We start from the raw sequence: 130,356 nt of genomic DNA, 5'->3' as shown, positions 1-130,356 counted from the left end.
CTCACCTTTCCTTTGCCTGTTTCCTTTTCCCTTTTTTTCCTTCCAAGTGACAAGCTCTTGGGCTTCTGTGAAGGCTACAGAAATGCTCAGCCTCAGCTTCGTGAGCAGCACAGGCGTGTTTTTGAGCAGTACCACAGGGAAGGCAGCATTTGCTGTGTGGTTTACAGCAGCAGCAGCAAAGTCCCTTTCCCTTACCTCCACTGTGTTTATAAGTCCCTTTATTTAACCTGATGTTCCTTTCACTCCTCACACATCTCCTCACGGCATTCACAGTTACCGGCACTGTGTGGCTGCTGCAGCCTCCTGGTCTGTGACACAAACACACTGTTGTGAAAACAAACCCAAGGGAACAGAGCAGCAGAGAGCTGAGGTCTCACCTCCGACGCTCCCGATGCGCAGCAGCACCATGGACATCACCGCCTGCGGAACACGCGCTTCGCCCCGACCTCTTCACAGCACCACCAACCTGCTCTCAAAAGGAATTACAACAGGGACATGATCCCATAGAATCGCAGAACAGTTTGGGTTGGAAAGGACCTTAAGATCATCCAGTTCCAACCCCCTGCCACGGGCAGGGACACCTCACACTGAACCATGGCACCCAAGGCTCTGTCCAGCCTGGCCAACGGGCAAGAAACAACCCCAGGGAGAAAACTCCTGCCCCAACCTGACCCCTGCCAACGGAAGCACTGGGAAAAATAAATGGGAACCGATACCAAACTGATGATGACTGCTCTTCCCGGTGAGGGTGCTGAGGCGCTGGCACAGGGTGCCCGGAGAAGCTGTGGCTGCCCCATCCCTGGCAGTGCTCAAGGCCAGGTTGGACACAGGGGCTTGGAGCAGCCTCTAGTGAAAGGTGTCTTGAACGGCTCCTGTCATTTCACGCGTTCGCTAACTTAGCCTTCAGCTTCCCCAGCCTATGCAATGGAAGGGCATCAGCTCAACTGCTGAGTTTTGAGGTGGGGAAATGAAGAATACAAGTCCTGCAAAGCAGCACCCACAGAACATGGGGGGATGCGGGGCTCTTGGTTTAAAGCTTTTCATGGCAAGAGCAGATTTCCTCACAACACACAAATGATGCTTTGTTATTGCCAGGCTTGCAAATGTAGCCTGTAACGTGAGTCAAGCTGTGACCTTTCAGGATGATGCAAGATCAGCAGCACTAAATCAAACGCTGACACTTTAGTGATTAATCCCACAAATACAACCATTTCTGCTTGGAAATGCAGACAGAGGAGTGTGGGATCTCCTGCTCTGCCTTGCTACAGCTGAGCTCTGAGTGCAGTTACGTCCTGCCAGCTCTCACAGGAAATGTGAAAAGGCCTGGGCAAAGGCTGAGGATTGAAGTCAATAGCAGCAGACCTACCAATAATACATCATTAAGGAAAGAGAGGCTAATGAAGGCAGGAGGAAATTTTCTCCTGTTTATATGAAAAGTCGGTTCCTTTTACAGTTGTCCCTGACAGATCCCATCTTCCCTCCCCTCTGTCCTCCTGGGGCATCCTCCCAGATGCATTTTCCCCTAAGGGAAGTGTTAATTTTATCAGCACGGCCAACCCAGCTCACACACCAATCCCTGCCCTCCTCTCCCTGGATCTGCTGCTGGCCCCTTCCCTCCACCTGCACCACATGTACCAAGCTGAGGTACAGCATCAGAGCCCCTTCACACCACTGTGGCTGCTGAAGCTGCAGTAAGCTGGCACAAAGTTCCTTGAGGATGCCATAAAACCAGAGTAACTTGCCAGACTGCACCAGTGACATCTGCCCAAGGCTCCCAAAGCTGCAGCTGTGCAGAGCTTTCCTTGAACTGACTTCTACAGTGCGAGTCCTTCCTTTGAGCCATTAACAGCAATGAAACCTATACTCAGAATGCAGATCTCCAGAGCTCAACAGAAAACTGTGAGTGCATCCAATCTGATTTGCTGCCCAGAATGTAACATCTAACGCTGGTATACTGACACATAAAGCATCGTAGCTGCCAACTATGTGCTCTTGCTACTGGAGAATCAACAGCACTTGGACTTGGGGACTTCTTTACACTACTCCACAGCCATTCAAAACTGTTTTTTCTGCCTCTGTAGTACTAAAGAAAGGATCCAGACCATTGCTTTTGTATTACTTGCACAAATCTCAGCTGATTTGCTGGCTGCTTGCCCTCCGCAGATACCAAGGCACAACACGAATCAAAGCGTTGCAGGGACAAGGAAGCCTTCTCTGCCATGCAGGTATTTTGCCTGTAACTTAGGTGAGCAATGGTAAGGTGGTAAGGCAGTAGCACCAGTACCTCACCACAACCCTGTTCTGTACTCACAGAACTCCCTGAAATCATGAGAAAATATTCCACTTGGATTTTTCAGAAGCCAAATTAAAATCAGGTTATTATAAATAATTACAGTTGGGAATCATTCTGTTCTTGAGGCCTGTGGCTTCACATTTCCAAGTCTTGCTGCACAGCCACAAAACAGATGTACTCATTTTGAAATTAAAGAAAAAATAAACCAGATTCTTGGGAACCGAAGGAACACAAAACAAAACCCCCAGTGTTGGGAGACCAGCAACAACATTCTGAGAGCTGAGAACACTGTCATCCACCCCACTGGTCAGACTGGAGAACAGTAAAGAGCCTCTCCTCAGGAAGCCTCCATTGCTGAGCTCTGCAGCCCTGATGTGGGAATCAGCTACACTACAACCTCAAACCAAAACACTCCAAGAACTTCCACATAGGATGGTGTTTAAGCCTGCTTAAGCAAGTGTATTGGTCTAACTCCTCTGCAGGTGCACATTAAGAATGTTCCTCTCCTTCCTGAGAGCACCAGAAAAGTGGGGTGACAAAAGAGAAGTAGCAATTTCTGCAACAGAGAAAGGGAGAAGCAGAAAGTGTCTGGCTATCCTCTGCTCCCTTAATAAGCTCTGAAACCCTATAGCTTGAGCAACCCAAGAGGAAGCCCCAACACAGAAGAAAACTGATGCTAAACCTTAGGAGAACTTCCCATAGACGGACAGGCCCCGACCAGCAGAAGGGCCAAGACCTGTCAATATGCATGGAAACACAGTGAAGCTCTTAGGAGGAATGTAAGTTATTCCACAGCAGTGACAATACCTCTGAGGGGAAAGCTCCCAAACTGGGGCACCCCTGATCCACTGCTCCTAAAGCCTCCAGTAGGAAGCCAATCTCTTGACAGCCGTGTGTCCTGGCTCTCTTCCACATTCCTCTGCTTCTGGCACTTCTGCTTTTCTTCTGCCCCTTCATACCCTCTCCCATCTAGAATGGAAACAGAGGAAGAACAGAAAATACTAGCAAGGTAGGACAGAAGAATTGCTGGAGCTTCATTACAACAGCGATTTGGGGCAGTGATTTCACAGGCTCTCAGTTCACTTGCTCTTCTCTCATAACTAAAGTTTTGTATTTCTTTTTGTGGGAAGTTTCACTGGAGAAAACAGCCAATGACTGAAGTGTGAAAGTCCAGTAAACCACACAAACATCACTGACACCACTCTGCAGTCCAACAAACTGCAGGTCCTGGCAACTTATTTACACCTGGTACTTGGTTCGGGACCAGTTCTCTGCACTTCACTCAGGAAATGGACAAGGAAAGGGTTTTTTCTCCCCTGGAGAACAATTCCACTCTAGGGTGAGATCTAATCAGAAATGCTTGGTAATTAAGAACATTAAAAAAAACCAAACAAGTCCAATTCTTACTTGCTTCTTGCTTCTTCATTCTTCTGTTCCAATACTGAAGTCAATGCACACCTTCCTCCTGCAAATGAACCCAAGCCTTTAGTTCTAGGGGACAGAAACGTGAAATGGCAGCGCAGGCCTCGGAGAACACAACTGACATTATTTCTAGCCACTCTCAGAGTGGATTGCTATGTTGCTATAGTGGTGGATTGCTATATTGCTACCCTGATTTCCAGTGGTGCTAACAACCCAAGCTGAGTGCGGACCCGAGTCCCTTAGGGAGCAGCATGCACGTGCTGTGAGACAAACAGTGAAGTGTCCCCCGGCCAGACTGGTAACAACCAACAAAAGCCTCAAAACCAGGGACTCATTTTAAGAAGTGCACTCCACTAACTTCTTTCTTTTCTGTGTCTCTTTTCCACGCGAATAACAAAGCTCTTTTATCCTGGTAAGCATATTATCCAGCACATCCATGCAAGAAAGAGCAGAACTGAAACAGCAAGCAGTTAAAAGTTAACACATTTATTTAATCCTCTGCTACACAAATAAGGTTTTTAAAATACATGCTTAAGACAAGATTCTTTTTTTCTTTTAGAATTCCAAAACCCAGTTTAAGACATCATCAGTCTGGTTTAGAGCATCCAAAAATCAAGGCAAATGAATTTCACTTCTGTCCAAGCTGATTAAAAGGTATTAAAAGACAATGCTAGAGATGAGATATACCTGTATGATCTCTGTACGTGTCCTGTGTCAATGCCTAGCTGACTCAGCCAAGGTTGGTCTTGCTGTACTATGTACTTACTCAGCAGAAGAGGCTCCACCAAAGCATGCTTAGACAGAGGATGGGGGGTGGAGACGATGTGACTTTCTTTGGCCTCACTGGACCTCTGTGGTACAGCCTGTATGTGCTGCCTCAATCCATCTTCCCATGTCTATGAGTACTACGTAGAGGACAAAGCTGCCCTAAATAAGCAGCATTTTTAAAAGGTAATCTGGTCATACTCTGAAACAATGTTCTGCTGCATGTCCTGTGGCGTGAATGTCAGCCCCCCTCCCGACACTCAGGTGACATTTAAACCACATTCTTTTCCAATATCTCAGACCAACAGGTATGTTATTTGCTGTTCCTACCTGATTTTTAAGCACTGCATATCTTTGACGTTATCTACCAGAATCTCTTCATGACATTTTCACATACTAACAACAGGAAGCTAAATTAAGTGGCAGAAACTATAAGTGCTGGAAACGAAATGAGAGTATCTGCAGCAAAAGGGGAGCGTTGCACACACACTAGCTGACTTGCTCCCTGTTTCTCCCTGTCAAACCAGAGTGTGGTTAACAAAGAAGCCTATGTCAAGTTTGTAGTGTCAGTACTAGTGAACTCCAATGAAATGCAGTTAGCAAGTAATGGAAATGCCTTACCCAGGACTGCTGAGAGCACCAGTGACACAGTGTCAGGCAGTGGGTGAGCATGATTTAGCTAGGTACTGCACCATCAGCTGCTGCCTGCAGGGCTCGGGGGCAGATCAGGTATAGCTCACTCATTCCTAACTGCACACAAGCAACATACAAGAGTAAGCTTTTAATTAGTTAATTAGTTCAATTAGTGGAAAATTGTCTTTAGGTTTGTGTGACCCAGTAACCGTCTCAAAGCATACTGGTACTCAGTACCAGTAACAACACACAGCTATGGCTCTAACAGCCACTGTCACAGTCTGAGTTTTTCCAACAGAAGCATGCACGACCCCTGCACAAAGGTAATGTAGAAAAGAAAGGAACCAAAGGAAGCTGAACAAGAACCTTACATGGGAGACAGACCATTACTGATACCACCTCCCAGAACACACGGACCTTGAGTTTTCCTTTCAAGTAGAACCCCAATGGCACTGCCTGCTGCGTGAGAACCCTGCAATCCAAGCACAACCAAAAGACGTACCTAAAATCTCTGCTACACTAATTTCTATAGATCCAAAACTGCTCCTATTCAAACAAAAGGGCAGCACTCCTCTGCCCATGACAATACTACCTCACTGTAATACTCTGATAGCCTATCTGTGAACGCTATGAATAAATGACCTGGACAGACACCCAACTTGTCACATTCCGCTGATGGCAAGGATTCCTGAGCAGGAATTAGCAGCAGTTTAACAGCCAGCTCCTGCAGTGACATCACTGGGGGTTGTCCATGGAAGAAAGGCAGCTGCAGCCACTGCTTGCCCCCCTCCCATGCCTCCCTGCCCCAACCCCTGCTCCTGCTGCCTTTGGAGGCACTGCAGAGGAGCCAACTTCAGTCTGGCTCCTCCTCTTTCGCCCCTGTGTTTATACAGCATTATCATTGACAAATATCAGCTGCAGGAAAGGAAACACTGAAATCTACCAAGAACCTGCTATGGTGCAAACACACTCTACTGAGAGCAGTGAGGGAGATCCATTAAAACTGCCGAGTAGCAGGAAAACACATTTCTTCTCTTTGTATTACTTCCAAAGTAATAATGGAAAATTATGCTCAGACCTTTTCCTTCCCCCATGCTGTCCCTCCTCCAGACCAGGAGCAAATTAAGAATGCTTTGTAACGACAGAACCTCTGCAAAGGCCTGATCACAAATCTTTCATTCATAAATAGCTTGTGTAGAAACGTGGATCTCCTGCTTTAAGTCAACATCAGCGATTCCAGTGATCTGAAGGGATAAAACACACACAGTGTGGTTACTCGCAACGGCCAGGCTGCCTTAGGTCATTAAACCCCCTCACTTCCCCCTCGTGAAAAAACAAAGCTGCAAGTGCTAGAAGAACAGCCAACAGCCCCTGCTTAGGAAAAGGGCAACTGGAACACCCGGTGATGTCATCTCATTTCTGCACTGCCTGAGTCACAGGTTCCTGAGGAAGTGGGAACACCTACGGCATCGCTGTATAAAAGTATGGAAGGCTGGAAAAAGTCTGGAAGCACGAAATGGAAACACTCACAGACAAAGCAAAACCTGCCAGCAAAATCACACCTACATTATAGAGCTCCCTGCCTCTTACGCCAGTCTGAAAGGAGATAAATTAATGTGCACGTCCATCAGCAACTCTCCTTTACAGGGAGGCACTGAGCACCGCGGTGGGAAGGAGATATTCATAGGGAGAGAAAAACACAGAGGGAAGGGACACCAATTCACTAGCTGCCAAAAACTGGAGCTCAAAGGCTCTCTGTGGAGTGGAGCAGGCCTGGAACCTCCACAGCCCTGGCCTTTCTTCCCAGCCCACTGACAGGACGTGGAACAATCCGAGCAGTGCTCCTTCGTGCATACTGGTTTTGATTTTGGTTGTAAAACCACTGCAGAAATGAGATGCCAGCTTGCATTTCCAGGGCAGCAGCTCCTGCAGCGCTGCCTTGCAGGAGGCATCCACTGCAAGTTCTGTGGAGGGGGCACACATGAGACCAGAAGGGAAATTGAGGGAAAGACTACTGACCTCCTCCGTGTGAAGGAAACCAGACTAATGCCTCTCCTTTGTGAGTTACGCAGTGCACAGTAGTGGTTCACTAGCAAATCAAACAATGAATCACTCTGCTGAGATCTTGCAAAAATCAAATGTCCTGGTGCCAAAAAAGCAAGCTGAAGTTACACACAAGCCTAAATTTTTGGATACTCAAGAACTACTGAAGCAGCCATCCACAGCCAAAGAATGTAAGAACAGAAAGTGACTGTATGGGAAAGGAGAGAAGTTACAAAGAGCGATGTTAAAAAGCCCGTGCTTTTGATTTGCAGCGGTACAACACTGTGCATGCTGCTGTCTTTTCCTGTTAGCTCACTAAAACATGTTGTTAAGAAGGAATTTGAATTTTTCAGCATTTTCAATGAAATGCACATGTGCGTATGACCTTCAGTTCCAGAGGCAAAGTCCATTGTACTTTATGTCAATGTCCTATATAAACATCTATTCAAAGATCGAGAGGAAACAGGCATTTAGACAGCTACAGCAGATGGAAAGACAGTGTGTACTCCACGCCAGTCAGGAAACATAACACACTTGTTTTTAGGACTCCTGATTGTCCCTTTTTATCCCCAAGTCCAAGGCAGCATTGGCAAGGAGCTACAGTGGCAAGGGAGCCCTGGCCTGATTAAACAGAATGAAACCATGCTATTTCATTTGCAAAGTTCCAACAAACAGCTGAGGGGTTCTGAGGATCTCTTCAGACTGTCCTAAATAATGCCACCACATTAGGAAAAAATGCTACGGTGAAGTTGCAACAGGCAGATAATGTTGTCAGGTATTGAGGGCAACAGCTGGAACTTGAAATTACATGCGGCTGGAGTACTCACCTGCATCCTTATCCTGGGTGAGATCACCTGTACTGGGAAATTAGGTGAAAATACTGCCGCCCTAAGATACAGAATACCTTAAGGTGCTTAACATCATTGCTACTCGAGCTTAACGCTATTAATTCTTTTGGGAGTAGGTTCAGTTTCCCTCCCGCAGTGCCAGTTTCCTTGGCCAGGTTAATATAATCCTCAAGTGACTCACTCCAAAGACTTCACTACAACCTGGATGAAACCCCAGTGGACTGGCTGGTGGAAGAACAGGAGTCACCAAGTCTCAGCTACTGTACTTATGAGAAAAGTGGCTACAACCTGGCACAAGCCATAGCCTATTCTGGTTAACTTTATGCAACAACAATAGCCAAGAATACATCAACAGAACAATGGGCCAGAGCGCAGACCAGTTTCTTTGACCCAGGATAACTGAGAATGAAAACCATAGATCCAGTTTCCAGACATTTTTCGGTTGGGGAATTAAATATAAAGCACGGAGTCCTCTGCTCTGTCCTGTCTGTCAATCACTGCTCACTAAGAAGAGCCACTGTTATCAGCAGGAGGGAACAGAAGGGTATCAATAAAATGAGAAAACACTATCAACAAATTGTTAGGGGGTTTTACTGCAAAACCTGTCAAGTGTTGCACAGACAAGATTAACTGATTTAGAAATACTTACACTGGATAGCTGAGGTGGTAATAGAGAGGGTATACTAACTGCAACCCATATATATATATATATATATATATATGTGTGTGTGTGTATAACCTGTGTGTGGCCACAGTATTTTTAACCACTGTTAGGTTTCTGGAGAAGGTCCAGGCAGCTGCAAAAGGGAAAGAGAGCTGGAGCTGACATGGGACAGGTAGGTAGGGGTTTGTAAGTTAGGAATTTACACTGCTGTGACAGTCCCAAGTCCTTCTAATGTGGTTACTTCTGTCTTTAAAAACAGTGAGTCCAGGTGCTCTAAAAGACAGAAGGTGCCCAAGATTCTCATGATGGAAAGCTCCATTTTGGCAGGATGTGCATGAGTACAACATCTGCACTGAAAATTAAAAAAAGAAAAAAAGAAAAAGAAGAAAAGGAGTTAATAAAACCATGTCAAAAGATTCAGGAAAAAAAAATGCTAAGAGGCTCGGGACATCATCCACACTGTGTTTCTTAGGAAGTCTGCTACAGTTTATCATATTACAAATACTTCTTTAAAGGCTCTCTTTGGAGTATAAATGCTCATTTGCTTCTAAGGAAAGTATTACATTAGTATTAAAAAAATTGGGAAAAGTAGCAAGGAAAAATGCCCATCTAGCTGCCCATGCTCTCTTCAGCTTTTGTGTACTCTTAATGCAAAGTCCCAGCACAGCCAACCCCAGATCCATGGGGTCCGCAGCACAGGAATGGCTATTTGCACTGCTGGCCTCTCACGGTTGGCACAGTGACAGGGAAGGCTGGCTATGTGTTAGCTTGCAACATACTCATTTTTTACAGGAATGTTAGCTATCCTTCCTATTCCCATAAGAACAGAGAGTCAAAATTCTCCTTGAACTCTAAAGATATGATTTTACTCTGAAAAGAAAGTATATAAATACATCCTCATGGCTTCTGTCATGGCTCTTAATGATTCTGGTAAGGCAGAGTTGTTGATCAGCAGCAGGAAAGCTGGCAACAGAAACTTAGTGATCTTTTCACACATTACTGGCATTAATGAGAATCCTACATACCAAAGTCTATTCTCAGTCACATCTTGGCAATCTCACTGGTTTTATGATTTGGCTGGAAAAAGAGGAAGAAAACTCAAAGGAAAGTTGGGAGCTGGGTGAGCTCTTCATGGCCCAACACTGTCCCACAGTATGCAATGATGAAGCAGCTACTGGTGGACTCGGCAGTGCTGGGTTAATCCTAAGGATCTTTTCCTACCTAAATGATTCTATTAGCAATTCCAATTAGACTAGTTAACATGCATTTAGAAGGAATTTGTTCAGTAAGAGGGAGAAACAAGTGCTATGATATGATTATTCTACATGCACAACGTAAAGTTCAGAAATACATAAAACCCATTTCGTAAGACTTTTCTATGAGAGCACAGGTGAGAAACTAAAAGAAAACGCTTATGTATAAAAAAATACTCAATTTTGATAATACTTCTCTTGTACATATTTAAGGTGAGAAGCCAAATCTTATACAAAGAAACAGAATTAGAAAGAACATTAGATGGGAAGTGAAGTAAGAATAGCAAAGATGACAAAAAAGAATTTTAGCTTATGTCACAGGACACGATACCAAAGCCATACAGAACACAGGGAAAGGAAAAGTATTTTTCCAGGCTCAAGCTTAATGATTTTAAGGGCTGGAGCAATCACTACAGTTTCCTTCGATGTGCCAAACTAACTACTGTGCCATTGACTTCTGCTGAAGCACCATCTCCCTTTAGATCTTGGGACTTATCAGCTTCCTTGGAATATAGATCCTATGGTTCCATTCCTCAGTGATTTTCTCAACCAACCTGTCTCGGCCATCCAAGTGCAATTTCATGGATGTAAGTGTGATTTTCAAATTTGTGCCCTTTCTCCCTTATAAAGCCCAGCACTGAAGGCTTAAGACTCAAACTAGCCCCATGCTCCATGCAATAGTCTCATGTGGGCTAAATCACCTACTGGCTACGATTCTGCCGCCTTTAATGGCACCATGCCAGTTTACACAACAGAAAGGGCATGCCCTAAGTGAAATTTAATCCCTACCGACAGTCCATGACACTAGGGAAGAAGACCACAGCAGACTGTGAAAGCATGGATGAGAGCAAGTGAGGGCTTTAAATAAGAAAACGCTCACACAAAATCTCAGGTTCTTCACTCTCCTGACTGCAGTGCTATTCCATAACAAATTTTGGTCCCCAGCCAGCAGACACAGTGAAGGGAGGGATGACATGAAGAAATATTCTAGTTAGTAGAAGTGTGAAAGCAGAGCAGAGGCTATCATTCCATGAGTTTCTGTAACACTGAGCACAAAAATGATGTCAACAGCTCTCTGTTAAGATCTGTGATCTTCCAAGATTATTAAATGCCCTCAGATGTGACATGCAGGTGTTAGAGCTGCCTTCTGTGAGCTACAGTCCCACCCACACAGCCATACAGGGCCATTGCACTTGTGTTGGATAGCTGAGGAAGATGAGTAGGTTCCTCTGAGGCTGTTCATTTCCCTCTTCCCAACACATTAGGTTTATTTGGGTTCTACAATGGAAGTTAGAGCTTGGGCTCTTCACTGATGCCTAGGAGGGCATGGCAGCACAAATCAAATTTAAGTCCTGCTTCTTTCATGAAGAGAAGTAAAGATTAGCTTCTCCCATTGAACAGCAATAACTGGAGCTGCGGACTGTGCTGATATCCTGCCTTAGTGCACACAAGCCAGTAAATAAATATTTTTATCCGTTAATAGTATCTGAACGTGCATTCATTCATTTCAATGGATTCTCATGATCTCTCACTCAGTAAATGCCTAGAAATTGCTTAAAAGCAAAGAAAGAACAATTCTGGTCTGCAAGGAGAAAGAAAACAACATTACAGTTAGACAACGGAAGTTATTCCAAGTCCAACTGAAGTGTTTCTGAGCATCAGAGACATCTGGGAAGCATATGTACAGGAAACTGCTCAGCCTGAGAGAGTTGTGTTACTGAAATTACAGAGGTAAGGAAACATTACATTAACCCTGAGTTTCGAACCTTTCAATCTTGTATCCTTGTGCAGTTAGATACTTTCAACGTAAAGCTACAGGGTGACTTCAACCTGACAAGCACAGTTTCGGCTGCTTAAGAAATTATTGTTCATCAGTTTTCAAAAAGATGTCTCGATTTTAACTTTTAGATAACCAGAAACTGCAAAGACATTTTCACGTGTTATGGCCAGCAACTCCAAGAGATAAAAATACACATCATTCCCTTTCAGCTACCCAGTACTGATTCATGATTCCTGCTGGACTATGGCATGGCTAACAAAATGGAAGTCATTTGAGCTCATAACTAATTATGTACATTAACAAACTGCTTTCAAATGGTCATAGCACGTCATCAATCTTATTGTCCACTGCCTGACCACCAAATGAACAGTTTCCTTTGATTATTAATCTTTCAAAAAATATATTTCATTAGTATCTATTTTTATATTACAATGAAGTTAGTTAAACATGACATTCCCTTAAGGCTTCTTAAGAAATCACATAAACAGAATGAATATGATAGTTAAAATAAATATAAATAATAGCTATTTTAGATACTTGATGCAAACCTCAGCATGTTTCAATAAATCTTCTTTCATGACTGGAACATGGGAGTTGCAGATATCCTTGTTTCAGGCAAACGTGACCTGACAGGACTTCTTCTGATGCGGCAAAGAGAGAAGCTGTGACATTATCTCCACCAAATATTCAGAGCTTATGTTAAGGAAGGTACTACAAATAATTGGACTGACCAACTAATTTTCATAACATATACAGGAAATAAAGACTGCTTGGCAGATACAGTAGTTTGCATTTTTTCTGAGTGAGTTAGCCCAGAAAGCCCACAACAGAAAGCTATAAAAGGGATTTCAAATACCCTTTAAAACAAACTCCAAGACAAAACCCAAGAGATTCACTTTCAATTTTGTCATAATGCATTTGGGTATTTCACACATCCTTTTTTCTCAAGTTACCTTTTCAACACAAGGATTCTCAAAGTACAGTTTGTGCTCAGCCATAACCCCTGAAGCCATTCCTGCTGCTGCAAAAACTGAAAAACTTCAAATCCAATCAAAAAGGACATCAGAATTGCTCTATTGTAACACCTGTGAAGCGCTGAACGGTGGCATCCAAGAACAGCAAAGTCAAAGAACCAATTTCTTATTTCAGTTCTTATTTCTCTATGAGTTTTGACTGAATCAATGATCTATCCCCCAAAGCAATTTTTGCTATGTAACTGAGCCTCCTCTCTAAACTTTAGGGGAGCCTGATCACGGTACCAATGCATTTTGGTCTTTCCTGTCTGAAAATAAGTCAAACCACATTGTTTCCATAGCATGAAGTTGTGAGATCTCTACAGAGAATAACACCTCCATAGCATGAAATTGTGAGATCTCTACAGAGAATAACACCTCCATTGACAAAGGTAAGAACAATCAATTGCACTGTAAATATGTACTTTGAAACAGCAAGCAATGTCGTATAGGTCTTAGGTGGAGGCTCTCACCTACTCCTCCTGTCCTTAAAGATGCAGTTTAACTCCAAATAGCAGAATATTCTTAATCTCTTAACAATAAATTCCAACTAAAAGGGCACAAGTCTGGGAAAGATGAAAAGACATTTAGACATGCTGCATGGACATGTCCATTGAGAAGCAAAAACTAAAAACTGGGACAAGCAGAACACCAAAGTTTGCTTAAGCAGCATATTTTATATGTAAGCTGTATTTAGAAGCTAAAAAGAAAAAAAAAAAAAGACAAAAAAAAGACAATGAGGTTTAAACATAACCACATTGCTTTAGTTATTTACATAATAAAACTGGGGAGACTTAGATCCATAACAGACTGCTTTGAAGGTGAAGGAATTAATGTCAAAATGTGGATGTTTGTTATCTGTAGCCATCAGAATGGTTAAGCAATCATTAGCTTGTCAAGTAACAGATAAAAGGCAGGCTCCAGTCCAAAGCAGGTCATCTTCCATTTTATTCAGCTGATTCTCAGACTGTTTCATCATCACTCATATCCCAGATCTGCAACAAAAAAGGAACTGTCATTTTCATTTCTGGAGTTTCAATAAGCTATAAATACCCTTTTAGAAAATTAGTATTACTATTTCAAAGGAAGCATGAATAACGTTTCATGGACTGTTGACTAGCACCAGTGGAGCTGTAGATAAAATTCAGTGTTTTTTTGTGAACAACCTACACACCATTCATTTGGGGGTATCTTTTAACATACACTTCAGCGTTTGTTCCTGAAGTGCCAGGGATGGCATCGGTCCTTTGTCCCTGTGGGGAACGACACTGAGTTCATTTGTTCCAGAACATAATCTGTGTGTTGGCATTGAATGGCCTACTAAGTTATCCTCTCTTTTCACATCCTGACCACTAAAACATATCCAAAGAAATACAGAATGTGAATGGTTATTTCAACTGTAAATGCTTCTGGGCACAAAGCAGTACTTTACACGTCTCATACACTGCAGCAGCGCTCACACTTGCACTGGTTAGACAAATAAGCACAAACAACCCCATTTCTAGACAGGCAACAAGGACTATTGACCTATAGCTTTAATAAACCCCTTCAGACAACATGTATTTCTGGAATTTGAAAACATTCCGGGAAAAAGCTCCTCAGATCCAACCTGGGAGAACATCTCAAGTAAAACATGTCTGTGCAGTCCTACACGCTGTGCAAGAGGAAAACTCGGAATGGTTACATTTTCTCAGTTCCTAGAAGCGTTGCAAAATGGTGTAAATCCTCATGGAAAATACTGAAGGAACAGTTTGTTTACAAAAGGGGAAAAAAAAGTTTTCATCCTGCCCTAGATGAGCAGCTTGGAGCTTGCCAAGGCAAACAAGTCCAGCTCACCAGTGCGGGTCAAGGATGTGGAAAATAAATACAAACCCCAAAATCTTTAAATAGAGTTTATGGTATGATTCAAGCTGGCAGAAAGCAAGAAATCAGAAGTTGAGGCCAATAACCCCTCTTTGTCCAGCCCACTCCCACTGTTGAAAGCAAAGCCCATAGTTTGTAGTACTTACAAACACACCTCTGGCAAAGCAGCACAAGAAATACCTTTAAAAATACACCACGAGGTGATTCAAAGGCAAAAATGAAAAAAGCCAACCAGCAGCCCTGAAAGTGCCTCCTTTATCCACTGAACAGACACACCAGGAGCACACCCAGCTCCTCTGCTTCCAGGCTGGCTATTCCAGAATTCCCGTAGTACTCAGAGAGCCCTTTTGCCTTTCACTTTTAAGGGGCAGTGCTTGCATCACCCTAACACCCCACACAACACAAACTGCAGCTCCCACGGCACTGCCATTTCTGGTTGTTGAACACAAGGGGAAGAAAGCAGCTCCCTGCATGTGGCCTTGACAGCCAGGACAGGCTGAGAAAGTTGGGGCTGTTCAGCCTGGAGAAGAGAAGGCTGCGTGGAGACCTCATAGCAGCCTTCCAGTATCTGAAGGGGGCCTATAGGGATGCTGGGGAGGGACTCTTCATTAGGGACTGTAGTGACAGGACAAGGGGTGATGGGTTCAAACTTAAACAGGGGAAGTTTAGATTGGATATAAGGAAGAAGTTCTTTACTGTGAGGGTGCTGAGGCACTGGAATGGGTTGCCCAGGGAGGTTGTGAATGCTCCATCCCTGGCAGTGTTCAAGGCCAGGTTGGACAGAGCCTTGGGTGAGATGGTTTAGTGTGAGGTGTCCCTGCCCATGGCAGGGGGGTTGGAACTGGATGATCTTCAGGTCGTTTCCAACCCTAAGTATTCTATGGTTCTATGACAGGCAGCCATGGAGGGCCCCAGCGATTGTGGAGATTCCCAGCCTGTGCCCATCACACACTAGCAGCAGCACCTACAAGGTCATTCAGGAATTACAGCATTGTTAGCAAGGGATGAAAGTGAAGACAGAGAATGACTATTATATTCTCTCCTATCTAAAGCTTAGGTCTTTTTTAGGAGGCTTTCAACATAAAGATACACACAGCAAAACTGAAACTGAGGTTCCCATCTATTAAACCACTATGCAAACATCCTGCATTGAGGAGAGTTACTTGTAAATGTTTTAAACGCTATTATTTTATTTCCAGAAGAACAGACAGTTTTATAACACAGCTTATACTTCATCTAATGATCAGAGCAGTCACACCAACAGAATCTTAGAATGGTTTGGGTTGGAAGGGACCTTAAAGCTGATCCAGTTCCAACCCCCTGCCATGGGCAGGCACATCTTCCACTAGAGCAGGTTGATCCAAGCCCCGTCCAACCTGGCCTTGAACACTGCCAGGGATGGGGCACAGCATTGTGTGTCAAATCTTACTAAGGTTTATAAAGAACAAGGCAGTAGTACTTTAATAAATGTAGAGTGGACAGGAGAACACGAAACAACAGGAGCAAGTCAATGCAAAAGCTAACAAGTGCATGTTAAAGAAAACAAGCTTTGTGATACTGTGTAAAAGAAGTTGCGTTAAATGTCAGTACCAACTGCTAAACCATGATACATCATACTCTTACTTCAGAGGAATACACATCTTCATGGAAAAACATTCCAACTACACAGACTATGAGTACCCAAAGCAGTGAAACTCTGAAGAGGAGGAATCATGAAATACTGAAAGCCATGAAAGCCAATACCTAAAATGACTGTCATGACAAGAATCTGATAACCAAGCCAAGCTGGGAATTGGGAATTTGTTTTCACTTCTCTCCTGTTCGGTCGCACACCTGGGTAGGGCAAACCTAAATGCAGCAGTCATAAACCAGGAAGATAAACCAGCTGTAAAAACCAACCTGGTCTGGACAAACCTTGACAGTCTATCTGCAAATACATGCTTCTTTGCAGAGGTTCTTAAATTCCAGATACAAATTATGTCTACTCAGCATAAGAGAATTCCCACACTTGTTTTCTTCAAAGTACAACTATTATTTTCTTACACAATAGGAAGAATAGGGAGAAAAGCCCTGTGTGTTAACCGCTCACAAGTTCCCACTGACTGATTTTGCACAGTTCCACACTGCACATTCAAGCAACCCTACTGAACAGGGAGTTCTGCATTTCCTTCATACAACAGTAAGACCTGGTACCTGACATTTAACTTCCATGGGAAGGGTTCCAAAATCATGTTCACGTCCTGAAGCTGGTAGTGGCTTTGCATCTTAGAACTAACATACGTAATTCAAACAGATAACTACTGTTTTATCTTCTAAATAAACTTGCAATGTATCCAATATATCCTTAGGGGGTTCTTAGAAGTTTCTTGCCAGCTAGATCTAACAAGGTTTGCCTCAAAAAGGGCAACGTCATTAAGAGAGACAAAACAAACAAACAAACAACCCCCACACATACTATTTTCTACACAAAACTGAGATAAATTTACATACATGGGTACCAAAACACTCTGCTTAGAAAAACCTGGAACAGTTTTGTTTTGCAAACCACAGTATTCACTATCTTATAAGTGCTCCAAATATGGTGAAGAGTAAGCGAAGAGTAAAATTCCACAGGCAGAGGAAAGGGCTGAAAATGAGACATTACATACATGAAATGGCACAGCTGAGTATCCCAAGAGCATACACGGCTTCCTGATCAATTCAGGCTTATCACAGGATCTCAGACTGGTTTGTGTTGGAAGGGACCTTAAAGCTCATCCAGTTCCAGGCCCCTGCCATGGGCAGGGACCCCTTCCACTAGAGCAGCTTGCTCCAAGCCCCTGTGTCCAACCTGGCCTTGAACACTGCCAGGGATGGGGCAGCCACATTATTATGTAGTTATTATTAGGAAATATCACATCTTAGTCTGATTTAGAAACGTACACTTTAGAAATCTAAACAAGAGGAAAAAAGAATACATTCAAGCATATGTTTAAAGTGACCAAATTATGTTATAGCTATAAAATGTAAGCTTTTTGATGGTTATTAGCTTAAACATTAGCTTAAACTATGCTCTACCCCTGAGACAATACATCAGAACTTTTGGCAACCCAAATACAAAACATGTATGCCTAAATATACTTGTACTAGAAATGAACTGGACATAGGAGGCTGCATTAATACACCTTGTGCAACTTCAGACTTCTGTATTTCAGTATTCTTCTCGGTCCACTGGCTGTACCTTCCAGGAATGGAAACAGAAAAGAAACTGCAACTTGAAATTCATTAAAGCCCTACAAGTTCTAACATGCAATGTTTTCAGTCTTCATGGTATAGACTGAGGGATAATTACAAAGTTCAGCACCCTCCTTTCATCTTGGGTACTTGATGCACAGCAAGCACTACCCTTCATCTTCCTGAAACCAAAACACTTCAAGCATTTTGCATATGCAACAATTCTTTCCCCATCCCCCTTTCCCACAGGAAAAAAAAAGCCATAAATGAACAACCAACAGAACACTATTCCACACCACCAAGAGCACATTGTTCATAATTTGTATCTAGCTGCATGTCAGAGCCTGCACAGTGCACTCTGCGGTGAAGTATTTTCTTTGCTCTCTAAGAAACCAGAGTGATGCACTTCAACGAGGATCCACTCTTGCTCCCAGTGGCAAGAGCTTATCATACAGTGTCTGCAGTGGTTCCCCCCCAGCAATTCCTTTCAGAAGCAGCTGCTCACTGTATGCAATTAAACTTTAGCTAAAGTCAGTTTTGGACATAATCTAAAGACTTAACTATCAGATACCTCTTACCTGACACAGAAGTTACAAACTTAAACACACAGAAATAGAAATTAACCTTAAAAAAATAAATAATTAAAGCCAAGGATTACAAGACCTGCATTTCTTTCTTCAAGCTGCTTTAAGCTGCAGGTAGAGAAAACCGTGGGTAATTCTTCCAGATCCCTGTACACAACAGCCTTCCCCTAGCTAGTTGGCATGGCTGATGAATTCCTGGCATCCCTAGGATCTCCAACAAGTTCATTTTTTCTGTCCTTGCCTTCACAGCCTTTCTGGTCTGAATGGTTTACTATCTTACAATAAAATCCATCAACTCTGTCCTTTTTTCCCAGTGATGGTGTCCTTTACTAATGATTGTTTTCTCTTTATAGTCTTTCCAAAACTGTATTTTCAGCCCACAACCACAGCCTAAAGGGTTATGGTCATGATGCATTCTCATTTTGGTCTCAACCAACAGCAAGCGCTATTCTTAGAGTTCTTGTATGCCATTCTCTTGAATAAATATATAATACTTCTCGTGAATGGCCCCACTTTTCATACAAAATGCGAGCATCCCCCCCTCTCAAAATCACGCTGCTGATTTTGATCTTGCCAACCACAGTATGGTTAAGAATCTTGCCAGGACCTTTCAGGACATCTCTTCCTCCTTCCTCTGATGTCCTCCATTTTATCAAGCTGTAGGTGTCTGAATTTGATTTTCTGTCCCTTTACTCAATTCTTGTATCCTCTTTACAGCACCTAGTGTTCCAGGAGTTCAGGACAGAGGGATCACAGTCTTTTCTGAAGATAGCTTCTTCCAAGATGGGTTTTACACGTTGTTTGTCCTACCCACAGTTGACCTATTACTGCGCCAGTTGGTCAACATGCGAAGTCAGCTTAGCTGGCTCACACACCTGAAACCAGAGCATTTTCTATTCCAAATACTTCAAAAGATATACTTAAGAACAAAACCAGAAAAAAATCCCACCCAAGTAAAGAATACAGAAAATGTTTGTTTACATTATACACTTAGTAGTGAGAAAGCCTTTTTAATACGCTCTAGTAAGAAGTTCCAAACAAGTCTACAAATAGTAGCACTGGAAAGTCATTAGGCCATTCTGGTTTTACAGCATTTTCCTAGCTATTTGTCAGAATATTATATGAAAACATTCAAAAAGGATTTATTTTTTTTTTTTCATGACTAAGTTAATGAAACAATACAATAAAAGAAACAAAGAAAATGCATACTAGGGTTTTTTTTTTTTGGTATAAGAATGCCTCCAACACATTTCCTTCCATTGTTTCTTGTTTTATGAGGGGAAAAAAACAAAGCAGAGAAGCAAGCAAATACAAAAGCAATTTCTCTCCCCCTCTCAAAGGGGTTGGAACTGAAAAGGCCACTTTTCAGGGCACAGCAGTGGAGCTGCTGGCTGACACATACCTAAAGAGGAGAGTTTCTACTATTAAGTCTTTTCCTCAAGCTCTTAAAAACTGAAAACAAACAAGTGTGAAAACAACCACCCCCACCAAGCAGGCCCCATGATTGCCATTATCCTGTTTTGTGTAGGATTTTGAACTTCATTTTGCTACTGCCAAAAGGTGACTATTCAACGGGAGTGTTTGAATGAAGCCACGGTAACGTAAATACTGTCACAGTAATGACTAGATCTGATAGAAACCCTTTGACTGAAATGAAAATGAAAACACAGTATATGAATTATACATTCAAATCCTTGTATCATCCTCCTCCTTTGATGTGCCCAGAGTTCACATTAAAAATAAAGATATGCGTAAGTCTGTATTTATTACATTTCTAAGTCCTGCAGAAAAATCACAGTGTAGATGCAAATGCATATTTATTTCATAGGTTTCACAGCCTTGTACAGCAAACTTGGATCAGGCACCTAAATGGATCTCTCAGAATAATTATCACCATTTGAGACTATGCCCTCTCAACCACACAGACTTTGTTTTGCTGTAATGAACAGCTTGCCACGGTCCACTACATCTTTTTAATTCACAGGTGATGCAGAACTGCTGTCTAACCTGTGCATTAGCTTTGGGGTCACAGAGAATCAAACCTGTCATAGTTACTCATGAAAAAAAGAGCACCAGTTGAGCTACACAAGCTATTCAACTGATAAACAATTCAGAAACGATGAAGAGATTATCAAACATGAGACTTAAGGTACACTCGGTGCTCTAACAGAGGGTCACAGAATCACAGACAGATCTCAGCTGGAGGATACCTCTGGAAATCATTTTGTCCAGTCCTTCACTCCAAGCAGGGCCAACAAGATCAGGTTGCTCAGGGCATTTCTGAGCTTTCACAGCCTAAGAAAAGTGTTTTACTTTACCTCCAAACACATAAGATTACATCATCTCTTGAAACAAGGATCATCTTTGTCAAACTAGCCCTTACCCATCACATAACATAAATAGGCTCACTGTCATTACCATCCTCACAGTGCTTCTTTACGCATAGGTGACAGCAAGACCTACCTGGCAGGACACCCTACTGCCAGTCTTTTCAACAGCTTGAAGATGCTAAGTGATAAAGGTACAGTACTGTTCACCTGGTATACCAGGTAACCCTTCTATTCAACAGAAACACAGCCCATAACCAGCTGGTGGTCAGACAGGAAACACACATGTGCATTCGGACTGCTCACGTGAAGATCTAAACGTCTCTCCACTCTTCGCAGAGACAGAGGTTTGGGGTGGAAAAAGGAACCAAGACTTCGTCGTATCAGGAAGGGAGACTGCCAAATGTTACAAAGACCCTTCAGAACTGGACAAATCTCCCCCAGTTGTTAGCACACCCCCAACTTCTACAAGTAACTAAAGAAAGTCCACAGAAATCCCTTGAGTTGGACTGCACGATGAAGCTGCAGAGACTATTTTCAAATGAGCCAGACTCCCACAACAATAAAAAGTACTGGAAGGTCACCTAACTCAGTCACGTTTCAGTCCTACACCTACAGTATTTTCTTGTTTAATCAACCACATCTTCACAAAGCATGGCTGGCAAAGACAAACGGAATATGCATTATTTGAAATAATGCTGAAATCCATAATATGGATCCTTTGGAGCTCATTCCCATTATCAGAAAATAATACTGGCAGGAAAAAATAACACAGATTTCCCACGTGCAGTTATGTCATCTTACATGCACAACTTAGTACAAACATATTTCCTCTAGTGCTCCGTCTATAGCACATAAGTGATAGAAAACTTGAAAAGCAATCAAAATCTTAATTTGTTAACATTTTGCTTTATCCAGTGACCTCACTAATATCATCATTGCTTCCATGGAGATACATGTGGTGTGTACACAACATTTCTGGTTTGTGGAGGAGGCATCAAGAAGTTATGGAAAACTTTCCCTTCTCTCCTCTTATGCAGGAAAAACTGCTTTTCATACAATTAAAACCCAGAATCGCTTCTGAGGACACCAGCTGAAGCTAAATGAATAAAGGAAGACGGTTTCCAGTATTAAACGCATAAATGATACTGCAATAATCAGATTTCATATTTTATAGTTCAACAGCTTAGAGAAGATAAGTGCATTTGTATTAAAATCTGACATGCAGTTTTCCCCATGACTATTATTAAAATCCATCATGCCACTTCTCCCATTATGTTTATCAAACAGAACAAAAATATATATTACCCAGAAAATTGCAAGCCTCGGTACAAAAGCACAACTAGTAAAATGTTTAGATACTAAAGGTAGAGATGTTCTAGGAATACAACAGGCAGATCAGGTTTATGGTTTAGTTCTACTGAACCACTGTTGTTTCTAATGGGCAGAAAATGAACACGGAGAAGTTTAAGGTGCCCCAGCAAGCACAGACGTTTCCAAGCACATTGCCCCACTTCTGAAGTATTCCCTATGCCCATACATTACACAACCTTCTAAATAATAGAGGTAGCCTCAAGTTCACTGCAAAACCTATGTAATGACTCAGGAAACAGTTCTGAAACCACATGTCTGATCCAAATTCAGCTGAAAACTCCTACAAGTGTCAGATTTATATTTATAACTTTCATCAATACAGAAACAACTGAACAAACAAAAATCCGCATGATACTGTGCAGAGGCTTCATGCTAGGAGGGTCTTGCATGACTCTTGGGATGCCAGAACCCTCTTCCAAACGTCTTTTGATTTTCTGACCACATAATTTCAACATCTGCTGGAATAACAGATCTTTTGTGAATACTCATATGTGCCCTAGCTCTCAAATCTCCTTAACTCTCATTTCCCTTTCATTATCTGCCTGCTTTAACAAAGTGGAAACCCACTTCCTCTCCTGTTGCTTTCTTCATTCCCAGACTCCAGTGGGAAAGCAATGTTTCAACAAGGTCCTGATGGGAGGTGAGCCTTATTGCAGCCTGATGACACAAAACTGTTACAAGATGGCATGATCACACAGAATGATTTGTTATTTTGAGTGCACAGCGCCTTGGTCACCAATTCAAAATCCAGCCCACTCTGTTGCACTTCATTATTTGTAACCTGGTGCTCTGGAAAAGGAGAGAAAGAAACACAATGCTGATGATGTCATCTGTCTGGTACAACCCCATCTTTTAATTCCAAGTCTATCTGGTCTGGCAGAGCTTGGCAGAGCGCTGCTGCAGCATTCCTGAAGCGTCACAGTCACACGAAGCCTGCAGCATGCCATGCTAGAGAGCTCTGGAATGTAGAGTACATTGCAGATGTGCTATAGAGAAGACTTCCAATTGCTTACAAGCCAAACAGCTTGTTTTGGCTCAGAATGCTCTTTCCCCCCCATGTGGGATTACTTTGATCTTTTTGCCTATTATATGATTGCAATTACGCTGAGTTTATGGGATCAACGGGGACCGTGGAAAGAACATGTTAATCCAACTGTGAACGACAGAGTGAGAAGCTACTTTATAAAGTCTGACTGCAGGGCAGCAAATATAGTTAGCATGTTTTCAAAACGGGAATATAAACCAAGGCTGTAAAATGAATGTTTCATAAAATTAATTAATAATCTTAAAACAAGCACTGGATCTGCTGCACTATGCAAACAAACTTTCCGTCTTCATGTCACTAAATTTACAGTATCTGAAACATCATTTGCTTTCACTTCCTCGCCTCCTCTTCCCACTCAGAGAGCAAACTGGAATATATAATACTAACACTTGGGTGCTTTCATTCAGACAGACAATCCAGCAGGGCCAGGAGGGATATTCTCTCATGCTGTGATTCCAGCAGGCTGCAGGAGCCACATCCTTGGGCTGCGCTCATCAACCTTTGCCAGGAGGAGCAGGGGCAAGCAGCAGCTTGGCAACATGAGAGGAGTGACACCTCCTCAGACAGTATTCAGAACTGAAGTCACATTCATCTATAAACAATCTGGATCACGTCACACTTCAAAAAATGGTTTTCTTTTCAGTAGTGAATAAAATGATTCATCTCGCTCAGTTTATAAAGCTCTTCAATTCCTTACAGAACGGATAATGACCAGAAATTAAAAGGAGCCTGTGACAGGGTTCAAGGCCAGGCTGGATGTGGCTTTGAGCAAGCTGCTCTAGTGGAAAGTGTCCCTGCCTGTGGCAGGGGGTTGGAACTGGATGAGCTTTAAGATCCCCTCCAGCCCAAACCATTCTGTGGTTCTATGGTATAAATATTGCATAGGGGAAAACTGAAGCCTTGATATAAACCAAAACACAGGAGGTATCCATACATAAATGAAACATTTATGTATTGTTTGCAACTCCTCTTTTTAAACTAGGAAAAAAAAAATACTCTAAGGAGCACTCTCATAATATTAATTTAAATGCTTGGGTCTAAATTTGACAAACATAAGATTGTGCTGAATAACTACAGTGTGGGCCTTGGGCAGGCAAGTGATTTTATCCAAAATAAACACCTTACAAGAACTATTTTGATCATCTCTTTACTTTGGCAACATATGATTCTGGTGCCTAAATATGGATTGTGTATTGTGTAAACCAGTATGCTTCTGCTGCTCACTGACAAGCTGCATTCTGGCTTGCAACTCCATATATAATCATCTCCTATTCATCCTTTCTGACTTAACACCAAAGTTTCGTTATGTTTTTTTTGGCTTCATGGAATATTCTTACAAAATGCCAGTGCTGCATTTACCTGTGTGCAATGCAGAAGACTTAAAAATAACCAAACCCCAAACAAAAAATCCCAAACAAGCCCCCGGAAAACATGGAACACAAGGTACAGTTTTCCTGGGAGTAGTATTCTTCCAAAGCATTCTCACTGGGAGCTCAGGGAAGTGGTACAATGTTGTGTTTTCTTGAAGGCCAACCCTCTCTTAGATTAACCTTTCAAGTGCCTGCTACTTTATAATAAAATCTATTTACGAGCTCTTACGTAATTCTAATATTTTTCTACTAGTGTGATAAACAAATGAATTGCTACTCTATAGGAACAGTTCTTTTCCCTCATAAGAACCAAGGTTTGATTTCCTCCACATCAGAGATGGATGTTTTTCCCCATTTTGTTTTTTATTATGGGTAATAGAAAACACTTCCTAAGGAGCTAAATCTGAATCGTACCTAGGTTGTGGTCTAAGACACTAGAAAAATACCAACATTAAAGAAAATGAGTTTCAAATGACATAAATGATGTCTGGTTTCTTCCTAGCTGTGAGCAGGGAAGTGTTAGCTAAGCACCAGTCATGTCCGCCTTTGATATCCTCTCATTTTTTCTCCTCTCAGTAATTCAAACCATCCTGGATATTAAGAGTCTGCCTTTCTTTGAGCTACACATCAAGACAATTTTTTCTTTAACATACTCCTATTTGTCCAGAGGCCCTTGTTAAAGCCCCACATAACCTCATGCCTTGAATTCCACCAGTCTTCTCAATGTTCTGAGACCATGCTCATTAAATTAATCCCATTCAAAGCACAGATCTACTACTTAGGTCTGTTATTCCAGCTACAAATCTTTGCACATGTGTGTCTGCTGGCAATACAACTCCCTGTATCACAAACTCTTTAACTGGGTGTTATTTCATGGTACAGCTCAAGCCACTTCCTATCTCAAGTCACAGATTGCATGTTATTTTGCCAGTAAGGGAAGCTTCTGTTGTCCACTCCTTTATTTTATCAGTTCCTATGGGGCTTTCTCCCACACTGACCTATCCACAGGGGATAAATCTGTAATGAGAATCATATGATAACAAGTTGAAGCTTGTTCTCTGATATTCCAGAAAGCGGAATATCAAAGAATTAATCACATTCAGGAAACAAAAGAACCAAGTGTCAGGCTTCAGTAAAACTTTGCTGTTGAAGTAGAATTTGTGAATACACCTTCAAGCTAAAGACAGCAATTTCATTTTGGGGGGAATTAAAAGAGGATATTTAAAGCAGGAACTATTTTCTTCATTGCCCTTCTACTCAATATTTAATATAACAGACCATGGTTTAGTTTCATTGTAAAGAGAAAGCAAAGTTATCCTTTGCCTTCAAAGCCATGAGCTTTTTCTTCTGCTGGTTAGACTATATAGTTAACAAAACTACAAAGGCATAGCCAGCCTTTAGAAATTATTTCAGATATACATAGCTACAACTGATGGAATAAGCTCACTGAATTGGTGATTTTTATAAATCACTCTTCAGATAAGCCAAGCTTTGAAGAGATAGCAACAATCCCCCTACTCACATGTATTTCACCTGAATGATTTTCTTTCAAAAAGCAATTCCTTCTTTCTCTAAGACAAAATATCAATTTGATAACTCCATCCAGTTACTGTATCCAACAGGAAAGTTCAGAAGAAAACCCTTAATCAAAATAATTTTTTAAAATTTATTTTGCCCAAATTTGATTTAATCTAGCTTTTAGCACTGAAAATAAAGGTTTATCAAGAAATTCAGGGAGTAAACAGCATGCGAAGTTCACTGTGTTAGATACTCTCTGTTGTAGGCAATAATCACCTGTGGAACCAGGTAACAGACTCCTCAGAGTAGCACATACAGAAAGAAGAAAAGGCAATGGGCACAAGCTGCAACAAGAGAAATTCTGCCTGGCCACCAGGAAGAACTGTCGATGACGGTGGTTAAGCACTGGGACAAGCTGCTCACAAGTCCAACCTTGCACTTAGGAGAAAGCTGGCTGGGGTGACCTCTGGAGCTCCCTTTCAGTCACACGTTCTATGACTGCAACATAGCAAATAACTGGTAGCTAGGTGTTATAATTCAAGTTGTATCAACGTTATTATGTTACTTGGATTACTTGAATTAAATCCTCTAACGGGTTTAGCATCTTAACTGAATCTTACTTACTTCAAAAGCTTGCTGCTGGGATGGGAGGAGGGATCTCGAAGGGAAAGAGAGGGGACAGCACTTCTTTTTCATGTGCTGCTCAGCATGCACCATGGTGAGGCTCCATTTCCAGCTAGAACACCTGGGTAGCAAAGTTTTAACCAAATTCTGTCTAATTCTTCTAATACAGAACAGATAATCTACACTTTTTACAAATGCATGCTTTAGAATTATTCTGCTGAAAGTCATGGAACTGTTCTCTAGCTCCGAAAGATGAAAAGATTAGCTGTCACAGCCTGATGTAGTCATTTCCTGCTAATCTGATCTCTAAATACTGTTGCTCCGGGTGGCTTTGGTGATGTAAGGAAGTAGCTCCTCATGGAAACTTTTGTATTCCTTTGTCTTTGTTGTAATAGGGCTCAATTAAAATCTCAACAACAGAAAAAGCTCCATACCACTAACCAACAATACTGAGGGATTGAAAAAACCCCCCAACCCATTAACAATCATATCTCAGGTTTGAACTGCATGCTTCCTTTCCTGTGATGGTTCCTCTGAGGAGCATGAGGTGCTTTAAACTCAGTAGATTCTAAGCTGTTATTAGTGACTTTCCCGTTCCTTGTCTTGTTTAACAGCAAGAAATTGCCCCTGACATCAGTCGTCAGTTCATTTGCATCCTGGGGACATCACTTGAGAATCTAAGCTTACATTCAAGAGCCAGCACATTAAAGCAACATTCTGAGCAGAGATTCTCAGACTCTTTTTGTAAGTCATGATGACAGGAAAACTGTTGTGGTCAGGAATAAACATCGCTGGGTTTTCTTCCTTTGTTTTCCTATCAAGCAAGGTTTGCTTTTTTGGCTATGGCAAGTACTGCTTCCAGGGAATCAGAAAAACTAGAAAAATCCAAAGACTGGAAGTGGCAAAGGCTAAGGTGTTCCTTGGAAAGTCAAAGTTCTTGAGTAAGCCCTAAAATGAAGAGAACATGGGCAGCTAAAATATTTTTGCATAAACTGAAAAACTCCTCTACTAGTTGGGAACAAGCTGGAACTTGCATGGGGCCCTGCACACACTGGCAAACATCTTAATTGTTCAGAGCAGACAAAGTCTGTTTAGTCATGTCTGCTGAAGTGGGAAGGATATTACAACACATCTCTGCAGTCTGTTTCCACATAGGTCAATCAGTTCTTGAAGCTTGTTTTTAATGCACTTTCATCCAGGCAGAACAGGAGGCGTATGGACACCTTTACACGGGTTGGCCACACACCTGGCTAGCAGACAAGTCATCTCTGAATAGGAGCTCACAAGTGAGCAATCAAAGAAACAATCTGGAGTCCCAGCAGACACGCAGTGCCAACACGCATTAATGTCTGGGAGGGATTTTGTAAGAGTCTAAGTATGCCTCAGTGAAATTTCAAAACCAGTTTCAGTGCCCACTGAGGATAACAGTAATATATTTAAAACAGAGAGGGAACCGCAGCACGACAAATACAAGAGGCAGCAGCTGAAATGGGTAGGTGACTTCCAATTTGTTTCTTCATTTCTCAAAGGATGGGGCAGGCGACACAGGATTCTTTCTAAGATACTCAAGCAAGTTTTTTAATCCATGTTCCAAACCAGCCAAAAGCCATTCACCTCCTGAACACGTTGCATGCCACAAGAAGGTTTTTAAAACCGCACTGAGGTGGATCTCACGCACACTGGCTATGCAGGAGGTAAGTGTGGTTTTGTGCTCTATCAACAGCCAAACACTGTTTCCCTGCTTTGGCAGCAGTACCTCAATTTTCAACACATACCTTCTCTTTCACCTATACTGCATTATTGGAAGGCAGATGTTTAAGATGCTTCTATACATGGATTATGAAATGACATGTGAAGTGCCAGTTCTGTAAAGAGCAGCTCCATGACCTTTTCCATGTAGATCAATCTTGCTCCACAAGACTGTGTTAAGGTCCAGAAAACCAGCTAAATATTAAACAAAACCACATACCAGCTAGCCTACAAATCTTCCTGTGTTTGGATCTGTCTCATTTTGGGTATGGTATGGCTCCCTGAGCCCAGAGGTATATTGCTTTTGTTGAGTATAGAGAAAGGCCAGCAGGAAACCAGGAGGAAATGTTATATTTGTATGGAAATAGATACTCTTCCCTTCCCCTTAATTTTGCATTCTGGAAAATCTTCAGCCTTGCTGATGATAAAGGTACACTATCAGGTGGTAGCTTATGTTATTTATATGTATTTTAACAAATTCTGAATTAATAAATACAAATACATTTAATAAATAGTTTAAACTGATTTTAAATTTCAACTCTTCAGAACAGAAAACCATGTCTAGGCTTGTAAGTCCCATTAAATAACTGAGTAGGATCTGGTTTTCACAGGGAAAAAGCCCTAAAAGGTCAGGTTCAATGAAAGAAATGATGTACCTCCTTTGAAGAATCCAAGCTGCAGCCAAGTTCTAATCTGGGGCAGTGATAACATCCATGACAGAAGTTTAGGAACAATCGCTGTTTGCTTTACTTAGAGCAGCCAATCACAAAGGGATTTATCTCTAGACCAGTACTTTTCCCACACCAAGGAAAACTGAAATTCAGCTGGAGACCATGTATGAAGCAGGGCAGGCACCTCACAGTACTTCATTGAGGGGAATTTGTTTTTACATTATGCCATTGCTGCAAACAAGAAGAAAGAAATCAAACCCCAGCAGATCATTCAAAAGGCAGAACAAATTCCAAGTTATTCCAATTACAGGAGTTCAAGCACAAAGATTAGAAGTACCATAAAAACTGACAGAAAATTATGCAGTGAGTCAAGGTTTATTAAAAACCAATGGGGAATGGGATAATTATTGCACTTCCTTCTGCTTGTGAACTGGACTCAAAGAACACTAGATGAGCAGGACAGTGTCGCAGAAGTGATACAGTTATTAGGTGTACAGTTATTCACACACTATGGTATGCTTACATTAACACAGGTAGTCTTTGTTACTTTGAGAAAATGGTGGTGTCACCTTGATTTATGATCCATACTGAAAAGGCGAATTAGATGCATCTCAAGAAAGGGCAGCACCTAAACTGAAGAAATCGGGCAGCAGAGAGAATGAAGAAAAAACCTATTTAAAGTTGTCTGATTACTGGTGATGGCTTTATGAAAAAGAAGTTAAAGGAGACTTCTTAGAAGTGTTTCATGGAAACTGAGATGAAAAAGGTATTAACCGGAGCTCTAATATCACTACAGACTGGAAGCATTCTGCAGTAGAAGAAAGGTGTCAGAATGCTGACAGCAGTGGTGGGTGATGAGAGTTCAAAAGGAGATGAATATAAAGTAAAATTCTTTTTAAGCCAAGCTGGTCACAAGATGCCTGGATGGGGAGACATCAAAAAACTTACAGTGACTGACAATATAAAGGACAAGGAGGTGCCAGAAGGAAAGAATTCCTTAAGACAAAACAAAGGTAAAACACCAGGCAAAGCTGACATGGTCTGTAGGGGCAGTGTCGGATGGGACTTAGGAAAAGACAAAACCCTGGATGTCAAAAGGTATCAGTGTCACACAAATTACTCCCTGGGAGAAAGCAGGCTTCATCAGGATCAAGGTTATATTTGCCTGAAGAATAAGGGTTTCCTTTGGAAGTGTCCAAACAAGGGTCCAGCCCAACTTGAGAAATATGGAGTAAAACGATTTTTGAAGTTTAAGAACCTGAATAACCAATACAGATGTCTCCTGATCATAACAAATCACTTGGTTTTTAAGGCTTGATGGCAACAAGTTGATTACCATCAGTGTGGAACTCAGCTGACTAAGTCTGGACAGACAAACAGTTGTCATTATGATAAATAACCGCTTCAGAGTTGGTTACTGAAGTCATATTCTCAAGGGCTGTACAACGGGAATTCCAGCCTCCTTCAGAACCTAGTCCTTTAAAATTGCTTTGTCTGTTTTGGCCCTAGGCTGCATATTAGAAATGATAAAAGTAGTTCTTTCATATTCAGAGCGAGACAGTTTGATTGCCAGTGTCAACATGACAAAGCGCTTATGGCTACAGAAGTGGGGGGAGGAAGCAATAATAGGAGGGGGGCACGAGAAAAAGCTCTGTAGTTAACACTGGGCAAGTAAGAACAGAACTTTACTCTCCAGTGAAAGCCCAGACTTATCCCACCGTATTTTTACCTTCTGTATGTTGACTAGACTCAGAATTGCTGCTCTGGCAGTAATTATAAATCAAATTCACTGTAATTATTCTTGCTACACAGAGATGAAGAAATGTCACTGGGAACAGCTCTATGCCTTTGATATACTTTACACGCTTACTTAATCAGCGCTTCCTTCTTTTTTCTTTTTGCAACAGTGACAAGAAACAACCAACAGGGAAACAAAGAATTTCTGGAGACAAACCCAAAATGCTATGTTTTATGCTGACCTGCGCACATAACGTAAGGAGATTTTCTTCTCCCACAAAGTTAACGTGAACAAATATTCGGTTTCAGAAGTAGAATACTTCTTTTTGACAGCATATAGATTTGAATTAGGGACGAGAGGCACACAACCCAATCAGACTGTAGTGGCCTCTTCTCAGTACTTAAGAATGTCCAACTACAGCCAAATCAGACGTGTCACATATACAATTAAAATGATACGCAAGATGGACACAAGTGTTCCCCAAGAGCCAGAACAGAAAGTCTAAACAGTTCCTTATGTCATCTTGAAGAATTATTCCACTACCCAAGAAGAAATATTTACAGTTGGAAACATAAAGATCAGTCGAGATTGTGTTTCAGGCATTTGCAACATTCAAAGGGAGTTCACAACACTCCAATGTCAATTTGAATTTTTGACTGTTACGACTCATGCTGTCCTTCACTTTGTATGAGCAGAAAATGGTCTAACAAACACAGCCCAAACATCCTCGATTTACAATTCTATACTTCAGACTCACAGGCTGTGTGTAACTTACGGAACACGGCAAAAATGTTCTGTCATGGTGCAATGCCTGGAATAAAACGGGACCAAAAGCAGTAAGTCAGCTTGCTGAGCCCTTGAGGACACTTCAGAGCATGCAGTAGTCTTAAATTTGATTTTAGTACAGTAGGTTTCCACATTCTTTACTTATAAACTCTTATTTGGCAATTTCAATTATTTCATTCCCTAGTGCTTCTCCTTTTTTGGACCTCTGTGTCTCCACGCATCTTGCCCCAGAGCAAATCAGCTGCCTTCACAGCTGAATGAAATTCCCTTCTCTTGCTCAAAGGGAAACAGTTTTTTGTTTGTCTGTTTAACTAGAAAGAAACCAGCCATCAAAAAGCAGAAACCCTCACCTGTAATCAGGGCCTTGAGATGCTGGAATGTTCCTAGAACATTCTCCCCACAGATATCTGTATAGTCTGACTTTGAAATGCATGAAAACAAGCTTGTCTAGCACAGATTATTGAGTCCGTCTCAACTGTCTTTACTAATATGAGGCCTTCTCCTAAACATGTAGTAAAAAGAGGTAATTGCTGGAGTTAAGATCTGTTACATGAATAGTTTTCAATAATCCATACCGAGGCTCCTGGATTAAAAAAAAACATAAAAACTCAAACAGTAACAACAAAACTCAAACACCAACCCCCAGGAATGTTCTTATACCCTGACTACCATTTGCCACAGTAAGACATTGCCACCAGTTAGCAGTCTTCATCAGTTCCTCCTAATAGCAAACTGCAGGCTCAGATTCAGGTAACACCATAGTGCAAATGCTGCACTGTTCTCAAAAGACACTGTCCTACTCTACTGCACTATATCAAATGTATGATTCATAGAATCATAGAATAATTTGGGTTGGAAAGAACCTTAAGATCATCCAATTCCAACCCCCCCTGCCATGGGCAGGGACACCTCACACTAAACCATCTCACCCAAGGCTCTGTCCAACCTGGCCTTGAACACTGCCAGGGATGGAGCATTCACAACCTCCCTGGGCAACCCATTCCAGTGCCTCAGCACCCTCACAGGAAAGAACTTCTTCCTTATATCCAATCTAAACTTCCCCTGTTTAAGTCTTAACCCGTTACCCCTTGTCCTGTCACTACAGTCCCTAATGAAGAGTCCCTCCCCAGCATCCCTATAGGCCCCCTTCAGATACTGGAAGGCTGCTATGAGGTCTCCACGCAGCCTTCTCTTCTCCAGGCTGAACAGCCCCAACTTTCTCAGCCTGTCTTCATACAGGAGGTGCTCCAGCCCCCTGATCATCCTCGTGGCCTCCTCTGGACTTGTTCCAACAGTTCCATGTCCTTTTTATGTTGAGGACACCGGGATCGCACACAATGCTCCATGTGAGGTCTCAAGTGAGGATTCTATGATCAGGTAATCAAACAACTGTCAGCAGAAAGTAAACCCATGAAAACCGGTGTTACTTGTAACTCTCTTTAGTGCTTATTGCTATTAAATAACTAAGGCACAGAAACACTCCAGGACTCTGCTGTCATGATGCCATCATTTGCTGAGACACATTCAAGCTAACCAGAAATCTGTTTCTTGAGCTGATGCTGAGGCCTGTGCCCTGCCTTCTGGATGAAATCAGGGCACCCTACAAAGCCTCGCTGCTGGTATCAGCTGTCCTCTTGGCATAGCCTTCCTGCAGATGGAATATTCTGGCCTATCTGTTGGTACATCTCTGCCTTCAAAGTATTTTGAATACAGTATCAACCAATAAGGTGTCTACTATCTGCACTTTTTTCTCCAAGCCATGATTATTAAATGGATAATTTTTTACAGATTCCATACCCTAACCAAGTTGTGACCAGTAACACGAAGAAGCAAAACCAGTGATCTTCTAAACCAGTGCAATTACAAAACCCAGCGTGTGGCTTGGAATAATGCATGGTGTAGCTGCCATCATTGACTCAGAAGAGAAAGTTAGACACAGGAAGGGATAGGAAATGCAGAGAATTTGGAAGGAGGAAGTTAATAAAGAGCTGTATTCAGGCAGCTTATTTTCATCTGAAATCTTCCAGAAAATGTATTACAGCCAATAGTCTCAAGAAAAATGAAAAGCACTCAAAGCTCTCCGGAATATGATAAGCATCCAGTTATCACCAATAAACAATTTTCATAAAATCATCCATCTCTCTCCATCACATCAAACCATCTCTGAGCTCACATTCCTCATGGAGGCCTGACCATTCTATGGTCTCCATTCAGACAGCCTAAAGTTTGCAGCTTTTCCTTTGCATGTAGATGTTCTACATCGAAAGATTCTTTTGCTTTTCCAACTGCGTTAGTACATCTAATATATTACCTTCTCTACAAACCTTTCTGTGCTTATGCCTTAGACGGCCAGAGCTACATGACCACAAGCTGACTGCCCACATCACAAAGTGGAGACTGAGAATCACCACAATGATTTAAAAAGAGAAGTGAGTGGCGAGTTGGACAACTGGAACACTGAAGGAGTTTACTTGCTACATTCAAGCTAGTAGTACTTGATGGTTTAACAATATGCCTAATGAGGGACATCCTTAACATCAGGCTGCCTTCCCTGAGCAAACTAACACATACACCTTCCGTGCCGATTTGAAGGAAGAGGACTCACGTACCCAATTGCCACATCCCTCAGGTACTTTTTTTGTGTCTTTCAAACAAACTATCATGCATGACCCTCCTGTTTAGGAGATAAAATCAGAATATGTCATTTGGTGACTAATATCTTAATTCTGCTCTCTTTGAAGTCAACTGGAATTTTGGCATGTATTTAATGATGACTGATCAGATCCCAAAGTGTTTGTTCAGCAGTTTTGGAAGAATGCCAGTCTTAATAAAATCAATTGAAACACATTTCAAAGCCATGGCCAATCAAAATACTTATTTTCAGACTCATCTCAGTATTTGGCATATCTTTTCAGCTGAAATGCACAATGATGCTCCTTGGCAGAGGGAATACAGCACTGCAACATGTTCTACAGATTTCATTATACAATATTCTTGTTAATGCAAGCACCTGAATCAGGAGCTTGTAAAGACTTAGCAGCACTGAAACACTCTTCACATTTTCTTTCTCATCTTCACTAATGGAATAATGCCTTTGATAAATGCGGCATATCAAGATCTTAATCCTACTGTTGGAAGAAGTTCATGAACTTACCAAGGTTTTCCCCTTGAGAAAAGAATCCTTTTCAAGATAAGCTAGAATGTTTAGTTTTCAAAAATTAATTCTATTGCTTCAATGAAGATCACGGAGCCAAACCCCCCAACCCAATGTTGAGGTTATTACCACCACTACTTTCTAAAAGTAAGAAGTAACAATCAAAGTGGAAAATAAGACTTTTTTCCACTGTCGCTTGTTATCATCATGTTCCTACATTTTTAGCACACACCTACTACGATAATTTCCTATTTTAAAAGTGTTTATAATCACATACAGAATTACAAGTTGAGGTGTAAGGATATCTGAAGGCTTCCAGGAAGAAGACAAAAGGCAGCAACCATTCCTCAGACATACACCACTTGACTCAATTGCACCGTGCATAGGTGATAACTGAAAGCAGACCCACAGTGCAACCACTTCCTAGTTCTTAGAAGTCTTGCATGAACATGTTTTAAAAAGATTAATAAGAGTCCAGCATTCCTTGTAATCTTGTTTATATCTTGCTAGATTATTACATGCATAAATTCTCCAGAATTTCAATTTCTACACTTTTGGAAGCTCATAGTATCCTGTAACATCCATTTCTACATTTTGCTCTCTCCATTACAGGCACAAAGAGCAGCACGTATTCTCTACTCTTAATATTTAATTCATCTTAAAATCTCTTTTCCATTATGACAAGGGTTTTTAATTTGGGGAAAAAACCAAATTCAATTCTTCCCAAAAAAATGTAACAATAGAGAGGTGTAAAATGGTCTGAAAAAAAAACAAAAAGCCCCCCAATCTCTAGATTGATGGTTAGTAAGAAATCAGTGATTAATAACATGCAATGTTCTGAAAAGCTACAGAGATAGCTGTGTTAATAAGGAATTGCTAACTTAAAGTAACAACTGTGTGCTTATCCTGTCTATGAATACCTTAACAGCCAGCCACACAGCAAGAATAACCAAATATTCCACGTGGAGATATCAACGTTCAAATTTCTATAGAATTCGGAAATGTATTTTGTGTCTACTTCTAACAACGATAAATAGATTAATATTTTAATTCGGGGGGGGGGTCAATTTGCACATATATTATAAAAAACATATTGCAGTTTTTGTGGGGAGCAAAAGAACTTGTGGTTTTCATTACTGTAACACAATTAAATTACCTAATGTACATAAGATCTGCTAAGTTTTGGAAACAATAGTGGGTGGTGTTTCCTGGAATAGAGCGATATGTCTTGTGACTGGGAAGGAACACACACCACTCCATTTTAATGTGAAGTCACACAGTTCAATCCACACAGACAGGCAAGAATTAAGGACAGGAAACAGAGGGACATCTTGTTAGGGTAACTATTCAGAGAATGGAAAAGTTAAGTTAGTAGCCCAAAGGCAAACAGTTAGAAGTAGCTGAAGTCAATTCTATTTGTTTCTACAAAACAGTGTACCCACTGCTAGGTTAAGCAAGACCACAGAAAACACACAAAAAAAATGGATTTTAACACTGGTTTTAAGATTTACATATTTCTAGAGCAGAAGACACAACACTGTAAAACACTGTGAAAACTAGTTCAGAAAGTTAGGAGTCTTTCACCATCCTCCTTGATTCCAAAGAAGTTACAACACTTAAATTAATGCATGCGTACGCTCTGCATTTAGATATACAAACTGAGTATCAAATACAAGTCTTCCAAGTAAACTGAAAGCCATTTCATACAAAAATTTTCATAAAAAACTAGTGTGCTAGGCCACATTTTCCATGCTTTCTTTTTTTCACTGCTTCATGGGTGATTAAAAAAAGTACAGTTTAAACAAGTCTTGCCTAGTTTACACCCAATTGCATTTTTTAAAGCTTCATTCCCAGTTAATCTAGAGGGCATTCTAATTCATATTCTATTTCCAGCAGGCATAGCTAGAACCAATTTTCACTTACTCACGTTGTGAGACTCTGAAAGGGAAACTTGAAAATGTTCCCAAATCATAATGCAATTGAATTGACTGCTCAGTACTGCATAACATCTAACAAAACTTTCAAACAATGTTGTGCATTAATCCCTTAGAGGGTCAATGCATACTGCCACATTTTCAATCAGTGCACCAATAAGTACTGTTAATTCAAAAGCGCACAGCTTGAAATGTATTGTACAAGATACAGGGCATTAGAATAATCTGCTTCCACACCACAGAATTCACACGTGTGGATAACAAATCACTGAAGTTTTTACTGCAGCTATAGACATTACATGATGAACTTTTTAGCAGTTTCTCGGCACAGCTTAATACCTGGTTTGAAGTGGATGACTTCCCTGGCACACGATTTGTATGAAACACTGGTTGCATGGATCACAGCAGAGCTTGTGAATTTATGCAACTCCTGAGCTCACCAAAACTGCCACCATTCAGTCAAGATACTCTTCTCGGTTTATCTTCAAATCACAAAGGCTGAGTCAGCTTTCAAACGGATCAAGGAAGGCTTGAACCCAGGTACTTTATAGGTAAATCAAGAGCAAAACTGCCTTTGGCTCGCTTGGAAGATTTTTGACTTGTTCAAAACTGGTTTTGTATGTTTGTTACTAAACACAGTCTCAACATCGTTTAGACTTGTTCAACACAGTTACAAGCTACATTGTGTCTCTGGACAAAAAGCAGCAACGTGGGAATAAGCTGTCTAAATTCAACGATAATGTGGTCTAGCACAACCATTTTTAAGGCAGATCTTTGCAAAACCTAGGTTTATGGGCCATAGTTATTAACTTACATTGATGACAAGCCTGAACAGCATGGTTATGGCCAGCTCTGCTCCCACAGACTGCACAGGGCAGTCCTATCATGCCCAAACAGAAGTCTCAGTCTGACAGAGAATATATTCTACTAATGAGCAAATGCAAGAATCAAAACCATTTTTGGTCTTTTCCTAGCAGTGGAAACCACGAGGAGGAGCATGAGTTATTCCTCCAAATTCAAAGATATTGGAACAATGTTGTCCAGCAGGACTTCTTTTAAATTTGGAACAGCAATTACTACCCCAAACTGCGTGTCCTGACAAAACAGAAAGAGCAGCTTTGCTACAGGGGAAAACAGCAGGTCTGTCAGGCCACAGAAAGCTCTCGTAATTATCAAGCTGAAGTTTAGCAAAAAGTGACCTTTTTCTCATGTGTCAACACAGGGCTCAATTTCAGAAGCAGTATTCATGAATAACTGATGTGGATAATAACAGTACTTGTCTCCTAACACCACGTTTAAAGCCAAGCAAGGTGGAAAGTCTCTGAATGTTTAGCCACCTGCACAATTAGCTCTTGTTTTCTACTGCAGCAAACCCATTTACCCTTCCATGCCATCAACTCCACTGAGACCCATGAATGAAAAGGTTTTCTAATGATTTTTATATAAATGATATTAAAAAAATAATCAAGCAATACAATCAAGAGCAACTCTAATTTTTGCTAACTAAGCAGCATGGCTGAACACTTAGTAGGAACAGCATAGTCCAAATGTTGTGACGGCAGCTTTCAGAAGTGTAGGCTTGGCAAGGTGCAAGACCTGAGCAAAATGACAGCTTTAAGCACGATACTTGCTCTTCTCCAAGAATTATTATACATTTGCTTAGAATTATAGAAAAAACTAAGTTGGGGCACCTGGAGGTCATTTACTGCAATGCCCACACTAAGCAAGGTGAGGGAAACCAGGCTCAGGTCTTGCCCAGTTCAGTTTCAAGTATCTCCAAGAATGAAGATCCCACAACCTCTTCTGTGCCCGGTCCAGTATTTGACCACACTCATGATAAAAGTAATATAAAACAAACCACACAACCTTTTTCCTTATATCAAAGCAGACTTTCCCATGCTACAACTGTCCTGCCACTACCTGCTTCCAGACACAATCTGGCTCCATTATTTTGTACCCCTCAGGTACTTGAAGAGGGCAAGAAGATCCTGAAAACTATGCCCCCCCCCACATACCCTACTAAGGAACATGCACCGAGATAGAGGCAGATGGCTGCTGAAGTATGGCAATGTCTGATGTAGACAGGCAGATCTGCCAGAGTAACCAAGCAGAGAAAACTGGCTCTCCTTGGGTCAACCCCAACCAACTCTGCACCTCCTGAGCAGTCATTTGTGGGTGCCTGCAGAAATATAAGATGCTCTTTTGGGGTCTTATTTATTCAGTGTTGCAAAACCAGTTTGCACATAACTGTAAAGGGAAATCATCCCACCTTAATCCTTCTCCTCAGTCTGGACTAAGGTCACTGTCCTCACCCTCAGGAATTACTCACACCAGATAAGGAACCAGTTACAAGCTCTGCAGCTTCTTCTGACACATCCAGACAGAAATCAAGGCTAAACCCATGAACACCCACCTCTTGCATACAAGCATCCAGTATCTCCTAGGCGACAACTGTAATCACTCAAAACCAATCCTACTCCTCAGGATTCTCTGAAAAACTCTCCCAGTATCCAGACCTCTGTTTGCATTGCTAATTTAAGGGAAGAATCTGGACACCTCACCTCGTTCTTGTTGAGCAGACAACAGTCAAGGCTATTGCTTTGCCAAATTACAAACGTTTGTCACTAAAGGCTTTTTCTCCACAACAGCAAAACGGGGTTTGTCTAGCTTCATACAAACCAATCTTATCGCTTATAATCAGAGCTGCTTTGCAGAGGGCCCCTTTCCTTTAAGTTAACCTTGATCTTAATTAGAAACCAGGTTTCAATACCTATTCAAAGACGTGACTTCCCTATAAACAATCCCATGACAATACTACAGTAAATGAAACAATGGACAGGTATAATCTTACTTTTTTGACTAGGAGGAAAAGTTCAGGCAAAACAAACAGTTAAGAGCTTGTTTTATTACTTGAGACTCACAAGTCCAAACAAGCCAAGACATACTCTCAATTTAAGGTTATTTTCCTCCAAGCAGGAAAAGCCTATCTTTAAAGTCAAAAGACACTTGATTCTTTCTGCTCCAAATATTAAAATACCCAACATATTTAACTGGGAAAATCTCCCAGAAGACAGCTTGCACACAGTAAATTGCATACAGTAAATTACCTGACTGCTAAATAGTTTTCTATTTAAGACCAATAAAACAAAGGAAGAAAGCATGAACATTTCTCAAACCCAGCACTTACTGAACCTTTCAAAGAAAGTTTTACCTCTTCATTTTCGAAGCACAAAATACACCAGACACTTGAGTTTTCACGTGCAAATACATTCTAATATGCTAGATTTTGGGCAGCATTTTATATAATTCAGAGCTTTGTGTCTGCACACAGCCAGAGAATTACCTCTACAGCTGCCTGGATGCAAAAGAGAAATGACCCCTCCAACAAAGAATTCCACCTCTGTAGCACATTCTCAAGGACCATCCTGCCACAGCTACAATTCTGGTCCATAGCGTGGTAGCCAGCTAACTAAAAAGCCAAGCCAACCCAGAACGAGCCTTGATGGCATCCCAGCAGCCTAAATGCACACACCCAGAAGCCTGCAGTGGAAAGGAAAGCAGGGAAGGAGGGAAGTGCGGATCCAACACTATGGCTGCTCCGGGGACACTAGCCAGATACAGCTATGAAGATTCCTCATCACTCCATTGCAAGTCTCACAAGTGAGTTTACTTTCCAGTTCCATGTCCATACTTGGTTGATTTTTTTAAATTGCTTTCTTATGACTCTTATGCACCCATGGAAACAAAGACAAGCAAGGGCTACTGTTATGTTGAAAAGCTGGAAGACATCTGTGAGGGCAAGCCAAATCCCTCCCCCTTTTCTCTCTTACTCAAATATTTGATGAATAACAACACCAGCACTCAGAAAATGCTAAGTCTCTTGTATCAACTCAGAGGGCAAGATAACCTGCTTCTTCCAGGTTCGGTTTATTTGCCTAACATTTCTGAAGACTCACAATACATTGTTTAAATCATGATACAACACTCCACAAGCATGAAGCCCTATCAGTTTGGCTCAAGTATTAAAAACAAAACCTCCCTTCAAGTAACAGCAGCAAAAAATGTCAGACACAGCCCTACACATTAGCATAGCTTGGGAGCGAAGTGTGTACAGAAGCCACTGTCCAAATCTGCACTTAGTGTTATTTTTATCCCACTATTCAAAATATCTGAAGATGAGTATTTTGATACATTTGAATGAAATTTGACTTCTGAACAGAGAAAAAACAGATGCAAGCCACTTCCAATACAACTTTCATATTGTGATCTTTTCAATCCCTTCCTTAGCAACAAAACACAACAAAGCATAAATAAGAAGTTGATTTATTACCTACATCTTCATTGCTTACGCTTCTTCTTTTCTCTGCTAGTCAGCTAAATGTGACAGAGCTCCACAAGGAGCAGCATCAACTGGTGGCCTAAAGGAGAAGTGGCAATACAGGGGGCCCATTTGCTCTTTTTTAAATGATTTCTTCCTCTGCCCATGCAGAGGGGAATGAGAACACTGCGAAACCCATTACACTTGGGACGTGGTACCTGATGAAATGTGAAGTGAAAGGCTACGTAATTAGGAATCAAACTTTGTAATACTCACATACTTGTTTATCAAATTTGAATTCCTCTTATTTTCCCAAGAGAAATTCCTAAGGATATCTGGGGAAATCGGCTACCCAAGCAAGAGCTTTCAGGAACTGAATATGTGAATTTCTGTCAAGATTCAGCTATGTTCATTATGAACTGATTTATAACCCAAAGTCGTTCACTAGCATTTGGTAACTTCAAGGAGCTTAAGATCTCAGAGAAGATCACTGCATGTGAAAATTCTGACAGATATTGAGAAATAGCCCAGAGGGTTCACTTCTCCAATGAATCCTTCATCTCCAAAACACACAGCAGCACTGTAAGCATCACAGAAACACTTCCAGTGTAATCTACTCTAAGTCCCTCAACATTTCAAAAGACCAAATCATACAGAGCTGTAGTTTGTAAAGATATCTACAAAAAATGTGTATTGGTTTAAACTGCTAAAACATAGCCCTTAAAATGGGACAATAACTGCACAGTAATAACACTAACTGTAACTTACGACTTCAAAGAGGAATACCACTAAATACTGCTGAATTCTAATTTACGCATTTAATGTTAACACAAATACCTAAATTAAATACAAATAACAGGAACAGGGAAACCCTGTCTGCACTATGGAAAGAACTGCAGGAATAAAAATCAGCATTTTAAAGTTGCAATCAAGAGAAGACCATGCCAAACCCCTGACTTCATTATCAATGCACCAGGACAGTGAAGCTCAAATGAACAATCTTCAGATAGCCACAGTCCCTCTGTCATCCCTAGTCAGAGAAAAGGGCTGGTGGCAGAAGCCTTTGCGCACAAGACCCTCCCAAAAACACATAATATTTGCACAGGAATGACCTTAACATCATTCTATTAGCAACAAGATCCTGTGCATCAGTATGAAAAGACTTCTGCTACTTGCTAAAATTATACATTGACATCTACATTTCAGAACTAAAATGAACCAAATACCCTTTAATTTACCAGGATTTTTTTTGGTTATGTTATTGTCAGTATGTAACTGCCCATGTCAAATCAAGTACATATGCATTTATAATCAGGCACCGAAAACAGAGCAAAGCTGCAATAGATGCTAAATAAACTCACTGGAAAAATACGTCTCTTTTTGCTGGACTACAGAAATAAATGGTGAAAGAATGCATGCTCAGCTAAAAACATGCACTTTCAATGTCAGAAGTTTTCTGGTTTATTACTAGAGCTATCAGAGAAGAAATAAACATCAGCTTCAGTTCTGCCTTTCTTTTCTTTTTGTAAACTAGCTTTTGCTTTCTTCCTTTCTTGTGGCTAACTTCCATGAGTTCGAAATTCAACGGGGTAATTATTCTTCCCTGTGAAGGGTGGAAAGGCCCTGGCACAGGGTGCCCAGAGAAGCTGTGGGCGCCCCATCCCCGGCAGTGTTGAAGCAACATACATAGAATCGTAGAATCACAGACTGGTTTGGGTTAGAAGGGACCTTAAAGTTCATCTAGTTCCAAACCCCCTAGCAACAGATATCCTTGTCATTCTCCAAGATCTTTCTCTTCTTAAGAGGTTGAACTCTAGGGAATATATATTAGGAAGAGATTTTGGATTTTTGTTTTTAATCAGTTTGGCTATATCCTAAGTCTTGTTTCAGAAAGACTAGAATCCCACCCTGTCTTGTACAGAACAATAATGAACTGAAATACAGCAGCTGCTCCAGAGAACTTAACAGAGACAGAGACAAAAATTAGGCAGACCGGAGAAACCAGTGTCACAATACAGAGACATAAGCACTGGCCCACTAACTACACTCTTCTTGGCAAAACTTAATTCACATGCCTTTACTGTATACTTTAACTACTGCCTTAAACAAAAGGAATCTCCCTCTGTTCTATACGCCTAATACCTCTTAAAAACACAGCAAAGAGAAGAGGGTTAGGAAAGAGGAAATCTGCTCAGCATTACTCTAAACACCAACGGTGCACTAAATCTCAATGTACAAGACTAAAGAAGCTTTGTATGGGTGGGCCATAGTGAACCAAAGCCATAGCAAATATTTACTGAAACAGAAATACCTCTAGCTAGTTTTTCTCACAGCTATAATGGGTAATGCTCTGGTTATTGACTCTGCAGCCATACAAGCAATTTTCTTTCTTCAAAAGGAAATCCCTTCTGGGTCATACACGAATGCTCAGTCACTCCATTTGAAAGCCTACTGTGAAGTTACACTGGAGGTCGAGTTGACAAACTTCACGTAAGAACCTTTTCTGCTCCTTTCCATAAGGGGGAACTGATAAACATCTGGTCTTTGGAAATGACTTTGTGTCGTTTGGATTTCGTACCAGCAAGCTGCTCTCACACACTGTGGTATATCATCACATGATGCTAGACTTTTCCAAGAAAAACCTAGTAAAATGAAAATACTTCATTACCATGAACTCTTGTTTCTTAAAAGTTACATAATTACTGTGCAATCTCTTCTAAGATCTTATTTTAGTTTTAATTATTTACTTCAATGAAAGGATTATTTCATACAAAAATAATTCTTTAAGGAAAAAAAAAACAATACCAGACGCAGGTCTTTTTCTTTTTGCTGTATAAATTCTGTTTACCACTTGCCAAACTGTTATTTCACATATGTGAGAAGAAAACTGGACGGAATACATATGAAACAAGCTGTTGGCAAGGGAAGCGCAAGGGCTTGCCATTGACAAAATGAGATTCACAGGAAACGTCTTTTACCTTCTCCAAAATCAACAAATGCATAAAAAAAAAAAAAATCATAAAAAGGAAAAGCTTTGTCTGAAAGGACAAGGGATTCTTCAGGTAACTCTGAATTTCCAAGGTACTTAAATTACCCTCAAAAGACTTGCACAGTTCACTTGCCTTAGTCGCTGGAACACTGGGATTCACTACACTGAGTGAAGACAGAACATCATGAAGTACTGTTTGCATTCCAGTCTGTATTCCCCGCTTGTTTAGCAAGACTAAAACTCCTGATTACATCACCAACAACTCTGATTAGATTTTGTGGGAAGAGCACTTTAATTCTGCAGCTTTCATTACTTTTTATTCCATCTTGCTTAGTCCATAGCCTACAACATAATCTATTTCAGCCCATAAGGCACATTGCCTTTCCTTAATGTGAGAGAGCAAGAGAAAGAATGTATTAGAAGCAAAGTTCTGACACACTGCAGACTAATAGTTAGTTTCAAGACAGGAATTCGTTGCACACACTGTTTGCATGCCTCTAGTTCTCAGCTGTGGTAGAAAACTGCTCTCAGCCAAATACGCACCTGTAAAGTTTTAAATGAAATTATTTCATTAAGCAGCTCCATCTCACCAAACTTCCACAGATTCAGTTCCCAGAGAAGTTTTCCAGGTGCAGAGAGAATCACGGAATGGTTTGGGTTGGAAAAGACTTCAAGATCATCCAGTTCCAGCCCCCTGCCATGGCCAGGGACACGTCACACTAGACCATGTCACCCAAGTGCTCGGTGATGGGGTGCACACAAGTCAGGGGAGAAAAGTGTTGCAAAGCTGCCACAGAACTTCACTGTTTTCGAAAGTTTCTTATAGTTATCACATGTATAGTTCTAATTATCAATAAGGGACTGCTAAGAATCAGATTCAATCAGACTCATCAGCAGCAATTTTATGCTATTTCTTGTCCCTACCAGTTCCACCATGCAGCCAAGACAAGCTGACATTTCTGTCGACTTCACAACAGCCAAAACACAAATCACCTTCTCCCCGTCCAAAAAAAAAAACAACACCAAACTCACTTTAAAAAACATTTCAACCTAGTAATTTTTCAAAACTTAACAGGTGAAAAAACAATGTAATTGCTATTAAACTCCCCAACAAAAAACACGCATGAGCAGAACCAACACCTGGATAGGATCCAAGGATCCCGACTGCTCCTTTTCTGCCAGAAATGCACATTCCTGTCTAAACTGAAAACAAAAATAAAACATGGGAGAAGATTTACTACAAATGAAGCTTCCTTTTATCTCTGTCACCACCTCGGCTTCTGGTTCAGATGCAGTTATTATGCAGAAAGTCACACTTCCACAATACAGCACAAAACACTGCCAGATCAGAATGCTTAAATGCCTTATTAGCAGAAACTGCTGCCTTTCAACTCTGTTTTTTCTCTCCCTTTCACAGCTTGCAGAAGATCCTAGCAGGTATAAACATGCCCTCTTTTAATTACAGAACTAGATTACTGCTGTAACCGATTCCCAGCTTCAGCAAATTATAATCGAGTACCCATTGTGCATAACAATCATTTAATGGCCCAAAAACCATAATAAAGAGAGCTTTAATGAAGAAAGCTGGAAAGCTGCCACAATTTTATGGCAGCGCACTCCAAAAGAAAGAGTTACAATCTGTATTTAAGATTAAGAGAACCTTTTAATCCAGATGGCCAGAATTAAACAAGGCAGTGCAGGGAAATTTTGATCAAAAGCTAGTGCAACATGAAAGTACCAAAATTCCCCCAGTAAACCACTACTAATTATTTCAAACAGAGGTTGCACGTTCACTTTGTATGGTGGAGAGCTTTGAGGGAAACACAACATGAGCATGTTGCTTTCTCTTGAGATAATTCACTTACCCACTTGCTTTTCGACATAAGTGCCCAACAGTTTAGCAGCAAGAAATCTATTTGCCAGTGTTTAATTGGGAAAATATATGGAGAGTTATGGGAGAAATATTTTAAAGGGGTTTGCAAAATGAATTGCAAACTAGTTCAGATCAGTATATGCACAGTTTTAAGATACAGCTAAATAAACTACAGCTGCTGCAACAGAAATGTGAAAAGGCCCTTGGTTTCAGTATTGTATTACTAATCGAGATTACCTCCAAGTTTCAATTTGCTCTCCTCTCCCTTACTTCACTTGGAACTGCTGACACCCTACTTAGTAAAACTAGCTTTCCCTGATGCCTCTCCCAGTCAGCAGAGAGGATGTGAGGTCTCCTATTGTGCATAAAGCCCACTATGAAGGGACTGTTCATCATTACAGATGTGTCACTGGTGGGTGCCAACAGGCTGCTTACTGTACGGCCCCGACAGCTTTGCATCTGCTGAGTCAGAGCAGCATCATCTGAGATCAAGGGCATTACTACCCAGTAAATAGGAGGGTATTTCTAAATCTCTGCAATTATAGTTATACTTTAGCAACTAAAACTTAAAAATATCATTTTTAGTAGAGCAATACAGCAGTAAGAGGTTTTGGTCTTTATGGACCCCCTTTCTGCCCCCATGAGTTTTATTCAAACACCAGAGTGGAGAAGTACACAATGAAGATGATCTCACTGCTCCTCTATACTAAAAACTTTTATCTTTTGGAAAGTTTTATGCTGATGAAATAAAACCTCCGTAAAATTTGTGGATGCAGTAGAAATCACGGACTCTAGTCAAGCCAGAACTTACACAAAACCAGCAATGTTTTACCCTCTCCGAAACACACAACAAGAACCCATTTTGTACACCTACTTGCTCTTACTCTGATGCTTACACCCTCACTGCTTTGATTTTTTTGCTGAGGCCAAGTCAGTACTGAACCATGACATAAATCAGTCTGCACAGTTACAGGTTAGGAGTACCGATTCAGACCAAACAACAAGGAATCCTTGTGAGGATCTTTGTAACACTGACAGTGAGCAAATCCCAGTGTCTAGAGAGTGGTGCTGCATCCTGAACCCTTCCTCAGCCCTGGGAGCTCAAGAGCATGATCTGCCCTATCTGCACTCTGATGCTATCCCTGTGCTGTTCTGCACAACCAAGACACAATCTGTTTTTTGACAGAGTGACTTTTTGCTCTTGGTTAAGACAGTTTTAGTTGGAAGGAGATCACTCTATCTCTGATTTGTATTTCTCCATTTTCTAATTTGCTGACAGCAGTAACCTTTGAAAGTCTGCCAGGCTCCCTTAAATGAAAAAGATCCTACAAAATGTGATCAGTCTAGGGCTCTGTACTGATGTCCATATTTATGCTTTACACTGCTGTTACTCATGTGCCGATACAGAAGGCAGCTTTAGTTATCTCTGTTAACCCAGCTCCTGCTCCCAGCCACAGAACACAGTCTACTTGCATGCTCAGGGCAGCGCAGCACTGTAACATTTCTGTAGTTTTCAATTCTACCCAACACATTACAGACATTGAGAAAAACAGGACTGATGTACACAGGTCTGACAGAGGAGTGGAAACTAAGGCTGAAACATCAGCCTGAAAGCCCAGGCAGCACGTTCCTACTGGCTGCAGAACATGTTTCAATTTCTACATGTTACAGCTCACTCAGGGTGAACTAAGTATTACTGACATGAATCAACATCAGAAAAGATACTGCAACAACCAAACATGATCTGAATTAAACATTGCACTTCTGGTGATAACGGGATCTCCCGGACTATCTGCAGATGGAGCAGCAGAAAGTAAATCTTGTCCAAAAGCAACAAGGACAGCTTCCTTGGGCATGCAGCATTCCCTTGGGGCAATGAACAATCCAATCATGCCAATTCCCATTTACCCCCAAGTTTTCAAGCAAAACTCTTTTGCAGTATCAGCAACATTAGGATTTCTGCTGCACCACAAGCTGCTGCTGTCATGTTAATGGTGCACTGGTTTATTGTCCCAGCAAAAGGAACTATCACTTGCCACAGTTTATATACAGGGCAGAAAAAGCCAGTACTCATTAACTATTATGATGATTGATTATTCATCAAAACCAGCCCTGAAAGAAGCAAGAAAACAAAACCAAAATCACATGTGAAATATATTAATGGGAAAAACTAGCCGAGGAAAAAAGATCAAAATTGCCAAAATAATTGCAAAATGCAGAAAGAAGACAGCAGCTGGTCTGTGTAACTGCACTGTTCTGGCTCTTCCTCCAGAGCCATGGAAAACCATGCAGTAATGTCATACTTGGTCCCGCATCTGCACTTGCTAATTGGAACCACATTGCCTCATGCTCCAAAGCTCTACTCTCTCTGCTGCTACAAGAGAATTCATGGTATAATTGAGTTAAGAATTACAAAATACCATACTGAAATAAACACAGGAGAACAAATTATTATAAAATACTCATAAAAATGGCCCCCAAATCAATGCATTGTTTATTTGTGGAATGCTTGCAATTGTTTTTTAAGGGAGTCATAAAAATTCCTCGCTCACCAGGAGTCCATTCATGGGGGCAATGAATTTCCAGAGGACCCGATTTTTTATACAACTCAAGAGAAATATTTTTGGATACAAGTTAAAAAAAGTAATAAAAATGTTTTAAACTAATAGTTTTGTTCCTTAAAATGAGCAAAGACTTGCCTACAATGTAAACAATGAAAATTAGAAAAGCTAAAGAACACAAGTCTGGTAACCTAAATACAATACCCATTGTCTGGACTTCCCTATTTCCTTGAATAACATCTGATTTTCATTTTGGGTTAGAACATTCTGCTAAAATTACTAATATACTGGCATTTAATTGAATTAAATTGCAAAATTTCAAGATGAGCAACCAGCTATGATCTGATCAGACTTCCATAACTGAGAATTCACGTTCTAACTCTGCAAACAACGTAATGCTGATTCCTGATTGAAATAAGGAAGATCTTGAGGATCTCAGAGCAAACAGTAGTTCTCAGCAGAAAAACCACCACATAAAACTCGGATCAACTGGCAGCTTAGCCAGGGAAAATTTGGCTAGCAATGTGATAGCTCTGTAATTCCAAGAACTTCCAGTATTTTTCTGTGAAGAGATACTCAACTGCCAGAGATAAAAACTACACTTAGATGAGAATAATACTGCAAACTTCTCCCCAGTATGTCAGTTGCTTGGCTGTTCTGTTGAGGGTATGAAGATACAGACCCAAGTTGAACATACAAACAGTCTGAAAGAGAAGGGGCTTCTTCTCCTGTTTGGGTGGGGGTAAAAATGTAGATAGGAATCAGCAGTCATATCAACATGCTCCAGCTTGTAACGAACAACACCGCATGCAACCAAAGACACTGACAACACTTTTACAACAAAAGACTTCATAATGGCATAACAACAGATTTATAACAGAATCACCGGATGGTTTGGGTTGGAAGGGACCTTAAAGCTCATCCAGCTCCAACCCCTGCCACGCACACAGACCCCTTCCACCAGAGCAGGTTGCTCCAAGCCCCTGTGTCCAGCCTGGCCTTGAACACTGCCAGGGATGGGGCAGCCACAGCTTCTCTGGGCACCCTGTGCCAGCGCCTCAGCACCCTCACAGGGAAGAGCTTCTGCCTAAGAGCTCATCTCAGTCTCCCCTCTGGCAGGTTAAAGCCATTCCCCTTGGCCTGTCCCTAAAGGCCCTTGTCCAAAGCCCCTCTCCAGGTTTCGTGTTGGCCCCTTTAGGCACTGGAAAACAGCGGTAAGACTGCATTTAGTCTAGCTTTTTTATGCGCTCCACTCATTTCATGGAATTCTGGTGAAATAATAGAATTGTTTAGGAGATTCACACAAAAGATAAAATTAAAAAAAAACAAACAACAAAACACCACAAAACCACCACCACCAAAACCAACCCAAAACAAAAGAAAAAAAATAACCACCACCACCAAACTTCAATTAATAATATAGTGAGCCCTAATACAAAATCTTGTCAGAAAGTGTATGGACCAGAATTAGATGGACTGACTTCTGCCTGACCTCCCTATGAGTGAAGGCAGACACCTATTTTTGAAAGTGCATAAAAACATCAAAAAGAAAAAAGACAGAGGTTGCTCTGCATTTTAGGCAGATCTGGTAAGGTATATATAAGGTATCGATATGCAGATAGCCTTAAGTTTCCTTAGGAATCCACAAAATTACATTAGAACAAATACCAACCTTGGGCAGGAAGGAGCAAAAACACATTAAAAAAAAAAGAAACATTTTTCTATATAAATGTTTGTGTTTCAAATGTATCTTTGATGTTTAACTGTCAAATCTGGGAAGTAACAGGAACTGGCCCAGCTGTGTATTGGAACAGTACTCTAGGCACACACTGTCCCACAGCTGAAGAAGTTGCTGACAAGGGGCAATGGACTGAAAGAGTATTTCCCCCAAACGACTGTTAAATTATACCTGACACTTAACAGTCAAGAAAAACAGGTATGGACAATTTCTTATTGCTCAATGGAATACGACTATTGGAAGATGCCTGTCTGGACAAGAAGAATGGGCAATCAACCAGACGACTACATTGATTTCATAGGTAAAAAAGGATTAACAGGAAGGCACGGCAATTCTGCTGCGTGCATGCAGACAACAGCACACATGCCATTTACACACAGAGTAACCAAAAGAAACAAATGACACACCAATGCAGTACTTGACCCTGACCTTACATACTGGTCTTTGTAAAGAACAAATTTAAGTATGTAAAGAGAAACCAAAATAGATGATATAAACCAGTTAATGGCTTCACAGTATTCCTAATGCAATTCAGTGAAGCAGTCTAATAGTTGTTGAAAATGGAAGTGTTTGCACAGATAAATGCCACGTCACTGATGTACTCAGATTACTGTGACAGAAAATCTGTAAATCTGAAAAGATAAATCATGCAGATGCACACGAATAAAACATGCAGATGACACAAAGCAGACATTCAAAGCTAAGGCGAAGAGGTGTGAATCAAACAGAGACGTTATGGATGACCTCGGAAGTGAGAGAAGAAGTAATAGGTTATCATTATACACACACTCAAGGGCAGACTGGATTGAAGTGAATGAGAAAGCAGAATTTCATCACGAAAATGATGGTGATAGTAGAAAACTATCTGGAAAACTATAGCAATACTGGGAAAACGTTAAAAATAGTGGGAATTGAAGGTTTAAACAAAACTTCATTGGAATAGGGCTGGAGCATTTTATAGTAAACTGGAAAAACACAGTAGAAGGATGTTTTGAGTACTTAAAAGAAAACATTTGTGGCCCATGAATGAAATAGTTCCATCTCCCAACAACGAAACAGTCATCACAGCAAAAGAGAAACCAGGAAAGCATTGAAGAGAAATGAGTAATAATAGCGGTTTACATAGTAATGACATCTGTGACTAAGTCAGCATAAGCACAAGGGAGAGAGTAAGAGCTGTCTTCCTCCAAACAGTTTTAAAATACCTTTGGGTGGGATACAGTGGGAAACCCAGCTGAAAGCTTGCAAGACAAGATGAATTCCAGCTGTTGCATTGTGCGGCCTAACAGATTTTCCCTAATTGCCTATATTAACATATAATCCCGGTAGGAGATCATTTCTGTTCTTCCCTTCTGTCCTCAAACTCTGAAGACACAGAGAACCAATGGGCTGTTGGCAGTTGAAGATTTTGATTCTGGAATGCCCTGTACAGCATGGAACAAGACATTAAAAGCTGGTAACATTCCAATGCATTTTGGAACACAGGCTTTGCAAGTCAACAAGTGGCACTTGAGAGCAGACAACACCTTCCACACTCTCTAACTGGCAAGGCACATGCACTTCCAACACCAAGCTGGTCGGTGGGTTGGTCTGGTTGTGAGACAGCGCTCACCCCAGCTCTGCAGGATCCTCCTTTGTGCTTCCCTACCTGCTCACACCTCCTGTGAGCGCAGACAGGCACTGTGCTGGTGTGCCTCAAACCTCCTGCACTGCACACGGTATCAGGCTGCTGAAATAAACCACTCATGCGAGGAGGCTGTGACAGGAACCGCACGTGACTTCTCATTATGTAAAAGAAATAGCCCAAATAGCGTATTGTTAACATCACTTTCAAATGCTCTGGCATATGTTAAGCATGTCACTTTAACAAATCACACAGCGTGCACCTGGGTGCTGTTTTACCCTCTCTTTGCTCTATTTACCCAGGGATTCACTCCACAGCCTTAAAAGCTATACTTCAAAAGGTACAAAACAACACAGATGAAAAATTATAGATTTTAATCTGCAGGGGAATGATTTATTAATGCTGACAGCTTAATCTAGCAATTCGACACCATGTGATGAGAAAAAAAACAAACACCTGATCATGGAATACTGAGATGAGGAGCCTATTCCAGCTTTTGATGTAGCTTTGTCCCAGATTCAAAGTTAAAAAGACTGAGAAAGAACTTTTCCAGTTTACTGAAATCCAATCTCATCCTGGATTCCACCCAGGTTTTTACCTCAAAGGCAAAAGCGACTTAGTCATATTTTTACATAACTAAATTCCTGAGTCACATTATAGAGGGAGAGTCAAATGCAACTCAAAACCAATTTCTGCCATTACATATTTTCTTTTTATAGCATTGCTTGTAAGAAACAAGTGTTGTAAGGCTGTTTCAAAACTTAAAAGCCTTTCATCTTTGGTTATTGCTCATTTCTCATTCAGATTTATTAACACATTAATATACATAACACTAACTCTGCATCATGGTAACAAGAGCAAATGGTGACTGCTCAGCTAACTCTAACAACCCAATAAATAATTTGTAATTAACCAGCTGCTAAAATAATAATGGTTTTGAAACATCTCCGCAGCACTACAGACTCCATAGAATGGAATGGAATGCAGCTGTCTAGAGTAATGGATGTCACAATAGTCTCTGAGCTGGGTTAATGAAGCCAATGTTTCATTGCAGCCAATTTTATATAGCCAACATTAATGGAACAATCAAATTGACATGATATGCATTCACTGAACTCTTAATTCGCATAAAAAAGAGACACTGCAGTACACCCCAGTGCCGTTATCAATTTAGATCTCCTCATCCCTCCTAATTACACTGTGACTGAGTGTTGAGGATGCTGCAGAAAAAAGGCAAATTTTAAGTCCTCTGTTTCTAAAGCCACATTTCCCCACTTCCTCTTTGCCTGAGGCTTTTAATCTCCGTTCTTCTGAACAACTCTATGCCCCTCGTAACCTCAGAACATCTAAAACTATCTCACTCAGCCTACCCAGCACTTCAACAAGCTCCAGATCTCTTTCAAACTATAACAGCTGCCAACCCTTTGTCCGCAGGACAGCACAGCCCAGATTTCCAATGGCACTGGCTTCTCGCCTTGCTCCGACACACAGGGCCAGTGCACTGGCATTGTTGTCACTCATCCTTGCGCCTCCTCCTGTCCTCTTTGCTGACACTCACTGTTCTCACCAAGCTTTGCCCCAAACATCCAGCACACCGACACCTCCTCCACAAACACAGAAAAAACCTCACAGACAAAGGGGCCATTTCCTCTCTCACGTGCATACATACAACAATTCATCTAAGAAACAGGCTTAAACTGATGCGTGGAGAGCGTCAATGCTGATGTATGTTGCTCCAGTTAGAAAGAATATTAGTTTCATTTCTATGTGCACATTATTTTCTGTAAATTATCTAGCAATTTGGAGACTTAAAGAATACTACAACAAAACTCTTCATTCACTCAGCACCAGATAAACGCTGTCAAACCTGCTGATTCATTTCATCAACATGTACTGCACTTCATTAATTCTAGATCTAAACATTTTCAACAAAATAATGAAGTTACATATAACTCAAAGCAGCAGCACCTATAAATCCTTCAAGCCTCGTGGCAACTTCTTTAATCCAAAGTAATCATGTTTCTCTGCACAACAGGTCTTGTGATGTCTGTAGTAGCATCTCACTATAGTAACAACAGTCTTAATGTTATAGCTCTCTTGAATGCCTGAAGTATTAATCAGATCCCATATTTAAATATGAAATCAGAGTACTCTTGATACTCTTCCTGAAACAGATATGCTAACCAGAGCCCCTCAATCATTTTAAAGGAAGTGCGATAAAGATCAAGACTATGAAGTCGGTTTTGATACCAAACATCGCAGCTTTCTGGTTATGTTTTACTCCATTACCTCATTCTTTTGCATTGAAAAAACATTTCTAAATAGGCAGTTCATTCTATATGCAGTTTTTTTTGTGCCACAAGTTCTTTCCTTTTGCTTTTAAACCAAAGAGAATAAAGAAAAATCCCATTTTAGAATGGAAGAGAGCAGATTTGATGCTAGATCTAGGAACACCATTCTCCTTTGAAAGCAAAAGACTCAATGATCACAAAGTCATTCTTCAGCGCAGAAATTTCTTTATGAAAACAAAGTTTTCTCTTTCAGAAGTGAGCCTAAAGCCTAGCATGGTTTTCCAAAGAGACTGACCTTTTCCCAGTATTATCCTGAAAACTCACGCAGCACCCTCCACCAGCTATTACTTATAAGGACGTTATTAATGCTACATTATAAAAAGTAAGATTTTTTTCTTTTTTCTTTTTTTATGACCAACCTTGATTGAGTTTAAGCTCAGTTGATGGAAATACCATGTTTGTGAGCTTTATGCCCCAATTTAACTAAAAGTATATTTAACAGCAAGGATTACATCCTTCTCCCAAATCTCCAATTTCCACTGTATTACAAGAAAATTCAGTCAGCTCATTGAACTTCATCAACATGTTTCAGCTCTAACCAAGATTTTACTTTGTTAAGTAATCCAAATATAACCGGCAAGCATAAATCTATATATTAAACACACATTAACCAATATTAAATTACATATTAAATGCATTAAGCAATTTGATCCAAACACTAAACTCCAGACTAAATCCAGAAGGCAGAAATCTCAATAAAGTAGTCCCAACCAACACAAACCCCGTAATTCCAAGAATGGCAGCATTTCAAGTATCTCATTACCCATCTAAAGACACAGGGTTTAGAGTCTGGACTCAATCCAAAGCTATCCTCAGTTAATTCACCCCTCCATGGGGAACCAAAGACAGCTGGAGAGGATGCGGACCGTATTGATATCCACGCGTGTCACAAATGCAGGCCAGCACAGTTGGACAAACCCACAGAGTATATGTAATTCAGTATGGAATTCTTCCACAGGAGCTTGCCTGTCCCATTGTGCCACCTGAGAAAATGTGAAGTACTGCTGTGAAAGCAGTAAGAAAGCCTACAACCATGGCTGGTCTTTAGAATACTGCCAGGGCTGCTTATAATGATAACATTAAAATAGACCACCAAGCAGTCATTCACATATGAAAGCTACAACAGATGCTGTTTAATTCTTTATCTGAATGATCTTCAGTCATTTAGCTTCCATATTTCTTTCTAGTATTTCTTGCAGTGAGCCAAACTCATGCAGAGGCTTCTTTTGGAGGCTGGAAATAACATCTTAGTAGAATTTTAAAAGATAACAGACAAAGAAGGGACAAATGCAAACTAAGAATTAAAATCAAGCCTCAACTTCATGGCTATCTATCCCTGAAAACACACACAAGATACCAGCATTTATTAGATGTAAGGCCACTGCCTATGGAGAAAGAGACTGATATACTCTACCAGCCAGCTCTGCTCTTTCGAACGTGCGAGCACAGTGATCATAGGTACAGAATTACCACTGTTTTGGTATGCACCATGTGTAGCAGAAGCAGATCCAGAGATTAGGACATATAAATCACTCACCCAGGAAGAAAAAAGTCTACACAACTGTCAACTAAGACAACTAATATGAAATGCATGTTTTTACAAGGGCTATTCAAAGAAATAGCATTTGTGGGAAGAATGAGTCATAGAAGGGCAGATTTCATATACTACAGTTACTCAAAGCGAGAAGACAAAGGGAGTTAAAACTTAGACCATTCTTTTTCTAAAATAACCAAGAACCATTAGCAAAACCAGCTGTGGCACTGTAATGATTTTAAATAGCTTTGTTATGCCTTCAGATTCTCTTCCAGTAGTAGATTTCTCTTTTTCTTTTTAACTTGCATTTGAGTTTGCTGTTGTTGGCACACTGTCTCAGCAGACACTAGATAAATAAACTTTTCAACAACAAAAACACTTTTAAAACTGTATCTCTTAACCCCTATTCCCTGGAGAGCTTAGAAAGTAATTAGTTAATTCTTTACAGGTTTCCTTGTGCACCCCTTCTCTATCTGTGTGACTTTTCTTTCTACTTTAGTTACAACAAAATAAATAAGCATCTTAGTACTTAGCTCCACCTAAATCACAGATTGTATCTTTTCCTTAACTATGTATTCCTTGTGTAATCCAGAAAATAGCACCGTGCTTGGCACAGCGAGCAGCATTCATTCATGTCATGTTTTTGGGACCTCACTCTGCTGTCAAGCTTCCCCTGGCTCCTCCCTCATTGATAAAGAGATTAAACTTGACCCTCAGTCAAGTCAAGTCAATCAGTAGGCAGGTGTCATGACTGACTTTCTCTTCACATGCAGATGTGGGACATGGTTTACTGGTGGACTTGGCAGTGTCAGATTGACAGCCGGACCTGATGACCTTTAAAGGTCTTTTACAACTTGATTCTCTAATTTCACACTTAACTTGCAGGGCATGAAATTCGTTGCCAGGTATGTTTGATTCTGTGCTGTAAAATGACAGAAGTTTATTCATGTATAGTAAGCACTTATATAGAGCCCATATGAGCCTTCCTGCTTTCAGTGACAAAGTGCTAATGGCTTGAGTAAGTTAAAGACAAAACTAGTAATATTTGCTTCATACACATTCTTACTCATGTTTTAGACAGGACTTTCACTTCTTACTAAGGCTTGCAACTCAACCTAATTTTTAAGAGTACGTTCTTGGATGTCAAGGACCTCTTATCAATGCCATTACTATTTACCCACTAAAACTGCATTATTTTAAGGTTGCTGTATAACAATTGAAACACTTTAGAAATCACCAGCACCCCTCGGAAAGACAGAAGTTTTCTTGTATTTAAAAATAAACTCAGTAACTCACAAGCTGCTCTTGCTTCATGAAGTATCACATGTGAAGTACAGGTCCAGTGCTCCAGACTCAATACCTAGAGTATGCGACAACTCCTCACTCATTTGGAGCATGGTATTTAATGAATAGAGTGAGGCTTTTAAAGGCTGAAAGCTCAAGAAAACAGAAATCTATTCTAAAGCATTTTTTCTCTAAACACCAAAATATTATGTTCTCAAACTTAGAAATTGTTTTTCTACAGGTAACATTTTTTGTACGCATAATGCTACAGACTATTTTGATGTCTCTTATCAGGTCAGACATCTTTCATTTACAAGGAGATGACTTCCCATCAGTTTGTCCTTATATCAACTAAGGGATGTCATTGCTAAGGAAAAATTATCACTGAAGTGATAAGATAACCAATCCTTACCTCCTCAGAAACAAACAGGCTCATCTTGGAATCAAATCTGGGTTTTAACTATGGAATTGGCCATTAATTTTTATCACTCCCAAGCTGGCAGGTGGTCTTTCCAGGACTCCAGCCAATTCCATAAAACCAAGACTGCTGCACAGCAGATTTCAGCTAAAACCGAAGTTGTGAAGTGTTCAAGAAAAAGATGCTGTAAAAAGGGAACTTCAGGAGAACCTGAACTTAAGTAAAGCAAAGGAAATACCAGCACTTCATAGAGATGTTCACTGAAGTGGAAATGCCAGCGAAATAGCCAGAATCAAACAGAAAGAAAACTCAGGCCAGTAAGAGCTAGGTTGGTGCTAACTTTAAAGGCTTCAAATTCCCCTGGTTTATGAACCTCTGCAAAATTAGCATCAACTATAGACAACAACATTTGCATTACAGTAGTAATATGAACGTAAATCTTAAGCAATCATGCTGTTAAAATTATTCCATACATCAGAAAAAAAGAAACCCTGAAACATTGTGAAAACCTAAGCTGAGAAGTAGTTTACCAAGGGGTCTTGATGACAGGTTTCCACAGAGGATAGGAACAGGTCCTAACATTGATGTTTTGTTATTAAAATCTGCAATGCTTACTTGCCCCGATTTTGACTGTGGATTAGCAATCACTGGCATTAAAGAGAAGCTGTGGTAAACCTGCATGATTTTTGGACAATTCTTTGCATTGTTATCAACTTCATTTTTTACCACTTACTAGTTCCACCTATGTTTACAGGAAAACCAACAAAGCTGGACAAAAAAGCTACTGCTATTTGTATAGAAAGTCTTGTAGTCAAAATGACATGCTGGCAATAATGAAATACCAGTGTGCTTGGTGTATGTGGTAAGTGACAGCACGAGCTTTCTTGCACAACTCTAACACGAGGAGTTCAAGAGGCATTTCCAGAGGAAATACTGATTGCCATAAGAATGCAAACACCGTTAACAGCTGCATACTCCTGCAAACAACATTTAATGGTCTACAGGATGAAGAGAGTACATTAACAACTGGAGGAGGGGTGGGAGATAGAATGTCTTCATACATAATACAGCAACTCAATTAACAGTCAAACATTCAGCAGTTTAGTGAATGCAGAGGCAGACTTGCCTCAAGGAATTCATAGCACCTTTGGGTAAGGCTGCAGCAGTATGTGTTTATTGAAATCTGCAGCTGGTAGTAATTTGTCCAGCAGCAAACTTGGTTTCTTTTTTTACTTGAATGATCTACAAGGGCCCACATACTCTGCAACTGTTCACTTGCACCAGGATGTACACGGTGTAATTTATGTTCTTAATTACGAAACAAAGTTTATCAGCATGTTTGGCTGGGTTATGTCTAATTCTTCACATGAGAATAACAGAATGCATCTTGAACAGTCTATTCGTTCTTCATTGAAACAAAATAGGTTGGTTGGAATGGGGGAGATTTAATCCCTAAATTATTTTCTTCTCCCTTCTTTACTGGAGATTTTTCCTCTAGAGAAAAAGGAGCCAACATGGTTTGAAAATTTTTCTAGAAGACAATTGCTCCTCTCCCTCCAAAAAAGAAAAAAAAAAGAGAGAATGCAGGTTATAATCCCAATTTGCCAAATATTGTTTTAATAATGATACACCTCATTTGAAACTGGGGGCTAGCCCAAAAGACTGTCAGCAGGGGCTCTTACTAGCCACGTAACAAATACCTCTCAAACGAACGGTTAGTGTTGTAAAGTAGACACAGAGAAGTCAAAATAGAGCACAAGGAGAGAACAGACCACAAGGCCCCCAAACTGAGATCCAATTATGAAGAAAGATTTTAGGATCTCAGTGTGCAAGTCCCTATGAATTTCAAGGTGTGAGACTCCTAGAAGATCAGGCCAGAATTCACAGGAAATTAAATGTTCATGACTGCACTGTTTTGAAGGGACACACCACTTCAGTAATCCTGTGCCAGTTTTTAGGCATGGTCATTCAGCATTTCCCTTAAAACTCTGGATAACTGTTATGCAGAAGGAAGAAAAGCACTTTGCAAACTACCCCCGTGTTCAACTTAGCTGTTTTTTTTAACTCGTTTGCTCACCTTTCTTTAGATCATACAGGATTACATTTTGTGCCTGGATCAGTAGATTAGTACAGTGTTTTGACTGATGGAGCAGTACTTCCCTACCTATACACAGGGGAGGTGAAACAGAAACACGGAGAATTACACCAAGGCATAATGCAAGCAATTGTGCAGCACTTCTGTCTCAGTGGGTTTCAGTCCATGTGACATCTGGGTCCTCGCTGCTTCCTCATTAACTGCTTAGTAAGCGTTGTTAATCGTTTCTCTGAACCCTTCACAACCTTCAAACTGCTGAAGTCCTCAGTGCCATAGCAGGGTACCCCCAGACAGCTGGGATGCTTTAGATGTACCAAGTCCCTATTCACTAGATCAGCCACTTCAGTCACAGAAGTCGTTTGTAACTTCTTCACCTTGTAATGTCAGATACTGGCAAAGAAATTAGGCCAGAATATTGAACCTGTTCAGGCATATTAACACTAATTCACTGTGACGAGAAAAAACAGGGGTACGTCTCCTTCTGCCCCATAGAAGGCAATAGTAAAAAATGTAATTAAGAATACTAAATGCCTTAGAGGCATGGTAAGTTTCTACAGGTATCAACAAATCCAGGTTTCAGACTCTACAGCTTCAGTACAGCAGTTCACTTGAAAACCCTGGGTGCTGTGTTCATCATTAAAACATTCTAAAACCTTCAAGTACAATTTAATATCATTTACTATCATGGCACAAAACAAAACACTGCTTTCACCTCCTTCAGATACTGATCTCATGAGAGCAATTAGAACAAAAAGGAAAACTAGTGTACCTCTGCAGCTGTACTTAAGGTGCTGGTATTGTTAAGACAGGAGATACGAGAAAGCATGGACACTTTGAGCCCTCTTGGTAGAGAATGTCTGCTGTTGAACAGCACTAACCTCCACTGATCAGTACAAGTAAACAAGTGAAGAGGACAAACACTCCACAGTGATTACCTACACAAGCCAGCACTCAGAAGCTGCACAGGCGCTCTGAAGAACACAGACTAAATACTAGTGTTACAGCAGTTTCATAGCACCTGGCAAGGCGCTACAGTCCTAAAACTGATTTTCTTACAGCTATTTGTTGCATAGCATTTTCCCTTCGCATAAAACTCAATTTATTTATTCACAGCAGGCCTTTCCATTTTACAGCTATGCAAGATTTACTGTGCAATTTTATATAGATATAGATTTAAACTCTATCAATGTTTTGGCACTGTCACAGTAATCCACAGTTTAACACATGAAAAAAAAACGCCCTGTTGCTCACCCAAATGCCATCATTCCACTTCTTGCAGGGATTTTAGGCTAAAATTTTCCTATATATTTGAAATTTCAAATAAAAACCCCCAGCTTTATTTTTCAAATAAAAACCCCCAGCAGCTTAAATAAAATATTAATATATACTTATATATATTTTATTTTTATATTTTAGATATATATATTTTATATATATTTACACTGAATAGTCATTATTTCCTCTGTCCCAAGTATTCTTACATTCAAATTTGAAGAGTTTCATTTCATTTTACTAATAACCACATAAGTTTAATGTATCTATCAACTTACACAGCTAATCAGAAGCACCTTTTACAGCCAGCATTTCCATGTCAAAACTTGTAGTAAAAGTAATTTATCAAGTTGTTTCCTACTTTAGAGACAAGCTGACACAGCATGTTGTGACAACACAGATTTAATCATTTGAAGCGATATGGGTAGTGTTTCTATTGCTGTCCCCACTTTTCAAATCTCTCTTTGGAGTTCAAACGTTAATGAGGGTTGACTGATGCCAATATGTTTGGAACTACAACAGGCCACACTCTGGTCTTACAGGACTCTCAGCTCAGAAGACTGGGAGGCTCTCATCCTTGAGACCTGCCTTGAAGCATTCCTGTACACGAAGAAACCTTTCCATTCTGTACAACCCTACCATTACCTGTCCTTCCTCCTTTCCCTTGGCTTCAAGCAGAATGACTGCAAAAGGCCCCTCCTGTCCTGAAGGGACAAATACGTATTTAATCAAAACCAATATGAAACACAGGTATTTGAGCACTCAGGCTGATGATGTTAAGTCCCGGGAACAGCATTGAGCATTATTAGTAATACTAAGTGAAGTCATCAGTAAAGTTATCCAAGGAAAGACAAGGAGATCACATTATGGTACAAAATACGAGGGTGCTGAGGCGCTGGCACAGGGTGCCCAGAGCAGCTGTGGCTGCCCCATCCCTGGCGGTGTTCAAGGTCAGGTTGGACAGGGGCTTGGAGCAAGCTGCTCTAGTGGAAGGTGTCCCTACCCGTGACAGGGGGTTGGAGCTGGATGAGCTTTAAGGGCCCTTCCAACCCAAACCAGTCTGGGATTCCATTATTCCATGAAAACAGAGGAAACACTTCACAGATATTTCTACATGCTTCAAAGAGCAGCATAAGGTATCAGTAAAAAGACCACTCCTGCGTGTGTTCAAAGGCTATAAAACTCAGTTTGAACTGTTTTGTGTTGATGTAGCAATTACCTCTCCTTGGCAAAAGTTCAAGAGCAGAAATACCACAGATTCAGCTAAGCACCGCATGAAGGACTGACATACTCAATCTATTTTAGGCACGTAACAGCAAAGCATAATAACCAGAAAGCATTGAAATTTACATACATTAAAAAAACTACCATAACAGAGAGTCGTTTCTCATCTGGACCATGTTCAACAGTAATTCATTTGCAGAAAAAAATTCCCATTATTTGAGGCTCTGGGAAATATTGTTTGATGAATGAAGGAAAATGATGACACTAATGGATATCATGAGAAAACTCAAAAAAAAGAAAGAACCCAGCTCCTGAAAGAAACCAGATTAATCTCTTAAGCTCTTAGGAAAGAGATTCCAGGGCAGGCCTGAATATGTCAAAGTGAATTTCTCCTGAAACACACCAGATTAAGAACATGAAGGAAAACAAAAATGCTCAAAGACACAGCAAAATCTCAAATACTAATTCGGGTCTACCCATCAGTGGTGGGGTTTGTAGGAAGCTTTCGTAATATCAAGCAAATTTCAATCCTGCATCCTGCTTGGCCCACTAACAGAAACAAACGCTGGAGTTACAGAATTGACTGTTCTAGCGCTGCTGAAGCAGGGATTTCCTGTTTTGTTTAGGGGGTTTATTTTTGCATTGATTTTGTATGTTATTGTTTCAGAAGCAAATACGCTGCACAATATCATGCACAATCAGAAATAAGGTTATTTTTCAGAGCAAAGCACATTGGAAACCCTGAATTTTCTTCCCAATTTGGAGAAGCACAAAGTGCACTTTTAATACCAGCTGCCTATTATACAGCTATATTCTGTTCCCCAAGAAATGGCTGTACAAATGGTCAGGCACAAACTTCTAGAGCAGAATCAGAATAAAAAAGGGTTTTCTACATTTTCTCTTATTCAAAGAGCTCAAAGGATTATCGTGGCCTGATTTAGGGTTTGCTTTTGTGTTGTTTTAAAAATTAATCCTACCCTTCCATAGGACAGGAATTCTAATCTGCACCATTTGGGATAGAGAACACCAGCACAGCAAGGGGATTCTGCAAATACCAAGCAGGGTTCATTCTCTGACCACAAAAACTTGCCATAAACTAGAGATACTTTGTAAGAAACAAAAGAACTTTAAGTATAAAGTTACTAAAGAGAAATAACATAGGCATCATGACCTCCTGACCTTTATAATCCCATTCAGACTCTACAATCACAGCTATCTGACCTTATAATCACATTCAGAAACATGAACTCTGGTCTGGATTTGATTATTTTGCAAAATTCTTTATGATCCTCTTACGATTGCAAAAGTTCTGCCACTTCTTGTGTTTTAATCAGTCACAAAGCATGTATTTGTGCATTTTACAGTTTTCTTTCATCCCAACAAAGCATAAAATACAGTAAAGCTGCCTAAAGCATCAAGTAATTTAGGAATAAGTAAGAAAGTACATTTATACTTGGGTCTTCTTGAGAAAAGAGAGAAATTATGTTTGTTTATGAAAATGTCTTGCATAGAAATTCAATTACACACACTACAGCAAACTCATGTAAAAATCTCTCTTCGCTGTTGTTACTGCTTCTTCTATCAATACCTGTCAATAGATGCTTCACTCCCAGTGTTTTCAAGAGTACTTATGTTTACTGTGAGGTGTTCCTGCCCATGGCAGGGGGGTTGGAACTAGATGATCTTAAGGTCCTTTCCAACCCTAACTATTCTATGATTCTATGTTCAAATAAGGATTAGCTCAGTTATTTGCTTAACTGGGCCTGGAAGAACAGTGTCAGTCGTTTCTGAAGAAAAAGGGTGACCATAAAATGAGTATCCTTAAAGAAGTGAGGTTCTTAGAAAATCTTCCAAATGGGAATGGCTCTTCCACAACTATGGAATCATCTTGACCATCGGTTTTACTTATGTGTCAACTTTCACTTCCAGAAGCATGCCTCGCTGGTACAAACCAATCTTTAACACAGAGCAGTCAAGTGTGTATCAGAAAATCTGTAATTTTAGACTAGGTTAAATAAAAAGAGCTCTCCAAACCAGCAAAACCCAATACACTTTGCAGGGTTAAGTCTGGTGTATGTGACAAGCAAACCACTTGGTTTCAGAGATACACTGTGATATGCACCCGTTTCTGGGCAGCCCAGACAAGTTCTGAGCTGGTAGCAATGCAGTTGTTGTCCTGCCTCCAAATCAATGCCTCCAGTTTCTGACTAATAATTCATGAGATCCATAGGCTTTCTGTATTTTAAGCCCCGCTGTTAAACTCGACTACGCAGGGAACAAGTATCACAGAATCATAGAATCATTTAGGCTGGAAAAGACCCTTAAGATCATCAAGTCCAAGTGTTAACCCAGCACTGCCAAGTCCATCACTAACCCATGTCCTTACGTGCCACATCTACAAACATCAGAATATTTTAGTTTCTTTTGGAATACTTGTTTCACCAGCACTAGTACAGACTACCATAAAGTGAAAAAGTTTTAGTTAGGAATAAGGAGACAAAGCTATCTGGAAAACAAGAGTGCAGCTTTTATGTGAGCTTGGCCAAATCCCAAAGTGAACTGCATCCAGTGGAAACAAGGTCTAAGTGCTGACCTGGGAGTTTCCCACAGCTCCTATTGGCCTTCACAGCTATGCATGTCACCAGAGCCTCTTGCTAAAGCTGTATGTAAGTATCTAACTGGTATTAAAAAAAAAACAAGAATAGAACCTAAATTAAAGCCAGATGTGGAAAAAGCAGATGCCTGAAATTTACTGTCATTTCAAGGCTGAATAGAAGCACTTGCTAATTTTATTATTTACTAAGTAAATTGTCATGCTAAGTAAGTCACGTAGAACATTTGTAATTTCCTGATGCATCTCATGGTAAAGAAATAGGTGCTCTACTGACTAAAGCTCTGTAGTTGGAATGAAATTTCAACCACAAACTAAATCAGTGTTATGATTCCTCCAGTTGCACACTGAATTATGATTCTATTCTTATCAGTCATTTTAAAAAGCTGAGGTCAAGGATGTCAAGATGGCATTAACACTTAGGTTAACAGCTCAGGACTGGAACAGGAAATTGAACAATGCAAGCAAAAAGGATAATCAGTAAGTGGAAAGTCTTCCATATCTTACTGCAAATTGTATTGCTATGATCCGGGCAAGCACAAAGCATGCAGAGAGGGAAGGTTTTCATGGAAGCTTCAGGCCATCCAAGCCCATTCTATTTAATGTAGCCACTCCTCCAGAACATGCATGACTTACCCAGATTCTCTTTCAAGCAACTCAGAAGCTATTTTATAGACTTAGTTTAGTATTTAGCTCATTAAAGCCCTTCCGTACACACATCATGAAGGCAGCTAAGCATTTGTTAGGTGAATTAAAAAAAACAGGAAGGTTAAGTGTGTGATTTAACTTAACATGCAATATGCTGAAGCGTAAGACCAGTATGACAAAACCTCCTGCTCTTCTGACAACAACAAAATACTCTATGCAAAGCATGCTGTTAAACACTCTCAATGAATCGACATTTTAGGAGTGATCCCTTTAAAAGAAGATTGAGTAGTTTCATACCAGATTTCCCTATCAGGTACTTAATATCACTTATTTCATACGCAGAATTGTGATATAATTATGATGCTGCTGTAGCAAACTTAAGGTTGGGTGACATGTAATTTTACAAGTCCATTTTCTTTACAGTGGAGCAACAGCACTGGTCAAATTTTCCTAGCTAGGAGGAAAGGAAAATCTTCAGTTATTAGGAGTCATTTTGATGGTCACCAAACCCAGCAATTATCCACAAAATCTCTTTGAAGAGTCTGAGTGCAGAGAGGCAAGTAACTTCTCAACAGAATGATCACACATGGAGCCATAAAAATGGGCCATACCTGTCTTATGAAACCTCTCTCACTACTTTTGTTGCTGTTTTTAGAAATCCAAGAATCAAGAATATCCTAAACCAATCCCAAGATCACTGCTCTTCATAAATCTAATGTCTCCATTTTAGAGAATATATTCTGCCAACAGCAGCTCAAAAGCAGCCAGAAACCTGAAAAACCATTTCACAGTTCTAAAACTCAGCAATATAAATGACACAATCTGCCCTGCATAAGAAAAATGAGCTCAAAAGACAGGAATAATTCAGCAGAAAATAACTGAAAGCACGCTCTTATGCACCTCAAAGTTTTAAGAACTGCCCCAGATCATGCAGAGTGGAAGACAACAAAACCACCTCTTTCAGAGTCAGCAGTGGCAGAACGCAACAGGAGAGTTAAAAAGAGTTCAAAGCCAACTTTAGAAACACCTACGTGATACGACTCCACCAAAATTCAATTACAGATGTAGAACAGCACAGACATTTGCAGACGGAGGAAGGATTACACATCACTGCTCAAATACAATAATAAGGCAGATAGCTGTTTCATTTTTTATGGAACAAACTCAGTATCACAAGTCTTTAGACAGGGTTATCACCCATGAGAGCAAAACATACCCCAATCTCATTCCACATAACAACTTCTGTAAGTAGAGAAATAAACAGCATTGCTTTCTCCACATAATAATCCATCAGGCAGTATAATAATAACATTTCAGACTGAACTAAAAAGATTCCCGACTTCCTTACAACACATAACATAGGTTCACTTGGTTTACTTAAAAGCAATTCTTAACAACTCAGACATAAGAAGTTAAAGCAAGTGAAGATAATATCTAACCTATGTAGGAACCTGTGTAAAGACTGCGGCTACCTACAATCAGCACCTGTACACTCGTAATGCTTGCACAAACTGCAGTTTACACTGCCACAGGAACAGCCTAACAGACAGGAGCTCTCGTGATAACACAGTCAGAACTGTCAAGCAACAACTGTTACTTAAATATTTCTGTATTTCACAAAATGGGACAACAATAAAAGGAATAATAACAATAGTGCTGCACATTTCTAACTGGCTGCCAACCTGCATCACATCATCTGTTCTTACAAAAAGAATGATCTCTCACATCCAACAACATTTCTTATTCTGTAACATTAAAAGGACACATCTTATCTTACTGGATGGATTATCCATGTGGCTTGTGTAAATCATCCTGTAAATCAAGCACCACTGCTGATGCTATCAGTGATTCATTTAATCACATGGTTATACAGCTGAGCATAAAACCAAGTGCACTTTACTACCATCTCTTTATTCTTATTATCCTAATTGCATTTTCTTACCTCAGCAGCCTGTGTCTCCTGGTGTAATAAAGTCAGACCCGTCAAGTCTTCTAAGAAGGAATGTGAAGAATTAAAAACTTTGGCTAGGAAATTAAACCCTTCTCGTTCATACTGGTCAAGGACCTGTCAAAGAAACAAACAGAAAAGGGTTTTAATGTCCTGAATGTGATTCATCATCATCGTATTTTGCTTACAAAATAAAAGTGCAATCTTTCTGAACACTCAGAAAATGACTTTATATTGTAAACAGGTAAAAATTATGGAGACAAGAACCACCACTTCTCCCAGCTCAATTTTGAAGGCGCGGAAAGGAGGAGGTATGAGAGGCATGAGAGACGAGAGGTTTAAGATTTTCTGGTTTAAACATATTTTTAAGCTAGTAACAAGACAGACAACACAGCAAGTAGAAAAACTTAGCTGCAAAGTCATGAAAGGAGCATTCGAGTTACACAAAACACAGTAAAAGACTGTTCCAATGCATCAGTTAAGGGAAAGAACCATGCTGGGACAGACGAAAAGTTCTCCGAGTAAGTGTCCAAGTCCAACATCCTCCCAGTCTCCAGAGATTCATGGGTCTGAGACCACTGTATCTTAAAGGCCTTTTTATTTTCCTACTCTGATTTTCCCTATTTATCTTCTGTTGTGAGAATCTTATAGACTAGCACAAGAATTGTGAGGAAGGTTTTAACTTATGCTCCTCTCAAACCCCTAACCATGACAAATTTTATTTCATATAGACATAGCTTAAATGACTATTTCACAGGCTGATTTCATAAAATCATACAATGGTTTGGGCTGGAAAGGACTTTAAGATCATCCAGTTCCAGACCCCTTGCCATGGGCAGCGACACCTCACACTAGACCATGTCGCCCAGGGCTCTGTTCAAACTGTCCTTGAATGCTGTCAGGGATGGAGCATTTACCACTTCTTTGGACAGCCTGTTTCAGTGCCTCACCACCCTCACAGTGAAGAACTTCCTTGTATCTAACCTGAACTTCACCTGCTTAAGGCTGAATCCATTGCCCATTTCGATCAAACATTAACATTAGATTTCAATCAAGTGTGATGGAGATTGAGGAAAGAGAAGATAAATGTCAAAGACGACTGCAAGTTCTGTGAAAGCAGGTAGCAAGAAAGTAGAAGGAACATATGATCGAGCAATGCACTTAATATCCACTGTTTTCCTCTTTTTGTCCCCAGTTCTACCACTGGCCATTTATATCCCGCTCGGCTACCACCAGGCTCACTTGTTTTGCAATACATGGGGTTTTGTGGATTTGTCCAGTGACCCACGCACCTCATCAGAAATTAAAAGAGAAAAAAAGGAAAGGAAAAAAAAAAAAGACTTAAAACCCACAAGAGCATATCTTTGGGTTTTTCTTCCCGAGATAAACACACCAAGACAAGCTCATCTGACTGCTCACAGTGCAATGTAGAGAACTGGACAACTTCAGCATTCTACCCGAGGTAAGTCCTCCATTCCATTATGTAGTGAAACTGCACTGTGTATACACACATACATTTAATGACTATACTGCTCCAAAACTCTAATAAAGCAACCAGATGTGCAGAAGTCCCTCGCATCTGGCTCCCTCCGAAACACTGCATTCAGACATCAACTGACAAACCTGGATGATGTTCACAGCTCTGCTTGTATATAAACCTCAAAGCTATCGGCATTAGCAAACGTGTTGCTATTGCTTTCATCTGTTGGAACCACATTAGGGAGTTTATGAAACATCTCTGGAGCGATGCAGCTACATTGTCGTTCACAGTATATTGAAACTGTAGTCTTATTCTAAAGTATTGCAGCGTATCAATGAAACACAGGGACAAGAATTTAACCTCTCTTCCCAGAGGTAAAAAATATGGGATATGCAAATGTTATGAAGAGAGCAGAGAACAGAGTACAACCTTACTACATATGAGATGCCTATCAAATAGTCTTCAAATCGGGTCGATTTTGTTGCTCAACTAACTAAACTCAACTAAACTCCCAAGTATTGCTTCCTCAGCAAGTATATTACTTCAAGTGTGCCAGGGTGTTCTGTGTAAACTGTCCTAGTCTATCCTGGAGATATGCTTAACCTTATTCCCTGCCCCAGCCAAATGAATCCTTATGTGCTCACACAAAGTAGACTGCAGCACCCCACTGACATTCATAATGTCCAGCATCAGTTGTGGATGAATCACCTGGAAGAATTGTTATTAAATCCAAGTGCCCTTTCTATTGTGATTATCATGGAAAAGACTAGGAAATCTACCATTAGGTGTCTTAATACAGATTTGTCTTGTATCAGCCCCTGCAGAAGCTTGAAAAACTTTATCAGAAAGTGCACTTGCTGATTATAATTACTTTCTATAATGGGAATAGCCTGCTGAAGAACCTCCTGACTAGCTTTACAACAGAAATCCCAGCCACCAACGTACCAGGGAGTCAAAGCATGACCTGACAACATCAGTCAGTTTGCTGCCCAAGCAGTGGTGGTACCCTTAAAGGAGGATACAGTACCATGAAACCCTTCCAACACAGGCAACAATTGAAAGAACATTTTGTCACCCTCAGGCACTTTGTTTCCTACTGCAATGATTACAACTTTCCAATGAATACTATAAAGGGATAAACGCCACTGACTTGCCCACCTAGAACTTTTACTACACAAATTCAGTAACAACTGTCCTCTGATAAATATAACATGGCGTGTATTTGTTTAGTAGCCACTGAACATGCCTCCCAAAGGAAAAAGAAATAGCAAAATAAAACTCCTCTCAAATTCCTATGCCAGAAGACCACACAGGAATACTCTGCAGGTCATTCAGGAATAAAGCCGGGCTAGACATCAAACTGGCACAAAACATTGCTAAAGAATGCTTCCAGATTTAGTAAGTGCCCAATTGTTGCTGCGTGGAAGGGAAATTTTCTCCTATTTAATCATGCCCAGCAAAACATAAAGGCCCATGGTTGGCAGGAGCTTGCTTTTTCAGCTCTTAGCTCTCTTTGCTGTGAACACCATACCTGGTACCAATGGGATTATTCTGAATGGCAGCTTTACAGGAGAAAACTACCTGAGAGATGTTGTAACTTTTCTTATTATTGAACTCCAATCAGTTACTATCTGACCTCAGGTGTAACAAAAGACCCTCACAGACTGTTTCTGGGTGTCACTGAGCAGCCTTCAGCAACATGTAACTATGCAGCAGTTGGTTTTCGCAAGCAGAAAAAACTGCATGGCAGCAACAAAATGATCCAAGGATGTAATTCTTCTGCCAAGCAAGGCGAGCTGGAGCAACGCAGATTGATGAAGGAACTCATCTTCTTCTCACTTGTGGGTCACTTTTTAGAGCTTAGCAGGCGAATTCCAAAGTAACTTGCCTTCTGTATTTCATGCCTGTGACAAACACTGCCACTGTGACAAACGCTCTCTTGCCTGACACATGTAAATCTCCTCTAGGGTTGACGCTATAAGCTCAGTTCCAGTCTCCCTTTTACAGAGCCAGAGCTACAAGCAACTTTTTGCATGATGGCATTTTAATAGAACAAATGAATCTGTGGACGCACGTTATCACACCAGGGACAAATGAATGTATTGCTAAAGCTCTTCGTGTAAGTGATACGCAGTAACTCATTTTATTACCAATCTTTATTCTTGTCTGTTTACTGAAGGAAAATAAAACAAGTCTCATGGTAGGAGGAAAAATAAAATAGAGGCTTAGAGTAAAAGAACTCGTTTTGAAACAAGAAACAGATGTGCAGCCTTGGTGTTACATCCCTTTTTAACAGCATTCTGCACAAAGAAGTCTCAATTGCTGGGTAGAAAGACATTCAGAAAAAGACTCTGGCTCCAGGATTGCTTTATAGCATAAAAGTTAATTTCTGGTTAAGTCAATATACAAACCTCAAACTCCAAATCCCGAGAACCTGGGCACTGATGTGAAACTGGCTCACATTTTATGCCTCATTTCTGTCACAGAGTTTTTAATCTTTTCCCAGTACTTCCATTTGAGTTAGTGTTTTTTGTTTTCTAAGCAGTTAGCATCTGCAGAGCTCCAAACAGTGGCATTTACTTTCCAGGAAAATAAGAAATTACTGCTACCACATTTATTGATTACACTCAAGAAGACATACGGGTATAGCCTGCCGCCAGAACAATGAGGCTGCTGTGTTTTATGCTCCTCCTGGCTTTAAGCACTTTCCACTCCAGAAGGACAGCTCACTTGCCTTCCCTACCCCAGCTTCCCCCTAAGGGGACAGACCTTCACTAAACATTGGAGAGTCAGAAACTCCACCAAATTCAATATTCTATTCAGGAATTTTACATGCCTAGATATATTACTGCACACTGCTAACTATCCAGTTATCACAGGCATTGCACAACGAACAGACTACTGTGAGTGTTAGCATGTTGGAAAGAACCATTTCAGTTTCAACAGCTGCTTGGAAACAAAGGAAGACATGTAAAAGTCTTGCCAGTTCAACCTTCAAAGCTCAATGTATCTGCTATTAAAACAGGAAGTTTAGTGAAAGACTACAACACTGTGAAGAATCCTTCTAAGCGAGAACAATCTGATGAGGCACATGAGCCATTGGGATCTTAGGTGTAGGCAGTAACTCTGGTTTCCTTAAGAAGACCCTCAGCTCCTAGACTCTTGTCTTTTCATTCATTTCTTGATTTTTATGACCATTCGGTCCTAAAAAGTTGTAAAGAAAAGCCTAATAAGGTGATCCTGTAATACACTTATGCAAAAGCATGCAACAAAACTGAACTTTTCTGAAGAGCACTGATTTCCCAGGGACTCAGTTCATGACACTGGCACGGAGAAGTCTGACAATGCTACATGAGCACAAAGATGACTTTTAAGACACTTCATCTTTTGACAATACTCCCAACTATCTAAAACGTGTCTACAAATGGCCATTCAGAATTGGGCATTCGGACATGATAGAGAACAAGACCATAAAGCAAAGGTGTGAGGCAGGCTGTCTTGCAGGTGCATGCTGAAGAAGGCTATTCAGAAAACGCTGCAAGGTTACAAAACACAAGCCAAGAAAGGCCTTGTCCAAATTTTTGGCTCATATCCAAATAATTAAAACACCCTCTGCAGACACAACTGTCTCCAAGGCTTCCCATAATCAGCATTAAAATTAAAGCAAATCAGTATAAACCCCTCAGTAATCCCAGTGCAAAAAGCTGAAAATTCATTTAAGAAACAAAACAGACTACTGGTTTAATTTAGAGCAGGAATGCAGTGATACAGATGTGCTTTGTTTGTTGCCATTACTTACACTGATTCTGAGTTGCAATGGACAGAAAACGGATTATTAACTTACTGAAGAAGAGGCCCTGAAAGGACTTGACAAGATTTTTTAGCTTAGGTCTTTCCAGTTTCTTTTTTTGATTAATGAAAAGGAGGAAAGAAGAGCTCTTGGAAATTTAAGAGATGTAAATTTAAGCATGGTCTTCTCAGGCATGCATCCTGTGCTGTTCTGCAAGAACCTTGATGTGCTGTGCACACAAGTAACCATTTTTCCTGATGTGACAGACTAACACTACAGACAAAACTGAGAGCTTCATTTTTGCCACTCTTCCCTTTCTAAAATATTTCTCCCGACTAATTTTAAACAAAATGACATCTTCAGATTACAGTCAATATAAGAGCTTCCTACTGGACGGTGTACAAGTTTAAAGCATTCCCCACCTCAAAGCATTAGTAAACACAAGTTAAGGCAAGGGAGAGAGAGAGTAGATACTGGGAATACAGGAACAAGAGAGTTTCAAGCAGACAACATCATTAGATCATCTGCCCTGACCTCTCCATACATGGGTACGTCCTTCAGTCACCTCACAGCCATCCCTTGCTCGCTCCACGTTTTACACTGGACAGATATTTACAACTTTATTTATCCCCACTCTGCTTCCTGTCCAAAATTTATGCTGATTAGCTCATCGGCAGTTACAACATTCTTGGCTCCAGTTCATCCTGGCATTAGTCACTCTCTATTGTACAGCAACTGCAGAAAGCCATGCTTTCTCCCCAGTCACACTGAAGGTTACTGACAAGTTGTGGCTGGATCATGTTTGTTACCCATGTGCTGAACGCTCAGTTTTGCCTTGAAGTAGCAGTCAGAAACAGCACCCTTTTCCGCAGACAACCCCCAGTGCTGGGAGTGAAGCAAGGTCACTTCCCCACTCCCTGAAGTTCTCACAGAAAAGCAGCTGCCTCACACTCGGTACCATTTTGGCTGTCTCCACAGGTTGATCTATAAAGCCTGGAGTGGGCCATCTCTGATGTGTTGACTTCAGCAAGCAAAAAGCCAGTAATGACTGGGTAATACATAGGAAGTCATTTATTCCATCCTGCCATCAGCTGTCCCCTGCCATCAGTGCTTCAACAATAAGGCAAGATCTGCCAGACACTAAGCACCCAAACCCATTACTGCCTTCAACACAAATCACAGCTGCTCAATAGCTCCTAAATCCAGATCTCTAGCTCAAAAATCCAGATTTTGTAGACTATTTGAAAGAGAGGTTTTTATTATGCTACAATACCTATGCAAAACAGCACTGGAAGAAAAGCAGCATTTTCCCCAAACCACACGTATTTAATGGATTTCATCAGTTTCAGTCATTTTACCATCTTTAACTCCATTTCCTTCATTTTTTTTTTTCCAATTTCATAACCAGAAGTACTTCTGCAAAGACACAGGTACAGGCAATACTGTAAAAATGTGGAAAGACTGAATAAAGGTTAAACTTACACTCTCCAAAAATGCCTACATGGGCATTTGCAAACCAAAGAACAGTTGCCCAAAAAAGTAAGGCTGAAAATTTGTTAAGTTTAATCAAAGAGGAACACATATAGACAGACTGCTGTCAAAGACTGCAATGAGAAGAATGCAGAAGAGCACCCAAGGAAAAACTGCTACAGATAAAAATAGGAAGGCACTAAAAAAAAAAATATGAGAAAATATGTAGTAGCCATCCCTGAGATGGGAGTAATGAGATTAAAAGGGTAATTCAAACCCAAGTAAACGATATATCATCTAAATACCACAATTTAACATTTTAGCAGGATTTAAATATGAGATTATAATAAAGCAAAGTCTATTTGCATAAAGATTGGGGGGGGGGGGGGGGGGGGCGGAATAATGAGACTCCCACATCCTCACCCAGTTCCATGAGATAACTCTTACAAGACCTGGCCATCGAAGAGCAGAATATGGATGGAGTTCTAATTTCTCACTGTTGCATGTTGGCATTCCTTTTTAACGTGTAGAGATAGAATTGTGGCTGAAACTGCGAACTGCACACAGTGCTGCACTGTATCAATGTGAAGTACTTATTTGTACTGATGATTTTGACAAATGAGTGTTTTGGACCATATTCTGGCCTGAAAATTCGTATTCATGTGATTGAGACTTGATTTTTCACATTGGTTCAAGTTTTTCTTACATACACTCAGACCATTAACCTTCTTTGTATGGAAGTGATAAGAACAAACACTTTTTTCTCAATTATTGCACTAAATACGTTAACATATTAAACAACTCTTTTCCTGGTCACTAATATTAAAGAATAGGAGAAGTTCCAGCTGGACACTTAAAGTGATTCCTCAGCTTCCAAATAAAAATCTCGAAGCATACAAGGCAGACATGAAGCACACTGTGTTCGTGTGTTCTGTGAGGAATATACACTGAATCCTTGGAATAGCTGAACAATAAATAAGGGAATAGAAGGGCTCAGGTTGCAAGTATGCAAAAAACCTTATGAAAGTAAAAAGAACAATTACAAACTACTCATCTCAACAACTGGCCTTTGGAGTTCCAGAAAGAAACCTCCAGGATGAGATCTGAATTGGTTCTACACTCAGCAGCGGAAGGATGAACATCATCACCACACCATCACTGCAAACTGTATGCTCCTACTTTTATCCACTTCAGTATTCACCACCTTTGGCTTTGCAAGTCTTATGTGAGAGTCTGCCAGCAGTTAATTTTAAGTCGGAGTGTTTTAGTTTGGGTTTGTTTTTACTGACACAGAACGAATTCTGCAACAGCTGCACAGAGAGATGACAAGGCAGCATAAGGCTGCCATTAGAAGAAGTAAAAATGGTATTCTAGACAAAGTTAGATATTGACCATGTCAATACCAGAAACTTGTGGTGATGCCATCTCTTACTGATTGATAGTCATTTACTAAACTGTAGTTAAAATTAATTAACTGTAGTTAAAATTGAAGGAAGAAGAAATACTGGGAAACAAAACCAAAAAACCTCCAAGACCCACAGAATTTAAATGGTACAGAAATACAACCCGTCAGAAACATCAGTCATTGTTTTTAACAACGGCAGGTTTAATCTTCCCCTCAAACCCAGTATTTTACACTTAATGTGAAAATTCATTTTACTGATGGTACAGAAACTATACTATATGTGTCTTTTCACTTTTAGTGCAGACAACAGTTCTATTCAGGATGGACTTCGTTAACCATTCTTTCTTCCACTTACAACTGCTTAGAATAGCATCTCGCACACATTTAAGATCACTGAACAACCACTGTAACGCGTTTTTACCTCTTTTAATAATGTTTAACTTGGAGACAAGGAAACTAGTCAATACCATGGACCAGTTAGCCACAGCAGCTGCTTCTTGGACTGAATTCTGGATTCTCTGCAACATAGCCTTAGCTTTCAGGGTGTTGTATGTCCTTTGTTATTTTTTCTCCTTCCCTCCTTCTCTCAAGAAATCTTCTTAAGCATTTAATCAGTGGGGTTCTGTACAGACACCTCCACACCTTCTCCAACGCACCAAGCTGACTACACTGCTGATCCCACAGCCTTCCCTCTGTCCACAAAACAGAGTGATGTTTAAAGTTAATGATACTTTTAAGATTCCTGGGGCTCTTGATGATATTTGCCCTCCTCTAAGGGAACAAAATTCCAGCACAATGGTCACATTACCATGGTCACCATTTCTTAGGGTGTGATGTGGCATTCTTAGTACGCATCACAGCTTCCTTCGTTTAGCATCCTTTTACTTAGAATCATAGAACAGTTTGCATTGGAAAAGACCTTATGATCATTCTGTTCCAATCCCCTGCCATGGGGAGGAGAGGGGACAGTGTTCAGTGCCAGGCTGGACAGAGCCCTGGGAGACATGGTCTAGGGTGAGGTGTCCCTGCCCATGGCAGGGGGTTGGAACTGGATGATCTTAAGGTCCTTTCCAACCAAAATCATTCTGTGATTCTATGGTTCTATCTTTCAGGCAGCCAGCAGTAAAACCACCTTCACCATAACTCATTTTGAAAATATGTTATTTAAATCCTCTCACTGAATTAAAATTTATATCCAGAGAAGTCTGCCTGAGATTGACAAAGTCATGGGTGAGGTACTGCCCCCTTCTGCTACCCCACCTAACAGGGCATTTTTCTTCAAAGAGGAAAACCAAAAGTGATACATTCTGTAAGTCACTTATAAAACAAATTTCTCTGCCACCCTAAGAAAAGCATTATATTTAGCTCAGTATGCTGCAAATATGCCTCAGGATATTAATGATGCATTCTTTAAGTCTGAATGAATCTATCCAATATTAATACAGAGGCTGCACTGCACATAGAGGTGTCTAATTTTAACATATGCAAATTCAGGAAATAAGGGAAGTCGTAAGCCAACTCAATTACACAGACTGAACGTTACAGCACAGCTACATAAATAACTCTTTTTAAACATTCTTTTACATTTTTGCAGCGTTCATTCCTGAAGGACAAACATTTACCCCATTTCCTCCATCTTTTCTGCAAGCTGTGCAAGAGTTCACTTGGTTTAGCACAGGAAAGACTAAGGCTTTCCTCTCACCCCCATGATTCACACCTCTCTAACATCAACACATGCTTGAACTGAGAAGTGTATAATGTAAAAAGATTAAGGAATTTCCTTGACAGATGGTGTAATATGCTGTTACTGGGAGAATGTAACTTATGAAGTCCTTTCTCAATGCAGGTAGGGCAAAGACAAAGGGTCTTGCTGGACTAAAAGTTATCCCAACTGAAAGAAGTTACTGAACAGTGCAGGTTACTATCAGAACTGATTGGAGCCATTTAAAGCAAAAATGCATGCAAAGCAGTTAGCAGATGAGAACAATAAAAGCACTGTTATGTCTACATGACGATAGATTTCCAAACTGAAATAGTCACGAATAACTTACGCAACACAGGCACTTAGTAAACGTCACGGCAAAAGTGTTTAATGTATTCCTGGGATGTTAAAAAGGGAAAACATCTGCAAGGGTAAGGAAATACCCTGACTGAAAACAGAAACCGTAACATAGTGCCTAGAATGCCATTCCTGATCATAGTGTCTCCTGCTTTATTGTTTTGATAGTGGAGATAATTACACATCAGAACAAATTTAGTAGGGGAAGGAGAGAAATCTCTTTGAGGCAAATAAGTTATCTTCTAGCACATGGACAATAAATCTGGCCTCTGGAGGAAACAGTCTGTGAGCAACATGCAGAAACAGAATGGGCAGCTGCATAGCCAAGTGGCTTAGCAGCAGTGATCTTTTTCAGACATTAAACTCTGAACCTATGAGGTCTCCTGGTTCATGCCATGACACACAAAGAGGATGGAGAAGCAATAATAGGAAAATTTCCATTACCCTCACTAAAATCTAAACACTGGCAGTTTTGCATTAAGATAGATACATACTTTAATATTCATATTTTAGGGCTTTAGCCAGTTGCCTGCAAGGATTAGGTAGCAGAGGATCAGAACCAGTCAGATAGCTTAATTAACAGATTCTTGTAAGGAAAACAGTTACTACAAATAAATATCTATACTATAGAACTTGGACTCTCCCATCAGAAGAGCTTACACTGCTCCTACGACTCCCTACTCAACTGCCAGGGCAGTGCAGTGCTGTTTGCTCTAAAAAGGGATACTTTCCATTCTAGCATGTGCTTGTGCAGAACCAGAATAAGACAGAGGGGGAAATCGTACAAAGAAAATCAGGCCCAGAACAAAAATAGACTGGTTTCCTACTGCTGCGACCATCCCAAAATTCCTGAACAACTGCCTGCAGGAAGCTTCTTTGGCATGCAGCCTGTTTAGGACAATTCTGGGTAAGGAATAGCTGCCTGCTTGGACGTCTGGGCTCTTCAGCTTCAAAAACAGAGAAATGAAGTCACGACTGTGAGTCAAAATGAAATGGAATCTATTCTCTAAACATGCAGATCATTAGCAGCTTCTCTCAAGTCATCCAGCTTACACCAACTGGATGGTGTAAGGATGTACAGGATTCTTGTTAAATTCCTAATTCACTATTTCAAGAGTTATAGTGACAAGAAGGAGAATGCTGACAAAAGAAAGAGGAAAATAGATAAGGTACCAGCAAATTCAATCATGTCAGAAAAGACAATTGTATGCTAAAAGTTTAGATCTACAGTAAATCTGACACAGATCAGGATGAAATTATGTTAAATCAATGCATTCAAAATAAAACCAACAGCAGCAACGAAACAACCAACATAAAGACTACAATTAAACTGTAATTGGATTTGTCATTTCAAAGTATCAGCATCAGATTTGCAGATAATACAGGGTGGCAAACTCTTATGCTAATAAAGAGAAAGTTAGCAAAGTAAACAGAGGCCGTGTTTCTACTGTAAGGAAATACGTGCACTGATGAAGCAACGTTTTCAGCACAGAAGTAACTGAATACCAAAACCACATGAAAAGTGATCTCTCTGGGAATAACACAGCTGCTAAAATCCAAGGCAGTTTTTATTAAATCATCAAGTCTGTTTATGTAAACCAGGGCTCTCTGGAAAATGACCTCCAAGAGGAAATGATTTGCTCACAAAGAATTGATACCTGCACTGAATTTGTCTACATAGACGTATGGTTTTACTGATTTTATATATCAGTACATCCTTAGTAGAGATGATAAGAAAAAAGCTTATTCTAGCAGTTTAACTTCTCAGGCTTCATCATCAGAAAGTTTTAGCTACTGCTGAGCTTCCAGCTATTCAAGAGGATAAATACATGTTTCTAAAAATAACAGCAATTTTAAGTCTAGTGCTTCAACTTTTGAGGAGAAAATGGACGTTAATAGCCCTTCAAAACTTGTCAAATGTACCCAGATGGCCCAGAGAAAGCAAAGCAATTCTGCGGAAAAAGAAGCGGTGCAAGTCCTCAAAAGAACGAATTCTAGTGCCTCAAGAGCTTTTTGTAGCTCTCTGAAAGGACAAGTGCAGCGAAAGGAACTGAAAGAACATCTCGCAGTAAGTCTCAAGGTACATCAGAATGAACTAAACCAATGGCACTCCCAAGCAGTCCAAATCATGAGTCAAACCCTCTGCATCTCCACACTGAGCGATCCCAGTCAAAACTTCTTGAACTCTCACTGCAGAGAAAATTTGCCAGAAAAAAAACTTTTCAAAGCCACAGTACAGGAAAACAATCCAAGACTGAAGAGGCCTCACACAGACCCATTAGTGGGCTATGGGTCTCCAAGTCCCCAGTGTTCTGGCAGGACAGCTCAGATCCAGGCAACAGCTGTAAAGCTATTAGGTGACTCAGGACTGTCAACACTAGTGTCAAAATGAAACAGGCTTTTCAATAAAGAAACGTTATGGAAGTAATTTATTTTTCTGAAGTGCTCTTTATGTGCTTGTCTCATAAACCAGAAATTTATATAACTTCACGTATTTGTAATGGTACTAAAAAGGATATATTTACACACTGGACAACAGACATCTTTTCTTAACCAGCTAGAAATGATACTGATTTCATTCCTTCCTACAAAGCTACAAGATATTGATTGTATTTATGTGATACACTTCTCAAAATGTGTTGGTCCTAAGCTCTGCTTGCTTTCTTCAGCTGACTAATTATTATGTGGATATAGCATGCTAATAGGTGATACCAAAGAAATTCAGAAGACAGCTAAAAGAGAAGGGTATGAGGGCAAAAGAACTTCAGCTGAAGTGAGAACACATATTCCAAGCCTTAAGGAGAAAATGTCAAATACAAAGTAGTCCTCAGCACCCTATGACTGACCTAGAGCAACACCATTCAGTATACGTATAAATAAAGCGCAAGTTCAGACTTACTTTTGTTGAACAGGCTGTGCACTTATCAAAGGCCAGGCTGACAGGAAGAACATTATCAAACCTTGATAAAAAACCACGGATCTGGAAGATGAAACAAATTACAATCTTTTTACCACCATAAAAAACATGTCCAAAATTTGACATGAACTGGAGACATACTTCCAACAGACATCTTTCAACAGGGACATCTATAACAGGGGTAATGCTGTTCTGACAGTGACTTCAAGTAACTCCTGCAGTCAAGTTATACTCAACATATATTGCTGTTTTTCTGGATACAAACAATGGCCCAACTAGCTAAATGCGATGTTATTTAAACACTAATAGAGGCACAGCACCACCTGGAGTTTGACTTTTCTGATTGCAAAGTTCAATCAAAATCAAAAGCCATGGTGTAAAGTTAAACACAGCGGTGATTCCTAGGAGAAACCAGCAAAACTGTGACATCCAACCCTTTTATAAAAGGATTAGGTCTCACAGTATTTGAAAAAGAAAAATGTCTATTTTCATCCATATTTGTCTTAAGAATATCTAAAAGAGAAGATATTGATAAGAGTCACTAAAGGTATATGTGAAAACGGAGACAGGCTTGACAGGAGTCATTCTTCTATGAAAAGTTTTCTGATTAAAATACATATTTGATATGGATCATACTGTAAAGCATAGCGCAAACCAGAATAGTAATGCAGGTAGAATATTATGGGGGTATAAAACAAACCAGACAGGACTGACTGGACAGTTAACATTCTCAGAGTTCAGGTACGTCCTGAAGATGAGATCATTATTTTTTCAGTAGAAACAGTAAACTCTAAAGTTATTGGTTTTTTTTTGTTGCTGTTTCTACTGAGATTTTTTTTTAACTAAAAATATTCCTATCTAATGAAATATTTCTAGTTTTGGGGTGGGGGAGTAACTTCTTCACTATCACTTTTTAAGAGAAAGTTCAGATTACAGATCTGTTCTACATAGGTCTGGAGCACAGTCACCATTTTGAAACAAAGCAAATGAACAAGATTTAGAGCTGGCTTTTTCTTCCTATTATGAAAGGTCAAAAAAATCTCCCTCAGATACGCTGCAGCAGTTGGCAAAGGTTGGGCCTGGCTCACAGCAGCGTTAGCATTTTAACAAATAATAAAGAGATAAGTAATAAATAACAGATAAACCTATAGGATAAGGGAGTTCACTTTTTACTATAACTAAGTAACCCGTCAGTCGTTACTAAAGTTATCAATGAGTAACAAAGATGGGAAGAGTCAAGAATCTTCCAGGTGAGCAAACCGTGAGTGCCAACAAGGACAAGAGCCTCACACTGAGAGTATCTCAACAAGCTACTCAAGAACTGGATATTCCCAGCCAATCCTGCAGCTGACAATGCCCACAGTAACAAGGAGAAAAACTTGCAGGGGATGGGAGACACACACCTAAGAAAGAACTGGAGACACTCCAGAATTACTGGAGAGGGAGAAAACCCAGGGGGACCCCACTGCATCAGATGAGCTTTGTGTAAACACTAGTTACTACATAACATTATAAACACAATTAGACTAATTTTATGTAGACCAGAGCCTGTGATTACCTGGATGTTGCAAAGAAAACATACTGGTAGCTTTATCTTTTTCTGAATCGGGATTTATTCTTAGTGCAAAAATAAAACCAACCCCAACACTACAAAACCAATGGAATATAAAAATATCACAGAGAAACCAATAAATTACTTATTTATACAATGGCACCATCGAAGCAGAGTCACTCAGCCACACAAAGAAAGATGCACAGAATACTTTGACCGATAGTATCACAGGAGACAGGATTACAGGGATAAGATGAGCAGGCAGTTTTTTGAAGGCCTGTACCAATGTAACAAATAAACCCAAGTCTATCCAGCAATTTGAAAAACTGTATCCTTACCATATTTGTAACTAGAGTTTGGCTTGAGTAGAAGAATAAAGGCTGCTGTATAGCAACAGAAATAGTGAGTATTTTGGACAACTGTAATAATTGTGAGCTGGCTGGAGTTCATTTTTGTTTTTTTTCAGTCAGAGGGGATTTAAAAAGTGAGCAAAAGTAACCTGGAGATGTATATATTGTCTGTTCTGAGGGGTAACAGACAAGCATGAGGCTGCTTTATTCAAATGCTGCCTGCTCCAAACTAATTCCTGCTAAGTAGGCAGCAGGAATTGTGTGCCCACAGATAAGAGAGACAACAACAGGAACACAACTACCCTGTGTGATTGATTGATTTCTTTTTTGTATCTATATTTTGTAATGAATATGGAAAGTCAGTCCTTTGGGGAATGGAAGCAGCATACAGTATGTTTCTGTTAAGGAGGCAAAATCTGTGATGTTTGCTATATATCAGTTCCCAGCTTTTAAACAAAAGGATTTACTCTCAAATTATTTACCTGATGAGGAACAAGTCCAAGAGAAGTAGGCGGCTCATTCATTCTATCATCACTGCTGCTGGCCACAGCATAACCCCTGCCAGAAATCCAAGAAGGAAAATTAGAACAAGACAACATACTCAGCCAGAATTTCCAGTAAGCTTCAAGACTTTTTTTTACAGCTTACAGTTTAGAATCTGGAAAGGAACCTATCTGGAAAGTCTGTTTCATAGTAACTAAGATTCAGCATGGGAATATAAAACCCCCTTTCAGACTTAATCTCAGACACTTGTAACATACTCATAACCAGTTCCTAACTCACCTTTTTTTTCAGATTTTTAAAGACAGAAAACAAGCCTAAATTTCAGGTTGCACAATTTCAGAGTAATTTCTGTATCACACCCACTTAATTTTAAATTAGATTTCACAATATTAGGATTATCTTGAAGCCCTTCAGAGTGACATGCGGAGTTTGGGTAGCTCCTCATTACACTTAAACACTCTCTTGAGCAAAGGAATGCCAAGATCCACCTACAGGAATACTTTCTTCTTTTGAAACAGTTACAGAACTTTCCTACTTTTAAACTTAGAGAAAACTACCAATTTCCAAGATAAGAACTTAAAATTTGATGAATCAGTCCTCCTAAACACTGCTAAGTTACACTAATACAGCAGATACAATGACTTGCAGGCAACATTACACCTTACAGAATTGTTCTACTCCATATGTACTTCCTCCTTCTCCCAAAAGAGTTTTATTAAATAGACGTTATTTCTCAGAGAACACCTTTTGAACACCAATAGGAAAGGACTCACCCTTCTGGATGCTGCAAAACAGAGACCATTAATTCTACTGCAAGCGCTCCAGCTACCATGGCTAACCCAGGCCGACTGACTGTGCACTGCTGGTCCAGTGTCCGATCCCTGGTGGACTACAAAGACAGACAGCTCTAAGGGAGAGAAAAAAGTAACTCAAAAGTAACCAGCCACCCTGCTACACAAAACACCTTTAGTTATGTGCCTTTGATCTTCCAAATAAAAGATGAGGTATTTCTTAATCCTGTGTACATCAACATACACCAAAGCCTTTAAAGGTGATAAAAAAAACCCAAGTCACAACAAGAGAGATATATAATCACCATTTGCATACGGTTCTACTCACATCCCCTGGTGCCACAACATCATTGCAGAAGTAGCAGCCCAGTTTATAGCCAGGGATATTTGAAAAGAGTGATGACCCCAACAGATCGGAAGAACCAGCGGTGTTGTTGAAACATGCATCACCAGTTTCTGACTGTTTTGGTTTCTTTAGTCCGTGTCTCATAACAACAAATGTGTCAAATCCCAATGCTGCATTGATGACCAACTGCGAACAAAAAGAAAGAGAACAGATTTTAAGTGAGCTAAAGTGGGAAGGGAAAAAAGGCCTCGAGGTTTTCTTCACTGTAAACATCAAAAAACCCCCCACGTGCTGTAGATGGTTGAACAACCTCTTAGGTGCCTAGCTACCACCCTAGCCATGACCAACAGATTGGCCAAGAGGTGCAAAATTCCATCTGTCAAGCATTTAGAAGGACTGTGCCTGTCAGGGAAACGATACAAACCAACAACTTCTCCTAATTGTTACACAAACCTATGCACGGTTTACATCTGAAGCGGGGTTCAAATCAACTCACACCCAGTGTCTCAGGGAAACTACTGAAGCTGCTAACATCCATATATTCAAATTTGGCCGAATGTTCATATAATGATTAATATCATTATTGGAAAAAACCTCTTCTGCTTCCAACTCAGAATTTATTTTCAAGGTGCTGCATATTCTGTATCATCACTTACATGGTTCTCTAAGTGCTCAGATATTCTAGGTGGCATTTAAGTACAACAGTGGCTATCAATAACAACTCTATATGTAGTCTTTTCAGTTCACTGTAATCTGAACTACAACTGACTAAACACTCCTGTGTGACAAAGCAATGAAATCCAAGTCTGTTATCCCAGAAAACCTCTGCTCAGTGAGGAAAGCGATTAATGATTACTTATGGTCTTCACAGGCACCTGTCTAGTCACATGGGCAGAAGCAGCTGCAGTGAACAATTACACTGTCATTTTTCCCTTTCTCTGCAGTTTGTGACAAGTGCTTAGAGTAATCTGAAGTTTCTGACCATAATATCATGAACCAGTACTTACACTAAGAGATTTTAACTAAGTTTAAACTTAAACTATGCATACAGGCAAGGCTTTAAATACAGGAAAACACAAAATCAATTACGTATTAGTGATGGTCAAACACGAAGGAAGGTATGATACTGCTTCGTATGCAGATACTTTGAATGGAAATTCTAGCCCAGCAAGTTTGTCATTTTTCATTCTTACAGCCAGGAGTTCTTGAAAAGAGGGAATCTGAGGGAAGCTGTCAAGAATTAGCCATGTTGACAAGTAAGCCTGTGAGTTTCATCATCATTCTTGGCATCTCAAATAATTTCTGGATATTCATTTTCAACCTTGTAGTCTATTCTTTCCTCTGTCCTAAAGTAGAACCGTAGAATCATAGAACAGTTTGGGTCGGAAATGACTGTAAGAGGAAATTTAATTAAGTTCATCTGTACATAAACTTCATGAGAAAGGGGAGCATACTGGGAATGTGTAAGGCAAAACCAGTTTGCAAATACCACAAATCTGCATTCCCTCCCCTTTCCACTGTATGACTGTTTTGGAAATAAACACAAGCAAAAGAAACCACAACCAGCTAACAACTATTAGGAAATGATAGTTGCCATAGCTGAAATATCAGAGAAGTCAGGAAATGCAAAGATCTAGTAACAACACTGACCAGCTGTCACGTGTAGGTTGTCTTTTACTCTCATATTAAGTTCATAACTTAATAAATTGCCATGGACACCATTACATTTCTGTCCCAAAACACAGGATGTGCACTGTGGTTAAGTCAACATGTTAAAAGCTTAATACTTGCATTTTCTGATTTTGTGCTATTTTAACTGAGCAAACATGAAACTGCACAACTCCAATTAAGAAATATCAGGATTACTTGAGGTGTTTTGCTAAAATCTAGACCCTGGTAGCAAGGGAATTAAGTGATCAGGATAATTTATTTGGATACTTCAGCATAAGAATATTGTCAACACTGCATTCGCTTGAAGAAAGATGATGCTTCCAGAATCCTGTGTGATTCACAACATTCTTTTCACAGGAAAAGTCTGGATGCCACGCTGTCTTCAAGAACAGCATTCACACAGAAGTCAAGGCTCTGTTATTCATATCTAATCCTCAGTAAGATCTGCAGAGCAAGGGAAAAAAGCCCCAAAATCTCCCATATGTTTTTGTTACTCTCCTGGAAAAGTTTTGTTCATCTTAAGCTTTATTTCTCAATCTGGTTCATATGACCAGGTCTATGTAATGACCACAAAAGGTCTTTTAAACATTTTGACTACAGAAGCATTTATGCATACAGTCTCACCGATCTCCTATAGAGGGTATGAGCCATAAAGCTTTACACACTTCTTTTAATATAAGAATTCACAATCTCAATTTGATGTGCTGTAGCTCTCTACATTTTTCTTTGTTTGCAACATAAGAATATAACTTCTGAAGTATGAAGCATTCAACACTACCTGGGTAAGAGTCATTCCCAGAGTTTCGATGCATTGGCTCAGCACAACACTGTGATTTCCAATAAAGTAATGAGAAAAAACCAACAGTTAACTCTGAACCAGGAAAAGTGTTAGCATACTTTGAAAGTTCAGAATTTGCTTTCCCATTTTACATTTTTGGGAACTAATTTGAAAACATGGTTTCACATAAGTTTCTACAACTTACATCCCCTATCAGTCAACCATTAATGTCTTTAGACCTCCTTAGTATGATTCTCTTACTATGAAAATATTTCTCTTAATATTACTGTGAAACATGTACCCTCAGAGATGCTCAAAAGACACTGACTAAACAAGACCCTAGGCAATATGCTGTAAATTGGCCCTATTTTGAACAGGGAATAGGACCGTACCTCCTCCAGAGGTCTCTTGCAACCCGTATTATTCTGCGATACAAAAGTTTCTATTTTCTCTTTTCCAACACTCTCTTTTTGTCATCTACAGAGTCTCTAAGGCTACAGAAAACAAGAAAAACATTCAGCACAATCACAAAAGATTGACCAAATATTTTAATACCCCATTAAGTTCTTTTAGGTAGACACAGCCAGTTGATATGTATGAGTTAAAACACATTGACAAGGACATTAGCAAAGTATAGTACAATACCTTCCTCTTGCTGGCTGCAATGACAGCAGGAAGCCATCGACTCTCTCTAGTGTCCATTAGTAGGAAAACAACATCATGAGCATCAATAAGCTCTTCAAGTTTAGCCACATCCTTCCGAGCCTGTGCCATTGTTACTTCAGAAAAATTCACTGGGTGGCCGGGCATAGGGATGCTCATGTTGTAGCCTTCTGAAATCTAGATGGAGACCAACAGAAAACATCACATTAAAAACATAATCTTGGGACTGAACATAATTATTGTAATATTCCATACAAAACTGGGGAGTACAGCCTAAACTGCTGTTTGGCAGAATGGTACATTTATTCTTCACACCTCCAGATCAGTGCTGTGCATTAAAGCACAGTGCTAAAGTTTCTGAGGAAGCATCGCTCTCAGCTCTATTTATCCAGAACAGAGCAGCTCAATGTAAACACACTAACTTGGGCCATGAGAGCAGATTAACCATGTTTGGGTGGCTTGGTGCCTGAATTAACAAGCCCAGGCTCTCAGAAGGGCTTATTAGGTCTGGCAAATCCCAAGGAGATAGCTGACTGTTCCTAACCCCAGAGCTTACAAACGCCACTACAATTACAAAAGCAAGGACCTTACATATTATTAAGATCATGCTATTAAACTTACCTAAAACCTTTGTCCTGGACTAATCTATGTAGCCACTTCACACACAATATAAACTACAGCCTGTTAACATTTCTGATATTGCATATTCATTCAATTACTGTGAGACAGATGCAAAGTATCACACGTTCTCCTCTTTGTTTTAAATTGTTTATGAGAACAACAACAGTCTGGAATTATCTTCATGTAATTTGACCCACCATATGTGAATTTGATTTAGGAGAAAATCACTTATGAGACTTGTTACTCCAGTGCTTGGATGTCTGGAGGCCTGCACTATGCAGATGCTGAAAGAGCTTGCTCCTGTTGCAGAAACATATGCTTCTCCTAACTCTGTATTCGGTCAAGGCATACTGAGCAGAAAATGGCTGAAGAGCCAAATAAGCACATACACAATGCACATACAAACCAATCGACTCGCTCATTTGGAAATACGTTAACACAATCTGTCAGCCATCTGCTATAAGAGAATAATGGATCTTTCATGTATGTCACAGAAGCACAGGCCTTGCCAAAGTCTCCCTGCTTCTCACTGTGCAGGGAGCAACTAAGAATTTAAATGCCAAAATTTAAAAGCTAGGTGAACCACACATAAAATTACATGGGAAGAGAGGAAAGGAGGATTGGTGGAATGTGCTTTTGAATTGACCAATTACATGCACAACTCCTAAATCCAGGTGAGCCCAATAACCACAAGGGTAAAGTATACATTCTGAACATCATAAATATCCCTGATGACAAAGAGAAACAGACACATAGAGCAGCTTGGAGAAATAAATCTGAGTAAGGTCTGCACTAACCATACCAAAGGATGCATCTTTTTTCCCCCCCTTTCCTTCCTCCCACTTCCAAGGGGAAAAACATGAAGCCCACAGTGATCTAGTATGCTGTTAACAAGACAGCTCCACTGTTTCCCACTGTGGACAGCTCTGTGTCAGCAGCACAGACACTGGGTAATTGCTGGGGGAGGTTTTACCTTCATTGTCATCATCTCCTCCAAAAAACCTCTGGCAGAAACACGAAATATAATCCATGCTGTATTTGAGAAGTGTATTTACGGATAAACTTATCAAGCTCCTGTACTGCAAACAAGTGCTGACTGATCAGATCAGTATAACTGACACCATTGGGGACTTTTGTTCCACAAAATAACAAGTAAACAAGTAAGTTGAACACCGTTTGCATGGAAATATGATAACAAGGTATGTAAAATACTAACATCTTCCCAGAATTCAGAACAAAACTATCCAGTGTCTGTAGCTGCAGGAATACACACATCTAGTAACGTTAATGGCTTCCATTTTATTCCAATAACTGTCTCATGAAAAAAAGACACCACTCACTACCAAAAGCAGCTGAGGTACACTTTTACAACCAGAACCTTCATATTAATAAATGATTTTAAATTACCCAAACCAAAATAATTAGTTATCACCCCATAAAGTATTAGAATCATGTTTCTATTAAAAAAGGGACTGTATGTTGACATGAGCAAACTCATAAAAGATGATGAGCTTTTGACTTGACTGACAGCTGACCAAAGCTGTGCTCCAAACTCCAGTGTTTTTGTTTAAAGCAAACAGACATCAAGATACTGCAATTTATGGTGCTGCCATCTCTCTCATTTTTATTCACGTTTCTATTCACTTTCTGCATTTTTGGTTAAACCATGGCTCACATCACTTTGAGGGTATCTCTGCTCAACGGCTTTAATATATGAACCTGGTCGCATTTGTGCCATGGGCAGTAGGTGCACACAAAATGAAGATGCTGCCATCAGTAAATTGTTCCACTGGAAACAGCTACACAAAGTGCCCATAATGCAGTACAGAACAAAGGATAAAATGCTGAATACACTGGAGTTCCCTGTCTGAATACTTCAAGAAATGATCATGTAAGTGACACAATGAAGTTAAATTCCACAGCAGCTACCCAAATTAGTCTGTGCATTACCTACTTGCAGTGAAAGGCTGCAAATCCATGAATTCTGCTATTTCTAAGTCCTCCCTTCTTTTTTATTGTAAAACTCTAAGCTACAGCTAATGATAGTCTTAGAAGTGGAAAGAAACAAATCAGAGCTCCTTGCCAAAGCATTCCTCCTCGTTTTGTTTGCGATGATGAGGTGATTGCTCTTCCAACTAGAGAGGATGTAGATTAAAAACAATAAAGAAGAATTCACATCGAGCAGCCAAGCATTTCAAAGTCAACTAGGAGAAACTGCATTCTGTGTGCAAAATACTACTCACACTGAAACCAGAGTAAGGAAATTAGACTGCCAGTGAATTGCACAGAAATGCAAACCCTCAGAAACACCTTCAGAACCAGCACTGCTGCTTGGATTCCCAGAGGCTTAAAGGACTGTGTGGGTTTCCAAACAGCAAGAGACAGCTTTGGCTACTTCTTCAGTACAAGAGAAAGAAGCAGGTTCAAAATGCAGGACAACTGATCATTTTATTCAAAGGCATTTCCACTGCTGAGTACAGGGTTTGGTAAGGAGCAGTAGCGCAGTCTGCAGTGCAGACATAGCTGCAGTTTGAGAAGTCTAGCAAAGTCAGCTGGGTTATAAGGATTTCCAGTTTCAGCAGCTTCACTGTTCAAATGGTCCCAAAGCAGTAAGACTTTACCCAGGCTAATCAGAGACTGTCAGTCCCTACGCTTGGCCTGCTGCCATAATCTCACCCCTCTCGCATGCTGTCAGCATGATATTAACTGCCTGAAGCAGTTTTTACTGTTAAGCCCCATTAATTGTTGTTAATGCTAAGATGTTCTCTCTCTGTATATTTACTGATGGTCAAACATGAGACCTCTTCTCCATGGGTTACTGCAGAAATCACTTTCACTGAAAATTCTTTAGAAACACTCTATCATAAGAGTACACGGGGTCTGCGCTTTCTCCTCATTTGTGCACAAAGCTATGAAACTAAGTTTAAGTACCACTGAAGGCTGATCAGATGTGACCCATGCACGGCATGAGAAAGTAACAGAATGCATAACACTGTGCTAAGAGAGCAGTAGTAGATGCAGAATATTTGAGGTGTATGGTAGAGGAAAAATCCCTTATACACAGTGTGGGCTGCATGTTGTATATGCTATTACTGAACAGGAACATTGTTTTTTTTCCTAAGTATACCAAATGCCCTAACACTAATTGATACAGGCTCACTAAACCATTGTTACTGGTTCCCCTTATCTCTGGAAACTCTTCTGCAGGTTATATTTTAACTACTGTTTTAAGCTTCATCCCAATCTCAAGATTCCAGAGCACAGCCTGGTCTTTTGCTGCCTTGATTGTTTCTAACAAGAGAACTCCTGAGACCAATTTCTGATCTTTACACATGCAAAACTAAGACTTGCAGGATTTCACGAACAGCTTTTATTTCTTTCAATTAAAACTACTCTTTCTTAATAGTCCTGTTTTCATTTTCTCAGGCTCAAAAAGCAAGAAATCATGTGATAAATCCTAGTTCACATCATATTAGTGCTCTGGGTGATACCACACAGATGCTTTCTTTTCTGTACTTGTTCTGCTATTTAGTATTTCTATAGCTAATAATTTCCAAGTGACAGAAACTCTACAGTGCAGTAAGGGTCAATACAATTAAAGGAACTTTCGGAGAGCCTCTTCTGATTTCTTTGTATACAGTTCTGAAGGTGAAATGTTTAGTATTTTTATGTACCAGGGATCACTGATACTCAAATATTCATTGAATTACTACTTAGTACTAACACTGTTTCAATAAATAATGACAATCATAAGATCAACAGAAGAAAACAGAACAAAAGCACAGAACAAACCTTGAGTCAAACTAAATGAACCCAAAATTGTTTAGAAATGATATTCTGTGAAGCTGTTCACAGCACTGATCATCATCAACAACATAATCTATATTCCACTGTTCATAACTCTTACTTACAAAGTTGCACTGTAAGTATACATAACTCATTCTTACTACACTGAGTGGTTAAGATACGGTTTGCCAGATGAGCAACTATAGCTACCAGTTCCAAGCCTCAAGCTATAAACCACTGAATTACTTCTGTCACATGTATGTCAAATGAACATAACAAATTTTCTTCATGATAGAGAAATTGCAGGCCAGATCAATTCTTTCCCCAAACAAAGACTGAAATGTAGAGAACTGCAAATATTTACAAGGTAGGGCTTTTTTAATCTACTTTTTTTCAGCACTGAAAACCAGGTGTGCTTGAACATGCACACTGACTAATGCTCATATGATGCACAACCCTGGAGTCAAGGAGGACAAAGGCTGCCATTGATGGGTCTTTCATCATAAGGATTCTAAAACATCTTGTCTTGTTCCCTTTCAGCTACTTCATTTTGATAGTAAGTTATTACTCCCCAAAAGAAGAGTACTTTGCTGCTACAAACCATTTCCCTTTTCTGAAAGTTAAAGATATTTGCCTCTAATGCAGAACAGACACTCCAACAAGAATGCAAATATTGAGTGTAAAAGATAAAAGGAAATCTCAACCATTATTACTGCCCTTGAGACCTTCTGCTCCCATAATAGACAACTAATGGGTCTAAACTCAACATTTAAGAGCAGAAAGGGAGAGCACGGCATTAAAAGCTGCCATTACTGAATGTTCCTTAGGACTTATCAGACAGGGAAAAGTTTACTTCACCATCTGCAAGCTACAAGATTATTCAGATGATCCTTGATTATATTCCACTGTTACAACATTGTCTCAATAACATCTAACAGGTATTTTTCCACTCATAATAATGCTTAATTACTAGAACTTGGAGTAGCCATTTAAAGTCACTGGTTCTCTTCCAAAGATGTTAACACATTTTAAGTACTAATCTTACCACTCCTGGGAAGATTTTCTGTAGTCTGTCTGCTGCTGCAAGTGCCTTGGCCTTCCCTCCACTAAGACAATCTTCGAACTCATACAGTGGCTGTCGTACTGGGTTGGAATAAGAGATCTTTGCGTTGTCCACAAATGTAATCTTCCTGACTCCCCAGCCCTAAACAAGAAAGTAATTTAAATGACAATAAGTATGATGGGCTTTTGAGTAATGCCAGGAACTCGAGAAGAGTTTTGGACAATTTTTCTAGAAAGATCAAGCTACAAAAGCTTTTGACTCTACTCACAGCAGCAACCTTGTTGTTGCACTGAAATAACAGAACAGAAAATTTGGTCTGTATGAATATGTTATTTGACAGTAATCCTTCAAAACCCTATAGAAAAGTAGTAACTGTGCTGTTATTTACAAGTGCTTCACTGTGAATTTGCTCATTAATTTGTTCCAGAATTTCTTGTTCAATCTTTTTTATGTAAATTTAAAACAGATTACTATTCTGTTAAGGTTCTCTTACTATCTACTATTCTAATATTAGCAGAACTTATTTCTATTGGCTACAGATCTTGCCTCTTCCCTGCAATTAGTAGTATCGACTAATACAAATTTTGTCTATTTTAATACAAAGGAATTCAACTTTTCTCTTACGTTCCATGGCAGCTGCTCAAAAAACCCCCCAAAATCATACAGAATTTATGAGAAACAGCAGATTAGTTTTAAGATTAACTCAGGACTTACCATCAAGGTCCTTGCAACACTACACCCTAGTGTACCAGCTCCTAGCAGCAGACACTTGGCAGACACAATTTTCTCCAAATCTAGAGTAGGCACCAACCTCCAGCACATCAATTTCAAATTCAGATCCACTGATGATTCTGCTAACCTATACCATGAAAAAGAGCAACACACTTCTGAATGTTCTTGTCTTTCTGCAACAAAGCAATTACTTCTATTCCATCTCAAGAAGTTCAATACTTTCTTTTTTTTAAGGAAAGAATTCAACAATTCAGTACATAGGTAATATGAAAAACCAAAGTCCCAGAAGCATACTCCCACTTAATAATAAGGTATATGTATAGGAGATGAGGAAAAGGCACTTTTTACACTGCTTGTTCTTGTGACACATGCAGTACGTTCATGAGGGTCCTACCCATAAAAGTTTAACCATTCTGGCTATCAGCTAAACAGGAAAAACATGCAAAGAGAAGATGTCAAAAGTCAATTCTATGTAAATACACAAATGGTGCCTTGTAAACAAGGTGTTGGCCGAACACTGCTAATGAACTTTGCTTATAAAAGCTGTGACCATACTGCTTTAAAACAGAAGAGTAAATCACTACTGAAACAAGAGTAGAAAGACAACAGAAGCTTAAAAACAAACAAACCATACAACCAGTCTGTAGACATTTGACAAGATGGTTATTAACCAGGAAATTCTGCTAAGAAAACATTCTCTTTCACAAGCTAGGGCACATAGGAGTGTGCCAGCTGGCCACCCTGGACTTGGTGTAGAAGTCTACTAAAGCCATGTACTTCCTTAGGAATCGGAACATGTTTGTAAGGGCTTCTCAAAAATGTAACAATCCAAAACTCAAATTTTGGTGACAAAATTGATGGAAGCATGAAAATAAAATAGCACCTTGGCCCAGATTCCTGTCAAGCTGAGTGACACAAACCATTTGTCCATAAACTTCTGTTTGTTTTTTAAATTATCCGGTTTCTGTATTCAGTTACATCTGTCCTTAACGTTAAATACTACACTAACCCCTAAAAAATGTGGGCAAGCTTCCGTGGGGAAAATTTAGAAGGAAAAGGAGGTAGGAAATCCATGCTCAACCTAGTGTCAGGTTTTTATATTCATCAGAACGCAGGGTGTTAGAACTCTCAAGTCAGGTCATCACAGTTCTTAGATTCTTGATGGTTTCTTTCCTTCATATATCATAAAGGAAATCTGCAGTGTGCAGTAAATTGTTTGTTTAACAAGGATTTAAGATTGCAATTGCCAAGTTTGGCATATTACCAACATGTCTCCATGGGAAATAAGAGAAGGGAGCATACACAGAAATAAAGGTCACATTACATTTACTTAAAAGAATTAAGAGCCCTCATATGAACCTTCTCTAACGTCTATGAACATACTATGAATTGCCACAACTGCAAGACAAAAATGGCTGACCTTGAGAGGTGAACTATGGTAACCTAAATCATTAGATCACCATGCTCCTGCAGTTTTTCAAAGTCAGTGAAAGCAGATGAGCCAAGAGGCTGTATAGCTTAGACTTTTCAAGCCATTTTCCCTAGGTTATGTGCAGGATGATAAAAATTACTGTCATGTTTCCCAAGCTCTTTCTTGTTACACTCTGACAAAGGCTGAACTTTTCTCCATGCTTATTTTGATTAATAATCTGCAGGTTATAGAATTCAATGAAACACACAGTCCTGTAACACTGTGACCTATATCCACTCCATTTTAAATATAATGCACTTGAAATTTTGAGCTAGAGTCAAAAACTGCACACATTTCTGCTGCATTCAGAGCACACTGCTCTATTAAAGCCTTTTTCCCCAATAGGACTATCAAAATAATAGACAGTTTATGTGCTCCTGTAGATTATTATCTAACAGAGACAGATAGTCCTTGCATTTCACATTTCAACTTGCTAATGGCTTAAACCCAAGTAAGGAAAACTACAGAAATATAAAAGATAATGAACAAACCTTTTGGGATCCATGCATTCACTGAGATTCACCATCCTTGGACCCATCCCTCCCTTTTGGTTTTTCTCCCATCCAACAGCTTTTGGACAATCTAATTTGACATTTTTTTTTTTTTTAAAAAAAGGGGGGAAAGAAGAAAAATTGAAACATTAATATCACAGGATAGAAAAAAAAAGATTTTGTTTTTTGAGTAAACCTGTTGGAAAAAATTCCACAAATTCTGAACCTGTAAGTAAATAATCCGTATCTTAACATCTAGTATATGTTACAATACATATTTTGCTGCTTTGTATCAGTTGAGAGCACTGCTTCTTGAGTAAGTGCTTTATGCGCAGGTGCCCGATGTGCTACTTTTGCCTGTCCAGCTTGATTCAAACCTTGGAGAGAGATGGCATCATTCCTCATCAAGCCTCTGGATGTTTAATGTCAAACGCACTGCTATGTTTAAAACTAAGGAAGATCAGCATTCAGAACCTCATGAATTTTGTCAAGTTCTATCATCTTCATGTTCCCTAAACCCCATCTGTAAATTCAGTATAGAATTATATACCCTAATTCTATAATAATTATTTAATTGTATAATAATTCTATAATAATTAAATAATGTAAAGCATTCACAACTTCTTGGATGAGGCAGAGGAGTTTTGTGATGCTGCCCTGTATCCATAAATAAAGTTTGAGATTATTTTCTAATGTTACAAGTTCATTGCTTTAAAATACATCTGCCTACATCACTACGGGATTGAACTAACAATTCCATGCTATAGCAGGCTTCTACCATTTCAGACACATACAGAAAGTTTGCAACACAAATTCACTAGCATATGCACTTTCTCTAGTTGAGAGACATGTACCAATTTGACAAGAAAGAAACTACTTGCTATTTGCCTGAGTTTGTGTTTCATATGACACCGGAAGGTCTTTACTTCTTTTGTAAATTAGGAACACAACTGAAGGAGGAAATATTACTACAATATGGTGGGGGTGTTTTTAGGAATAAATTATTCCCTTTATAGATACTCAACAGAAATTCAAACCATTTCAAATCCATTTGAAATACCTCAGCATAAGCAATGACTTAGTATTCATTTATTTTTTCCATCTTCACAGTGATTGAGGAGAGAGAAAAAACAATTGAAAGAATTTTTTAAATGGCTTACCTGGGCCAAGGGCTCTCTCTGGAAGTTTTATTTCAAAGATAATGCTGTGTGTTATGTCTCTCACCCCTTGCATGGTCCTATCTCTGAAGCAGAGCACTTCAAATGACTGGAGAAGGCTGCCCCTACCATTAAAAAAGAAAAGAGAGAGAGAGAGATGCATGCAACTTCTTCCATAGGAAAGGGACTTCTTTTTCACTATTTCACAGAGACTCAGCGCAGATTCTGAATAAGAATTTTCTGTTAGTGCTGGAACACTGATTTTCTTATCAGGAATTGAGAAAACAATTGCTTAGGATGTGAAAATGACTAGCTTGTTGTGAAAGCTCTACAGAAATGTCACTGACTGCCCTCTATCATTTATACAACACTGCCAAACAAACAGCATTTAGGGGAATCAAAAGCATTGAAGCACTAGAGCACACATCAAGTGACATGATGTACTCTGCCACGACACAAGCAAGATCCTTCTCATTCTTGATATTGTGCCATTTTTTGAAACAGGTATAAGGGACTGCAGGGTCTGAAACATTTCCAGGTAAATGTATGATCGTCAGGATTAGGAATAACAGGAACTTGTGAATGTCAGAAGTAAAAAACAGAATTAATATGCAAAAATCAAAATCACCAAAGGTTAAGTTAAAATGTTGAAAGTTAAATCTCAGGTGGGTGATACCAGTAAAGTACCATGGGGGGGGGGGGGGGGGGGGAAGCAATGCTAATTTGATGTCAACCATAAACAATCTCTGTGGGAAAAAAATTAAATAGGTACCATTTGTGGGCTGCCAGGATCAGGAAATTTCTCAGTGGCCATCCTGGATATTGGGATAAGTTACATGGATCGTAAACTCCAACTGTCACCTGCAAATAAAAATGCTCTAAATGAGAATTCATCTATCCATACTGATATTCAGCTCACAGTACAACTTATCTGGCCTTTTTAATATAAAACTGCTGGACAGAGAGGGCCCACACACATCTTTTATGTATTTGCAAATGTTTAATACATTGTGACACTAGATTTCAGCCAAGTGTTTGCCACAGCTTTTTCAAACATTTTTCAAACCATTTGTAAATTACACATTTTTAGGTTATAAAAGGACACAAAATTCTCATTACCTTTTCCCCTTGGTCTTGGAAGAAACCATCCCAGTTTTTCAGTAGAGATATCTCAACAGAATTGTCATGATACTTGATTAAAAAATAAGGCAAGGCTGTAACCCCCTCTTTCTGGCAAAGTTCATCATAGGCTTTCTGAAGTGCTTGAATCTGAAAGCAAAAAGCCAACTGTAATCAACAGTTCTAACCATCTTAACAGAACCACAGAGAGTGTTTTAGCAGTGGAAGGAACTGGATGATCCTTAAGGTCCCTTCCAACCCTGACCATCCAAGGATTCTGTGATCTGGTAGCTCACTCAATCTTAGAACACAGCTGATACAGAAGCCGTAAAGCCCATTATGACCACAATACCCGAGCTCAAAAATTCAGCTGCTAAAAGAGCGTATGTCAATGCAAATTTAAACCAGAGCATTATCACTGCTGCGAACTGATCTACCAATACAAATTGTACTAAGGTAAAAATCTTATTCTGATAACCACAGTAGCTTTATAAGAAGGTAAATCTCACCCTCTATTATTAGCACAGGGACTGAGACTCACTCGATTTATTATATGTATTTTCAGTGTTTACTTGAAACTCTCTTTAGATCATGCCAGGTATTTTTGCACTACTTATTACTACAGAATTAATGAGGGTCTTCTGAGAAGGGAACTAAGTATTTTTCATTGAGAAATACCAAACTGTTTCTTACAGATTATTATGCCATTAAAAAGACATTCCAGGTTATGCAAAGCAAAAAGGCATATGTGAGCAAACATTTGCCTTTTTCTTTTCATCCTTTTGCACTGTAATATGAAAGAAATAGCAAAATTTGCTAACTCTTCTCCTAGAAAAAAGTAATACTCCTTATCCACTTCTTTTTCTTGCCCAACCATGTGTTTTATGAACAATCTTGTAATTGCTCATGATGTAGCTCTGCCAGGGGATGCACTTTTAATAAAGTTTCTTAAAAAGATGGATTTCAAACCCCATCTATTCAATAAGCTGCATATAAAAATGAGAATATACAAAACCACCTCTTCAAGAATTTGTTTGACATAAATCAATAGCTGAAGGGATTTTAAGCTGAGAGATTTTATATAATAATGTAAAAATAGGTGAATAAAAATACTACATGGAAATTAAAGAAAGTGAAGATTTTTAAAGACATTAGATTCTCAAGTTTGCTAACAAAAATACTAAGTTTTACAGCCCAGAAAACTGCTTAGTGTTACAGACTCACACCATCTAGTATTTTGATTACCTGATTTAATGGGAATCTGTTACCAAGACACACTGGTTTCTGAACTATATGGATTCCATCAGGGAAGCAGAGAGCAGGGTAGCAAAACCAATAATAAAAGTGGTACTTTTTTAAATCCTAGAAAAATAAAATAAAAAAATGGGAAAATTAGACAATAAAGACATCAATCAAAGTAAATACTGGTTCCAAATACTGATCATAACACTGATGGTTGATGATACTAACCATATTAACCACAGTTCTCCACACTTCATAAGACTTTAGAAAGCAATAAAAAAAAAAAAATACTAGAAGACTTCCCCTTCTCTATGTTTTTATTTCAGACTTAAACAGATAATGTGCATAAACCACCTCAAGTTTTGTCACCTGGAGCATTACTGACTGAAACTTTCAAGTTGTTAAACATAAAACAGCTGTTCTATTTTTACTAACAACTCCAAGGTCATCAAATAATCTTATACATTTGTAGGAAACAATGAGATAGCACCAGCATTTTTTAAAGGACTCATCCTAAAATATTTTGTATCTGTAGATAAGAATGGCTTTTTAGGGTTTTTTAAATGTTTTCAGACATTTTAAGATGTCTGAGAATGATCCTGATAACATCAATATGCTAATACTAACAGAGCATTTCAGAAAAACCTACATCATTTCCACTACAACACTCTTTACTCACTGCGAATGTCAGCAGCAGGAACCTGTTCAAGAGCATAGGGTTTTCCAGAGCAGCTCCAGATTTTATTGATTCCCATATCTGTAGTGATTGCGGGGACAAGACAGAAGGAAAAGGGCAGAGAAACAAAACAGAAGTAGGATAAGAACAGCTGCTGAGATCTTGAAATCTTTAACTCTTCCAGCTGCCTTTAAAACACTGAATTGACATTCCCTGTAACACACTCTGATCTTCCCCTAATGGATCTTGGCCATGCTATTAACTATGCTAGAAGGATTCTAAAGGCAAGACACAAACATGAACTTTGCAACACAAAAAAATATGGCAGCTAGGGAACAAAAGGAGCATTAGTTCATGTATCAAGCATGGAACATCAACAAAACAAAACCAACCTCATCAGGAACAGTCCCTCATGGATATGAGACACTAACACTAGCACCTGTAGAATATACTGTGGCATTAACACAGCCTTTTGTGGTGCTTTCATCTTTTTCATTCATGGGATCTATGGATACTAGAAATTTGAATAAGGTCCTAGGAAACTCAACCAAAAAATGAAGACTTGGAGGAAGGCAGTACATTTTACCTTGGCGAGACGAGAAGTTATTTAATCGAATCAAAGGAATCAAGGACTGGTCATAGAATCATAGAATAGTTAGGGTTGGAAAGGACCTTAAGATCATCCAGTTCCAACCCCCCTGACATGGGCAGGGACACCTCACACCAAACCATCTCACCCAAGGCCTCGTCCAACCTGGTCTTGAACACTGCCAGGGATGGAGCATTCACAGCCTCCCTGGTCAACCCATTCCAGTGCCTCACCACCCTCACAGGAAAGAATATCCTCCTTATATCCAATCTAAACTTCCCCTGTTTAAGTTTTAACCCATTACCCCTTGCCCTATCACCACAGTCTCTAATGAAGAGTCCCTCCCCAGCATCCCTATAGGCCCCCTTCAGATACTGGAAGGCTGCTATGAGGTCTCCACTCAGCCTTCTCTTCTCCAGGCTGAACAGCCCCAACTTTCTCAGCCTGTCTTCATACAGGAGGTGCTCCAGTCCCCTGATCATCCTCGTGGCCTCCTCTGGACTTGTTCCAACAGTTCCATGTCCTTTTTATGTTGAGGACACCAGAACTGCACACAATACTCCAGGTGAGGTCTCACGAGAGCAGAGCAGAGGGGCAGGATCACCTCCTTCGACCTGCTGGTCACGCTCCTTTTGATGCAGCCCAGGATACGGTTGCTTTCTGGGCTGCAAGCGCACACTGGACCCGGCTCATGGTCATTTTCTCATCAACCAACACCCCCAAGTCCTTCTCCGCAGGGCTGCTCTGAATCTCTTCTCTGCCCAACCTGTAGCTGTGCCTGGGATTGCTCCAACCCAGGTGTAGGACCTTGCCCTTGGCATGGTTAAACTTCATGAGGTTGGCATCAGCCCACCTCACAAGAGTGTCAAGGTCCCTCTGGATGGCATTCCTTCCCTCCAGGGTATCAACCGAACCACACAGCTTGGTGTCATCGGCAAACTTGCTGAGGGCGCACTCAATCCCACGATGGTCAAAGCAAAGTGTCTCAGAATGAAAAAATGTTGCCTTAGTTTGACTTTCATGTCTCACCAAGCCATGACATTTAATTTGGTCACAATGCAAGCAGGCTAGTAGTCCCTTCCTTTGACAGCCACCTTTTCCTTGCTTTAGCTCAGTCTTCCTGCTTTTCTGGAGCTTCCCCATCACTTTGTTACACAGATGTACTGCAGTAAAGTTTAAACTAAGCATTTGCTGGTTTCTGAGTGTCAAAACGAATGCTAAAAACATGCTCTCCAAAATTCAAATGGCACTGGTTAGCTTAAAATGTGGCCTAGTAGAACACTGAATGAAGCCTCCAGGAATAATTAACTACTTTCTACTCTCTTGTAAAAGATCAGTGAAAAGCAAACATTAAACTATTCCCTCCAGAATAAATTAAATCCTGAGGCTACTGTATGGGCGAGTATGGACAGTATCTCCAATATTTGGGGCAGAGACTATAAAGCACTTCACTGCTTATTTCCAAGTCCTTTTTACCAGTTTATTTGAGTTTTAATCTTACCTCATTTGCTTCTTTTTCCAGAAGTAACTTCTTATCACAGGATTTGAAAGTCTCAAAAGTATTGGTGTTATACAATGTTCCTAAAGCAGTACAGCAACGTGCTGGTGTTGAAGCATTCCTGAATAAAAGAAAAAAAACACTATCAGTGGTAGTAGCTACTTCACAGTGTAAAGTTGCCCTGAAATTATCAAATAATGAGGCACAGTAGCAAAATAAACAGCAGTTCTAATGAAAACATTTTTATGACCATATGCTTTATTGAACATGGTTTGGTATAATAACCCATGCAAATACACATCTACATTATGACTTCAAAAATAGACCAGGCACCTGTATTTTCTCTAAGCAAGGTGGTGTTAACAGATTGAAGATTTTTAAATTCTCACCAAATATAAACTCTGCATGACAAATGGGATTTTTCACTAAGAAAAAACAAATCAAGACTTAACTTTAGGTGTATTTTATTCATATAAAGAGCTGTTCAGTAAAAATTTTATGGTTAAAAAACGTACCAAAGGAAGCATAAACAAGACAAAAGATTGAGTAGCTTTTATAGTTTGTAACATCATCACCTGAAGAAGCTGTTTGGAAACACAGTATGCATTTTCCCTCCTTTTTTGAATGTAAACTAGGTAAAAACCCCGCGATATTCCCTTAATTTATAGAGCTGATTTGATTTCATTGACTCCCTTAACACCATTTTCCTAAACCTATATATTTCTGACCATTGCTAAAACTCAAGTACAGCAAATGTTAAAGATAAATAATAAATACTCCTGATGTAGTTTCCAAACTTCAGAAAGCTGAAAGGGAACTCTTCATGATTGTCTAAAGTGACTGCCAAAAGTACAGAAACAGAAGCACAGAAAATTGCCACAGGAAGGGTAATTAAACATGACATAAATTGACCTTTCATAATTTGACGTTCATCATAACGTCTGAGAGCATACCATGGTACCATCCATTTTCTCCTAACCTGAAATTCCTGACCCAATGTCACAGCTTTCTTCCAATCTCTTTGCTGCATACACTTTTAGTATTGTACCTAAAAGCTTTTACATAACAATTAATGGAATATCTCCTGAGAAATTATGCCAAAATGCACAAAGCCTCTCTAGGCTCCCAGCATCCTTGCCAAGCAAGGCAGAGAAAGTCATTTCAGTGATTTACATCTTTAGAATCCACCAGTACAAGCCAAATACGACACAAACTACAGATATCTGTTCCCATCTTAGTTATGTTGGTGTCTTCATATACAAATCAAGGTAAACCATGGTACGTACTTACATATCAAAGGCACTAAACTCCAGTGTCAAGCGAGCTGGCAAACCCAAAGGATCACCTAGACAAAAAGCAGTAACATGCTTCTTTTAAACTGAAATACCTAAATTTCCCTCTTTTTGTTAAAGTAAGTTATAAATTACCCACAGACACATCAGAATTCACAGCTCACCCAGCTGTATTTTCTAACCTTTCAGCAAAGTCTCTAATACTTAGAAGCAAAGTATCAAATACTTAGAAGAACAACAGAAGAAACTAAGCAGGATGTTCTATTTCTACCTACCATTGTAGTAGTATCCTTTGATAACTTTGGGGGTCTCATCCAGTCGGTACTCATTGAGTTTCTTCTGGGTTAGCTCATGCCAGAATCCTGCATCCAAAGCACTACTGAAGGGAACAAACTGCAGCTTTGAGATTTCAGGATCTACAGGCTGGTGCACCTCACTACTGACAGCTGCCATGATTTTAGTTAACGACTACTGTTAAACGGAGTGCTGTAAGAGGAGACACACCTGGTAAGTATTACTCAATTGACTATATTACTCACAACTACTCAAAGCTTCATTTTAATACATTTTGTTGGGTTAAAGTGTAGAAAGCCTTACTCCTCTGAATGTCTAACTTAAATTTTTAAAATGATTGATCAGAGGTCATTTCAAGGGATGAAGCAAAGTCCTTCCAACTTCCTGCGTGTAAAATTATGAAAGGCAAGTACATGTTCTGTTTGGCCAAGCTGCATAGAAGGATTTGATTTCCTGACAGACATTCCATGAGTTCTCCTATCATTTAGGATACTAACATTTCATTTTGCTAGGTCATCACTCTCAGCCTGTGGTGAGAACCGAACACTCTTAAAGTCTCTACAAATTGACAAGCAAAGCTAGCAAAGGGAAACTGAGCCCAAGAGAAGTCTTACAGCCAGCAAAGAGCAAACTAAATATTGCACTATGGTTTTATTGTTCTGAAGCTTGGATTGAACAGTTCAATTTTATTGTCCTGTGAAATAACTTGTGCAACAAAACCAAAGCTTACATGCTTCTATTTCATGCTTTTTGGAACATGAGAAAGGGAACAAGAGGTGTGCTGAACTTCTTAATAACTGCCAAATCGCCAGCTCTTCTCTGAAAGAGACAGTTATGCTTTTCCTCAAGCAATACTTTCCTTAAAGCCTTCAGTCTAATCCAGCTATGCCTTTTATGTTCAGTTTATACAGCTCATCTCCTCCTTCTACTGTAAATGCTTTCCTTACTTGCTGGTAAGTTATGGAATATGAAGTTTTGGACATAGGTTTGAAGTTTTCTGTATTTTTCATAATGGAAGCGGAATGGTTTGTTTTTTTCATGATGCCTTGCCTTAACTGGCATGTTGCAAATACAGCATTTTGTTGTCTCCCCACATTATTTTTTATTTTCTTAATTTTTAAGAGCTGCTGGAATGGGTGGCAATGTGAACTTTAACACTTTTCTGTGTGTAAGATGTAGCAGAAGTAGCAAACATTTAACTGTCACTACAACATGGGTCTTAAGCCTTACAAAATTTTGTTTGCCACTGAACGCCACAGAAAGCTTAGCATAAACCAGGCAAGCAATTGTTTGTCACACAGATCATACCAGTAACAGACTACACAGTACTTGATACTAAGGCTTTCACACTGAAATTTCTATTGGAAGGTTCAGTAGCTGACTACTCAACATTAATCCATTAACATCCCTCTCCCCTTTTTATCAGAAGCTTGGGAAGGTATTATTTAAGACTTATTAAGAAAATTAGTAACAAAAAGGAACACAAAGTTGTTAGTTTCCTTGCCAAGACAAGCTCTAAACTGAAAGTTTATTAATTTTAAATTTTCTTCAAGTCTTTTTTTCAACTTTTCAAGTAGGTAAAGCCTTCATTTTGCTTCTCCCCTGGCCCTAAATAAGTACATGACATACCCAATACTTAGTGTATTGTCAAAAACTTTACATAGCAAGCAGCCAGCTGACAGCACCTACATAACATACACTGAAAATACATGCCTAAAAGCATCCACTGGGAATGAATTTTAACACCCTGTTATTTTCATTAATAGTGCACCTAAAGAGTTATTGTAAAACTGGAGAAAATGAAACCAGGGGGCCTCACTATGCTATACACATGCAGAGAAGGACAGAAAATCACCTCTGATGTGCTAGCACTTTTGAGAAGATTCTCTAATGTAATGTTAATACTCACTTACATGCTTTCTTAATGCAAGATCAGTAAGCTAAGGTAAATTGGTGCAGTAAAATTTAGAATCCTGAAGATGAAATGTATACATGTTGTAGAACTTGCATGAAGGAACCCATTCAGCCTCAAGCAGTAATAATGGTCATTAGGAGGATACAATAATAAAGACTAAAAGAAAAAACAAAACCACCAACATTTCATATGTGGAACAAACCTCGAGTTTCAGAAGGACCCAGCTTTGAGTGCCTGAAGCGACCAGATCGACCAGAACGCCTCAGACACTTCTCAGTTCTCTGACTGGGAGCACACTTAAGACATGCGATCAGCGCAGATAACCCAGGGCGGAACTGCACTACCCCTTGTCCAAGTTCTAGCACTTGTTCAGAAGCATGCAAGCACTTAAAACTGATCTAATGGAGAAACATGTTGAATGGAAAACATGCCAGGACTTTGAATATTTGTCTTCCCCTTGACAGACATAATTAACCTGCGGTGAAAAGTACGATTAGCAGCTTTTAAACTGTCGTGAAGTTACGGGTTTTACACCAAATTCACGTAATTCCCTAGCATCTACAGTTTTTCTATAGGTTCTACTCCGTGGTCCCGTGTTCACCATTTTGAAGATCTCCTCTGTATCTCGGTGACAAAGTAAATTGCTATTTCCTACCCCTGCATCTCCACTGAGCTGCTCCTTGGCTGCTGCCTGTCACCAAGCCCCTTCTCGGGGCAGCCTCCCCCATTTCTCACAACCACACTGACAGAGAGAGGCCGCCAGCGGCTCCGGGGATGACCCGCCCCGCGAGCCCCCGCCTCAGCGCAGCCCCGCCGCCTCTCACCCCTCACACCGCCGCGGCCCCCAGCCCGCCCGTTTGCTCCTGACTGAAGCCGCAGCTGCCGCCCGGGAGCCCGCAGGGGACGGTCCCAGGGACCCAAAGCCCCCCGGGACACAGCGACCTCGAGGGGCGCGGGGGTGAACCGGGAGCCCGAGGGCGGGCGGGCGGCCCCAGGCCGGGCACAGCGCCCTCACGATCCGCTCACCGCCTGCCCGCTCCACACTTCCGGCATTGCTCGGTGGCACGGCGAAGTGACGTCACCCCGCCTCGGCCACGTGATGGAGGAGGAGGGCAAGCACCGGGGACCGGCGGCTGTCGGCACGCAGGCGCCATGGGGGGGTTCGCTCAGCCCGGGGCCCTTCCCTTCCCTTCCCTTCCCTTCCCTTCCCTTCCCTTCCCTTCCCTTCCCTTCCCTTCCCTTCCCTTCCCTTCCCTTCCCTTCCCTTCCCTTCCCTTCCCTTCCCTTCCCTTCCCTTCCCTTCCCTTCCCTTCCCTTCCCTTCCCTTCCCTTCCCTTCCCTTCCCTTCCCTTCCCTTCCCTTCCCCTGGCACTCACCCATCTTAGCAGAGAGACCAAGTCCTGTGGGAGAGGGGTCTGCACATCAACGCTCGCCGGCGTTACCTTAATGTTACCTCAGCATTACCTCAGTGTTACCTCAATGTTACCTCAGCGTTACCTCAGCGTTACCTCAATGTTACCTCAGCGTTACCTCAATGTTACCTCAGCGTTACCTCAGTGTTACCTCAATGTTACCTCAGCGTTACCTTAATGTTACCTCAGCGTTACCTCAGTGTTACCTCAATGTTACCTCAGCGTTACCTCAGCGTTACCTCAATGTTACCTCAGCGTTACCTCAGCGTTACCTCAATGTTACCTCAGCGTTACCTCAGTGTTACCTCAATGTTACCTCAATGTTACCTCAGCGTTACCTCAATGTTACCTCAGCATTACCTCAGCCCATCCCCACCCATCTCCACAGGCTGCAGCCGCGTGTGACAAGTGGGCGAGGGCTGCTCCGTGAGGGCCGCGGGCGGGGTGTGGTGTGCACTAAAACCTGCCTTTCCCTGCGCGGGGAGCTGTGCACTGCGTACCGCGCTGCTGTCCTAGTGAGAGAGGGCTCAGGGATCCCCTGTGAGGATGAGCTGTGAGCGGGAACCCCGTGGCCGGTCAGCTGTGGCCGTGTCCCGCTCCTCAGCAGCCATGCAGCTGCTCCTGGAGCGAGGTGCCCGTTTCCGTGTCTTCCCTCAGCCTCCTTGGTAAAAGAGAGGAGCACAGACTCGTGGAGGCCAGTCAAGGGTCACTAAGGCGGACTGGGGGTTGTAGTGTATGGCATGAGGGGCTGGGAGAGTCAGGCTGGCGTCGTGTGGAGAAATCAAGGGTGAAGGGGGTTTCATGGAAGTCTTGAGTAACCTGAAGTGGAGAAGACAGAGGCAGATTGTTCTCAGAGATGCACAGCAAAAAACAGGAAGGAAAAGGGTGGATATCAAAACTAGAAAAGTTCCAAATGAGCATGTGGAGAACAATCTGCCTAATGTGCCTGGTTAAGCACAGGGATCAGTTTCCAGAGAGACTTCATAATACCCATCCTTGGGGACTTGTCTGCACAAGCCTCTGAACAACATGATCCATCTTTGAGGCTATCTGTGCTCTGAGCTGGAGGTTGGACTAGATGGCATCCAGAGGCCCCTTCCAACTGAAAGTCTTGATGAGTCCATATCCATTTTCACAGATCCAGAATACAAAGTGTATTTTCTACAGAATAAGCATTGCTTCTTCAGGTGGTTCATGCCAGTTACCAATCAGGGAAAAAAAATTTGCCAGAGCAGCCTTTGTTTTGAAGTACAGAAGGCTGCAGTAACACCCAGATTGCAGAGAGGGCCAGCAAAATTGGGAGTAAGCCTCAGAGGAAGAGCCACCATGAGCAGCCAGATGAGCACGGGTAAGGTCATATAAATATAACTGTTCTGGCAGCACTGGAGAAAATATTCAGTGCTACTAAATACACGGATTTATACCTGATGTTTGGGTAGAGGACTTCCTGTGGAGAATGAGCCAAATAGACTTTCCAGGAATTTCATAAATAAACTGGAATAAACTTGGGAAGTTTTCTACAGATGCTATGCCTTGAATCTAACTGAATTGTGTACTCAAATTCTGCAGTTCCTCATGCTGCATGCCACTTAATGAGTATGGGTAGTACCTTTGCTCTCGGACACTTCATAACTCAGTTCTGCAGTTTATTTCCCCAAGGCTGGGTAATATTTTATGATGTCACTTTTTAGAGTCTTTTAGTATCTTTTTACGTTAAATATAAAGGGAACACTGATGGAATCCCATCGAAATAGCTGTAATGTTGTTACCCCAGTCTCCACTGGACTATACCCTAGCTTAGATTCATAGTCATATCATTGGTTATGAGAAAAAATACCAGTACAGGGCAGAGGGACCCTCTTCTATGATCCCACATCTGTGTAGTGTCTCAACTAGACATGTCATACCTGAAATCAGACCTAGATTTCTGCACAACAGTTGTAGCTTTGGGAGTATGGGAGATACATCTGATAGGCTTGCAGTCTTGGACTATCATTTTTACACAGACTAGCTGACCTGGGAAATGACCTTGAGATTAACACATGAAACTGCTAATGTATACATATGAGCACACTGCAGTGAAGTCTTAAGATACAAGAGAAAGAGGCAGTTCCAGTCAAATATCTCTCTGTGCCTGAGATCCTCTGGAAAGTGGCTGTAACAAAGCTAAGGAGGGGCCCTGATGGGCACCAGCAAAGCCCACCAAAGCCCAGTGGGCACTGAGATTTATGCTGGAATTGATTGATTGTTGTAGGTATGGTTTACTTTGTGACGTCTTCCTTTAAGCAAATAAAAGTGTCTGTAATAAACATGAGAATAGCAATCAACTAGAAGGCAGGCTCTCTAAAAACAAGAAACATACTGTTGGGCGGTTTTGGCACATAATTCCACAGCAACATTTTACAGAGAGGGATAATAATCCTGGAATTGAAGATTAGAATAAAATAGAAGCAGATTCAAACTCAATCATTCTTAGGGAATATGGACTGAACATGTTTTGGAGAAGATAAATTCTCAACTATTTCATTTAGCTTCTATTAAAAGTTTGATAAAAATAATATTTAGGTTATAGATTGCTTTCCTTTTGAGGATTTAAGTGAATTTTACACACTGTTCTCAGAGAACAAGACTACAAGATACAAGCAGAACCTGGCAGAACTGTTCTGTTATCACTGATTTCTCTGGCACAGTGCCTCTCCTTTGAGCACTTTGATATGATACAGAGAAACAGTTATTACCCTTCGAAGAACAGAGTTGAAGTAAAATGCATGTGTGGTGAGGAGGAAATTAGGTTGCCAGGCAGGAGACCTGAGGTCAGGTCCTAGGTCTGTGTTGGTTTGGAAAAATGAGTTATGCCAGATCACAACAAAAGGCATTTGACTTTACTCAAGGCATTCAATTTAATTACACAGGAGGCATTCATTTTAATGACATGTGCAGCAGTGGGTACTGTGTGTTTCTTGTAAGGAATAGTTTAGTTGAAACATACCCAAATTTAAAGCCAAGATATTTAGGTAGACAGCATAAAATCATAATGGATATAGATATTGTTAAAAATGGAAACATGGTTAGACTTAACCATGTATCAATGTGGTTTTAAGCCATGAGCATACACAACCATACATGTGTTTCAGTGGGAACTCCTTACACTTTTTAACTGCTGGAGATCTCAGATCACAGTTTTGTAGCAGCCTGGTGTGTGTGCTCGTGTGTCTGTGCATGTGTAGGGTGTACATCTCACATTTGACTCTTTTTTTTTTCCTATTTCAGATTGTAAAATGACCATGTAGAGACGCCTTATTTCGGTGTCAGGTACGTATGATTTTTAAAGCTAATTGGGAACTTGGTATCAGGCATGTAAACTGTTCTTATGAGCTATTTCTCACAAAGTGTTAACATTAATAGTTCTTTTTATCTTCTAATCTTCAATATACAAATAATTTGATGAAAATAAATTATTTTGTCATTTTACTTCATGAATAAATAAGAAATGAATATGTATGCGTAGTATTAACGTGGCATTTCCAAATGAAGTAATTCTCATTCTGGTGGAACACATGTACTGAAACTTTCAGGTGTATTCTTACTCCTTATTTTTGGGATCTTAAGCCACCCCAGCTAAGTTAGAAGGCTCATACTCCAGCATGCCTGATAAGCAGTGGGAAGATAACAGCAATCTGCAGAATGTGGGACCTTCTCTAGAACTTTTCACTCGTGTTTGTGTTGCTTCTATATTAATATTTTAAGATTAGAAATACATTTTTAAAGTGAATCTTTCATCCATTTTCATTTACTGTGCTATCACAAAGTGCATCACAGAGTGGTCTCACAGAGAATGTAATGGAGTTTAGATGATGAAATGAAGCCAAAATGTGCACCTACACTAATGTTTCCTTTATCGAGTGCTGCATTTCCTGAAAATGATGTGGGAAAAGAAACATGGATTAGATAGTGGAATGTATTTGCTAATTGCACTGCTCATTTAATAGACCTCCGTAATACATGGTATTTGATGCAGAAGCCCAGAATTCTTGTCATTACCCACTAGATGTCACCATTGACACAAAAAAAAATAAGTGAGAATGTGTTCTGCCTCCCAAAAGCTAGGTTGGTGTGTCAGGGACAGTAGATAACGGTCCGTGGTGAAACACACAACGACAGAAAAGTACTGTTTGTCTGCTTTGGCTCCTCCTTTGGAGAGTCCTGCTTTGGCTGCTCCCCGGAAAATCCAGCTTTGGTTCCTCCCCGGAAAGTTCTGCTTTAGAACTTCACGGAAAAGTCCCAACCCTTGGAGACCTTTCTAGATATTGCTAGCCACTTCTTCCGACGTAGGCTGGCCCCCTGTGTCAGAATGAATGTGCATTTTTGTTAGCATAAAAGCCTGTGCCTCATGAGTTGTGGAGAGGTAAACCTCATGCCACTTAGGTCAACATTGCCTCCATGGGAATGCCCACTAAGGTTGAGCCTGCCACCTTGCACTGTGATGATGTTTCTCGGAGCTGGTTTCCTGATCATCACAAGGTCCTCGGGGTTGGTAAGATAACCAAACATCAGCGATATCCTTTGCTGTATCTTTTGTTACCTCTATATTTTTCCTGTATTAATAAACTAGTTATTCTTTATTGTGTTGCATTTCTCTCAACCCGGAATCCTTGAACTCCAGAACAGTTGGTTGTTCTCACCACACCTTATTCAAAGTGGAACTCCAGTCCAAGAAATTTCAAGGAATTTATTATGTTCTCTTAAATGTGTGTGTCCTGTGACCTTGTTTGTTCACTGGCAAACACTGGAAATATTTTACAGGAAACCACGCCTGGAGTATTGTCAGGAGGCTTGGCCTCACATGGTAGTAGTGTTCTCCATACTTTACCCTAATTTGCTTTCCTCTGCTTCTCTTACATCCAGAGCCATTTGAATTGCCTATTCAGTAAAATAAACCCTGTTATGTACCTTAATGTTGTTCAATTGAAAATTTAAAATAGGCAGTATCCCATTTTCCTATTTTATTATTATAAATATCACATCAGAGAAGTCCATGATCACAACTTACTCTGTCTTTAGTATTAACACAGATTATGATTATGGATAAAAGTGAAGGGAAATTACAAAATATTCAGGCAGCTTTATTTGCCCATGTTTAGCTGTTCTGTGTTTCAGCTGTACCAGAGGTAGTCTTTGTTATAATCATTGTAATTTTTAGACCAATTTTCACTGATGTTGTTTAAGTTGCTGTTTCATGTATTAATACATGTTAAAGTCAGAAAAGATAAGACTTCTTGATAACCTTGGTAGCCCATGGGTGAGATTGTTTTGTCAGTCTACACTAATAACTGGAGCTGACTTATTTCCTCCGGGATCACCTAAATTACCATGCATTGTGGCTGGAGTTGCTGTTGCTATCACAGTAGAAAAAAAAAGATGGTAATGGCTGTGAATCTGAGCAATTGCTTGTGAAAGGCCATTGGATTAGAGCATACGTTTCAAAAGATGCTGCTTTGTAGTCCAAAAGAAGGGGTATTTTACTATTTGAGCAGATGCAGCTTTTGTAGTAGCAAAGTTGTCTGAATTCTGGAATGAATTTTGCTGCCTCTATATTCTGTCTATGTATTTTTACCTCCTAGATTTGAGTTCCCTAATTGCAGTTTTTCCTACATGGTACTTGAAACCAAAGTCAGCTAATCTCGGAACCTTGTATGATACGTTAAAAAGGACTGCAGTTTCTTCCTTTAGCACGTTTCCAATTTATGGAAATGCAAACATATTAGGGCTCCATTTAACATTTAATACTTTAAATACAACTATCAACATTCGGGTGTTTAATTTCAGACAAAATTGACAGAGGATAATACTTTGCATTTACTTAGTATGTTATAGCCAAAATTTGTGAGAATGAAGATACTACATAGAACATCCCTTCAACCCACCCCACCGAAATCTTGACAGTACTCAGTTGAAGGAGTCCCAGTTACATCAGGACTTTGTTGTTAAGCTAACTGAGCAATTTCAGAAGCAAAATAGTGGTGAATTCATCAGAACAACAAAATGAGCGTGAGGACATTGTTTCTACATTGAGCTCAGCTTTTCCAGATGAAGCTGGTTTTACAGATGCTTGTTGTTCAAGTTGTGGACCTGAGCAACACGACATAATGTCAAAGCCCACCCAGCTTTGAGCTGTAGGTTGTACTTACATGTCTTCCTGAGATCACTTCCAACGTATTCTGTTTTTGTGAGTTTCTCCTGAAATGTTGCAGCATTTATAGCATGATTCATAAAATGCAATTAACTATAAAGGACAGAAAAGGTAAACACAGTTCATGTGTTTTATTTTTGGTTTTGCAAGCTTGAGTTGTTGCTCATGAGTTTGCCTCATTATAATAAGAAGAGTTCGCCTACTACAAGATAAGGGTATATGGATTAGTAGTGCCATTGCACACTTAGGTTAATTGCCAGCTTGTAGGAAGAAGAAAATACATGTTGTCTATAATCAGCTATATTCTGTGAGTCTAGAAACAGCAGCATACCCTTCCTGAATAAACAGTGAGACGGGGTTGAGTTGGAAAGCCTTAGCGAAATTTCTAGGACATAAACCCCAGTTTGTTTTTGTTTTCAGTGAAGTTAACATGTACAGGTCTAAATGAAGCAAGCACAGTATCAGAGGTGCTGTAGGTTACAGGATGACTTGACATTTCAAAAAAGTTTATGATTTGATCGAAGCTGTAAATAAATAGATTTTTTAAACAGCTGAAGCTTCTTTCTGTGACTATGCAAAGTACCTCTACGTGCAGATTTCACTTCACAAGCAATGTTCCCAGGTTTAAGTAAGTTTAAAGAGAAAAGATATTTGGCCAATTGCAGAAACATTATCTCTTCTTTTGCTGTAGCTGAATAATTTATAGTCACTGAAGATCTCTATTTGTATCTCATTTTTGTTCTACATGACGAAAGAGGTAATATCAAGTTGTAAGCAGTGTATCAGTTCTGAGATTGCCCCTGAGTTTTTCATATTCCTGATGTGAATTAGTTCCTCTTCAAATGTGTAAAGCTGTTAAATGCACGCTTCGCACTTTTACTAACACTTGTTTATCAATTACAGTTTTCCAAAGTCGTGTACGTTCCCCATTGTGTTTGTCTTTGAAACTGGAACATTTTGGTTGGTTGAAATCTTGAGCTGCTTTTAAGCTGACGAAAATCAGACCAATATCAGTGAATGTGAAAGATCTTTTTGAATGTCTTCTTGAAATTCTGGTTACAAAGAGGATACAAGAATGGATTCAAGGTGGAGTTCACATAGCCAAGCCATATAGTGAACATGTGGAACTGTGAAAAACTTTCATGCCCATGAAAAGCTATTACCATAAACAATACAAAATAAGGAATCCAGCACAGCATAAAGGCTGCCATTATGACCCCTAACTGCTTAGCTGCTTTCCTCTCCCTGTTCACATGCAGTCCTTGAGTGTGTGTTTTGGAATGGGCATGCAGACTTTGCCAGGTTTTCCTCAGGTAAGACAGTCCTTTGAAATCCCTGTTCTCCGGCTTTTCCTGAGGACTGCCAGCTCTTTCAGGGTTAGGATTGGAGCCTTCTCCATTAGGTACCTCGTCACTGAAAGTCTGGCTGTCTGATGCATCACTTAAGTCACTGTCTTGTGAGCAAGGCTCCTCTTCAGTTTCGTTCTCTTCTGTTACACACACATGCTTCTTTCCTGCTTTGTCCTGGCCTGGCTCAGACTGGGCAGTGGTAAGAGGGAAACAGCCCCATTTAAGGACTTTCCTATTACTCTTGCCAACGAATGCCTTTGAAGACTTGTCAGGATTACTGAACTGAAGCTCTGCCTCCATATTTTCAGGCTGAGGGGAACTTTCTTTGTGTTTGGGAGGGCTGTTCTCATCTAAGACTTGATTTTGGAGGCAGATGTTTTGCTTGTCCTTCATCTTACGTTGATGTTTGGAGTTTTTTTCTGAAACAGACTGATGTGATCCATTGATGAGCTCTCGGTGTTGACAGTGTTTTCTAACAGCTCTGAATATTTTATAGTAGAACCACAACATCATGATAGAGGGTATGTAGAAGTTCACAATGGCTGTCAACACTTTAAACCAGGTGACTTCAGAGAATTCAGTTTCACACTTGGTTTCGATTACTTTCCTTTTCCCATCATTAGCAAAAACATGCCATCCTAGGATTGGAATGACCCACAGGAAAGAGAGCAACCAAACCCCCAAAATCATTACCGAGGCTCTCCTTTTTGTTCTATACCTGAGATATTTCAATGGTTGCTGAACTGAACGATAATGATCAATGCACAATATGAAGAGATTGAAAATGGATGCAGTACTGGCCACATAATCCATTGACAGCCAGAACAAACAGGCTGGTAAGCCTAGAATCCACTGAGAATTGAGGAGATAAACAATGTTCAGGGGCATAACAGCTGAACCAACAATCAGATCTGCAATAGAGAGGCTGACAATGTATAAATTGCCAACGGTTTGCAGCTTCTTTTCGGTTTTCACAGCACATAGTACTAATATATTCATAACAACAGTGATGAGTGAAATGCTTCCCAGGAACACACCTAGAACAGCTGGTTGACTGATAGTTGAGTTGTCTGCAGTGTTTTTTGACATCTTTTGCACAGGAACACAGAATGAAAATCAGAGAAGACGTCCACGCCTTGGAAATTCAGTCTTGGTTTACTCTTCTGGATGAAAATGAGTGCTGGATTGCTTTGTGATTTTTATTTCCACAACTGTAAAAAAGAAAAGAAATGTGCTCAATCACTGTAGTACTAAAATAAAATAATAAAACTAATCTGTGCTTATGCTCAGCACTGTCCCTTTTAGGGCTCTCCCAGATAACATGGTTTTACAACATTTTAATTTGTGTTCTATGAAAAGCACTGGAGCAGGCTCCATGAACCAATCCACAATGGTTTGCAGAGGTGTTTCATGGGGCTTCATATAATTCTACCACAGAATCTGGAGAAGGAATTTCTGTTCTCAGTGTTTTACCTTTTTATATGTCATTAAAGTGACAATGGCTTTAACCTGCCAGAAGGGAGATTGAGATGAGCTCTTAGGCAGAAGCTCTTCCCTGTGAGGGTGCTGAGGCGCTGGCACAGGGTGCCCAGAGAAGCTGTGGCTGCCCCATCCCTGGCAGTGTTCAAGGCCAGGTTGGACACAGGGGCTTGAAGCAAGCTACTCTAGTGGAAGGGGTCCCTGCCCGTGGCAGGGGTTGTAACTGGATGAGCTTTAAGGTCCCTCCAAACCAGTCTATGATTCAGTGATCAAATAGCTATCATGAACCATAACATAAAGTACATATTGGCAAACCAATTTAAAATGTTGATATAAAGCAAATTAACATGTTTTGTATTAAATGGTTTTCAACAAACCAGTGATTATTTACAGATTGCATCTAATAGGCTGAGCATAGAGCAGTTGGGTTTAATTATCCACCCATAATAGGGTACCATATCATAGGATCAAATATGTCGAGTGACAATGCATTCCAAGCAATAAAGACTCCAGCCAGTACACACCTTTAGCTGATATAAAGTCTCAAACAACTCCTAAGGTCACAGCCAGTGACTGTGTTTTCACTGGTAGGCAGTTGTTCAAATTACATATAATGAGTGATCTCTTCCTACCCACACATTTCAAACATTTAAAGATGGCAGCCCTATTTTATTTCAAATACAAACTAATAAAAGTTCAGAGAAAACAATAGGATTTTTCAGGATTAGTATGCATCTTGCAACCTCTCAAATGCATATAAATATAGGGTCTTTTAGGTTGAAGTCTGCTAGTTGTTCAGCTGCTCAAGAAACATATGCGAGAAATGTCCTCCCATAGCTGTCAGAGGCTGTGTCACTCCCACAAGCCTGCTGTTGCTGCTTGCTGTATTAAAGTGGGAAGTAAACTGGAAATAAGAGGAGTTGGGACTAAACACAGCAAACCCTTCCTTTATGCCTAAGAAATTATTTTAATACTTAATCCTTAATAGATGAGCTATCTTTATTTGCTTAGAACTTTGGCATAAGCCACATGTAAAGCCTTAAGAATGGAATTCTTTAAAATCTTCTGTATCCCCATGATTAGAGTGCCCAAATTCCAGTACATGCAATGCAGCTAAAAAAGCAAAAGGTTAACCTACTAAACACCCACCATGTCATGTACAAAACCTATTTTACAGTGTTTTCTAGTCGCATTCATCTCTCCCTCCTATTTTGCAGGTGCTGTCAAGCAGTGGGAGATGTCATTTGCACAGACACAGTGGTGTGTAGCTTTATGGTGACTTGATGTGTATCAATGAACTGTAGGTGCATCCTTCACTTATGTATGGAGGTTATGTATCAAGATCATAGGCCTTAATAGTAAAACGTGTTATGTTTTCCATTTTCTAACACAAGCATAGTAACTCAAGTATTTGCAATAAAAGGGAAAAGGGAGAGAATGTAGAGGTAAGGAAAGCCCCTTTTCAATGTTGAGTAGTTATGCTATTCCATTTCTAGAAATTCCCTATGCCTTTGGTGTCTTCTGCTTCCCGACTGCAAACTTCATGAGCTGATCTAAAGTCCAAAAAAGGATTAATAATATTTTAAGTTTTGGAGCTTTTGATATGTTGACAATTCCATCTCCAGGGTATATAAGAAAAATGTCTGTGAGGGTGACACATATTTTCTGCCGATTTTCTCTTATGATGCTTGTCTGAGTTCATGTTCTGGTAAATCTGTTAAAGCAATGAGAAAGGAAACTGAGACCTTAGACATAGCACCTCAGAGTATTTACACAACTAAAGCTGAGATACACAATTTCTCATGCTTGTTATTCTAAACATAATCAAAATTATTCAATGCAATAAATTATTCAAATTTCAATATTTCATACTGAAATTAAATAATTCAAGATTTTACGGTAACTTTATCTCTTTCTTATTACAGTAATCAAGGTTAAAGCTAGAATATTTGTGTGCTTTCTTCCATGAGGTCAAATTCCTCCTTCCTTACACCTTAATTACAATGCCTGGTCTTATGAAAGAAGGAAGTGTGCTTGGTAGCAGTAACATCCATAGACAGAGGGAATACGTACACTGTGGGTATGAACTCCAGAGCTGTATTCTGTAACGCTGTGTTCTGTACAGCCTTTGGGTTCTCTCATGAAATTCTTCAGTGACTGACAGCTAGTCACAGATGTGAGAAGATCAGAGAGCTTCAAGCATCTCCCCTTTGAGAACAAGAACAGAAATTACTCCATGGATCTTAAACCAGCATGTCTGATCATGAGAAGTATCGCGTCTGGTGACTGAGAGTCAGCCAGTCTGCCATTGTCTTTCCACAGCTACACGCTGTAACCTCTCTGCTGGTCTTAAGTATATAGTCAAGGCAAGAAGTTGATGTTAATTACTTCAGGGATCTCATAAAGAAATGACTGATTTTCACCCCCACATATTTTCATTTAAATTTATAAATAAAGGGAGAGAAGGCAACTTTAACTGAGTCTTCAACAGGAAGAATAGCAGTGAAGCAAGGCAGCTGATTAGACAGCCCTTCTTGGTTGTCTGTGAACTGTATATGGAATAAAACATGGAACAGGATAAAATAAGTGATGCTGACTGCTTCCCAAACTTTCTTTTAGCACTGCTGCAGTGAGATAGCGTATGATTTAGGAGGCAGCCTGCAGAACTTGATCTGAAGTACTTCTGCTCCAAAGGAGGCACAAAGGTCTAGTTTTTCAACTCATGCTCCACTTTTATTAAAATGTCCTTTATTAAATGACAAAGCTTGGTTATGTTTCCGTTTGGAAGAGTTTGTACATGCTATAACAATCCAAGAATGATGTCAGGAGATGCAAATCATTTGAGAAAGCTAAGAGCAAGAAAAAATTGAGGGTATTGCGTTTGCTGTTTTAAAGGTAATGCTAACAGGTACTCCGTATTTATAATAATTCTGTCATTTAATGTAATTTTCATCACAGTGTCATTTGAGGAGTTCATAGCCCTGATGAATTTTATCTTCTCTGTTTTGTAGAGAGCTGGACCTGTACTATTAGATTTTAAAGTGAAATTAAGGAAAACAGTGATCTCATAGCAGCCTTCCAATATCTGAGGGGGGCCTACAGAGATGCCAGAGTGGGACTCTTCATCAGGGGCTGTAGCGACAGGACAAGGGGTGATGGTTTAGACTGAAACAGAGGAAGTTCAGATTAGAATTAAGGCAGAAGTTCTTTACTGTGAGGACAGTGAGGTGGTGCACAGGTTGCCCAAGGAAGTTGTGAATGCCCCATCCCTGGCAGTGTTCAAGGCCAGGCTGGACAGAGCCTTGGGTGACATAGTCTATTGTGAGGTGTCCCTGCCCATGGCCCAGGGTTGGAACTGGATGCTCTTAAGGTCCTTTCCAACCCAACCATTCTGTGATTCTATGATCTACAATATTAATCACTGGAATGGGCTGGCAAGAACCATTTGTTCTTGTCCAGAGTGAGTAGATCTTGAGACCAGATTAGGATACTGAAGCTTTACAGTAACACTAAATTTTCTCTGCTGAAAGTTTTGTGGTTTTCACATATGATCTTTTGCAACGATGACTTTATAATTATTCTCCCACCAAATACAGTTTTGTTAAGCTCTGAGTAATTTATGTTTTGTAGTATGTTCATGAAAAAAGAAGCCACTCTTAAGTGAAAAGGGTCTCCATGCCTGCAGTATGGTACAAGAGAAAACAGTAAGCTTCTCCTAAGAAGTAAGAGTGACAGCACACAAAAGAGCATGCAGAGAAGTTTGATTTAGTTGCAGAAATGTTACATTATTGGTCAGTGCCCTCTAATACTGCTCTGTATTTGGAGCTTTGGCCCTTCTGTCACAGTCTTGCCCACTAAACTTATGCTGAATGTTACACCACTGCCACTCTTTGGTAGAATTAGCACATTTTGCCACAACTTTGTCCACAGGAAGATAACTAGAAAATAATAAGCCTTGCTCCATATCATGGAATTCACTGATCACCTCTTCTGTGCTTTAAGAAAGATTATAATCCACAGGGTTTTTTTCTTAAACTTCCTACCATCATCATTAGTAGTGGATGGTACAAAGTATCAGCAGCATTTAGTCATCCTGAGAGCGCTGTCATTTGCAATAGCAGCTTCTTGTTCTTTGTTGAGGCACACACCATTTTGTAGTGGCTGTAGACTGTGGTATATGTACCCCAGTTCAAGAGCTACTGGTTTAACTCCTTATCTGAAACTCAGTTCCCAGCAGAGGAACTGCAGTAATACTGAATAAATGTGTTGTAACATTTGGACGGTTTCACTCTCATTTCATTGAACCAAAGCTCACTAATACAGAGCAGCTTTTTAAGAAAACAATCAGTGTAAGAACTTGGGTAGCTCTTTGGAATTTCTAAAACCTGAGCTCACCAGGAAATGTCTTCTTTAATTTTTACTGTCTGTAAAGAGCTTTTTCTACAAGGAAGATCAGCAATCAAGACTTGTTTGTTATTGTGTCACAGTGAGAATTCTTCCCAGGAACAAGAATCTCCTGAGAGATGCCAAGCGGATGCCTTCCTCACTCATTAGTGCAGGTGCAACCTATTAAGCCCTGACTAAGTGGGAGTTAAGTCTCTAGAAACAGATGCTGGTATATCTCTGATGGATAAGTTTTAAAGAAACCACAGCTACAACAGGCAAAGGCAAAGCTAGAACAGACTTCTTGTTCATCAGACTAAGTTCAACACAGAAGGTAGGATTTGATTTCAGATGACCTCTGTTGACTGCGTTGCACTTAAGAAACCTATTAAATTACATAATCTGAAGCTTTTGTGTCTGGCCTTTCAAATTTTGACAATCCTACTGAATTGCCCTCTTCCACTCACATACCTATTTTAAGGGCAATGAGAGTTCTAAATGAACCTTTTACTATGTGAACATAGTGAACATCCTGACTTATAAATACTTTTATTCCTTGTTTCCATTATGATTTTTCCTTTGTGAGAAGAAACTCTTAACCAGCAGATTTAGACATCTGGCTGTCTAGTTTTGCATGAACTTGTATTGCATGCATTTGATGTTAGAGAATTTTTAGTGGTTCTTGATGTAAATGCTGTTTTGAGGAAAAATGAGGTCAGAACTAATGTAGCAGATAGACACTACTGCAGATGTGCTGAAATTGACTTCACAGACCAGTCTGCAGAGAGAAAATTGCTGTCTGAGTTGTTGGAGTGGTGATCTGCATACTAATTGCAGGAGCTGGGTGCCCTGGGAAACAGTTCAGGTCTCCAGTGTGCCAGTAGTGATTGGCAAAGGTACTGTTCTGGGGAGAGTGAAAGCGGGCAGCTTGTTTCTGAATCCTTCTCCACACTTTCACTTCCAAAAAGAGTGTATGGTCCAGTCCTACAATTACTGCATTTCTTTTTCTCCTCCTGTTCAGTCACTTATCCTAACAGTGTGGTGAACAGGCTGTATAGTTTCAGAGCAAGAACAAAGCAGAATGGAAGGACTAAATTGGTTACATCCTCATTCCTAAGACATATTTGTTCAATTATCTCTGGGAATGCAAACAGTAACTAATTTTAAAGTAATTTAACTGAAGGCCCCTAGAAATCCTTGTTTTGAATGGACAGGACACTGTGAGTGGTCTTCTAATGCTTAGGAACTGTTGGAACAAGTCCAGAGGAGGCCACGAGGATGATAAGGGGACTGGAGCACCTCCTGTATGAAGATAGGCTGAGAAAGTTGGGGCTGTTCAGCCTGGAGAAGAGAAGGCTGCGTGGAGACCTCATAGCAGCCTTCCAGTATCTGAAGGGGGCCTATAGGGATGCTGGGGAGGGACTCTTCATTAGAGACTGTAGTGACAGGACAAGGGGTAATGGGTTCAAACTTAAACAGGGGAAGTTTAGATTGGATATAAGGAGGAAATTCTTTCCTGTGAGGGTGGTGAGACACTGGAATGGGTTGCCCAGGGAGGCTGTGAATGCTCCATCCCTGGCAGTGTTCAAGGTGTCGGACAGAGCCTTGGGAGGTGCCCCTGCCCATGGCAGGGGAGCTGGAACTAGATGATGTTGAGGTCCTTTCCAACCCTAACTATTCTATGATTCTATGGTAGAATGCAGAGCCTATTATGAAGGGAACTTGAAGATTTTAAGTAACATTGTGAAGTCTTTCAAGGAGAAAAAAAGTATTATTAAAACTGTATGGTATACAGAATTTGAAGCTTGCTTATGTAAGGATATTTTCAGTCAGCGATTCTACTGTGCTATTGCTATTTTTTATTTATGTTGTTGGATATTAGTGTATAGGCTGTCAGGATTGCAGATAAATACTTCTGGTTTTATTTATCTGAGGAAATGTTAGATCTGGTTTTGTAAATGAAGCTTAATTCAAATAAAACAAATGTTTGGACAGGCTGAAAGATTTTCAGATGTAAGTGAAAGTTCTGCTTGGGGCTTGTAGATAGTGCTTGATGTGATTATGCTGGATATTTTCAGGGCTTAGTTTTTACAGAGTTGCAGCAGTGGCTTCTACAGCCACATGCATCAGTCACATTGGCAGGCTACATGCTGCTGTCAGCACAGATTCTCCTGATCTCTATGCTTTTATTTGGCTGGGGTCCTGGCTTTAGTGGGGATGAAAAGATCTACAGTTTTAGCTCTCTGCCAGCAAAAGGTTTATTTCAGAAGGCTGTGGAGGTCTAAAGTTTGAGTATGAATAACACAAAGCATTATATCCATTCATGCTCTCCTTATTTGCGTCCATGTATCCTGAGTCCTTACCTTTTAATAACAAGCACTGAACTTTGTGAGGAAATTGAGTGCTTGAACCTGAGTCTCACTGCACTGTCTAAGCTCAAATCTTGATTAAGATGCTTATGACTTGTCTGTATGGAGAAATGCCTTGTAAAATAAACATTCTGAAACAAATCTAATCCAACCCTGTTATTGAGCTGAAGCTGATAGTGACTTTGCATCTGTCCACCTGGTATTACGTTTCTGTTCTTGGGCACTGCCAAACATGAGGTTGGTTTCAAAACTTAGACTCGCACTGTAAGGACTGGTTCTCAAGCAAAGATGGATCATAGAAATACTCCTGTGTGGTTCTTGCTCTCAGTAGTGTAACCAGAGTGCAGTCAAAGCTCCTTTCCTTGAGACGGGGCAGTCTGTCCTGTGAACTCCATTCTGGGTTTGGTGTTTGCCTTATGTTCCTCTGTGTTCTGCTTTTTTGTTGTTGTTATAAAGCTGATTATCTGATCATCTCAGATGACAACAAATACAGCTTTTACTATATGGTTCATATATGATGCTGAGTATGTATGAACCCAGAGGTATGTAGTAGGTATTGTTTACAATATACAAAAAAATCCTACAAAACCTAAGGAGGAGCTGATCCGAAGGGGTATCAGAGCATCACTTCTGCTGAAAATGATGATCGGAGCAGTGCCAGTCTGTCAAAGCCAGATTTGAATCCAAAATACCAATATTTTAGTCTAAGGACATGTTCACATAACTAGTAATTTGCAATAGACAGCAAAATATCAAATACCTGCTCAGAAAAGGTATATGTTCAAGAAATGAATCTTAATGTGCATTCAAAATGCTTTCCTGTGTAGTGAAATCCTTGTGTGAACAGAACATAGTGGCAGTAGTAGCACTAACTTGTATAGGCATGCATGTCCCAGTTAATTTGCAGAGATGAGAAACAGCTTCATGCCAAATAGTATTTGAAACATGAAGGGGCCATGCCAAGCTGGGAAGCTAAACACCAGGGGGCCTATAGGGATGTTGGGGAGGGACTCTTCATTAGGGACTGTAGTGATAGGACAAGGGGTAATGGGTTAAAACTTAAACAGGGGAAGTTTAGATTGGCTATAAGGAGGAAATTCTTTCCTGTTAGGGTGGTGAGGCACTGGAATGGGTTGCCCAGGGAGGTTGTGAATGCTCCTTCCCTGGCAGTGTTCAAGACCAGATTGGACGAGGCCTTGGGTGATATGATTTAGCGTAAGGTGTCCCTGCCCACAGCAGGGGTGTTGGAACTGGATGATCTTAAGGTCCTTTCCAACCCTAACTATTCTATGATTCTGTGAAAACCGAATACAGTCCTGTGAAGCCTGATTTGGTGTAGAGGGGTTAGGAGCCAGACCACTCTCCTAAAACATAGAGAAGTATTCAAAGGCTAGTGGGTAGTAGTGAAGGGCAAAGATGTTTTTAGTACTGTTTTCTTCTTAAGGAATGATGGCCATTTGTGCCATGCAGCCTTACTCTAGGTATGTCTTTACCTATAAACAGCTTATCATTAATACTCTCAGATTTTACATGCTGTTTATGCAAAAGTCCCTTCGAAATTGCTTTTCCCTGCTGTATTTATGGTGTTGATTTCACTGCATGTCATCTCTTTTCTGCTCTTCTCTTTAGAGCTCACAGGTAGTGTTGAAAGCCTAAGTGAATGACAAAGTTCTGCAAGCTCACACAGTATCTACTAATCCGTGACATTGTTCTGGATTCTTAACGTTATTTTTTTAGGCTGAGAATTGACTCTTTTGAGAGCATCATTTTTTCCATGCACAACTAAGGACAGAGTGTCTATGGCTTTGGTATTTTTGCTCTGGAGTTTGCATACTCCAAATCACATTCTGCTTATTTGAATTTCCATTGTTGCAGTACTGATGCATATTCAACCATGTTTTGTAACTCCTTGAGACATAAATCAAGAGTTGAGAGCAGGCATGGAAAACAAAGGATACCATTAGAAGGTGTATTGTCCTGTGCATTTCAATATGTCCTGCTTTGTGGCAAAGCCACGATGTTCTCTTTTTTCAGCCCCTGAAACTTCCCTGAGCTTTACCAGGTCTTTCCTGATCCCTCCTTGGCCCTTTCTTCTGGGGGGAGGGAAGCTTAATAGCTGGCCTGTATGATTAATATAGAAAATACAGGAATAGTTATGAAAAATTATTAATTATCCCCTGGCATTCAGCTGCAGACAGAATCTTGGCTAGGGAAACACTACTTCTTATTTAAGAAGAGAAGAATGTCTGCACATGATTCATAATCTCAAGAGCCTTAATTTACGGGAATACACTTGCAGGCTCACTGTCAGCAGAACTCGTGGATGCAGTACCTTCCTTGCTGTTTCTTTAGGAACACTCCGAAAACAATTTGAGAAACTAGCTGTATGCACTTAGATTTCTACTGGAATCTCCTAATCCGAAGCAAGCAGGTAAACTTTTCTCTTTGATGTATTAAAGTTTCAAATGAAGCCTACCTGAAGAATCCTCAGCAAAACTGTGCAGTCCCAGTCCCTGAAAGTTTATGGTTTTGTTTTTTTTTCCATATTTTTTTAAGTTAAAGTTTTACTGAATGTGCATCATTGACAGCTCTAATGCTGAGGAATAGAGACCTGGACCAGAGAGTGGTTTTATATTCAGTGTCCTAAGTAGAGTCAGTATTAGTAGGCAGAGATCTGAAATACCAAGTTTGAACTACCAGTTGTTTCACCTGAGCTAGGAGTGCCTGAAAGTGTATCTTTCAAGTGGTGGATGTGTGAAATGAGACTTGGAAACCTATTGTCTGCTGGGTGTTTCTATTTTATACTGGTGTCCTGTCCCATCCAACCTCCCCAGCTGTATGATGCCATTGTCTTCTGATCGCTCATTTCTATATACTAATACTGAACCTTCCTAAATTGAAGTTGTTGTTGATGTATACATGTGTTCAGCAGTATAATCAAGTACTTATTAAACAATTTTAAACCATTTTCTAAATACGATTGTACTATGACAATTATGTACTTTTTTCTGAAGAAATACATTATCTTTTAAGTCTGTGTCTTAGCATTATCAGGACATAGATATGGTTGGGTTGTTTTTTTTTACCTCTGGCTGGCATTTTTGAACAACTATCTTAAACACTGGGTCTGTATTTGAGCATTAAACCCAAAAGAGCTAACAAAAGATGGACACGTTCCAAAGACTGTTCTTGCCTTCAAAATGTAAGCTCAGACTTCTGTTAAACTCTTCTTCCAGCGGCTCAGTTTTCTGCTCTAAGTTGTACTGAATGTCAGGTTTTCCATGACAAAAACCTCAGTCTTGTTCCTGTGGTAGTAGTATTTCCATCTGGATTATTCCCCCCCCCCCCCCCCCCCCCCCGCCCATTTTGATGGTGCGGAACCCATCAGGACTCAAATCCTAAGGCTCCCAGAGATGATATTAATTTTCCCTGCTATCCTAAACATCAGCAGCATCACCTAGTTCATTAGCAGTGTGATCTCTTAACAAACCAGTACTTAAGTGCTATTGTCACTACATGGTGCAGTGCTACAGAAGTCTTACCTTCTCTGCTCCATTACTATTTGTAAAGAGAGACTTTTGCTACAGGCATTAAATAACTGCTCTCATAGATGAAAACACCTTTTTACTTCGATGTAGTAATCAAAGCCACCAGGTGTAAGATCTGTTACAAATGTGGGGAATTTTCCAGTGTTGTGGTGCCTTTAAAGCTGAGTAGCTGCAGTGGTGCTTTTTCACTGGGGATCTATTCTGTTATTGGAATCCATTAATTCAGCTCTCTAAACAAGGACATATTTCATACAGGGATAGCAAAACATCTTTAGGGTTTTTTGGATTCCACTTTGTGTTACTACTTAGTCCAACACTTGTTGAACTCTAAAACTAGCTGCTTGTAATCTTTGTGCATCAGAAATGCATTTAAAAATGTAACTCAACCCGGCATTCGAATATGGAGATCAGTCTGTTTCTTCCCAAGTGACTTGGTGAGTCATACTGGAGAATCACTAACCACAGGATAATGTTCATAAGCAAGAGTTTTCAGTCCTTTAAATGTTGAGGTTGCAAACCCCAGTGCTGTATCTGCTATGCAGTTTAACAGTTTCCAATAGAGGGACTGTAGCAATAGGACAAGGGGTGATGGGTTCAAACTGAAACAGGGGAAGTTCAGGTTAGATATAAGGGAGAAGTTCTTTACTGTGAGAGTGGTGAGGCACTGGAATGGGTTGCCCAAGGAAGTGGTAAATGCTCCATCCCTGGGAGTGTTCAAGGCCAGGCTGGACGCAGCCTTGGATGACATGGTTTAGTGTGAGGTGCCCCTGCCCATGGCAGGGGGTTGGAACTGGGTGAACTTAATGTCCTTTCCGACCTAAAACATTCTGTGATTCTATGATTTTATGATAAAGGGAGCTTCGCTGTCTGATAGAGAGTAAGTTAACCACTTGGGAAGCCTGATGAACGCACCTATGGATAACTTCTTTGAATTCAGAGGCAATGCTAGATGTGGAGAGAACTTCCAGAAAACTTCTGACCTTACAACAGAAGTCATTGAACTTTATCAAAGATGGATTTCTCAAGCTCAGATTCACATCCTTTAAGATGTTCTCTTTCTTTATCCCTTAGTGTATGTGTTGAAGAATCCAATATTGCTATTCTTCTAAAGAAGGGAAAAAATCCTAGGACTCCCCTTACCTCAGAATTAGCATGGTCTAATAAGCACAAAGTAGTTCATGATCATACTAATACTGCAATTTATAATAGGAAATGTCTTTGTAATATGTATTAGGAACTATTAAAAAAAAGAAGGGGGGGGGGGGAGGATCAGAGAGAAAAGACCAGAGAGTAGTGTTTTAAACATCTTACAAACCAGATTGAATCCTTTAGGGTCAAACAAAATCAGATTAATATTGTGAATCTTCTTCCCTCCCACCCCCCAAAAGTTACTGAAGTGCTGATTAATACAAAGTTTCTTCAGGGATTTACCAAAATGAACTTGAATTTGAACCCAACTGAATTTAACATGCTTTTAATCTATACGAAAGACTTCACCACAAAAATGCACAGATTTAGAAATCCTTGTGATTTGTGAGGACTTGCTGCCTACTTAATAAAAGTAAACGCTGTTTGGTTGCAGCTCACTTGCTGCAACCAGATACGTTAATGTGCAGACCATTGGGTTTTGTCTCTAATTTGGAATACAGATTGAGTTATCTGTCTCTGCAAACATCTGGCAGCCTTTCTGTAGAAATATGATGAGCTCCTTCATCTTTTAGCAATAACCCATTGGATGTCCAGAGTCTTCCCTTTTTATCTATCTATCTATCTATCTATCTATCTATCTATCTATCTATCTATCTATCTATCTATCTATCTATCTATCTATCCAGCCATCCATCCGTCCATCCATCTATCTATCTATCTATCCATCTCCAACTTAAGCAACCTCCTATCTTTCTCCAGGCAGTGTTAATGTTGCTCGTTGAATTAAACAGAAGGTTAAGATGAACTGGGGGAGCACAAGGTCTCTTACAGCTCAAGGCTGGTGCCTTGAAGTGAGCAGTTTAGAAGCAGTTTATCTAGAAGCCTGGTTCCTCTCCATCATCCCTGCTCACTATCTGAGGGAAAGGCTGGGAAGGCTACTTCAAGAATTGCCCATGGTATGGGTTTAGAGCATGTTATATCGCTGCTGTAGCCCCCACTGCCATTGACCCCCTCAGGATGTGGTGTGGCTTTTCTTAAATAAATGAAAGTCCAGTTCCTGTATGGGAGTGAATGCAGCTGGCATTTCTCCCCACCTGCAAAGTACAGCTGCCTTCAGAAAGGGATAAGGGTTAATGTTCAAACAAATCTTTCTCTTCTTCAGTGAAGTCACTGTTTCTTCCTTCGAACAAAGAATGACCCAGGCCTCCCTCCTTTCCTCAGCCACATACTCTTTTATGGCTACTTATAAATTGTTAAAAGAGGGATGCTTAAAGTAAGTGCAGAAGCATTTTGCCATTTGGTAGACAGAAACTCACCCTAACCGCCTTTAGTCAAGTGGTCAGTGTGACCATTAAGTATAATGCAGAATCTGGACTTTATCCATCTGTATCCCTTCCTGCTGCATCCGAGCATCACCTCAGCGCTCGGCCGCGGCTGCAGGCGGGGGCTGGCTGCACGGTGCTGCTGCACCTCTGAGCTAGAGCAAAACGCAGTGGGCTTTGTGCGGCCGGGCTGTGCTCGGTGCGGAGCCCCGGTCCCTGTGCAGCGCGGTGGTGCCGCGGGAGCAGGCAGCGTTTCCAGCTGTCAGCAGCTGGGGCGAGTCGGGTGCGGAGCCGTCGGACCGGCCGCTCGCTCCCCGTTCCCCGCCCGCCACCGCGGCTCTCGTTCACTCACCGGCAAAGCGAGGAGGAGGGCGGCGACCGGCTTCCAGGGGCTCCGGTGGGCTCGGGCAGCCCGGGCTGATGGGAGGGCAGCGCTGTAGGGCCCGCTCGGGACAGCGGCAGCCGGGCTCCTCAGGGCTCCTCAGGGCTCCTCAGGGCTCCTCAGGGCTCCTCAGGGCTCCTCAGCTTCACGCCTTCAGCTGGATGCCTCCAGTTGGCAATCGGGTCCCGGGGCTGTGCCGGGCGGGGCTGTCCCGCCCCGTTCCGACCCACTACATCCCCTCCCGTCGCGGCAGCCGCCGCTCCTCTTCTGCTACTGCTCTGCTCGGCGCTTGACCCGGCGCAGTGACTACCTATGGTAGCAGAGGTGGCAGTGGTGCCGCTGCCCTGAGCGCCGGAGCGGTGTTATCCGAGGTAATACCAGGAGGCTGCGGAAGAACAGAAGTCAAATCCCAGCCCGCGATCGCCCCAGCACTTGCTTTAGCCGCAGGGGCATCACTCTGGCTCTGCGAACGAGCATGTGTTCTGAAGTAGCTTGGTATGGGGCCGTTTTTTGTAGTGGAGCCGTCTTGCAAGACTAGTTGAAGACCTGGCAAATCTCAAATGTAGATTTGAGATCTACAATGAATCATCATTGCAATCTCATCTTGGCCTATCTTAGCCAAACTGTTTATTTGCAACGTCTGTAGGTCCAGTACATCTACTTTGTATTAAACATGCATACAGGGGTTGAGGTTTTATAAAGGAAAGCAACTAACTTACCAATTTTGACTCCTTTATTTAAAGTCGTGCTTTCCCTCCCCCCCCCCCCCCCTTTTTTAAATGTCTAGAAATACACTGCACAAAACTCTGCAGATTCAAACAGAATATTTTGTTGCGTCTTACATGAGTCATAAAGTATTCATGCCATGATGTTTTTACAAACAGCATTGTTGGGCACTTAGTAACCCTGTTGTCTGTAAAACTGGCAAAGAATACAGCAAATATTCATCTCCTTGCACGACTCCCTCTCACCCCCCCAGTATTCTGGAAATACTTGACCTCTGAATGGACTTACTTCCAGGTTTGATACTTTACCTTTTGACCTGCTTCTCAGGGAAATTCAGGATTCTCTTATTTTTCCACTGGCCTCATATCTGGGGAGTTATCTCATGATTGCGTGTCATGGTAATTTGGCTGGAACACAGTCACTGTATTTCATTGTATTTTATTGTATTTCATGATTATATTTCATGGTAATTTGGCTCAATGCTTCCCTGGAAAGAATGAACTCAATTTGCTCATGTAGGAAAATGTCTTTACTAGGGTTATACTTCACATAAATAAAGGTTGAGCTAACAAGGTACTTAAACTGAGAACAAGGATAGTGAGCTCTGTGGAATAAGAAGTGCACGACAGCTATGGCAGTATAAAACTCTAAGAGAACAGTTCTCTGGGCCGTTTTCAAGACTCAGGTGTGCGTGATCAGAGCCATTCCCCCTCTCCAGTTCTGATCTCACTCAGTTTACCTTGCAGGAGAACCTTACCCTCCACCAACATCGTCATGTACTGGGAACACTGGTTGTCACATGCTTTGAGCTCCTGCGCACCTCTTCTTGGGTTTTAGAACTTTATCATTAACAAGAGAACAGTGATGCTACAGAGAATTTGATCTTTGTTAAGAGAACAAAATACAGTCAGAAGAACATTAACAGTTTAGCAGGTAATATTGAAAGTAGTAATCTATTCTCTGCTTAAAACCTGTTGCTTCCCAGTAGTGCTCACAGAGTATCTTTACAGATGACAGTATCCCCTGTACCACCACAGATTTGAATATCATTCTGGCAAATCCCGTAATATGTCAAGGTTTGTTTTCCCATTAAATGCTGTCTGTGTTGTAGGAATAACTCTCTTTCCTTCTGCAAAATGTCAGAAGCTTTCTATTATCCCTCATGCTTTTGCT

The 130,356-nt window shown here is 40.3% G+C and overlaps 2 protein-coding genes across 4 annotated transcripts; both read right to left on the bottom strand.

The window, feature by feature from the left end:
• Window positions 1-13,371: 13,371 nt before the first annotated feature.
• Window positions 13,372-105,847, bottom strand: ATG7 (autophagy related 7). Of its 3 annotated transcripts, XM_061472926.1 has the most exons (19): window positions 105,708-105,843; window positions 102,941-103,151; window positions 102,664-102,718; window positions 101,377-101,494; window positions 99,290-99,367; window positions 98,614-98,730; window positions 97,369-97,518; window positions 97,022-97,110; window positions 96,253-96,374; window positions 95,093-95,183; window positions 93,113-93,257; window positions 92,381-92,539; window positions 86,911-87,105; window positions 83,799-84,002; window positions 83,453-83,568; window positions 82,658-82,733; window positions 80,256-80,336; window positions 67,147-67,269; window positions 13,372-13,709 (listed from the first exon to the last, which is right to left on the bottom strand). In XM_061472926.1, the coding sequence occupies exons 2-19, from the start codon at window positions 103,116-103,118 to the stop codon at window positions 13,677-13,679; spliced, it is 2,130 nt and encodes a 709-aa protein (XP_061328910.1). In that variant the 5' UTR covers window positions 103,119-103,151; window positions 105,708-105,843; the 3' UTR covers window positions 13,372-13,676. The 3 variants fall into 3 exon arrangements, with proteins under 3 accessions (XP_061328910.1, XP_061328912.1, XP_061328911.1); XM_061472928.1 differs by lacking the exon at window positions 86,911-87,105 and having other exon boundaries at window positions 105,708-105,847; XM_061472927.1 differs by lacking the exons at window positions 13,372-13,709; window positions 67,147-67,269 and adding an exon at window positions 74,743-74,856 and having other exon boundaries at window positions 105,708-105,845.
• Window positions 105,848-113,153: 7,306 nt separating this feature from the next.
• On the bottom strand, window positions 113,154-115,465 carry HRH1 (histamine receptor H1). The gene has a single exon (XM_061472925.1). The coding sequence runs from the start codon at window positions 114,912-114,914 to the stop codon at window positions 113,487-113,489; it is 1,428 nt and encodes a 475-aa protein (XP_061328909.1). The 5' UTR covers window positions 114,915-115,465; the 3' UTR covers window positions 113,154-113,486.
• Window positions 115,466-130,356: the final 14,891 nt, after the last annotated feature.

The sequence above is a fragment of the Pezoporus flaviventris genome, unplaced genomic scaffold (genome assembly GCF_033815535.1).
Source record: "Pezoporus flaviventris isolate CSIRO_AGI_PZ_B2104156 unplaced genomic scaffold, CSIRO_AGI_Pfla_v1 ptg000073l, whole genome shotgun sequence".
Lineage (NCBI taxonomy): Eukaryota > Metazoa > Chordata > Aves > Psittaciformes > Psittacidae > Pezoporus > Pezoporus flaviventris.
This window is presented reverse-complemented; position numbering and strand designations above follow the sequence as displayed.

Excerpts from the sequence above, each read along its gene's own strand:
- ATG7 (XM_061472926.1), bottom strand. The coding sequence starts at position 103,118 with ATGGCAGCTGTCAGTAGTGAGGTGCACCAGCCTGTAGATCCTGAAATC. Across the intron at positions 96,375-97,021 it reads ATCCTGGCAGCCCACAAATG|GGGCAGCCTTCTCCAGTCAT; the intron begins GTACCTATTTAA and ends TTTTAATGGTAG. Across the intron at positions 82,734-83,452 it reads GTTTTGCAGCATCCAGAAGG|GGGTTATGCTGTGGCCAGCA; the intron begins GTGAGTCCTTTC and ends GATTTCTGGCAG.
- HRH1 (XM_061472925.1), bottom strand. The coding sequence starts at position 114,914 with ATGTCAAAAAACACTGCAGACAACTCAACTATCAGTCAACCAGCTGTT.